The 103,777-nt window shown below is 46.7% G+C and overlaps 2 protein-coding genes across 4 annotated transcripts; both read right to left on the bottom strand.

The window, feature by feature from the left end:
* Positions 1-11,157: 11,157 nt before the first annotated feature.
* On the bottom strand, positions 11,158-49,938 carry CD151 (CD151 molecule (Raph blood group)). Of its 3 annotated transcripts, none has more exons than XM_082485877.1 (9): positions 49,242-49,938; positions 32,872-32,992; positions 26,965-27,068; positions 25,599-25,790; positions 20,138-20,212; positions 17,579-17,683; positions 16,528-16,617; positions 14,134-14,220; positions 11,158-13,336 (listed from the first exon to the last, which is right to left on the bottom strand). In XM_082485877.1, exons 3-9 carry the CDS (start codon positions 27,046-27,048, stop codon positions 13,277-13,279), a joined length of 693 nt encoding a protein of 230 aa, XP_082342003.1. In that variant the 5' UTR covers positions 27,049-27,068; positions 32,872-32,992; positions 49,242-49,938; the 3' UTR covers positions 11,158-13,276. The 3 variants fall into 3 exon arrangements, with proteins under 3 accessions (XP_082342003.1, XP_082342001.1, XP_082342002.1); XM_082485875.1 differs by having other exon boundaries at positions 16,528-16,683; XM_082485876.1 differs by lacking the exon at positions 49,242-49,938 and adding an exon at positions 40,733-40,800 and having other exon boundaries at positions 16,528-16,683.
* Positions 49,939-55,388: 5,450 nt separating this feature from the next.
* On the bottom strand, positions 55,389-97,620 carry CRACR2B (calcium release activated channel regulator 2B; the record flags this gene model as incomplete). Its single annotated transcript, XM_082485698.1, is given in 21 exon segments — positions 55,389-55,623; positions 56,654-56,730; positions 57,475-57,582; positions 59,261-59,375; positions 61,881-61,962; positions 62,197-62,338; positions 62,513-62,807; positions 67,604-67,683; positions 71,823-71,877; positions 72,297-72,368; positions 73,843-74,030; positions 76,927-77,019; positions 77,149-77,239; positions 77,552-77,698; positions 79,936-80,107; positions 82,985-83,096; positions 84,592-84,847; positions 97,470-97,489; positions 97,491-97,547; positions 97,551-97,586; positions 97,588-97,620. Coding segments are annotated over 21 exon segments (2,316 nt in total). The 3' UTR covers positions 55,389-55,538.
* Positions 97,621-103,777: the final 6,157 nt, after the last annotated feature.

Consider the following 103,777-nt stretch of genomic DNA (forward strand, 5'->3'; position numbering starts at 1 on the left):
TGCTGTCCTGAGCTTGTGCAGAGATTCAGAGATCAGCAGAGATCACTGTCCCCAGCAATCCAGAAGGTACAAGAACACAGCTAAAGCCCAATTATTTCTAGCTATTTACTCAAAGCTGCCTTAAAGTGCTTCTCTCTACCCCCCCCCCCTTTCTTTTTTCTTTTAACTAATTCTTCCCTATAGTAGGACATGCAAAAACGTGCTCCTTCCCAGAGAGTGCTAGGAGATGGAAGGGAGAAAATGCCCCCTTAATGGAAAAATGGGGTAAATGTAATCAGAGAAGTGTCAACTATTAATGGTTAAAGGCTGCACTGATGAAATAGGATGTGCTCCTACCAACATCGATCAGCCACTACCCACCAGCTGACAGGCTCTGCCCAGCTCTTCATCAATACAGTAACGGCGTGCGATACAGCCAAGCCCTCAAGCCTCCTGCTTCCAAAGAAAGTGGAAATGCAGAACTTTTATAATTGAGTTTACAAATTTATATGCAGCAATGGAATAGCTAACGCTTGGGCTAGAGGTATAACAAGAGGTTTTGCTAAAATTCCCCCCAAAAATTTAAAAACAGCTGCTCTCAGCTGTAGGGCCTTCCTCATGATGAGCTATGCAGCTGAAGCAATTACTAACTTTAGTTTTTTAAAGGAGCAATAGCAGTTTGACCAGGAGGTCTTCCTCCAGGAACAAGCTAGTAAATGAAAGCATTAAGTTAATAAGGGCTTGAGTGCTTCAGATCATTACAGAGACAGCCTACAGCTCCACACTTCACCAACTTGATTTTTTTTTATTATTATTATTGTCAAAACAGCTTGAAGAAAACCCCCTTTGGATCCACTCAGCATTAAATGCAGCCTAGACAAATGGCTGCTTTCCTCCATTAAGCAACATTTTAAAAAGGCAAAAGAGTAATAATTAAATTCCACTGATGAATAATTACTTCTAAGAAATAAAGAGAAACAAATGCCATTGGCCTCAGCAGCTTTCATGTCAGCTACCCGAGCTGCTACTAAACCAAATGAATATATTGTGCTGCAATAGCTGGGAGCAGCAACGTGGAGAAACTCCCATTTCAGCTACAGTGGGAGACATCTCAAGACACAGCTCTTGATGGGTGAGCAACAGCTGGAGCAGCCGGTGGCTCCTGACAGCCTGGCATCCCCCATCTACCCTGCAGCCCTGTGCTGAGCACAGCTAAACCCCTTTTATCCTGCCTTTGTCTCAAACCACAGATGGGCAAACCTGCTTTGGGCCAGGTCCAGGACACAGATCTGTGTTGTCCAGAGCAAAGCTGGCACCTCCACCCAGGATCAAGGTGGTCATGCACCATCTGAGTGAAGGTCCTTCATGGACGTTGTGGTCATACTGCCCCAGACCCACCAAGACAGTGGTGTTTATCCTCACTCCATGCCAGTGCAGCATGCCCAATAGACCAACAAACTCCAACTGTTTCCACATCTCAACCCAGGGCATATTTTCATAAAAGAAGGTGATTCCTCCAGGGGATATTTAGTCAGTAGAACGCTTTCTTCTATTGGAGGCTTCTTATATATTATACTCATCCTTTTTCCCTCCCAACCCACCTCCCGCAGGCATTTTCCCAACTCAAAACATCTGAAACTTATTCTAAACTCTGAATGTAATCAGCTAATGTAACCAGAGGGAGCTTCAGGCCTTTGCTCTTTTCTGCACATTTGCTTCCAGGGGTCTCTGCTGGCAGAAGCTGGGAAGTCATATTGCATGTGAGGTTACCGCAATATCACAAACTTAAGCTGGTTATTTCTTTCTTCTCTATTTTAAAAGCTACAATATTCAGGTAGCTCAAGGAAAAACAACCTTTGGATTTTGTCTGCTCATAAATCCATCACAACAGCTTGGGGGAAAACAGTAAATAAGATATTGGAAGAAGAGCACAAGAGGCCAAAAGAAGAGTATCTGCCTCTCTGGATGTGCTATTTGCAACTGAAGCCAGGTACTAGGCTGTGATATTAGTATGTAGTATTGATTTGTTCTTAATCCAGAGAAATGCCCCTGTAATGAACTCTGCTGTGCCCTTAATGATTTCATATCGAAGGATGTTAGGTGCCTTGCTCATAAGAGAGTAACAGCAATTCCAAAAATAGCAAGCCTCATAATAAAATGTTATTGAGGAGCCTGAATTTCAATATAAAAGGGACTCTGCTGTACTCAAGGGCTTACTAGATACAAATGCATACTTTTAAAAGTTGTATTAAAGTCGTGTCAGCGCCTGAGTTACAGAGGCAATGTGAGATAGTACTCCAGGGAGCAGCTGAACCCCAGCTCCCCAAGAAACTTTTAGGCAGATGTGATACAGGCTGGATTTAATCCCACCAGATGATTTAGAAAGCGCAGAGATACTTTTGAGAGCTGCCCGTGAGGGCAGGAGAGTGTAGCTGTGGTGTTCCTCAGCAACAAACAGGGACAGCACAGGAATACGGTGCTGGGCGAGATGCCACGTGCCTGATCCTGGCTCTGCTGCTCGCCCCCAAGCCTTCAGCAGGAGCATCCCAGAGGGCTCCCAGTGAGCTGCCAGTGCAACTGGTGTAAGCGGGCTTGCAAGAGAGGGCAGCCAGCACTGGCTTACTAGTGGGAAGGAGCCAGCATCCCCACCAAGCTCAGGGCGACCTCAAATAGCTCAGAGTTGGGAGCACCAGGTCTAAGGTTGACCTCACTTGCAGGCGATTCCTCAGCCTTAGCTTCATCAATGCAGCAAACTGCAGCCCAAAATGAAACCTGCCAGCTGGGCTCCTTGGCCTCTATCAGCACGGACCTCTGTCTGCAGGTTGGCCCAGTCAGTGGGACCCCAACAGCTAGGGACGATGGTGGTCGCCCATCTTCCACCACATGCTGAGGCAGAAGGGAGCAACAGCTGATGTACAACCTGGTGTCAAGATGTAGAGTTGGCAGTGGGTGTGAGTTAGGGGGTTTATGCATGTATAAAATCAACACATCAGCACCTGTGGTGAAGAAGAAGGCATCTTACCAGCTTCAGGAGGTCAGGTGACCTCTCCAAAGCAAGGGGTGGATGATCTGAGGGGACGTAGCTCAAATTGCAGAGATGTCTGCCTGCACCTAACTACACACTTGGCCTTGGGAAGGTCTTCTGGCTTAGAAGGGGTCAGAGACATTGAGGGTGCCACCCAACTTCATACCCAACTCTACCGAAGGGCACTACCAGGACCCATTTGCACCTTAAGCCTTACTCACGCTCCTGCTACCTGGATACCACCTACTCCTGCTGGCTTATTCCTGCCCATAATTTTGGGCCGCTGCAGCCCAGAATGCAGAGGAAGTGATCCCCAAGGTATTCCAGCATTGTCAGGAGGGAAAAGCAGGGAGGGGGCAGCAGTGCTCCCCTTCGGGAGGGGACCCCACTCTCACCCCAGTGTGGCCACCCCTTTTGCAACCCACTGTTTCCATTTGCCCTTTTCCAATCCACTTTCCCCAGACCTGTTTGAGGCGGTATCCCTCACTGTGTGAGAACAGATCAAGACAAGATCTTGTCTCTCCAGGAGACACGAGAGATTTTCTCTTTGTTGAATGTGGTGGGAAGAATGAATCTCGTAAGTAGGCAAATGCTCAACAGCAAGTTCAAGTGGACGTTTCAGCCCAGGTGCAGAAGAGGCCAGCTGCTAAAAGTCATCACAGACACTGCCACAGCTCTGTGAAATGGCTGAAGCAAAAAGCATCTCTGTATTTCCTCCCCCTTCATTTCTGTATCATTTGCCCAGGGGGAGTAATGTTTACTCTGGCCCTGGGACCATCTCTTGCTCCCTTCACTCTGGTGCCAGAGACATCCAAATTAGCACATACCTGGGGGCTGGGTTTGCTCTTGGAAATAAAAACTGGAGCAAGCCACAGCTGAGAGGAGGTGACATTTGTTTTGTTCACTGCAGGGTTTATTTAGCCCTTGCTCCCAGCACGCAGGATACAGCCCCCATCCCCAGCTTGTCCCACAGCTCCTGCATAGGAAAGAGCTCGTTGCAGAGCTAAAGCCAGTGGCATGGCCATCCTGCTGCTGCTTCTTATCCTCTGCATTGCAGAGGGTAAGAGTTCAGGCCACCTGCAGTGTTGCAGCCTCCAAAACCTAAATTCCCCCACAAATGGGCTGTGGCAGCTGTTGCTTTTCCCCAGGCAGGGACAGGGATGCTGGGATGTGCAAGGCAGGGCTGGACATACATCTCGCCAGGGCAGGGCACTGGGGAGGAGGCTGCTCCTGCCCTCGGCCATGTGAGCTGCCTGATGGTGGTGGCACGTTGGGGACATGTCGCTGGCTTACTCCTAGCACTTCTGCAGTGCGGGACGAGCTATAATGGAAACAAAACACGCAGCTTCATTTCTCCCATCCTGCAGCCTTGTGGTTGGCATGCAGCCCTGCACTTGGCCCTCAGTCCAGACTGCTCTCGGGTCAAAGCACATCTCCTCTGCCTGCAGCTCAACCACTGTGCCTCGGGCAGTGCTGCTGGTCTCAGTCCCAACACGGCTGTTTTGGCTGGTGCCACAGCCTCTCTCCTGGGCTAGAGGTACAGAAGGGAAGACCAGCCCCTGCAAAGAGCTGCCTATAAGGGACCCCTTCAGACCTTCAAATAACCCTCATGCACCAACTGGCTTCGTTAAGAGCAACTGGGGGCACCTCCTGCCACGTCTAGTAGGACTGGGGACAGGATTAATTAGCTAGAGGAAACAAGGGGTGAACATTTGCCTCCTACAAGCCCTAAGAGGGAGCTCAGAGCTTAGCTCATAGGTTATCCAGGAGAGGGGATGTAGACTGGAAAAAAAGCCATTAGCTCAATTATCCCTAATTAAAGGCATAATTGCCTTAATTATAACCCATCTTTTCTGACTGGTGCCCAGGAGGTGGTGTCAGCAGGGCTGTCCCTGCCTGCTGGGCTCGTGCACAGGGCAGATGAAAGCACCTGAGGGGACTGTGGCTCACTGCCTTCTCCCTCTGGGATCCTTTCCTGGGGAAAAGTGGCATTAAAAACTGGGCCAGAAAAGCGAACCTGTTCCCCTGAGCTGGCTCTAAGCAGGTGAAGCGGGAACTGCCTCCCTCTCCTCAAACCCCGAACTCCCTCTCTGCTCTAGCCTAGTTCCTGCTTCTAGTTAACCTGCAACCTGGCAGCACGTGGTATCCCCTGGGAGATGACAAGGATCCTTGGGCCCTGTCTCCAGGAAAGACTCTGAATCCTAAAGGTGAAACAAGAGCATCTCTCCAGTGATGTGTGGAGAACAGAAGTTATTTGCATTCACATTCCAGAAACCTCTGCCTGCAAGAGCAGAATTGAGTTTACTCGAAGCTCCTGGCTATGCAAAACCAGAAGAAATTGCTGATGCTAAACCAGAGAATGCAGTTTGACGCCAATTTGCATTTCCCATTGTTGGTTTCAGAAGAGGAGTGCCACCAGAGTTCAGCAGTTTTGTAGGGTCATAACTCCTTTGAACCAGTATTTTTATTGTTAGAGATTACAGGCAGCACTTAAGTGGTGCAGCTGCAATTGGGGCTCTGTGGGACTTGGCACAGCTTGTACTGACACTAAAAGGAAGTTTTCAATCTAAGGGGACAAGGAAAAGGAAATATGATTAGAAGAAATATGAAAAGAAACACTGATGGGAATTAATTTGTCTGCCATGCATAGCAGCTTCTGGCAGCAGGCTTGCAGGTGCAGAGGAGCTCAGCTCCCACTCAGGCAGGTGCAGGACAGACTTCTGCAGTGCTGTGTGCTCCTCCGGACCCATCCAGCACTAGCACCGATAACATCTGAATATCCAGTCACTTTGCTAAAGGGGTCATTGAGTCCCACCAAAAACCCCAATGCAAGAGGTGTTCTCAAACCTCCAGGCAAACTGGGGATGCAATACCAAGCTCCTGTATTCCCAGTCAGCACCTTAACCACATCCCTGGCGATCCACCGCTCTGCTTGTGAAACACTGCCTTTTCTCGCCAATGTTCATTTAAATTCAGATCACGTCCAGAAGGCAGCATTGGGTTTTTTTGTGAAAAAGGGCACCAAGAGCCCATGTTTGAGGACTGTTATTTTAATAGCTCCATCCGGTGCCATTAACTATGTTAAGTGAACTGGTAAATAAGTTTGAATAACTCTTGGGCTTGGGTTTTGTTTTGGGGTTTTTTTTAGTTTGGTTTAGGTTTGGGGTTTTTTTGTTGTTGAAAAACATATTTAATACATATGCAGCATTCTTTGCTGTCTTATGATTTAGGGCTCCACTCCCTGCTCCAGGGTTCAGCCTTGTTCAACTTGGAGGTGTGGACAAACCTCAGAAATGTTTCTTTTGAGTAATTCTACCACACCTGCCAGCTAGAGCCCAAAGTACTGAATCATTCATGAGCCCATCCACGAAGCATGAGACATTTAGCTAAGGAAAGAGCAGGTCAGCCTTCAACTGACTGCTATTAAAAACTTTCATTAAAGTCCTGGAAGAGAGCGGTGGGAGTGGGAGAAAAGAGGAAAAGAAAATAAATTATAACATTGATCACATTTGTGGATTGACAGAAGAGGAAGGATGGAAAACACAAGGAAGAACAAAATGGGAATCAGCCTGGGATATCTTAGAGAGTTGGGCATGTTTAAATGGAACAAGATTTAATCTAGATAAATACAAAATGGTACCTGAAAATGCTCAGCATAAAACAGAGGAATAACGTGCAAGACAGCAGCCGTAAGACCTGGGCATGGAGGGATGTGCCTTAAGATGTCATCTTGTAGTGATATTAGCTGTTATTTCTGTCCTGGGAGAACTGAGCTGACATCCTCCAGGAGTGGAGACAGCAGTTGAAGTCCCGTTCCCAAAACCCGTGCCTGCTGCCTCACTTCTCAGGCCATCATTGCTTAACACTGCATCCCAGAATAGGCAGCGAGAAATCAAAGCATGTAAAACAACCTGGGAAGACAACTAGTCAGTAAAGACTGCTTGGGAGGGTTAAAAGGTGATTAAACAGGCAGCTGTCCCAGGAAAGAGAAGGCTTTGTCAATACTTAAAATATGTACTACAAGTACAGCATGCTGAGTGGTGCAGGCAGCTCTCTGCACAGACACCCGCACACCATGACTCCCCCAGCATCCATTGCGTACTTGCCGTATGAGCGTGGATGAAACACTTGCCTCCGTTTCTCCTGTAAAACAAAGCAAGGAGCTTAGGCTTTTTGTTGATGCCCTGCATTACCCCGAGGATGATGGCCACGCACTGGTGCAGGCACCTGCCTCCTGCCATCAGTGAGGTGCTGTTAGGCAGAGGCATATTTATTTACAGCCAGTGGCAGGCAAGAGACACAAACATTAACAGGGCACCACGAGGTTAACGAGAAAGCTGTTTGCTGTGTGGTACAACAATTCACCTTGGTCCCTCACTAATCCCAGGCTGGGGAGCCCTTAAGAATGAGGGGAGGCTGAGGCTGTAACTGCTGGCACGTAGGGAGCATCCCTGGCTGCCGGCTGACCCACCAAGGGAGAGGAGGTCCCTCCACTGGGAAGAGGGGGACCATGACTCTGGAAGGACCGAGCATGTTTCTATGGTGGCAGGTTTCTGGGATAAAGGGGTTCCAGCATTTCTAAGTGAATAAGAAATATAAACCTCACCTGTAAAAGTTCCCGTGGGCAGTGGAAATCCTCCAGCACAGCAGGAGATATATAGAGAGAGCTATGCGTGTACACACACATACAGTCAAAGTTGTGAAGCATCACTCCACACACCCTGCACAGCGGCATCAGTGCCTGGTTTGGGTTGGCCTCTAACCACAGAAGGGTGCAAGGGGCTGGTGTGACCCCCACATTTCCCCCACAGATGCTGGAGATGCATGCTGCAGCCATTGAAAGCACCTCTGGGACTGCGAGGGGGAAAGGCTGGGGTTTGCTGTCCCAATGGGGCAGACACAGCAGCCATGTGCAGGATCAGCAAAGGGCTCTCTTTACCCTCTGCTCTTTCGTCGTCAGCAAAACAGTTCACTACTCAAAAAAATGAAGCCTGGAAATGCATAATGCTCAGCCGCTCATTTTCTGCGGGCAGGAGCAGTAATCAGAAGAGAGAAAGCTGCTGATCCTGATGGCCTTGGCGTGTGCAGCATCCTTTCTACTAATGCAGACAGCCGAGAAAGCAGGAGCAGCCTCTTTTGTAGGGAGTAAGAGGACTTCAAAACCCCAGTGTGCCTGACAATTTGCTGTGCCAGAATGAATCACTGAATGAATTTGGTGGGCACCAGCATCCCTGCTGTTCATGTGATTATAGATCATTTGAGAGCGCTATGCCCCTTCCACACAAGGAATTTGTAATTTTTGAAGGCACCACATGAATCTCCTCTCCATTGCCTCCTTGGCGAGCTGGGCGATGCAACCGGCATAACCACCACCTCTCCTCCGGATCGGACTTTGGCACAGGGAAGCGATAGGCAGATAGGCTCCTCCTGGAGAAGCAGTTCGACGGGGAGACAAGGCACAGTGCAGCCAGCAGTCTGAAGAGCTGCTCTTTAATAGGACAGGAGCCAGCCCAGGACCCCACAGCAAACCCAGCCACACCAGAAGAAGCTGTTGGTCTCTGCTCACGCACATCCATGCCCCAGCTGAGCAATGGTGCTGCTTGAGGCATCTCTTGTCACTGCTCAGTGCTGCGTGATAAGAAGCAGCACAGAGCACTCAGCATCTTCTCCCAGGGATACATGCACACAACTATATATGGAAACCTGGGGAGGTTTCACAGTAGAAGATCATTCCCCTTTACCATTTCCCAAGCAGGGTGTGTTTGTCTTATCTCACTAGGGAGGAGAGTATCATTACCTGCTCCTAGTCTTTCTCCACTGTCGCAGCCCTGCTCAGCCCCAGCCCAGCAAGAAAACAAGGCCATTACAACCACTGCCGAAAGGGAGGCTTTATAAATGGCCAAAGAAAGGGGCACCAAGGCCCCGAGGCAAAAATTCCTCCCAATTAAACGGCAGGGGCAGAAAGAGCATGTTTAAGTACTGGCTTGGGGTTAGAAGCAGCCCTGCACAGGAGTATGAAATACTTGTGTCTGTTAAAACTGCAGGAACAGGGTGACTGCCCCAAAGCTGGACCCTTGCAGAAACTATTTACTGCTACATCTGTTTTCCCTTTTATTCTTGAGGAAATTGTACTGACCACCTAGGCACCCTAAGAGAGCAGACCAGCAGCTGAGCTAACTGCTGTGACAGGCAATTAGCACAGCCCAAATCTCCAGGTCCAGAGGGAGAGAAATATGTACTCCCACCTCAAGAGAGGCAGCAGCACCCAGAGACCTGAGGCTGCGCAGCCCACGGGGTTGCTGTAAGATGGTAATTGCACCCTGATCACAGACACTGCAGAAGAAGCCAATTTAAACAAGAAGAGAAATTGCTTTTAAGCAGTTGCTTCATGATGAAAGACACTGTGCTACAGACTTCACAGATGCCACCCCATGACACTCTTGCAGAAGAGGGGCTAATTTCCCTTTAGGGGTGGGAAAGGGTGACCGGAGCCACACTGCACCCCTAATGATGCAGAGGGGAACAAGATGAGGCACGAGGAGGGGAGTTTTGGGTGTTTCTCATTCTGCTGTGGCAGAACAGCCAAGGTGGCCCAGCGTCTGTCTGGGAGACACTGTTAACACAAAGCCATCTATGCCACCTTCTGTGCCACACTGCAAGTATGCAGGCAGAAGCCCAGCATGTCCCGTTTCTCCAGTCCCACCTCAGCAAACAGCCCTCCAGGATGAGCCTTCCCTTATTCATTCATGCTCCACACCTTCAACTCACCTCTCCTAGAAACAGGTGGCCAGAGCCACACAAAAGTCCTGGGACGATCTCAAGTGGATGCAACCAAATCCCTGTCTTATCCAATGCATCTCAGGAGTGCATCTGTCTTCCCCATAGTGGTACTGTAGCAGTGGTGCTGGCTGATCTCACCACCACTGAGCCACCCAGGTCTGTCTCCTCCGCATATGCCAACACATTTGTGGGTTTTTTTAGCAGAAGTCCCTGCTCTGAGCTGAGCGCAAGCCAGGTCAAGCCCCCAGCCTTAGTCTTGCGTGACCAGTACCTTGCTACAGTATGAAAATCAGATACATTGCCGGGGCTGGAAGGAGCTACCCTCCCTTCCAGGCATCAGAACACTAGCGTGACCTGTACAGCACTTCCCTGGGGCTTGGTGACACCACGGCCCTGCTACCCACACAGCCAAGCAACTTGAATTAGACTCACTTAAATTACAGGAACCGAATTCACGCTGAGCCCTGAGAGCCACCGAGTGGCCATGCCCGTTAGCTGCAGGCAGATGTTTCCATCTGGCTGGATACAGGCATATTTGAAACTTGTGTCATTTTCAACACTGAATCCCAAAGGGTAATAAAAAGGGCACACAACTGCTCCCTCTTTTTGACATGTCTGTGATGCAAGGCAGCTACGAGCTGCTCCACAGCGTGCAGAGAAAATACTCGGCACACAGAGGCACACAGCACCCACACAGATCCTGTTATCCCACAGCAGTAGGAAGAGGCAGCCCTGCTGCAGTAGCCCACCTATGTCCTTACAGTCAAGATGGAAAGGGGAAAGATTTCCACTATCTTTGGGGAAAGTGGAAACAGGATGTAGGAGAACACAGGAGAGCCCTGGGCCAATTCGTACTCTCAACTGGTCGTCTTAAGCAGACCTGACTGGTAAATCAGGCAGCAGCTGAGCTGGCAAGGTGAATATAAGTTACCTGATGGAAAAAGCCCTGTTCTGTCTGCCCTGATGCTCTGCACAGGACCAGAAAGTGCAGCCTGTGTGACAAGGCTAAGAGAGGTCACTAAGCACCCCAGCAAGCACAGTTAGGTTTGCCACAGACCCTGGAGCAGGGCTGGGTGCGCACACCAGCATGCACAGACTGCAGCTGATGTGCAACACCTAGTACCCTGAGGTCCTGCGACTTCAGGTCTCAGGGGGTGACGTGGAAAAGCAGTCCACAGGACCCCACAGCAGCAGATCACAACCAGCCTGGCAAGATCAGTGAGGTGAAGCAGATTCTTCCCCAGCTTCCTTCTCAGCCTGGTCCCTCAGACCAGCTGCTTCTGCTGCTGAGGAGCCAGTTCCTCAAGGATCTGAGGAATCCATATATCCCACCTGGCTCACAGTACCCCTTCAGTTTTGGTACACAGAATCAGTACAGAATCTTAAGCTTTATTTTTATATTGGCCAGCAACTTAAACTGGGTTAAAAAAAAAAAAAAAAGCAATGAATATTACACAGAGAAAAAGTATAAAACAACTCAATGGACACAAGCCAACTCACTGTTCATATCTCATTCTTCCTAGCCTCTCCCAACCCTGTACAACATATTTGAAGGGAACGGGTGAAGGCAGCTATGAAGATATGCTTAAAAAACTAGAAATATTGCTTCAAGCAACATGCTCAATATTTTCCTCTTAGTTAGTAGTCAATACTTGTCAGGAACTTGATTATGAAACAAGAAATAATTTAGAGATTTCTCCTTTAGATCATTACATAATAATTTAGATTTCTTTTCCCTCTTTTCTACTCTTGTGGAACGAAGGATACACCTCAGTTCCTCCACCTCTCCTTCTGCATTAGTTAAGGATTATTTCACGGGGCTGATGTTGATGGGGGAGTTTCAGATTGACCTGCTCTGAATTTTAACTTGTCACCCTTTAGCGCCAGTACAAGATTTCTGCTCTGTGAACTAAAAAACCCACAATGCTGCAAGACCATTTAGGGGTCTGGGTGATTTTGCTTATGTTAACTGTCTGCTGCCAAGAGACAGGGCTCATCCGGCACCACTAAAAGGCCAGGAGAGGGAATACATTTATTTGCTTATAAAAGGGCAGCTTCACTGCTTAGAAACAAGAAAACCTCACAGCCGTTTCTGCTTCATGAGTGTAACAAGCGTACCAGGAAAGTGAGAACAAGAGAAGAGTCACACAAGATCAGGCCAAGACCCTGTTGGCATCATGATGGCACCAAGTCCAAGGCAGTGGTGATGTCTACGTGTTGTATGTATCCAGGATCCCAGCACAGACAGAATATTTAATTAAACCTATTCCTCTGCAGCAAACAGGCAGTTAACCCAGTGCTACCAGTTTACCACATACACTGGGGCAACTGGTTGAAGCTGACTCTCCTGACCTTCTGTCCTGGTTTGAGGCAGTAACCAGTAAAGTGGGCTTCTAGGTCTCATTACAGCCAGAAAACCCTCAGCTGTTTAATAAGCTCTTTGGAGGCTGATAAAATATTTGTATATATTCATTTCTTGTCCAAGAGAGACAAGCTTGGAGGCTTCAATTAGAAAAATCAAGCTGAGGGCATCTCTCAACATACAAGAGATGTGAGAAGGTATTTCCACTAACCAAACAGGCCAAAGGGTAGCAAGATATGCCAGCTCCAAAACCAGAACAATTCTTCACCAAACCTCAGCAGGGGATAGGCAGGAGGAAACAGAACTTTCTCACTCACACAGAAAGCCACTCAATAAAACAGACTAGACCCAAAACAATTGGAAAGTAGTCCATCGTCTTTGCTCCAGAATTGCTAGGAGGCAAAAGGCCTCTTGTGGCTTTTGATGGCACTGTACTGGGGGAAGCTTCAAGGAAGAGGAGGAAGGATTGCTGAGAAATCCTAAGGCACTCACATCTTTGCAACTTCAGTCATGACAAGATTTCAACTGCACCAAGTTGAGCTCCTGATCAGCAGGGAGAGTAGCTCCTGCCCCAAGCAACCAGGCAGGCATTCTCTCAGGCAGCGAACAGCTGTGTTAGGACATCGGTACACACTCGGGAGGAGGGAGAGAAATCTTCCATGTACGAGAGACTCAGCTCTGGCTCCAACTCAGTGCAGAAACATCATCTGTCCTCACAGTCAATGGCTGGTGCTGCTGAAGCACTTCTCCGAAAGCAAACCATGGTTCTTGTATAGCATCCCGATACCTTCATGTTGGCTCAGGAAAAGCCTCAAGAGAAATGGCCCTGGATAAATCTTGCTTTGTAGTTATATCAAAGGACTGTTTCGCTAAAGCTTCTAGCAGAAGATCCACAGCTCTTGTTTCTTGACAATGAACAGGACCTGCTGAACTTCTGGCTGGCTTGTATACAACAAGGAGGGTGACTTTCCCCCATGGGGGCAGGTGAGGCGGTGCATGGTTTGAGAGGAGATTAATTACAGAGCCAAGTCCTCAGGTTACAGACACTTCTGTGGTGGTGGTGGAGAGTGGTCAGGTTGGCAGGCGCTAAGGGAAGTGGCAGAGGGGGAGCAACAGAGTTCCTGCAGCTATTAATATGGTTCTGGCTTTAAACTCTTGTACAAGCAGCAGGTGAAAATCATCCCAAAGATCTACAGGGTGTAAAGGGAAGAGAGAAATGCATGAAAAAATAGGACGGATGCAGTGGAGGCAGCAGCTTGCAAACCATTAGCCTGGACCTAGACTGGAGTGGCAGATAGCTCCTGCCTGGGGATACTACACTCCACCTTGCAACAAGCAGCAGTAGAGAATATAATGTGTGCAAATCCTCATAATTAATCACCAGCAGCTTCTCTGGGGTGTAATTTGGCTACTTGCCAGGACAAAGGGGAAGATGAGGAACTCTCAGAGACAACTGCATCTGGAAGAATAGCCTGTGCCCTCCCCTCTAAAATGGGAGTGGGGAACATCCATATCTTACCCCTTAATTCATCACCCTCTCCCACAACACTTGCAGACCCACAGTGCCTTTCCTCAATATGACACAACCGAGGAAGAAATTCTGGATGACTTAAAATAATCCTAATGAACCAGGGTAGGAAACTCCTCCAGACAGGCTCTTCAGCTGTATGGGCAACCACAGTACATCCCCACAAGAGGTCTCTCTCAGGCTGCCAAACCATCTGCCATGGCCAACACTGCCTTTCCCACAGCAGAAGTCTCTCCCCCCTTGCCCAGCTGGTTGCACTCCTTCACCAGAAGCAAATTTTACAGACTGGCAAAATAGGCTTTTTCTTTGGAGCTAGTGAATCCTCGGGTCCCTGAAGGACCTGGCAACTTCTCCTTGTCAGGTAGGGAAGAGCTTAAAACATCCAATTTTTATCATCCCTCAGCTCTAGGGTTGCTTTAACTTCTGTCTAGCACCCCCAAAACCCCTCAGCCCTTTTACCTGCACGCAAGCAATGCTGATCCCCACTGCCCCAATAATTTTCAGGTGCTCTTGAATGAAGTTTTCCAGCTTCGTAATGCAACCACTCTGCAGGGTGAGAAGAGGGACACGGAGAATCAGCTTCATTTTAACCTCTTGTTCACTTTAATCCAATGTTTGCAACCCTTGAAAGCAATGCCATAAAAACCAGTGTCTGTGAGCAACCTCTTCCCCTGACATCACTGGAAAAGCTACACAGATGATGTAAACTGCATCATGTTTTGCATTGCTCTGGACCTACTGGCTCAGGAACTGTTGAACAAACCCAAGGCAGCTGCTAGCTGGGCAGGAGAAATGCAGAAGAACCAGCCACATCACAAACAGTGAACGTGTCATTTTTCTCTGAGATACAGGGAGAAAGGTTCTCTCACTCACTGCCTAGCACATGCCTGGAAAGGGTGTTCACTCCCATCAGGCCAAAAGGCCAGGGAAATCTTGCCGAGTGGATCCAGTGCCAAGACCTCTAACATGACAGGAGCCTTTTAAGAGTAAATTCCTCCCACTGCTATTTATGACAGCAGTGAGTTTCAGTGTGGACCTGGAAAGCCAAGCTCTGTCTCCGCCTTGCCACTGCATCCTTGGCTGGCAGCGTGACCTTTCCCTCCCTGTTTCAGGCACAAGTTTTTGTTGTCATAACACAAAAATAAAGTAGTAATAGCATTCTCTGGTTTGGGGTTGGGTTCTGGTTTGGGTTTGGTTTTTTTTTTTTTTTTGGAGGAGTTCCCTTTATATAATTAAACTGTTTACTATTGAGGCAGGTTTTCCATAGTAACATCAGGAGGATTTATTATATAGGCTATAGCACTGCCCCAGGGGTGTTGGGAGCCCTCCTGCCCCAGGAGTTTACAGTGGACACAGACACCTACACACACACAGGCAGAGGGAAGGAGCGAGCATGAAGCACTCCAGGGAGGGATGGCAAAGGCCTCACTTTTCCCATGCCAGTATTAGGTTTTAGAGTCAGCTCTAGCTGCCCTGATATGAACTCTTGTTCCCTGATCTGACCTTTTTCTAGGTTTTTCTTCCTCAAAGTCACTAAAATTCTTTCAGAACTCTTGACTCATATCATGATATGCAGCATCTGACTGTAGATCCAAACCTCCCCTTACAACTTTTTCTCCTCTAGAGCTAGCCTCTAGCTAGCTCTTACATTTGGCAGCTTACAGGGCCTCTCTTAATAATGCAGCTGGGCAGCCATCTCCAGCTTCCCACAGCACAGAGAGAGAATGGGAATTGCCAGCCCTGTCCCTCAAACAGTTGTGGGTTTCCACTCTCAGAAACACTTCTTCTGCCCTTGGACTCTCTTCTGCAGTTCCTCGTTGGATCTTGCCTGGAAGCAAAACTTACGGGAAATCATTATTCCTGAAGAGCAAAACCCAGCTAAGCAGCTGGACATAAGAGGGGTTTTGGTAGATCAAAAAGACTTGCTGTTCATTCCCCAAAGATAGATGGTTGGTTTCCTTTCAGCTGTTTGAATTGCTTGGCTAAATGGCAGATGTTATTCACACTCCTCTTCCAAGTCCTGCTCAAAGCACAGACTGTTAGAAGAAGAACCTGCTTTGAAGGGGCCACCTCTTCATCCACAACCCTCCTTAACTGTCAGGGGGACAGGAACAAGGAAAAAGCTCTAGTTGGTGCTCCCTAGGCTCAATACAGCCAGCAAAGATGCTGGTTCCACTGATGAGAAAAAGGATTAGGCAACCCCAAAGAGTGTGTCACAGTGAGCAAGTTAAAGCCAGGTGACAGGACTGGAGGGCGCCAAAATAAATGCAAGAACTTTTATCAGCTTTATGCAAACTGGGTGAATAAATGGTCTGAGAGCTACCTATTTACTTACTCAGCTAGCCTGGGATTCCACTTGCTTTTTCTAGAAAAGAGACAAGCCCCTCTATCTCCAGCCTTCTTTTCATCCTATACTGCAGCCCACTGGAACTGGCCTAATTTGTCTGCTACAGGGCCTTCCTTCTTCCCTGTTTCTTCATGTTGTAGGTCAAATCCCACTATCTCAGTCAAGGACCAGAAGTATCTCCATTTGAACCTCACTGAGTAATTCCAATGACAGGAAGCAGTGTCAAATGCAGAGCCCACATGCAAGTTTTTTTGCCAGAACCAATCACCTCTCCCACTTCCCCCATCGCTGGCATACTCTGTAGTAACAAACATAATTTACTATTTTTCTCTATATCTACATATAAAATCAGAGCCTAGGCAGCTGAATGCTCAACTAGAGAAACTAATTATACTTTCTAAGGAATCCTACTGACAGTTTGCAGCATCAACCCAACACCCGCACTCCTGGCCCACCTCCTTTACATACTTTATGACAAGCGGCTCCGAAGCCCTTTTGCTCTTTACCTCCTTGTAGATGTTGGAAGGATGGTCTCTTCGGCCACACAGGTCAGTTATTGTCTTACAGCAGCTGTCTGGGACTTTCCGTCCATTGGCCTCGGGAGATTTGATCCACAGGCTGTCAGCCCAGTCTGTGTAGTTGTTGCTCCCACAGCACTTGAACTGCATGCACACAGAGCAAAGGCTGAGCCTGTGAGCACCGCAACGTCCTTCTCCCTCCAGCCTCCCACGCCAAGCCATGGGCATCACCCTCCTTTGCAGAGAGACACCAGAGCTATGAGCTATCTCACAGTCTTTTTTGTTTGTTTGTTTTTAGGCTACCATAATTACTAGTGATTTTTGCATTAGGAGTCCCCAGAATGGCCATTAAGTATCAGCTTCACCCATCTTTCAGCAGCTGTGACTTTTGGTTACTGCTGGAATGAACTGTAACCAGAGCACGCCTGCAGCTGCACTGGACTGGTGAGTATTAACAGCAATAACAGGGTAAGTTTACTTACCAGTTACTATCGCAAATGCACCTGCTATTGCAGTATGCATATAGTAGGCCCCATGTTTTGAAAGTGCCTGTGCAAAGGATCCTTCCTGTGGGAAAGCCTGTCAAAACTGTGGCAGCCCTAACCTGAACCACCCCTGAGCCAGGAACAGCTAGCAACAGCAGCAGGAAGGCTCTTCTTTCATTATATCTTGCTCTCTAGGGTACTGAGCAGCTTAATGAAAAATGTCAGCAATTTCTCCAAAGCTTTGAAGTGGGAAGTAGAAACAGCTGTCAGGAGTGACTCAGCAGCTCCAGTTCACTCTGGGAGCAATTCAGATGTTGTTTCCCCAGTGCTACTGAGCATGCAATTCAGAGATCACACCATGCCATTCTGCCAGTTGCGCAGCTCAGGCCCTGTACCCCACACAACCTTGTCTTGAATCAGAAGCAGCAGAACATACACTCAACATACAGAAGAAACATCTCTATGTTGGATGTTAAGAGCCCATGATTCCATTTGTGTGTTTGATTTTAAGCCCAGCAACTGTATTAATTTTCCCTGCCTTCATAGATACCTACCTCCTGCTGCAGTTTGTCTACTGCACTGGTAACACTCTCTTCTCCCTCCTTCCGGTACTTCTGGGTCATGGTGTTCTTCAAATTTTGCTTCAGTTCCATGCTCAGCTGAATGGAAGAGACAAGTAGTATAAAATCACAAGGCAAACTCACCCCTCAGAGCAACCCAGAGCCCTGCATACGTTCCATTGCCTTTGCTTCACAGAAAAAGCAGAAAGCCTAGTGGAAGCCACAGCTTCCTTTAAGATCATCCCTCAAGGTTTGACTGGACAGACTTATTTCCAATTGATTACAGATCATGCCTCCATTTTAGTAACTGGAAAGAGGTTCTTCAGGACTAAATTTCAGCCTGCGCTACACATGGCCATATGGGTCCTCAATTTGAACATGAGAGATTGCCGAGACACACCTGCACTAAAAGAGAATACAAAACTGTGCCTGCTTAAGTATGAATATGCCTGTGAGACCATGTGCACTTTTCTCCCTCTGAAGCCTGTGACAAACTACTAAAAATCAAATCACTCCGTCCAGGAGAAGGAAAAAATCAGAGTCCTGGGCATGCTGGACTGAAGTCATGTAGCCTGAATAGCTATCGTACGGGCATCAAAAAGGATGCCACAGGAGGCATCCATTAAGTGTGCAATTGCGAAAGCAGTACAAGGCCTTTCTTGATAACAGTGACAGGGAGATAAAGTCTGATTTTGGAAGTACAGAATTTCTGAAAGCATCATCACAAACCACTGGCATGTTCACGTGATTGGATTCAAACATTTATTCCTGTGGAGGCTCTTTTAATCTGAATTCTTTTCACCTATCGAAGTCACAGCCAAAAAGTGCCAAGATCTGCATCTTTTTTTTGTCATCCTGGTTCATACAGCAACACTGCTTTAGTCCAACACCTGTGAAATTCGAAGTTTCCTGTACCAATAAACAACGTCAACATGCACTTTAGATGGGGTCAGTGAGTGGAACAGGTGGGTAGCCTCTCTATACGCCTTTTATTCTACACAATAAGTAGTAAATGAGAAGTCAAGCATCTGGTTATACTGAACTGTGCAAAACACAGTCTGCAGTTTATTCTCCCTTTGAAACACTGTTTTTTCCAACCCCCTGTGTCAAATGGGGACAACAACTCTCACAGAGATGATAAGAGGCTTCATTCATTAATATTTGCAAAATGTTTCGAGATCCTGGGCTGGGAAGCTCTACAGAAGTGCAAAGGACTTAGTGTAATAAAAAGAAAGGAAAAGGTTCAGCAGCTGGAAGGCATCAGAGGCAAATAAAGAGGAGAGTCCATTAGCAGAATTATTACTTGGGAGAAAAGCAGTTACCTGTGGGTTCATGGGGAAGTACTGCAGCATGGAATAGAGATAACAAAAGAAACTGTTTAGACACACACATGCAAGCCTTAGACACCAAAGCAAGGGCTGAAATAAAAACAGTGGCAAACAGAGCAAGCAGCCTGCAACCAGGAAAGAAGGCGGATTTGTTAGCCAGGGGGCAAGGAGAACTGCAGCTATTGATCAGAGACGCCCTCAACTGATCTAAAGCATTCAAGGGTACAGCTCCAAATATGTCATCCCTTATTTCAACCTAAGGATCAGCTCCTCTTCAACCACTGTCACATATGAACCTTGTGCCTTTGCATGGATAGATGGACAGACCTCAGCTTCTCACTGTGCCTGCCAGGATTGATCTTTCCCTGTTAAATACTCACTCTCATACCACTGACCCCTCCAGGTAGGAGCCAGCACATTTCTTTGGCTCCTCACAAACCACCAGTGCCCATCTTAGCAAGGCTAACCACAGAAGGCCCAAGAGAGAAAGGAATGGAAAGGAATCCTGGCGGTAAAGCCAACAAGATCCGATGTCCAGCTGCTTTTCAGACAGCCACTTGACAACAGTCCTAATTTGCCATTTCCAATCAATTTCCAGACATGAGAGGAACTTCCCAGGCTGTTTGTACCTTGGTGGCTTAACTCCCTTTGAAAACAAAATGAAGAGTTAAGCCTCTGCTCTCTGCAACTGCAAAAAGTGTCAAGCTAGAACTGCTGCTGTTCTCCAGCCCCTCAGCTGGACTGGTTAAGTAAAGCTCTCAAAAACTTCTTGACCTGAAAGGACGTCTCAGCTGGACCAGTTCAAAAGTATGGCAGCTAGCTTGCTGGATGCAGCAGGAACTGTTCCCATGTCCTGAATATACTAAGCGGCACTAATGTGCTTTCAGTTGCTTGCACTATGCCTTGAAGGGTGTTAGGAGAGCTCCTAGATCTACACAGCCTCAAAAATTGTCTTCTACAAGGCTCTGCAGAAAAACAGTGCATAGGGGTGAACCACAGGAAAGAGCTAAGCAGCAAGGCTGAGCAGCCTCCCTAGAGTAACCACCACCACTTTGTCAAGAACAGTAAATATTATGAGGAGAGGGAGTACGGACAAGTGGAAAGGTGAATCACAACCAGATCCCAGGTCCCAAGCCTCCAGGCCCAATTCTGGCTGGAGAAATGGGATGGTAACCAGCTTTTTTCTCTCCCTGGTTTGAGTCTCTAAGGACTAATGTCCACTCACCTGCTGGTAGTAGATATAGGCCAGGATTCCAGCAATGATCTCCAGGAGAAAGATGCACAGCAACAATATGAAGTACTGTAAAATAATGGGAAAAGCCGGACATTAGAATAGAATGTAAGGAGATGCCGGGAGCCAGCTTTTCATTAGCCAGTAAAACGCATGACTGTCTTCATCGATGCTTTTCTGCAGTAGCGTTCAAAGGCAGGGGCTGGGATTAAGACCTCAATAGGGCAGGAAAGGAACAATCCCACAGGTTTAAAAAAATACCCCAAACCACAGGATAACTGAAGACAAGCAGCAGCAAGCGTGAGTTTAATTCACAGAGCCAGAGGGATGTAGAGAATGGAAAAGTGCGGGCAACAGAGATAAGATCACTGGACAAAAGAAAGTGGTTGCTGGATAACCTGATGACTACACTCAGTATCATAGAAAACATCTGATTCTGACAACAATACAAAAAAAGTGAAACTTTTGCTTGTTTTGATATTGTTTAGGACATTTCACCAAGTTACTAAGGAGCAATGTATGTTATAATAGTGATTCAATAAAGCAACAATTGGCCCATTTCACCAAGGCAGACCACCTAAACATAAGCATAAACCATAGATTCATGTTCCCAGTGACTTCTGCGGGGCTCAACCAAAGGCTGAAGGGCACTACTGAAGCAGATGGACTTTATCACTGATTCACAGTCAGGACTGTGGCTCTATGTTCTGCTGAACTAGGATATAGAGGGAAAAGTTCAGTATCTCAAAAGCAGAGTGAGAAGAGCTCTTAGAAGACTACCAGGAGAACATGACTATTTCTTAAAAGGGCTTAATGGCAGTGCAAGGGAAACGGATGTGCCCTGCTTACCACAAGGAGAATCAAACGGACAGTACAGAAAACTGTTTGGGAGCACTATTCCTATACAAAAACAGCAAGGGAAGTCAAAACTACGAGGAGGAACGTGTACCAGATTAAAGGGACTGGGCAGGCCTGAAAACAGAGGGTGATGTGGCCTCTTCCTCCTTAGGGTCAAAGACAACTTTTCAGGGAGAACCCCTGTCCTGACAGACAGCCCCTGCCTTGCTCCTAGTCAGCAATGAACAGTTTCTTTACAGATCCGGGCTGTTGTATGACTACTACTAAATTAATCTTTCTGTAGATAAAGCTGGAGACACCAGTTCCAGCCATAACAAGGACCTTGTTCTAAGTCCCTGTAAAAGTTGGCCTCTCCAGGACAGAACAGACAAAATATCTCCCATTTTCTGTTTTACCCCTGAGCTTAAAAAACAGCTGTTCCCAAGGAACGAAGCAAACAGCTCCCTACAAATATAACTGGACTTCAAACCACCTCTCCCTGGCACAAAAAACATTGAAGACCTGTACACAACAAGCTGACTTACACAGCATAGATGCCTTTTGTTGCACGAGGGTTACAATCCCACTATGCACTCTCCTTTGCTAGGTATTTCCAAGCCCCTTTGCAGGAGTAAAATGACACAAACAGTCAGGCTTCCTCTTTTGCCCTGGTTGGGATTCAGCAGCTGCAAAGGAAGGACAGCTGGGTTTTATCTGCAGACTGGGCTTTAATCTGAGCACACAATCTCAGGCTTTCACTCCACAGCCCCACGCTCTCCCCCCAGTGGCGGAACACTGATCGTCCCTACAGACGCCTGTACAAGGTACCCATTCATACCAGGGGTATGAGTCACCCAGCAGAGTTCGGATAGCTAAAGGCTGGCCCCAACACTCGCAGGAGGTTGAAAGGGGGCAAGAAAGGACTGGCATGCCTTGATACAAAGACTGGCTTTCTTTTGATGGGACCTAGTTATGCTCTAACTGCTCTGACATCATCTTTCTGGTATGGAGAAGGGGGGAGAAGGGTGGGAGGATGCTGAGAACAACCAATTAACTGGAAAGTTTCTTTTATTTATTTTCCCTGCTCTGTGTCATCATGTCAGAGGCATTCAGGTAGAGCTGAGCTGCATCACTACAGCTTGGCTCGTTGTGACGGCTAACAGCGGACAGAAACAAACATGTATCCAGCAGACCTTAAAAAAATTTGAATCACAAGACCCTTGTAAAACCTCGTAAGAGAGGTTAGTGCATCTGCCAGCCATGAATCCAACCTGTCTCTGCTGATCCACAGCATCATTACCCTTATCTCAGTCTCATCATTCCCCCAGGGCTGCTTGTATCATGTTGAAATAGGGGAGCAGCAGCTTTCACTCTGGACGCACACAAAGCACAGGGCTGATCTCCTGATCATCAGGAATTGCAGGGCTTTCTTACACAGGTCTGCTCTGGGAGGAGTAGGCCAGCTCTGGCATGGAGCTGCAGGGACATGCCCTACTCACTTCCCAAGAGGCTGAGGAACAAGTCAGAAACGTGGGATCACTTTAAGGCCTGCAGTAGACACATGCCTGGACACGGGTGAGCTCTGTGCAAAATTTACTCTTACTCTGGCTCCAAGCCAGAGTCAGGGCTGCCTGGTGTCTCCTAAAAATCTACAGGGAACAGATTTCTTCCATCCAACTTCAAGTGTTTGAGTGAAGCACCAAGCTTTAGTGTTTTTTCTCTGAATAACCCAAAGAATGGTTCAACTTGCCTACAATCCAAATCACTCTCTGGAGAAACCTTTCCACTACATGAGAAAGATATATAGCAACTGTACTACTAAATCAGCAATCTCACTTCAGTGGGAAGGCTCCAGGCATTTCAGCAGCAGGAACAGAAATCATAACCAATGCATTCCCTTCTGCTTATCCAAGGTAGCTAACTAGAAGTGGCAGTGTGAGGGGCCAAGCCTCAAGAAAGCCACCTTCTTTCTTTACATGCAAGGTCTTCTATTTGATGGGTCCTTTCCTGAAACTCCTGCTTGTATACTTTTGTGTACAAAAGCATGCATCTCAACTGAAGTACATAGTGTATACTATATAGTAGTGATTTGTGTGCTTGTAAAGAGCTGGACTGCAGCACCACGGCCAGCCAGGCTGCAGATCTACTACCATGCCTGCTCATGGAGCCAGAGAAATTCCACATGTGCTGCCCAAACTTCAGCACATCACCCGGCTAAGGAGGGTCATGAGGAAGCAAAATAAGCAGTGACATAAAAAGGTAGCACAGCTGTGAGTGATGAGCAATGAAATACAATGAAAAGCCTCTAAGTGGGCCCATAAAATTCATAGTTTGGCAGAAAGGCGGCAAAAAAAAAAATAAAAAAAAAAAATCACAGCTTCCTGAGTCTTCTACAGAAAAACAAACTAAAAACCAGATACGCATTTTACAAAGAGCACCCAAACCTGTCAATGATTGATTCTTAAAAGCACCAAGAAGGCACTGGGGAGAGCAGAGACTGCCACTTACAGCACTCACTCCCATATTTGTGTGGGCCACTGGTACAGAGAAATTGGGACAGGCTGGCACAGACCCCAGGGCACTGACTGTGAAGCTGTCAGGATTACTGTCTGAGCTCAGAGCTGGCAAAGGCCCCCAGCCAGGCTCATCCAGTCCTGGCAAGCACAGCCCTGTCTCTTGTGCAGATTACTCACCGGCAACCAAAGCAGAGCACAAGAAAGAAGAGACAATAGGCCTGTCGCGACCAGCCACTCTGAAAGGACTGTGGTGTAAGGACACAGAGTGACCTTTTGTTCTTAAGAGACAATTATTAGTTTTCTGTGGCAGAATAACAAAGAAAACCCCACCAGATTTTTATCCCTAGCTTCTGGGTGAGGCAAAAAAGACAAAGGAAGATCTCTTTGGCATGGAAAGTAAGTGAAGCAAGGCAAAAATGACTGCTACAGACCAGGAACCCAATGAACAATCACCAGCAATGCACACACTGTGTCTTCCTCTGTGTTTTATTCTCCCTTCCTGGCCCTGCCCTGCCCCTCACAGGGACTACCAGGCCTTCAAAGCAGTGGTACAAGCATCAGGCTTGCTCACGACTCCTATTTCTGCTCCTCTATCCAAAGGAAAGAAGGGAAACGGGACAGTCAACTGAACAAGGATTTGCAAAGGAAGGAGCTGGTGAAGAGTTGCTCAAATATCCTTTTCTGTAACTGTGAAACCAAAGAGCCACTGATTGTTATTTCAGTCGCTGCACTCACCACTCTAGCCCAGGTACTAAAAGGGACTGCTGCCACACTCCAGACTGAAAGCAAGATTTGAGAGGTAGGAAGTGGAATAGAAACCTTAAGGCTGGTCAAAAACTTCAGTGTATGTGGGTGAGCAGGGAGCTCAGGAAGTAATACAAGGAAAGGAGTAAAAGAAGCAGCAGATTATCAAGACAGTGTGGCTTTTTTGTGGAAGTAAAACTAAAACAATTTTTTTGCATCTAAAGAAAACATTCATTGGAAATGTTCTGATTTTTGACAACCAAGGGAAAAAGCATGTTAATTTGGCTTGAACCTAGTGTCACTAAAAGCCTGTTTTGTTATAGGTCTCTCTTATCTTCCTCTCCCCACTTTCCAAAAGAGAATATGGGATAGGCAGCTGTCCTGGTTTGAGTGACGCAGGACTAATTTCTCTTCTAATACTTGGGAAAACTGCACTTTTAGAAGACTCTAGTGTCTTAATTTGTGAAAATATTTACTTTACAGCCAGCTGTGGTGTGTGGGTTTCAAGGTCTCAGTGTTTTCAGTCTAGCCAGGTGCAGGGATGAGAAGGAACGAGACCCGGGCACTTGACCCAAGCTGGCCAACAGGATTACTTCATAACATCAGCGTCACATTCACTATAAATTAGAAAGTTTGCTGCAAAGTTGTCTCTCTCCCTTGATGGCTGCCATCCTGAGAACTTCGTGCCCCAGTGCCGGAACCCTGAGGCCTTTCCTTCCTCCTGAAGCCCTAGCGCTCACAGTGTTCGCCGTTTGCTGTCCACTGCTGGGAGTGCACAGCTTCCTACTGCTATAATTGGCTGAATATAATCTTTGCATATTCTGCACTGGTGTCGGGATCAATATTGGTTCTTTAGTGCTGTTAATGTTAATTATCTAATCTTAGTCTATTAAATCTGTTTATACTTCAGCTCCCGGGTTTCCTTGTTTTTCCCGATTCCCCTTCCAGGGTGTGGAGGGATCATCGGGTGACAGAATGATTGTCTAAATGACAACAAATTGTTATGGGTCTCTCAAACCATAACAGCAGGGAAGAAAGAAGAGACTAAAGCCACAAGAGTTTGTTTTGAATAGTTTCAAACAGACATTCTTACACAAAGTATAGGTATTACAACTACACTTTGTACTTTTGAACCATGCAGTGGTAAGCACATTATTTGGGTGGATGAAAGTAGAAACTGCCCCCTAGAACAAGGACAGCACTGCTGTTAGGAGCTGGAGGCCTTAGTGGTATTTGCTCTAGGACAAACAAATACGGTTGTTGCAGAACACAACTAAGGTGTTTCCCTCCCTCCCAGTATGGTTCAAGATAAAATGCGAATAATCCTCCCACAAACAAAAAAAACAAGCAAAACTTACCACTCTTAGCAAATTCCGACGCTCTTTGAAGGTGGCACAGCAACCGAGGATGCCAGTAACCATGACAACCACCCCAGCCACCACCAAAATATAAGCAGTTGCCGAATACGTGCTGGAGGAGAGCAGGCTGATGTAGTCACTCTTCTCAGCTAGGGTCCAGGCGCCCACTGCCATCACGGCCCCGCCAGCCAGCTGGGTAAAGAGAGAAGCAAGCAAATGCGAGGCATCTGATGTGCGAACTTCCTCACGTCCCAGGGCAACTGGACTTGGATACCAGGACCTGCCTCAGCTCCGTAAGCTAAGCCAAAGATAATCTACACTAAAGGAAGGACTCCCAGAGGACCAGGAGTAGGCCTCTGTGCAGTGAGAGGGGCTGGGCTTCAAAGTGGCCAGTTTTGCACCCCAGGCGGCCTGAGATGCAAGCTATCTGGAGCATCTACCTGTGCACAGGAGTTCATGCTTGGACCAGAGCCTTTCCAAATGTAGCCACACTATTATCTGCACAAATATGAAAAAATGCCAAATCTATTGGGGTGCTACCTAGCAGGAGAGGGGAAGAAAACAGCTTTATATCAGCAAGGTTTCTGCTGTTTGTCAGGGAGCAAGACTACCAATAAATGACAACCATGCCAAATATCTCCTTCCTAGACTATACATCTGGGGAGAAAACAGTCAAGATGTTAAACAGCCTGGCTGGTTAAACTCCAACCCTTGCAGCAAATGAACATGGAGAAGGCCATCCAGACTCCTAGCAGTCCCTTCTCTCTTTGCAAGCCTTGTGTTTCTGGAGGGTTTTATGCAGCTTCTAGTAAGCTCAGACAGAGTTTTCCTTAAAGGTCTGACCTGGATGCTCCAATGCTCTGTCCCAGACAGCAAAGGAAAAAACAATCCTTTGGCATCAGTAACTTTCTAGTGGAAAGGACAACTCTAAGAAGCTCTACTGTGGATCCAGCTGCAAGGAGGTGTTTGTTATCCTTGCTCTAGCTATCACACTCCACTGCCAGGACTCCCTCTGCCATTTTGAGAAGGACGAATGGCAAGACAGTGGAGTCCTCAGGCTCCCTGAAAAAGCAATCCAGGTAAAAAAAACAAAGCAGAGACACAGCATGCTTTCAGGCTCCCTATTATTGTCCGCTCTTAGGGTTTCACACTGTAGTCTGTGGCCATTTCTAGGTCATGTTACTAACTTCTGCAGCCTGAGTAGGCAAGCCCAAGGGATGGGATTTCACCCCACCAGACAAAATCTGTGTCCTACTGATGTCAGCACTTTTTGCCGAAGACTTCATCAAGCCCAAGATTTCTGCACTTCTGACACCAAAACTGCAGTGCCATCTCAGCGCCTCTGAAATACACTGAAGCTTCTTACCCAGAAAAAAAAGTTGAAGATGAAGAGCAGGTACTTGAGACAGATGGTCCCACATGTTTCCTTCTTTTCCGTATATTCACGCATCTTTCTGGCTCAGCAATTTCCTGAAAAAACAATCAGAAAAGCTTGAGTCAGTCAGTCATCACGCTCCTTCTCCCAAAAGGCCAGCATTACTACTCTCCTCCTGCAAGAACTCACACTTCTGACCTTTTGCTGAAGCAAGCCAGTGAGCAAATCTTTCAAGTGTCTTCAGGGATGCAAGACAGTGCTTGCTTAGATAAAGAGCTCTTGTATTCATCTGGGTGACCTACACAGCACGGGACTTCGCACAGTGTGAAACAGAGGCAGATGGTACCAGCGTGTGGCCTTCCTGTACTGCTTTCATCCTCCTTCTCTCTCCCCATCCTCCTGTCACTTCTGGAGACTCACTTTCCTTTAGATCAATACTTGCAGTGGAGGGATCAGACCTACCATTGTGCAAGTGGTCAAGCCAAAACCATGAGTTGTGATCAATGTTACGGTGATGAAACTTCAGTATAGCTCCTGCTCACTTCTTCCTGTTTGAACTAAAATAAATGAAATCCCAGACCTGTTATCCAGAAAATCCCAGTATCCGGCTCCTGACTGCAGCCCATAACTGCTGCTTCTGAAGATGGCAACAGAAACCTCTGTCTTTGACATTTATAGAATAATCAGTCTCCAAATATTCTTTCCTCACTGGCACTAGTTATAACTGCCTTAAATAGATCTCTGTCTAAGTTTGGGATATTTTTAATCTTTGCAGCTGTAACGGGGAACATACTTGTTATGTACATTCTTCATATGAAAGTACTCGAATACCCTATCCTTTTTGAACCCCAGTATTACTGGGGTTGGAGTAATTAATTCTCTTCTTCACTTTGCTTATTTTTCATGGCCCTTCTCACTCGCCAGCTATCTCCTAGGGCAGCTGTCCCTGCTACTAAGAGGAAGAAACATAACCACTGGCTTCAGATGATCTGACAGCATAAAATGCCAGTGCAGATATATAACGAACGGGAGTTCATTGTGGGTCAGTCCCAGTGCAGTGTTACAAATCTGCTGCACTCTCAAGCAGGTTTCTGAAGGTCTGCAGCAAGTGCAGCTCCACATCACTTCACGGCCTTCTGTTGATGCCAGAAGGTCTGAACGTCTCAGAAAAAAAAAATATTCTCGCCACTGCCTGACTGGGCAGACAGGACAACGACACTGCCCAGAGCATCACTGCCAGCATCACCTGTGTGAGGTAGTTGGCAGAAGTGCACCCAAATCTACACCACCTCTCCTGCATTCAGTTAAAAAAGTTATCCCTTTCCTCCCCTACCAGCCAGTGGGGAATGACGCAAACATCTTGCACCCGTATCAGAGCAAAATGCTCTCCTAAATCAGCAATTTCCCTGGAAGGAGACAGGCAAACAGACTGTCCCCTTTTCCAGAGGCATGGAGCTCACGCTCACTTAGATTACAAAACCTCTTCCCACACGAGATGCAAATTTCCTCCAGGGACTCATCGCTGCTGCAACCCAGCCATGCAGTACAGTACACTCATCTACATTGGCAAGCCCACTGCAAAACACCTAACAGTAAAGAAAACGAGCAATGGGTACACACAGCCATGCTGCACATCAAGTGGCTATCAGGTTGGGCCAGTCAGTCAGTATTCTCTTTGCTGCTACATTGCTAACGTCTGGCTTTAGATCTGCTAACATCTGGCTGGGAACAGCAACTGCCCATTCTGCACCATAAGTGCATTTTATTTGCAGGGAACTCTTTCCTTTTGCTTCACGCCAGCCCACTCGAAAACCCCAGCCAGGCTTGTGCTTTAGAAATTAATAAATGAAGCTTACTGGGAAAGGCAAGATAAGAACATGCCAGCAGTCCCACCCATGCCTTTCCACCATCAGCATTTAATGACAAAATTTTTTCTCTAGAATAACATCTGGCAACAACAGTTGGCAGCAGAAAGCTGTTTCACTGGCAAAGGGAGCAGCTCTGAGATGGTGGTATATATCAAGGAGAATAACTCTTCACAGCTCTCTTATCTTCAGAAGAGATCAGAACCTCCAGCAATGCTGAGATTAATTACCATGTTGCAGCACAAAAAGGCCTGGGGCAGTGGGGAGGAATGGATGCTGGTGGCACTGTGTGTGCTGAGCAGACTTGTAAATTCTCAATGAGAAGACACCCCACAAATGCAACATTCATGGAAGGTGACAGATTTAGAGCTCCCACAGGCTTCATTTCGCCACAGAACAGGAACGGCAGCAGTGAGACAGGCTGCCACAGCCACACACACCTGCACAACCCAAAACAGCTACCTCAGACCAGACCCAAGAGATGCCCTCCAGTAACAGTCTAAGGGCTGCACTTGGCTTTTTGCCTGCCCCTGCTAACATCAGACCATATGAAGAGGAAAATGCACTACAGGTTTGCTGAGACTGACCCTGGTTCATATTACTGATAGTCAGGGGACAGTAACAATGCTGATTGTCCTTGGGCCGGCTCCTTGGCCCAGTTCCCCTCTTGCTCCAGTGGATTTCAGGAACCTTTTACCCCTTCCCCTCAAAGTACGTCCCCTGCAAAACAAATGCCACTATGGGTATTTCCATGTATCACCATATAGTAGGTGCTGGGCCCTAGCAAGGGATGCTAACTTGTCCCTCCTTCTGATCTGAGGGCTCATAAACCCCAGACTGAGCGGCATCTTGCCCTGGGTGAAGACCAGGCAGACACACAGCTGAGACTGTACTTGCACTCAGATGACAGACAGTCTGAAATTCCCTTCAAGACTGCAGGTCCTGCTCCACTGAGCACCACGTACAGGTCTTTCAGGCAGTTTGGCTTCGCTGCTGGGAGGAGAGGATTTGTCTGGTTCCAGAAAGCTGGCAGGAAACAGCTGCAGGTTGATAAAGCACAGTGATTCACACAGGGATGGCGGCATGCCATGAATCAGAAAGCAATCAGGGCTGTCTCCTGTTTGATCTATCCTTCCTAGCCAGGAGCAGAGCTGATGGCACTGGCTGCCTCTGCATGCTTAATGACTCACCTAGTGAGCTGTTCAGGGAAAGGCAGCTCTCTCCAGACCCTCTCTTTGGAAGTCATGTGTTTCTGATCCTTGTCTCGCACAGGGTGGCCTGTCACCTCCCATCGCCTGCAAAGACTGGGTCAGGCTTTAGGGAGCTACGCTGGTCTTCAGGGAAAGCTAGTGAGGGCAGGAGACGCTGGTGAAATGCCCTTCCCAAAATACCCAGGCAGTGGAGAGGTGAGCCATGATCTGCCTTGCAGGCTAAGGATGACTTTGGACTCTAAGCTTCATGGCTCCAAAAAGCAGAGGTGTTGGTCTGCGCTGCAGCACCGGGATGAACATGGGGGGCCTCATCCTGAATTTACTGATGTGACCAGGGTCTCGTGACTTCAGTCATCTTTATAACAGACCCTCAGAAGTGACACGAATCACTCTTGAAACCAAACAAGAACAAGCAAATTTCATTAACACACACAGTTATATTCTATTTTAAAACTCCGAGGAAAAGGTCTCTTTTGAATCACATTGATAATTATGAATGAGCTCTCCGGTAGACAGAAAATGGCAAACTATGCCACTTGGGTGTATTTACAAATGTATAAAAACATATTAATTAAATGTGAGCTTCATAATGGGAAGCGCTTTGCTAACTGAAAAAGTGGTTAGAATACCAGAAGAACTTCCACAGTGAAGTTCACTTGGTCCAGTCAAATAGACAGTACCTTCATCAGCAAGTTAAATTTAAGCAAGCAACCATGGCATACAGGCTGTGAAGTTTAGTCATACAATGAAGAGATGTATTTTTATGTAATTCGCCAGAAATCAACAACAGGTTCCTACTATGCCTACACACACTGCAATGTAAGTGACAAGGAGAAATAATGTGCTAACTAAAACAAAATACCTTAAGATGGGAGGGGAAAAAAGGATAAACTCAGTGCAATAGAACCTGCACATGAAAGGGAAGGGTAACAGCTTGAAGATTAATTCAAGAAACTGAGAGTTGAACAGCTTGAATCCAATTCTCCACTCTGACACAGACTTTCTGCATGGCTTTGGGCAAGTCCCTTAGTCTGTTCACTGCCTCTGCTCTTCCTCCCCAGCACAGGACCCGCATCTTTCTCTAAACCCAGTAATGTTGTAAGGATCTGCACTGACAGAGTGCTGCTGACAGAGGAGTGCCAGCTGCAAGGCATGACAGGCTCCAGGTGACTGGTGTATTGGCAAAAGCCCTACAGCAACACAATCTCACTGCCTCAAAAGTGCTTTTGCCAGTATAGGCTACTTTGGCCAGTGAACTGCAACAACCTCTTTTGGGGTTAGTAAAATCCATACTTATAATGAGGGGACTGTCTGGTAAAGCAATTTTGGCAACCTTTTATGAGGCATGCTGGCTCAAATACATGAAAGATTGCGAGATGCTAGTAATGAAGTGCAAGAGAATGGAGTAATAGTGAAGCACCTACATGAAGAGCAAGAAGGAAAGGATGACCTGCCTATACAAACACCTCAAAATAAGAAAAAAGAAAAAGAGAGTGAGCTCATTCTGCCCTGTCTGATTGCAAGCCACAACCTCCCAGCTGGGTAAGAACACACCGTGCATGACTGCCAGGCAAGGCAGGTGTCACTTCAAAAGTGAAACCATTCAATTGCCTGATTTCCTTGGGCTGTCATCCTACTGAGACTGAACCCTTAGGACAAAGCAGACAACAGGAACGCACCAGAAATTGAGCAGTTTGGCTCCAGTTTCAGGTGTTGAGCACCTGGGAACACAAACACTGCACAAACAGTTGTTTTGTTGCAGAGCCACCTAAAATCTCAGTGGCAGGACTTGCTCTGGTATCCCACATCAGACCACTGTATTTTTATTTGCAGGCCCAAAGGCACATACAGGCACACACCCACACCCCAGCTCAGAAAGCACGTGGCATGCACACATACACACTCCTGCTGGCCAGACATTCATTTAGTCATCACAGACGTTGCTTGGTACATTTGCCTCAACTTGCACAGTAACAGTACTTAATTAAACAGCAAAGAAAGCCAGGCCTGCAGGCTTCTTCTGCACAACCTGCCCTAAAGCAACATCTGACGGATAGGGAAGAAACAATGCCAAAGCAAATGAAATAGCTGCCAGGCCATTAAAAGCATCGTTATTGATTTTTGAATGGTAGTGAGAAAACTGGTAACCAACATATCAGTGACATCTATTTCATAGATCACTTGTATGCCAGAAGTTAGATAACTCCTAACATCTTTGCCAACCCGCACAGGAAAGACCTGCCACAGGAAATCCCACTGCACCTATGCTGCTATGGAAGTGCAGCTCCCAAAAGGCTGCAAGTCCAACATTGTCAGCCCCCTGTCAATGCAGCCACCTCACACACCCAGTGGGGCACACTGCTGGCATGGAGGGAAAGGTTCGGCTACCATGTAGTCTATTTGAGCTGGGCTAGATAAGGCTGGCACTGAGGCACTTCTTAGCAAATGCAGCTGTCCTCCCCTTAGTATGTGCAATGCAAGTGTGGGCCAATAACCTATTATCTTCAGCAAACTGACAGAAAACCTTATTCTCCAACCTTCGAAAGCATGACCTCTCTACATTCCCCTTCTGGAAGATGAAAATATTACCACCACCGCTTTACCTACCCCACTGAACATCCTCAGAAAAGGCCTCCAGCTGCTTATCAACTTGCTAGAACATCTCACACAGTCCAGAAAGCAGCCAGAAGTCATTAAGTAAAGCCTTCCCAGGAGAGGAACTCTAAAGCTTGCAGGTGAAGAGCTCTGATTTACACAACTACCAAGTGCCATTATTCATCCCAAACCAATAGCCAACGTGGGTCAACAGTCTTGACACTGACCTTTCACCACCAAAGCAGCTCACCGCACCAGTGCAAATATTAAGTCCTCTTCAAGTGCTTTCTTCCACACCGTCTCTTCTTGCCGGCTCTGGTACTCTGCTGGATTCAGGAAAGCAGAAAGCTGAAAAAGAAAAGATAGATGCAGAGACTCGTTAACTATGTCAAAGATTATTCTGGGAATCAATATTTGATAATATGCTTCGCGATCAAGTCCTCCTTTTAATAGAGAGCACATAATTTCAAAATACCCCTTATGAATGCATTTGATTAAACTGGAAAGCACTGGATAGCACTGGATAACAGCAGAGAGTGAAACTGCAGCACTGGGGAGTGTGAAGACCTTCTGATGGTAGGAAGCTGTCAGAACAGGTTTTCTATTCACTGCTGCACTCTGTAAACGCTATTTTTTTTTGTCAAGGCTGTGTACACACCACAACAACAGCTCATTCTGGTGCAAAAGGCTCAAAAGTAACTCCATGAGGAAGCTCATGAAGACCCTTCTGTGCAGTGCAAAGCCCCAGCTGGTGTTAGTGCCTCAAAGTGATCATTGCTTCTAGCCCACACATGGGAACTACCTGGGAAGAGGAAAGAGGTGGGCAGGCAGTAGCAGAACTCATTGTGTACATCCATCCTCTGCTCCCAGGGCTTATTAACCCTAGGTTACAGAACACGAACCAGAGCAAGGCCCTTGTGGAGAAAAAACATGCTAGGAAGCCACCATTTTCTTCATCATTTATCCCTGCTGAAACATAATCAAGACACAGGTCCTAAGCACTACGGCAGGCTCTGCTGGAAAACAGCTCCCCTGAATTCATCTGCCACTGCCAGCCCACCTAAAGCAAGGCTTTAACGTCCCAGTGTAAATGCATAGTATGTCCCTCAGATAAGCAAGAAGCCACAAGGAGGTGCTTTCAAAATTAAAGGAGTTATTTCTCTACAACCTTACTACATTTAACATAGAATGGTTTGGATTGGAAGGGACCTTTAAAGGTCATCTAATCCACACAACCCCTGCAATAAACCGGGACATCTTCAACTACAGCAGGCTGTTCAGAGCCCCATCCAACCCGACCTTCAACATTTCCAGGAATGGGCCATCTACCACCTCTCTGGGCAACCTCTTCCAGTGTTTCTCCACCCTTATTGTAAATATTTTATTCCTTATATCTAGTCAGAATCTACCCTCTTTTCACAGAATCATGGAGTTTTCAGAGTTGGAAGGGACCTCTAGAGATCATCTAGTCCAACTCCCCTGCTAAAGCAGGATTGCCGAGAGCACATTACTCAGGACTGCATCCAGGCGGGTCTTGAAAATCTCCAGAGAAGGGGACTCCACAACCTCCCTGGGCAGCCTGTGCCAGTGCTCTGTCACCCTCACCGTAAAGAAGTTTTTCCATGTATTTGAACGGAACTTCCTGTGTTCTAACTTGTGCCCATTACCCCTCGTCCTGTCACTGGGAACCACTGTAAAGAGCCTGGCTCCATCCACCTTCAACCCACCCTTTAGATACTTGTAAGTATTAATAAGGTCTCCCCTCAGCCTTCTCTTCTCCAGGCTAAAGAGTCCCAGCTCTCTCAGCCTTTCCTCATAAGGCAGATGCTCCAAGCCCTTAATCATCTTAGTTGCCCTTCGCTGGACTCGCTCCAGCAGTTCCCTGTCCCTCTTGAACTGGGGAGCCCAAAACTGGACACAGTATCCCAGTTGTGGCCTCACCAGTGCAGAGTAGAGGGGGAGAATGACCTCCCTCGACCTACTGGCCACACTCTTCCCTATGCAGCCCAGGATTCCATTGACCCTTTTGGCAACAAGGGCACATTGCTGGGTCATGGATAATTTACTGTCTACTAGGACCCCCAGATCCTTCTCCTCAGAGCTACTTCCCAGCAGGTCCGCCCCTAACCTATACTGGTGCTTTACATTCTTCCTCCCCAGGTGCAGGACCTTGCACTTGCTTTTGTTGAACCTCATTAGGTTCTTCTCTGCCCAGCTCTCCAGCCTGTCCTGGTCACGCTGGATGGCAGCACGGCCCTCTGGGGTGTCAGCCACCCCACCCAGTTTGGTATCATCAGCAAACTTGCTGAGGATACACTCTGTCCCCTCATCCAGGTCATTAATGAATATATTAAACAAAACTGGACCAAGTATTGACCCCTGGGGGACACCACTGGTTACAGGCCTCCAACTAGACTCTGTGCCGCTGATCACAACCCTCTGAGTTCTGTCCCACAGCCAAACTGCCAGAAACCTTGAGGTCCATCCACTTGAGATGTGCGGGAAGAGAAGTTGCCAGTGAAGACTGAGGCAAAAAAGTTGAGTACCTCAGCCTTCTCCTTGTCTGTTGTTACCAGTCGTGCTTATTAGGGGGGTACGCTTTCTTTGATCTTCCTTTTCTGGCTGACATACCTGTATGTCATACCTTTTTATTATTCTTTGCATCCGCTGCCAAGTTCAGGTCCAGCTGTACCATGGCCTTCCTGATTCCATCCCTACACAACTGGGCAGTGTTCCTACACTCTTCCCAGGATACCTGTACTTGCTTCCACTGCCTGTGCATTTCCTTCTTGTCCTTTAGTTTGACCAGTAGGTCTTGACTCAGCCATGTTGGTCTCTTCCCTTTCTTTCCTGAATTCTTACACCTGGGGATTGAAAGCTCTTGTGCCCTAAGGAAAGCATCCTTAAAGATCTGCTAGCTCTGTTGTACTCCCTTTGTCCCAGAAGGCAGTTTCCCAGGGGGTCCTATTGACTAAGTCTTTGAAGAGCTGGAAGTTTGCTTTCCTCACATTCAGGGTCCCGACTTTACTCTTCATCTATCCCATATCCCTTAAGACTGTGAACTCCACCAGTGCATGATCACTGCAGCCCAGGCTGCCTCCAATCTTCTTGTCACCGATTAGCTCACTTGCATTGGTGACCAACAGGTCCAGTATTACATCCCCTCTGGTAGGGCTGTCTATTATCTGGCTTAACAAGTTATCCTCAATGCACTCCAGGACTCTCCTGGAATGCCTACAGCTTGCCATGCTACTTCTCCAGCAGATGCCAGGGTGGTCTTAGCAGGATGAGAGGCTGCGAGTATGATGCCTGCTGTAGCTGGAATAAGAAGGCTTCATCAATAGGCTCCCCTTGATTGGGCAGCCTGTAGTAAACACCAGCCTCAGTCTCTAATTCTTACCCATAAGCTTTCAACCTACTCATGGCTATTCTTCAGACAGCTCTTCACAATCTATCCATGTCCTGACATAGATGGCAACCCTTCCACCTTCTTTGCCTGTCCCTTTCTGACCAACTTGTAGTCATCAATAGCAGTGTTCCAGTCATGTGATTCATCCCACCAAGTTTTAGTAATGGCAACTAGGTCGTAGCTTTTTAGCAGCACAGTGGCTTCCAACCCCTCCTGTTTGTTAATCGTGTGCACTGGTGCAAGGCACTCCAGCTGGGCTGTTCGCACTGTCACCTTTTTAGAGGAACACACATTAATTCCTTTGAGGTATTTCACTGGTGTTTCACTGTTGGCTCCTATTACCTCAGGAGTACCTGGCTCCTCTCTCTAAGACTTCAAGTGTGCTGCAGTGTACCCAGCATGTCGCAGACGAACAGGCTGCAGGCCCTCAATAGCACCCCATCCCTCTAACCTTGGCATATCGTCCCATGGCTTGTCATTTCTGTGGAGGCAGCTAGGCTGCATAAGAATGTTGTACTGGAAAATAGCCTTTAGCATCCCCTCTGTCCTCTGCTTTTTTAAGATAAAGTGTCCCAAACTTTTTGCAAACATTTGTACTGACACACCCCCACCCCACAGCAGGCAGGTTCGATTCTCCCTGCAATCTGTTTCCACTGGCATTGCAGGCAGCAAGATAAAGAGGGGAAGAGAATAGCAATTCTTCCTCCCTAACCCTAACCTGTCTGTTTGGATACTGAATTAACTAACGATCCTTTGATCTACACCTTGACACTAACTTACTTCACAGCCTAAGGCTTAAACTCTTATCTATTACCCGTACCAGGATATGGAAGCAGTAATACTTCCTGACTTGCCTAGGTGGGATAATGGGGTGTTTGCAAACCACCTGGGAAGAGTGAAAAGTTAGTTTTTATTACCGGATCAATTTAACACAATTCATAACCATTTTAATTTCCTATTATCTTCAAGGGGAGGTTCCTCCAGGTGTTTACCTAGCATAGTCTGGGTGACACACCTTCATTCATAATCAGCTTGGATTACCCCTGCTTTCATTCCCTATGAAAAGGAACGCTCTGGTAAGAGCTAGAAACTTGTTGATTCACATTACTATGTAGCCTCTAGACCACAAAAACTTTGAGAGAAACAGTGGAAATCCCAGCACTTGAGCCATTGAGCAGCAAGGCAAACAAAGTCCTGGGATCATAAATTAAAGATCAGACAAGGGAGCTTTCTGAGGAACTGGAGAGAGGAGGGAAGGTACAGGCCGTGCAGTCACCTGCAAAGCAAGCAATAGCTCTGAAGCATTCTCAGTCCCAAGGCTGGGCCCAAACTCTTCTCAAGCAGCCCTTGTGCCCTACCATCTGCTTCATGCTGCTCCCACATTCCTGCCCTTTCAGAAAAGAAAGCTGACCCAAGATGCAAAGCCGAGTGCTTTGTTTTCCATCTCAGCATGTTGGAACGTGCTAGAAAGTCAAAGTACTTGTGCCTCTAGGGCTGGAGAGAAGGCAAAACACGAGCCAGACATCCAATGAGGCAAAGAAACTCCTTCTCAGGAATTGTCATTTATATTTGGGGGGGGACGACAGGCACACAGAACAGATTTTGGTCCAAAACCCTCCTCCCTGACCCTTCACATGGAAGCTGAACTCATTTGGCACTGCTGAATGAGATTCCCCAGACCACAGCTTGGAAACTGCCTTTACTTACTTCTGCCTGCTGTCTAAACTGATTACGTGCTTCTGAGGACATGGAGTCATCTTCCTTGACTGTACAGCACCTAGCACAAAAGGATCCCACCCTCAGCCTTTTAGGGGCTACTGGGCAGTGAGGAATAAAAAGCAATGTTTTCCAGCCACACCACTTGCTCCTACCAGGAATGTGCACACCGGTTCTGGGAGAGGTGGAGACAACTTAGAAAGCCACTTACATTCAACAAGAAGTATGGTCTCTTAGCCATCTTTGGCAGACCCTGCTTGGCCCCACCTCTTGACTGGGAGAGCACCTTTCTGAAGAACTTGAGAGGATAAGCAAGATCCCATCTGGGAGTTTGGGAGGATCTCACCTTAACACCCTCTGGGTCCAGGCATCACCTCCACAGGCACATCAGAGTCCTGCTGACACCCCTTGGGGATGCTTGCCACATCCCTCCCTCCTTCGACCTTGACTCGAGTTGCTGCATTTTTAATAGATGCCTCAAGAGAGATGTAGACCCTTAAGTCCTGCTGATTTTAATGACAGTCAGGTATCTAGTAAGGAATTGTGTGCATAATACACCTGAGGAGCTGCCTGGTCTTCAAGGCAGGAGCTGTCTCTCAGGAGAGGAGCACTTAGCCCTTCTGCTCATTTTTTCAGACTGTTCACTCCCCAGGGGAGGGACTTACTGAAGCATAAAAACAACAAGCATAAATTTCAAACTCAGCAAGGATTTACATGTTCAGCACCACACACATACCTGCAAATTAAGTGTTTTATGAGGGGGTTAGTCAAACCTGGCTGAGGTGATGGCTAGCTTCGCAATCCTTGAGGATAAAAGGGGACCAATTTCCCAACAGTTAAGAAAAAGAAAGCATGAGAGAGAAAGTGATCAAGTGTGCTCAGGCCTGCATGTGTCTGTGCTCTAGCACTGTTCCACTACAAAGCAAACCAAAAAACCCTTCATAGGGCTTTCTGGTCCTAATAAAACATATGCAGCCAGCCACATCCTGAGAGCAGAAAGGCCCTGTCCGCTGCTCCCAGAAGTGGATAAACAGGGAAGCAAACAGCCCCTCCAAGCACCCAGTCTCCACTGGGAGCTGCAAGGCAGGCCACAGACCAGCACATACTGCACAACCAACAGGAACTCCTTCTGCGTCAAACAACGTCCTCTTGTATCTCATAAGGCCTCCTTTATCCTGAAGGATCCCAAAGCACTTTACGCTATTTATACACAGGAACCACTTCACTAGTCATTGAACTGAGGAGAGGAACAATAAGGGTCTCTTTTCTCTCACTCGAAGTGCCAGAAATCAGTGTCTGGCATGTGTTTGCAGAGAGCTCACAGCAATGACAGTTTGCCATGACAAGGAACGATAGGTCAGGGTTAGCCAACAGACAAGGCAAACTCTTCACTGCAGTCTGCAGTGAAGTATTTTAAATTCTGTTTTCCCAATTCTGTTCACAAGCATTGTGAGGTTTGTGGAGGTTTTTGTTTTGTTTGTCTTTTAAAGCAGGGCTTTGCCTGCACTGAAGAACTCACCAGTAGCATTAAACTACATTTCTAAACAAAACAGTTTGTGCAGAATCAGCTTTCTGCCTGATCCCTTCCTATTCATGACATTCATTTTCAGCTCAGCTGCCTGATCCCTTCCTATTCATGACATTCATTTTCATCTCAGCTCTCAGAAGCGAAGCTACTGGGGCCTCAGTGCTTTCAGGGAGTGCCCACAAAACCTCGCTGTCCTGTGGCCATGCCAGTACTCGGACTAAGCCAACAAGGACTAAAAATCCCTGGAGGATAAAAATCCTCCCAGCTCCCTCCTACAAAGCCTATTCAGGCAATTCTATACATGAATTCAAAGCGATCTCCAAATAACGCAGCGATGATAAACATTTGTTCACTCTCTACAAATAGCTAGTTTTTTACACAGTGATTTGAGCTCAGGGCAAAGACTAACCTAAGAACACGTGCTGTGTTGTAGCTAGTGCACAGTCACCCAAAATTTGGCTGCAGACTCATTGCAGAGGTACTTTCAGTTTCATTCCCTACAAATCTCTGCAGTGAAAAGGTGACTAGCTAAAAGCGGGTAGATTTTCTACCTACCCACAGTATCAGGTGCATATCCCATGGCAGGCAATCATCTTCACCTCACCTACCTCACAAATGAATCGAGGGACTTTAAATCCCACTGACAAAAATACATGCAGCGGTTTTTAGGAGAGAGGATAGGCAGCTTGTGTGTCACCACATGGTGCATTCCTAGCCTCTCAATGACACAATGTTCTATAATTTCATTGCCTGAAAGAACCTTTGCCTCTTCAAAGCAATCCAACAAAGGAAAAAAAGGTAGCATGATATAATAGGAACACAGAGAGATCAAGTGACTCTCCCAGCAGAAAGGGGTGGATTCACTTTCCTCTCATTTCAACATCCATCCTCCATTCGCCGAGCTGTTCTGTCCTCTGGAAAACCATTGCAGAACACAAAGTTGTAAACTGCAAAGTTTTCAAGCTACTTTTAGCACTGCTCTGCCTGCACCTGAGACACCTCACTGCAGAGAGCACAAAACAAGAAGTCCACAAAAAGCTGGCACCAGCTATAGCTATTGTACAAAACTTGTTTTGGTTTAAGTAGGCTGTTCCGGCTCACACTTTCTGCGGTGTAAACAAGTAAAGCAAAAGTCTCTGCAATCAGCCCACAGGTTTCTTCCAGGCAGCCCGCCTCAGTTTCAACTCCACAAAGATCATATTCTAAAAGCAGCTGACAGTGGAAACCAAGGTTAACGGTCTTATCACTTCAGCCATGTTGCTGATTAGCTCAGGACTGGTGCCAGCCATGCCAGAAAAAAAAACTCTCAGCATGTCAACAATGGAGCTGGTACCTGCAGTCGTAGGAATGGGGCAACGCACTCTGCAGCACCCTAGCACACCGATAGAAAAGAGAACATCATGCAGCCACAGAATAGGATGACAGCAGCTCTTACCTCAGCACAGTAGCTAGAGAGATATCGGTGACATCTTCAGGAGCTTTCCTTCCTACCCAGGACAGACAACTCACACGAGAACAGTCTCGCACCTGGAATTAGCCACTTCACTAACAGCAGTCCCAGGAATAGCCAAGAAGTCTCTTCTGACCATCAGTCCTTATATATCCCCGGCATCCATGTCTCCAGGGGTGTTTTGGAGTGATCATTAAATGCTTTGAGGAGTTATATTCCTCTCCAGAGCTAAAAACAATTTTACTAGAGTGAGATCAAGTATCAAGCACAGTCAAGGGCAAATTAAATGACATTTCATTTTCTGAAGCTGTAAGTCCAGTCCATAGGAGCTGCCTCTCCTGTTGCTATAGGAGCAGTGCTGGAAACAACGTTCAATCCACGCTGCTTGAGGCTGCCTTGAAAAGGACCATTCCTCCAGTAGAACTTAAACAACCCCCAGCCAAAAATAAAACATTCCTCCCCCTTCCGCCTTGCTCTTGTGTAGCAGGTTTTAATGACTCCACCAAAACCATTTATGCAGCTGTTTTTAGACCAGCCTGCAAACTTGACAGGGAGGTACCAGCATGTGAATAAATAACTGGGAGGCAAGGGCTGTCCTCAAGGCAATTACTTGCTGGCCCTTTGCCAAGGCTGGGGGCATGGGAAAAGAAAAAAAAAAAGACATCCTTGACCCTAGAGCACACGTCAACAAGCTCCAAAGAAATCCCCCGGCCCAAAGCCATCAACCATGTCCGTGAAATGCCTTGCTCCACCAGCCTACATACAAACCTGCCCGTAGAGGCAGTGGGAGCTGGGCTTGCTCCTGTCCTCTCTTCTGCTTCAAATCAACACACAGGCAAAGGGCAGCTCTCCATGAAGGGTTCAGAGTTATAATCAGTACAGAAACTTTGGCAAGCCTGTCTCAGTATATCATCCACTTCTTTTAGAGCTGGGAGGAATAAGTAACTGGAAAAGGGTTCCTCTGACAGATGCCAGCACAAACTGGCTGGACTTCAAATGAAGCAGAGAAATCCTGCAGAGGATTTCTCCACTAACCCACCCTCAGGTTACCCTAGCACTATAGGAACAAGCTTCGTTAAAGGAAAGCCTAAAAGGAGTTTGAAACAATCCTCCCCCCCAACCATCCCACCTTGGAGGCCGATTTTCAAGTCAAGAGGGACCGTATAATCTCATCTGATCACCTGCTATTTTAAAGGTTAAAATTTTAAAGGCTAAAAGTAGTCCATTCTACAACTCTGGGACACCCCGAATTAACCCTCAAATACCAGGAAGACTCAAGAAGACTTCAGGAGATGGGAGAAACCACATACTTTGCTCCCTTGGGAGCCTCTCCAAATGTTACTGGCACATACTCACAGTTCAGACTACTTCTTTGAGCTCAGCAGAAAGCAGCAGAGCATTTTCCACTGCATGGAAGACACAGGAACATGGCAAACATCCAGCATTAGGCAGACTCATTATCCATCTCTCAATGCATCCCATGCCATTAGTGAGCAGGACGGGTAAAGCAGTCCTCAGCATGGTTTACTTGTAGGTTAAGACGGTCAGTAAGTCCTTAACCATTAAAAGCAAAAAATAGCCAGAGAAAATCCAGGAGCAACACAGCCAGAAGTTTCTGAAGAAACTGAGTAACTAGCTTCACTGTGATCTGAGTTTCGGTCAGTACTAAATGCCTACTGCGAAAATGAGATCCCTCTGGGATATCAAGGGATCGAGGAACCCAGAAAACAAATGTCACTTCTTGCTTTTGAAGAATTTAGATAAAACTCTAGAATTGATGCTGGAAGTAACCAGGGCAATTCTGGCACAGAAAATAATCCTCCTAATACTGACGACAGATGAAGGGGTGTTTTAGCACTGACCACTCTGGCATCAGGGCCACCTTCCTGCCACTCAGAAAATCCTCATTGCAGTGGTGTATGCGCATACAGCAGCAGCAGCAGCATCTGACTTGATAACTGCTACTATATGCACAGGCACAGAAAAACAAAAAAGACTATCCAGTCAGGGTGATGCAGAGAGAGGACCTGGAGCTGGCCAGACATAGTTATCAATGTCAAAAATGGGGAGGTTATTGCTGATGTGCAACAGTTATTCCCTTCATAGACAGGGAAACCAGCTTCCCACTTACACACTTGTAAATATACTGTTGATAATTTTACACTGATATAAGTACAATAATTTAATTTGGATACTCTCACTGCTCTCACCTAAGTTGGCTTCCCCCTCCCTTCTTTTTTTCCTAAAAACTTGTTAAAAATGCTGATGAAGTAACAAACAATAAAACCCCATTTTTCTAAAAGGGTGTTTTCTTCCACATGGAGATGTATGCAGCCAAAGTAAAGCTCATGACACCAGTGAAAGCAGAGTTTTTCCTCTGCAACTGTGTCTGCTTTTCCTTCCCTCCAGGCTTCTTACAGCACACCTGAGTCAGGATCTATGCTTCCACCGTGTGTGTCCAACTCTGTGGGCAAATGGCTCAGGGAAGTCGGCAACCAGGATTTTTTCCTGGTATAAGCACAGTGGTTTAAATTCCCTTTTTTCCTGTCTCGGGACACATTGCACACACTGGAGGTAAGCCCTGGGGAGCAAACAATTGTCAGTGCAGGCTTTTGTTATGCTCTTCAGAGCCCATCTCCAAGGCTAAGCGCAGCCTCATTCCCCACACACAGCACAGGAGCTCAGCAGGACACTTGCATCTTTCCCTGCTCAGGAGGCGTTAAAAGCAGCAAACTGGGACTCAAAGGCGCAGAAAAAAGCCTGACAGCTCCTCCTCCCCAAATATAGAAAGAGGTCCTCCTGATAACAGGGATTTTGTCCCACCAAAAACCCTCAAGTGGACAAGGTAAATTGGAGACCACATCAAATCTCTCATCTCATCTCTGGCAGTCTCCCACACAGATAGAAGAGGGCTACTCCATATAGCAAGGGCAAATCTGCACCTAACCACAGCTTCCAGCTCACTGGCAGCTCAACTCCTCAACAAGTTGTAGTTCCACAAAGGCCTGGAGTCATCCCTTCTATGCTGCAACAGGTGAACCCACAAGCATGAAGCCCAACACTTTCCCATAGACACGTTCCTTACGCACAGCACTCAACACACACACTTGAGACCCCTTCTTGTTCCAGAGCTGGCTGCTTCAGGACACTGCCTGCCACACGTGTCCTTGTGCCCAGCTTCTATGCTTGCCGTACACTGCTGGGACTGCACACACAGCTCCCCACCACCTCCCTGAGAGCTCTGCGTGCAGCTTACAGTGACCATGGAGAAAAATAACAAATAACCTCTGTTTCCAGGGCACTGTGTGGGGGAGATATGGGACATCAATTCCTCCCTTCTGGATTCCACCAAAACTAGGAAGAAATACTGACATTCACAAGTCATGACTCACGCCTGCCTAGTCTGACACTCCAGAAGTCCCACTCACTAGCTGGCATGCCAGAAATGCCAGCATGGCTGGCATCTGCCAGCTGGCTCTGTTAGTGTATAGATTTGATCAAAACGATCCTTCCCTCTTATTTTCTTTATTGTTGCAGTGCAGCGGTCACTGAGGATCAGAGCACTCCCTGAAAACACAACCATGCAGGTATTGTGACTGCTGCTCTGGCAGATAACAGGTCAATGAGGCTCAAAACAAGATCCACTTCACACAAAACAGAAACTTCTCCCCCAGAAATTCCTACCTCAAACCACTCTCACTCCCAGTTTTAACTGAATTTCATCAGTGAAGGTGCCAAAGAATCTGTCGTTCAGACTCCAGCTACACTAGTAAGTCACACACTTGTATTGAAAGAGCTGACAAGGACCCTCCATTAACCTCCACAGAGCATAATTCCCGACTGCCTCTCCTCCCACTAGACCAGTATCCTACCCCCACTAGCAGCTACTCATGCTTAAATCATAGAATGGTTTGGGTTGGAAGGGACCTTTAAAGGTCATCTAGTCCACACACCCCCTGCAATGAGCAGGGGCATCTTCAACTATAGCAGGTTGCTCAGAGCCCCGTCCAACCTGACCTTGAATGTTTCCAGGGATGGGGCATCTACATCCTTCTACAAGAGCTGGCTACACTTTCAGTCCCATATCAAGCTGATTTCACTACTGCCTGAAATGTACCAAGCTGTACACCACTATTCCAGCTCGGACTGGAGAACCATAAGCATCCAACCAACAAGAACAACTAAGGTTAGAAACATGGACTAAGACAGCCATATCAGAATGTGGCCCAGACCCCAAAGCGCTCCTCTTATTCTGCCATGCAATATCAGGAGTGCAAAATAGTAATTATCTGCTTGGTTCTTCTCCTGTCTACTTCTCCCCCGTAGCCGCAAGAGTGTTCCAGGGCAAGATATCAGACATACTTTCACCTTACCCATTTATACAGCACAGCCAGATCTTTCTCCCATGGTACGTCCAGGTGGTGTTTGTTCCTCTCAACCTGTCCCTCTCCTACAATGGCAAAGACATCTGGCAAACACGCTGCAGATTTCAGCCCAACTCCACAGCTTCTTAGGAGCGTGTACCTTCCACTTTGTAGTTACTGGAAAAAACTCCACTGGCGCACAGGCACTTAGATAGAGCCCCACAACTCTTTCCACTGCCCCAGATCCCCACTGCTCTGTTTAAAACAAGCTCCCCGCTGCTCTGTTTTCTTTCCTATACAAGAAAAGAGAACCTCAGTTAGAAAAGTGAACTTTGCTCCTTCAAATCTGATACCAGCAATAGATAAGAAACAACGGTCAATGCCAAACATTTTTATGTCACCTACTTCTGGCTCATTTTTTCCTTACAAAGCCTCATTACCGCTATCAGGAACAACCTGTGGGTCTAAGCAACATCCTCTCTCGCACCTCCCACGTGTCTCATTTCCACCTCTCTTCAGTGGCCGTGCCACATCCCACATCCTCCATGCTCCCTCGCTTGGATGCACTCACCTCTTACACATGTGCTCAGCAAGTAGAAAAAGTGACTCCATGGCAGCCTACATGGATGCAGGCAATACACACTGTGCAACTCACTGCACAATTAAAACTGCATTTGGTTAGCTGTATCCTGCAGGCAGCGGCTGGGAGTCAACACCAAAATGAATTTAAATAGCTGTCAAGGGCCCCTCTGTTAACCTCACAGAACATAATCCCTGATGTCCTTACTTATCCCAGTAAACCAGTATCCTGCCTTCACTAACGTCCAGCACTGCTGACATCAAAACTATGCATGAAATACACACAAATGTATACATAACACACAAATATCAATATCAATAACTTCCTGAACACCCCAGCTGGCATGTGTCATGGCAGCTACTTATGCTTACACCCTTCTAAGGAGCCAGCTACACCTTTAGTCCCATATCACGCTGATTTCACTACTGCCTAAAATTCACCTACTGAGCTGTACACCACTTTTCCAGCTCGGACTGGAGAACCATAAGCATCCAACCAGCAAGAAGAACTAAGGTTGTAACTGAGACAGCCATACCAGAATGTGGCCCAGACCCCAAAACACACCTCTTATTCTGCCACACAATAGTGCAAAATAGTAATTATCCTCCTGCTCACACTGCTGAGAGTTTTATTACTGTGCAGCAGCCAGGACGCAGGACTAACAGGATTTATTCCCTGGGATGCCAGGCTGTTGAGATCACAAGCAGAGGAGTCTAGCAGGCAGGACAGAGCAGAGTACTGGCAAGAGAGATGCCCATCCACAGTGCTGCTATTACAGTGCTGATCCTTGCCCAGAGGGCCTGGCAGCAAATGGTTTTTGTGCCATGGGGAGGGATGGCATGAGGTGCTCTCCACAGAACTGACAAAACACCTCATCTCCACCCTGCAGTTCCTCATTTCTCTCTCCACACCCTGGCTTCAGGCACAGGGTGGCAGGGAAAAGCACGTCTCACAGATTGGGAAGATGGTCACCACCCTGTGGGAAAGCTCTGCCAAAGTGCACGTGCAAAAGAGAATGGGAAAAGAGGGCAATTTTACAAACAGTGACACTGTTCATTTCATTTTGGCTTTGCTGTGGCAAAAGGAAAATCATGTTCAGGGTCTGAAAGGAAGGATGAGCAAGTTAGACAGAAGGAGACCTGGTCTTCACCTTCAGGATCTTGAAGGTTTTTAAACAACCAGAGAGACTAAGGATTCTGTTCCTCACAGCCCAGGGAAGCTCAGACGAGCTGTAATTTCCAGGAGTCACCCTCCCTCAGGGTCTCCATGACCTCAGCTGTTGGTGCACATGCTCAGGGAGAGCTAGAGATAACCAAGTGTCAAGCCCAGGAGCAGAGAGTAGAGGTAGAAGAGCATCTTCTCAGGAGGCTTCAAAAGCATGAGAGAAAAATCTTCTTGGGGTGGTACTCCTTGCTAACTCAGAAGATGACTTTTGTATTAGATCCAAGAGAAGTCGAACCACAGCCCCAACTGGACTGCCGAAGTCCCTCTTACTCAATGCTCTGCTCTCTGCACTAAGAACAAACCCTCCACACATCTGCCTTGAGACAGGAGAAAGAAAACTTGACTGTTAAGCTCCCACAAAATGTACCACAGGATGGACTAACCACCTCAGACTCCAGAGTGAAATGAGATGTCATACATGGGACATAATCTCAAGCACATAGAAAAGGCATGGTCTTATTGTTTACAGGAGTCAACATACAGCAAGGACCGCCAGGACTTCTACCAGGCAACCGAGGGGGTCATTATCCTCCATTGCAGAAGGATTCCACCAAGAAGGTAAGCCATTATTTTAAAAAAGCCACAGGCCAGTCAATATATGTGACAGTTTGGAATAAAACATGCCTTTTGCAGAAATACAGCATATGGACAGAAAGACATCCAGGTCAGGAACTCAAAGACATCATCAGGAAACTACAGAGCAAGGATGTGATTTCAGGATAGTTACATGGAGAAACTTAAAAGCTGCTAACTCCTCCAACTCACAATCCAAGCTTTCAGCAAGGACATTTGACTCAAAGTACTGGCACCTAAAAGCAGCTGTAGCAAACCAGAGTCAGGACTCACATATGCAAGCCAGTGTTATGCCTTTGACAGGGACCCATCACCAGATGCCTCAAGTAAAGCATAAGTGATTTTTCTCCAAACACTGCCCAGCTTCCAACCATTTGCAAATCGGGGACTGCCCATCACAGGCACACAAACTCCTCCAGAGAATCTAAATACAATGAAACTTTTGCATCAACTTTTCTAGTTTCCATTGAGCTCAGCAACAGCACAGAAGAGACAGATGCTCTGCTCTCTCCATCACATCTTTGGTAGTGGCAAGAGTCACGCAGGAGGACTGGGATGTAGTTTTGCCTGACTGATGACATGCTAAGAGATGCTTCAGCCTCAACAATACCAGGTGGCAGAAAACCCATCACACCAAAAGCTTGCCTAAGAACCTAGGCAATGGCCTCAAAGACAGCAAAGGAAACACATTTTGGCAAAAGCGACTTGTTTCAAGACTGTTTCAACAAAATGGCCACCACTGGGCATTACCTCTGATGGGTGATGCCATTTTAATTAACTCTTGCTCTAGCAAACACCACGTGAACTCTCAGAGCAAGCCAGGAAGCGCTGTAGGGGGACAAAGGAAGCGAAGCAGCGTAATTTAAGGGATGCTATAGAGGAGCCTGAAATAAAGATATGTCACTACTAAAATTCAACAGGATACTGCAACAGGTTGATTACAAAAGCCCTCAGGAAGCCAAGATTTTTTTTAAATTTCCAGCAGTTTACATTCTTCATGAGAGAACACAGAGCAAAGGCTACTGGGAAAGATTCCTCACCACAAGCAACACCTCAGTGCAACAATAACCCATCAGCTTTCCACCTGATTCAGCTTCCAGAAAATTAAAGAAACGGAACATCGCCTGGGTCTTGTGGTAAGCAAAGGCCTGCTCTCCCCCTCCTCCAAGGGTCCTACAAGCCCAAATCTTACTTGTACAATGGGGAGACTTAACTGAACAAAAGGCAGAGGGAGAATAAAATACCGTTTCACAAGATTATGGCAACATTCAGAACACCTTGCCTAATGCACAGACTATGCAAAGCTTCTCAACACACCACCACCCCCATCTCCCACCCACAACAAGTTAAAACACTTAAAAAAAAGAATAACGCAAAAGCCAAGCCCCTGTGAAGTTGTACAGCGTCACTGTGCGCTGATGGGGCAGCAAAGCTGCGATAGAGCTGCCCTTCGATCACGGGGGCCAGGTACGGCCGGACCACCTCAGAGCCCGCCGGCCCCGCTGGGGAGGGAGCGGCGGGTGAGGGGAGCGCCAGACCCCGGCTGCAATAAACGGGGCCCACGGGCAGCGCTTTGCCCAACCCCCCGGGCCGGGCTGTCAGGGGCTGCTGCAGGCAGCACTCGCCGTCCTCCCGGCCCCCCCACGCCGCCCCCACCCCGCTTCCCCGCCGTGCCGCTTCCCAACGGCCGCGGGGCGACCCGCCCGCCTTCCACTCCCCGGGCGGCCGCCATTTCGGGGGCGCCCCGCCTCACCCCTCCGCAGCCAGCTGCGCCGCACCGGAGCGCTCCGCTCCGCGCCGCCTCACGCCCCGACCTGCCGCGCTGTGAGGGAGGGAAGGCGAGAGCGGGAGGGCGGTACGACCAGCCCAGCCCGGGACGCCCCGCGGGCGCCGCCGACCCGACCCCGCGGGGCGGTGCCTCGTCGGGGGGCGCCTCCCTCCGGCGCCCGGGCTCTCGCTCACTGCCCGGTCCGGCGGCGGGCACGGCCCCGACGAGGCCCCTGTGGTTCTATTCGTTTCCTGTAAAACAAAACGCCCCGAAATCCGGCCGTTTCGAGGTCTGGCGGCTCGGCCGTGCCTGCGGCGGGGCGGCGGAGCGCTCGGCCTTGCCGGTGCTGTGCAGGCCTGACAAACCGTGCCTTTGGTAGATGGTAGCCTCACGCTGGCGTTTCCATTGCCTCAGGCGACACATTACAGCAAACTCGAGCTAGAGCTTATTTCTCTTTGCTTTCTTCTTCTTTTTTTTTTTTTTAAAGGCATCAGACCTGCTTGTTGAAGAGTTTTCCGTGAAACATCCTGTAAATCAAGATCAAGCCCCGACTGGCAGATTGCCTCATCCTTCCATTACCTCATTTCAACTTCAGCCCAAATACCTCTGCGCTAAGCAACAGCCCTGTGCACAGGCTGGTCTCAAAAGAAAGACCCTCGCCCGCTCCCCTCCACAGCTGAGCGTCCCCGCATGGTTTTTTAGGGTTGGGTGGGAAGAGAGTAGATCATAGAATCGTAGAATGGTTTGGGTTGGAAGGAACCTTTAAAGGTCATCTAGTCCACACAACCCCTGCAATGAGCTGGGACATCTTCAACTAGAAGGGGTTGCCCAGAGCCCCATCCAGCCTGACCTTGAATGTTCCCAGGGGTGGAGCGTCTATCACCTCTCTGGGTGACCTTTTCCAGTGTTTCACCGCCCCCATTGTAAAAAGTTTCTTCCTTATAACTAGTCTCAATCTACCTTCTTTTAGTTTAAAACCATTACCTGTTGTCCCATCGCAACAGGCCCTGCTGAAAAGTCTGTCCTTCTTTCTTACGAGACCCCTTTAAGTACTGAAAGACAGCAGTAAGGTCTCCCTGGAGCCTTCTCTTCTCCAGATTAAACAACCCCAAATCTCTCAGCCTTTCCTCATAGGAGAGGTGTTCAGGCCCTATGATAATTTCTGTGGGCCTCCTCTGGACCTGCTCCAACAAGTCCATGTCTTTCCTGTGCTGAGTGGTCCAGAGCTGGATGCAGTACTCCAGGTGGGGTCTCACCAGAGCGGAGTAGAGGGGCTGCTGGCCACTCTTGATGCAGCAGAGATCTGAGCAAGGAGGGAGGGAAAAGGCCAGTTTAGGACCTCCTGGGTGTTTGCCTTGACTGTGGCACTTAACCTCTCCTGCCTGTGTGCCTAACTGAAAAATCACTTCATCCTTCCCAATAAGTAAGCCAACTCCTCTCTCCTCAGCCCATGAGGATCCAACCTAAGCTTAGCTTAGAGCCCCTGGAGAGCCAAGTGATTAAATAGAGCCTCTGGGGACCAGCTCACACTTACACATTGGGAAGTTTCTTGCAGGGAGTGTGCAGCAGAGCCAGGAGGCACCAAGAGACACTGGCCCCTACCCTGATGCACTTGGCCACTGCCTTCTTGCTGTGTCCAGAGATTTAATGTACAAACAGGAAAGAATGTAACCTCCCCCCTGGCAGATTTGGGTCAGTAAATGGGCATGATTAGGAACAACAGCTGCCTGCACAGCAGTCCTGTGCTTGGGAAAGCCTGTAGGTAATGGTGAGATATAACACAGGACCCCCCACCTCCCGATCCTCAGCTTATTACTGGAGTAATATATATTTACTGGAGATACATGTTTACCTTGAAAAAAAAACTAGTTTTACCTGGTCTATGTGGACTAACCATTTCAGAAAAAGCGCACACCTACATTTGTGTTTACAGGATCAGGGCCTTATTAAACCACATGGCTTGATATGCATATAAAGCATGCCTTGCAGGCCTGAAGAGGCTGGAGCTGGACTATTGTAGCTGCGCCAACTGAAATTTCCGTATGACTCATAAACAGCCAGCTAAGTAACAAGCAGAATGATGGTGGCTCAAAGAGCTAACAAAGCTCTGAACTGCAGAACTGTGGATCTATTGGCACCGAACAAGAGATTTCCAAATAGAGAAATTTCCAAAGAAATTTCCAAAGGTGTCTAGCATAAGCTATGAGATACATCTATACTTGGAACTTAAGTACTTGGTCAGTATATATATGGACTAAGCAATTAACAAGTAAAAAGAGCATGAAAAGGCACAAACAGAAGAAGGTGACAGGACAGAAAATGTGTGAGAGACTGGGTGATTCCCATAGCAGGAACTGATTAAACATGTAAACGGAAACTGTCCCTTGGAGTTCAGGCTGCTGGAATAAAGAAGGTAGAAGAAAACAACATTCCAAGCCTTTGCAATGCCTGTATTTGTCCTGTGGGAAAGCTTTAAACTTAACACTGTGGCTTAACACTCTCTCTTCAGCCCTGTTTTGGCTTTTCTAAGAGATGCTGTCAGGCTAATCCCATTATGCTTATCCTTGGCATATTAACATGAAAGATAAGTGAAACGCAAGGCAGAGTGGGGTCCCTTTGCCTGTGTGCTGAGCTTTGTGGGACCATTGCTGCTTATCAGAGCAGCTGGTTTTTCGCCTTTGCCCCAAGATCTGATTGTATACAGTGTTACACCGTTGCATGTGCCAGGATAAGGCTTCCCAGGCTGTAAGAAGAACAACTTTCTTGTGATGTGATTCTAAAATGCCTTACAGATTATGTGCAAAACGTCACCTGTCCACTAAGAGACTGCTGCCAATACAGCACAAGAATAAGCCCCCAGGCAGAGTCTATTTTGCATCCTCCCTCATGTCACGCCACCTCAGGATAGCCCCATTATTTACTTTTTATTTATGCTGCAGTTTTCAGCAGTCACTTGCAAAGGGTGGCTGTTCCCAGGGCTTCCATTTAGAGGCAGGAGAGATTCTGACAAAAAACAGGGGTATGAGGTAAAATTAGGAATTTTGTGGGAAGTCTGGTCTAGTTTGGGTCTGGTACCAGACAGGTTTAAAAACTAACAACATGCCCCTCTAGACTGTAAGGCTCTGGGTCTTTCAACAGGACATTTAGATATTGTGCAGAGAGACAACAAAAGACCATCCAGTAATAAAACACACCCTGGTGCTTACTGTTGTCCAAGCACAATCAGCTCAAACTCTGTGACACTTTGTCATGGTTGAAACAAATGTCCACCCTGTTCCTGCTAAAAAACATGTTAGAATGAGCTAGCTGTGGTATCAATTTATAGTAGGGGAAATGAGTAATAATTTCTTTGGTCAAAGTTGCAGAGAGATTAGTTCTGTAACGCACTAACATCCAGCTAGAACCATGCCAATGCACAAGGCTTAAAAGCAACCGAATTCCTAACTCTAGTGAAAAGAATGCATGGGACATTATTAAAATAAATGTTTAGTTCTACAAATATAAGTACAAGGTGAGAACATGCCCTCTCTGAAAGCACTACACTGCCCCCAGACATTGGGGAAGCATCTCCCCTTTTTCTCCTCCCTGCTCTGCCTTCCCTGATCAGCTGGACTCTGGCTGCTAAAGAGGTAAAAAAAAAAATCAGACTGGAGATGAATTGATCATGTGCTGCCTTCAAGACATGGGTTCCTGATCAACTCTCTCCCTACTTATAAACCTCCCATTTGTATCTCCATGGGGGACAGGCTTCTCAGCACTTCCTGAACAGCGAGAAGAGGAAGTCACACTACAATCAACGACTAAAAAAAGGAGGCTGAATCTCCTGCAGCATCTGAAAAAAAACCAAAAAATATCTCTCAACACAACCATTTGTAAGACAGCATTTCTTTATTGCCTGTACTCTGCTTGCGCACTAAGAAAACATGCTTAAGGTTGTACATTAAAAACACCCACATGGTAGTTCCTGCTGTTGCAATATGACAGCACTGATAAAGGTAATACATAGACTGCTCCATATTTGTGTGTCAGCTGTACTTCACGCCTTTGTCTTTCATGTGCTCTGTATACAGTGTGGGAGGTGTGCATTCAGACCACATTAACAGACTGGCTACTGCTCTCTTCCTTCTGCAGCAACTTCCCAAATCCTGCTGCTGCAGGTAAGTAAATGTTAGCATTACTGATGTGCCCTGACCAAAGATGCCAGCTCTTAGTCAGCACCACTCCTTATTAACCTGCAACTGGAGCATGATGCAGAGGAATCATTGACAGCAGCTTCTCCAACTCAGGTAGTGGGTTTGACCTATTCAACAGGAGGTAATATCTATGCTCCTTCATGCCCACATTGGCTAGAAAGCCAGAAAGCCGCATCTGTGTTCAGATTACAGGTGCTTTCTGAAAACAGAGAGGATCTCCTTTCCCAAACATCATTTCTTGCAAACACAAGCTGTTCCACTGGCAGCATGGCTGGTGTTACTCTAGACTCCACACCGGCAGCCCTGGTTCCTTCTGGACCTTTTCTAACTTTCTGCTTCCCAGACTCTGGAAGGCATTACTGTAATTAAACACAGTGTGAACCACAGCCAGCCGGCAGTAAGGACTGAGCAGGAGTTTATTACTTTTAACTATTCCTTTTAGTCAGGAATCCTGCTCTTCTGGAGAAAAACTTCCTCTTTCCTATGAGGAGTAAAGGGCACTGGGAGGAACCACAGAAATTCTTTGTAACACTGATGGGCTGTAGATGACTCAGAGCACTTTTCCTGCATGGGATATTCCCAGAGAAATTTGTGCAGTAAACAGACATTCAGAGTAATCGCCTTATCCCAAGAGAGGAAAGACAGTGGATAAATATAGGCATTCCCTATGCTGCAAGGCTGGGGGGAATGCGTCACAACTGTAGTATCACATCTTGCGCCTAAAATGTCAAAGTCACATACAGAAACGGGCTTAAAGAAGAAAGGGAACAGGGCATTACAAAAAAAGCTCACTTAGTCCCACAAGGCTTAAAGAGCAACTGAGCTACAAAACAGAAAGCATCACACCCCAGAGAACACCAGGGGCTTCATGCCCAGGCACAGCAGTAGCTATGCCGAGAGGCGCACGTTTGGGGCCAGTTCCTACCTCAGCCCATCCCTCCCCTCGCCCTGCGTTGCCCCACTCCTTAGTGACAAGAAGGCCCTTTCCCCACAGGACCAGGTTCGGTCCTGCTCTTTCTTAGGCCCTTCACCAGGAAAGCGAGGTTATTGCACAAGGTCACTGCAAGAGAAAGAGCTTCACAAAGTATGTTTCACACAGGCAGCTGCCTTATGCTTCCAGCTCAGATACATTTGAAAGCACTGTGGTCAAGCTAGCAGGGTGGGATCTTTCAGTACTACGGGTAAGTCTGTTCCTAGTTGCTGGAGGTTCTTCAGGAAAGGATAAGAGAATGGGAGGAAACGGGCAGCATTCAGCCTTAAAACAGGCTGTATACGGCGCCCCTAGTATGTACAGCACAGCTCCTGCAACGGGTTATGAATCAGCAGCACGTGCCAGCACCTGGGAGACCCAGGAGAACTGCTCTGTGTTCTGCAAACAGTAAGAGAGGGACAGTGACAAGGTCCATTAGGGTAAGAAAGTGAAGAAAGCCATTGGAATAACTCATTTTATCAATTCATACTGTAGCCACTTATGGAATCAGTTACCTACAATATTGGCAAGTCAAACCAAATTTCGCGGTAAATACAGGGCCTGATCCAGATCTTACAGGAACTGATGGAGGATTGTCTGCCAAGTGAAACAGGCTTTCAGCTGGGCTCTGCTGTTACAGAACTAAGAGCAGATGCTGCTCTTTGAGACGAATGAATACTACCTAGAGCTAGCCCAAATTTAAAATAATTTATCTCTTACACTAAAATTCTATTTAACACAGCACCCACTGTGTCCTCCACTGTCTGCTACTAGGCCACTTTGCCAAAAAGAAAAGGAACAAGATAAAAGCTTCCCTTTTACAGGGAAGCGACCTCTCCAGACAGAAGGCCCAGTTTGTGCTATTAGCCAAGACCAGCCAAATTCCCCCAAAGAAGCAGAGGCCTCCAGAGAACAGGGCTGCGTGCAGAGTTGGGAAAGGGAACAATGGAGATCATATGCGCATTTTGGCCTGATTTAGTGCCTTGAAATTCCCAGATGGGGAAAAGCTGCAGCTTCCCCAATGCAGAGCTGATACCATCAGATTTGGCTTGCTCAAAAGGAACCCCAGCTTCATGAAACAGTGTTGGCACATGTCTCTTGCTGACATATCGATGTGCCTTACGTGCAGCACCCTTTCCTCCTGGTGACATCTTCCAGCTGCAGGGCATTCTCCCTCTGCTTGTCTTCTTGTGCTGTCAGCAACCTGGAATAAGCAGCACAAATCAAGAACACAACCTGGTTACTGAGATCTTACTGCCAAGGCATTTGACTCTGCCCTTTGCTCCCCATCAGCCAGGGACATTTAGGATTTTAAACACTGACTGGCCCAAAGACTGGGCTTCGCTGTAAGCTGGGTCAGATAAGCCACACACAGAAAATAAGCATGAATTTCCAGGGAACAGGGAAAGAAACTGAACACATACAAGAGGGGACAGCATAGCTTAGTAGTCAGAGCACTAGACCCAGACGTGAGTGGTCTGTGTCTTATTCCCAAGCTCCCTCACTGATGGCAGAATCCCAGGATGTTTGTCTCACCTGTCTGGGCCGTGTCAGGCAGTGGCATAGTAATAAAGCATGCTGAAGGCACGTGCTATGGGAGACACGATTTACCTAGCTAGTAAGTAAATCATGCCAGTTAATGAACAGCTAAGTCCTGCTGTGAATTTAACAGAGATGATGCAGCAGGAGGTGAAAGAATAAAAGAAAACAAAAGGATATTTTTCATGCAAAATTTCAAAGACTTTTTTCAAAATGACTTCCTTTTTTAAAAACTAAAAATCTTAGAGCAAACTTCTTTTAGGCTTACAAAGTGTCTTATCTCCCTTTGCCACCAAAATATCACATTCTGTATAATGCTTAATAAGATAAGGAAGAAAAAAAATCCTTAGAGATGTGTGCAGACTTCAAACTGAAAATGCCAACTTAAAATCTGAGATAGTAAGCAAAGTTTTTGTGATGAAATACTCAAATTAAACTCCCAGTCTTTCAACAGCCAGCTCTACCAGATGAAGCTTTGCATGCAATAACATCCACTTTACACTTGGTGCTCTCCAGGCACAGAAGACAAGGACCTGAAGTTAGGGGGAAGAGCACATTGCTCCAGGTCTTTTTTTGTGACATGGCAGAAAGTCGGTCTCTAACAACCCCCTCTTCTTGCCTGTTCCCCAGGACAGCCCACACCAATCACCTACAGCTGGGGAAATATCCCAGGGCAACTGTTACTCTTTACTGACCTGGCCATGTGCAGCATGGGCTCCATGATGTTATAGCCAGTCATCGCACTGCACTCGTAGAAGACAGCCTTGTATTCCTGCCAGAGAGCACAGCAAGCACCCATGTTGGCTGCCAGCTCTCCCCCACCCACACCCCCAGGAGCTGGCCCACCCTGGCCGCTGGGAACTCTGCTGAGAGCAGTGGGGACCAGGAAGGTGGCTGTTACCACCCTGCTGGGGTGCACACCCTGCTCACCAACCCAGGAAAAGGAGATGCTTTTTCAGCATTGGGGGCCCAGCCAGAGCATCCAAAAGGGAATACTGGGGAAGTTATTTGGGAAGAGAAAACATTTGCCCAGGGTACTTGGATTCCCTTACTTTTGTGTTGCTGAGTCCAGAAGATGGGAAGCACCTCTGAAACCCTGCCTCCACCCACCCAGGGGCCAAGGTACCAGTGGGGATGCAGATGCAGGGACTGAGGAAGGAAGCAGGATGATTTTGCAGAGCATGCATTAGGGGAGTCCTCAAATGGGAAAAGAGCCATGCATGCTCCCCTCAGAAAGACTGAGCATCGCTGTAAGGAGGCATCAAGCCTCAAGAGAAATACATGAGCATGCCTCAAGGGCTATTGTCTGCCACATGCTGGCCACCACCTCATCCTCCCTGGTACCAGAAGGACTTCAGTACATGTTTGCATTGCAGAAACAGGGGGTGTGGAGGGGAGAGGGAAGGTAGCATACTGGGAAACAGCTCCAAGAAGGGCATCCTGCCAGTCAGGCTGCCCTGCTCACAGCTGGAGGGAGGCTGCAGAGCAGGTTGAGCAGCAGACCACAGAGTCACACCTTCGCCAACCTTTCCCCCTCCACCTTGGGCACATTCCGGGTCTCCCTCTGCGCAGCATCCATTTTATTTCCAAGCAGAAAGACCACAGCTCCATCGTCAATACCTTCCTGCAAAAGAAACAGAATAAAGCACCCTAGAGATTCAGCTGGGGGAGGGAGGTATCTTGGAGCACATCCTGTTCCAGCTCATGCAAACAAGACCTTCAGTGGCAGCAGGATCAGGCCCTTTAGCTCATTAAAGGGCCATTCCTCCAATAGCCCCAGGGATTTGTAGAAGGAAGCTTAAACTACAGGAATGTATTTCAGATGTTTGGTACGTACATCTGGGATGATGAGAAAGGGGAGACAAGACATGAATTCCATTCTGGGAATAACGAGCCTAAAAAAAAGTAGTTTGCTGCTGTTTGGAATTTAAGTTCATGCAGAGCTTATTAAGTTCAGTAATTTTTTTGTGTGTGGTACTATTCGTCATATATGCTGTCCTAAACTCAACCATCCCTTGCTGAAAATCCACTGGCCAAGCAAGCTAAGCAACTTTCAACTCTTGTATAGGGTCTCTGTAGGAACTCTTACTCCTAGGCGATTCCTGGAGTAAAACTCCTGGAGTTTTTCCTTTGGTAAAACTCCCTCTAGTTCCACTGGCTCACTAGAACATCATCAGAGTAAGGACTGCAGAGTGGGGCCCTGAGTTATTTCCAAACTTGGCTGCCCTGGATGACTTACAGTACCTGAGAAGCTTCAAAGCAAGATAAAGACTAAGATGGGGAAAGGAAAAGAAGAGAGATTATTAAAAGTTACAGAATTCAGGTGCTTTGATTTTCTGTGTGCTGTTTAACTTTCCTGAAAGGAGTCTGATTTTCAGAGACTGGTTAGTTTTGAAAATCTTAACCTTTGATCTTTTAGAGTCCAAAGAAATAGCTAAGCAGGTAGGGTTTTTTTTTCCCCCATCAGGACTATGGAAGTTAATGATATGAGAAACCTCCAACCTATGCTTATTCATTCCACTTAGATTTTGGTTTTTGAGACTTGGCACAATCAAAACAAAACCACCCTTGACAATTTCCCTTCAGCTCTGAGTCATCTACACACAACTTATTTAAATTACACAGACAAGTATTTTTGTCTCTGCTAGCAGACACAAGCCACAGATTAATGCTTTTATTGAGAGTTTGGAAATAAAAAGCTGGGGGGCAGCCTACAGTATTTCTACACACTCACCAAGTAAAAAATAAAATTAAAAAATCAACTGTTAAAGTTGAAGCAAATGGGGGGGGGGGGGAGCTATTACTAATATTTCAATCTCATCTAGAAATCTCAAAGCAGAGTCAGGATGTGATCATGTGAACCGCTGTGCATGCATGCTGCAGGTCTTAGCCTGCACCAGGGCCATCTCCCTTTCCTCTGCATAGGCTGGACACCAGGACAACTCCTTGCCTGAGCACAGGTGCGATGTGACTGTATTTAGGAGACGTTGCCCAATGCACATGGGCTGCTTACAAACACACACTACTGTTTTAGCAGGTCCCACCAACAAAAACATAGAAACAGCCCTCCCTCATTTAATGGACTACCACTGGCTTTGGTAACTTCAAGAAGAAGCCCCTGGCCCCAGACTGACTATCACAGGCAGTACCTACAGCATCTGCTTTGATAACTCATCTTCCTGTGGTCAGTAGGACCTCCTGGGGCACCGGAGAATGTCGCTCACAGACAGACTGTTGGAGCTGGTCTGGAGCAAGGCAGCAGCAGTACCACGAGCATTAGAGAGCTGAGGCCCTGCTCTCACCTGGACACTGCTCATCCAGTTCCGCACCGCCGTGAAAGAGCACTCAGCTGTAATGTCGTACATCACCAGAATCCCATCTGCTTTCCGGAAATATTGCTTGGTAATGCTCCGAAACCTGAGCCCAAATGAAACCAAAGGCACTCTCAGAACCATGGCTGTGTAATGACAAGAAACAGAATGGGGTTATCTGTCTTTTAGTGCAGGCTTTCTGCAAGGCCTGGCAGCCCCTGTGCATGAGATGTGTCCCCTGGGCCTGGTGCGTACAGACTGGTGACAGGCAGGTCAGATCCTTGCACCTTTGAGGCAGGCCAACAGCCATGAGTAAGCAGGAGTCTTTCCAAACTCATGGTGCTGAGAAAGCAGGAAGGAAAACCTTTGCAGGTCAGGAGGAAAGAAACAGAAGAATCTGTTTAGGTGGGACAGGAAAAGGTCTATAAAAATGGAAACAGCTTAAGAAAACATGACCTCTCTAGAGTCCAGAAGAATCTGCAGACTAAGCTGTACCACAGTATAAACTAGGCGTGCATAATGTCTGCCCCAGTGCTGCCAAAACAGCAATTAAGATCTCAGCATCAGTACAATCTGTTTCCAGTTTTGAATCTATAAAGCAATGCCATCATACATAAAAATCAGCAGTTAGACACAATTTCCGGGAGAAACTCCCACCAGATATCTACTTTGTCCTTTGGGTACCAGTTAGAATCACAGACCTGTATTTTGGGAATAAATTCCAACAAAAAAGAAACCCAAACCTTAAAATCTGTACGCAGTTTGTGACAGGGCCATGATATAACCACATTGATTGCAAACTGATGGAATTAAATGCAACAGAAGTACTGAGATCTCACTGGAGAGCTGTGTATTTCAGCCCTGCACAGGATAATAAGCTCTCCTATTCTATTAAGAGCCAAGAAAACCTACAGCAAGTAGTAACCCTCCTGAACTCTTCAGATGATTGCCTGAAGCCAGTTCTTTCTCACTACAATAAGGGCATGACATTCTAGCAACTACCCAACTGAGAAAGCACAGACTCTATCTTTGGCAGTCAAGTGCACATCTGGAACAACAGGACAGGCTAGATGCTCCAGAAGCAGCATCAAATGTAGTGTGTACCAGTCTCAGTAAGTCACCAAGGAGTTCTCCTTGCACACTCCAAGAGGTTCCTCTATCTCTTCCATAGGATATTCACAGTTGGATACCTACAGTTAGAAGTAATTAATATTTCTCTAGAAGCAAGAAAAGCTTTTGTTTCTTCCCAGGTCTCCTATTCAGTATCAGCACTGAGCCAAGCTTTCTCTTGCAAGTATACGTCTAAGACCTGCTAATGCTGCAGGGGCCTACCCTAGAAGTCCTTCTGCAGAGACAATATCTTGAATTTGGTCCCTGATGCAATCTAGCCTCAGTAAATATTACACTTCATGTCATAACAACTCCCCTTACTGCTCAGCTTCAGCACTGAAATAACCAGCAGAGTCTCCTCAAAAATCATTATTTCTTCAGCACGAAGCTTGATTTTGGAAGATATAGTTTGCTTCTCAATAGATACTCCTGCTTAGTACATTCCCACCAGGTTTGCATGGTCCAGCTTACTGAGGTAGCCAGCATCGTTACTCCGTTAGCACAGCTCAGGACTGTAATATTCCCATGACCTCAGCTGCCTCCTGAAGGCCTACCCCCATAACATATTTAGCCCAAAATACCCAGTACATATGTTTGCCAGGCTCTTGAGGTTAACAGCCTCCTTGAAATAGCTTTTCATCTTCAGCTTCAAAGTGCATCCTAAATAAAGTCTAATTTACATAAAGGTAGTGCTGGGCCTATATCTCTAGTAGCAGATGAGGATCAAATGTGTCCTCTACTACTCTGATCCTGATCACATCTAGTGATGGCCCATGCTTTTGAAATTAGAGCCTTCAAATGGAGAACCTGTATTCACTGTCGCAAAAAGCTACGTTGCCCCTCTATCAAGGATTATCACTTCCACAAGTCTATCAGCAGAAGGGACAGTGGAAGTGGCCAATAAGCTCACTGACAGAGTCTAGCCGGGTAGTTCAAATCACCTTCCCCGTAGGTGAAGCTAATTCAGCTGGCTCTGTCTGAATCAGATCTGGAAAGGTTCACACACTCCCTTCTACCCTCTGAATAGCATGTGGTGGTGAATCCCTGGGGACAGCAGTGGCACAGCTAAATCTGGGAAAAGGATGTCTATCCAAAGCTTTGTTTCCATCCCAATTGGCAGCCATGTCCTGCAGCTTTTCCTAGAGACAGGCTGATGCAGGAGAGCTTCGAGGGCTAGAGGCGCTTCAAACCCCACACCATACAGTGATTTATGGACAGACTACCTGAAGCCACAAGCATGCAGGTCAGACATATGAAAAACTTCTTTCCGTCAGTCCTCAGAGCAATCTCCCTGGGCCCTGCTTTGCAGCCACAGCTTCTGGAAATCTCCAAAACAAACCTTTGCTGCAGGTTCAGCACTGGAATAGCTGATGAAACCTCTCTGGTCCTTATGAAGCTAACACTTTTCCCAGAGACAGAAACCAGGTGCACGCACTCTTTGCCTTTCCTCAGTTTTCTACACTGAGCCTAGCAGTAGGGCATGCTTACAGAAATTGCTTACCTTTCTTGTCCAGCTGTATCCCATAGCTGTAAGGCAACCTGAGTGTTATCCACCATCAGACTCTTCACCTGGTAATCGATACCTGTCAGGAAGGTAAGAATGATCGTAAGGCGGGATAGAGAAAGAGCAACTTGCCATTGCAAGGCCAATCTCCAAGATCAACGCTATTTAGTTCAGAGAAATTGTAAGATTGATTTGAAATTGGGTGACAGACCATCTTTACCTTTAGTTGGGCTAAAATATGGGCAAAAAGCATGTGTCTAGGCTGACTTTCCCACCTTTCTTAGCCAGATGAGTCAGGAACCCTATTACTTACCGATGGTTGCATTGAGCTCAGGCAAAAACCTGTCGTAGCAGAAGCGGTGGATGAAGGAACTCTTCCCGACGCCGGAGTTCCCGACAAACACCACTTTAAAGATGCGGTCTGGGGAACAGCTGGCTGGTTCCAGTGCCTGGAGCTACAATGGAAGAAAGGGATACAGTTTTGAAAAGCCCAGCTGCAGACTGTGCTTTGATTTAGGCATTGGACCTCTGCGCTATATGGAGCTGGAGTTAGAGGGGAAGAGAGTCAGAAATGCTCAAACCCCTGGTAAGCAAGTATTTGAGGAAGAACCCCAAGTAATCGCACTCACCCTGGTTTCAGTGCCAACAGGCTGTCCTCTAGGAGGCAATGGAGCATCATCTAATCCATCTGCATTTTTTCTACAGTCAGCTGCACCCTTCAAAGCCATCTTCAACCACTCAGCATCTGCTGCCAATGACCATGTCCCCTTGTCTCTGCTCTTCTCTCTGAAGTTGATGCTGCCTCCTTCTTCTGTCTTCAGCCATGTCTCGTTGCCTGGGAAGTATTTACAGCTCTTTTTGTTGGGTTCTTCCACTGCCACATCCACGGGGAAGGTAAAAGGAAGGTCCGCAGAGGCCAGCTGTCTGCATTAAAGCCCACAGGCACCACAAATGATGGGGGGAAGGGAGGGAGAGGAGGAAGTTGCAAATTCCCAAAACAACCAGTGTGATCCAATTAATGCATATGCAACGCTTGCAGGAACTCTACTTCATACATACACTCCCCATGCTACCTGTGACTAAGGCATCAATGGCACCCCTAGGGAAAGAGAGACAGCTCACCTGAGCTATGCTGTACTCATATTTGCCAACATATATTTAATTAATTTTAATAAAAATTCCCACTTTCCAGATTTTTAAAGGATTCTTTGCTTGCCACTTCTCACAATATTGAAAAATGAGGCAAAGCATTCAAAGGTGGCAACAGGAAAAGGCAAAAAAGGCTTTTAAAAAAAAAAGGCAACAACCCCCCCTCTATTTTTATTACCAAATACAACAAAAAAGAAGTAACAAAGGTTTCAAAGTTAGTGAAAAGAGTTTTGACTGCAGCCAGTAGGGCAAGGGCTGGCTGATCGTCCTTGGGAGGCTGCATGTGGTGTGCACACATGTTACTGCCCTCTGCTGAAGGCACACAGCCGTGCTCCAGGAAACAAGTCCATCGCTTCAAAATGCTGCTGTAGCAGAGCCTTACTGAGTTCAGGCAGCAGAAACCTGCCACAGGTGTGCAAATTGCAGTGAGCATGCTCACACCAGGGTCACTTTGCCTGGTGTTGGCTCTGTGCTGGCCTTCATCCATGCCTGGCCTGAGGTAAGGACCCAAAAGACAGAGCACTGGAACAGGCTGCCCAGGTGAAGTCCCCTTCTCTGGAGATTTTCAAGACCCACCTGGATGCAGTCCTGAGTAATGTGCTCTAGGCGATCCTGCTTTAGCAGGGGAGTTGGACTAGATAATCTCTACAGGCCCCTTCCAACTCTGGAAATTCTGTGATTCCGTGAAAAGATGCTTGTTTTACAAAGCTCCCAACCAGCCACACTGCTCTCAATGGCAAGAAATCCCCAGGACCCCTGCCCAAGCTGTGGTAGTGGGGAATAGGTGTTGCACTGACTGTGCCTACACAAGAACAGGCTGATGCACTTTGTTCACTGGGGGTAGATCTGACATGGTAAGTGGAGGAACAGGCTTCAAAAGAGCAGCTAGAATAACCGATTTAAACTACTGGAATCACTGCCGAGGAACAAGGCAGCATCTTAGATCTGCCTAGGATTTCCATGGTTAAAGAATTAGACGAAGGCTAAGAACTCAAAGGGCTTTTTCCATCAGATATCTCCATTGACTTCACTGGCCACCAGATTGCATTTGGAAGCAAATTAGAGAGACCAGAGGCTTATTACAGTCAATCTCTTCAGAAGCAGCACATCCCACCTCTCTGCAACATTTTTCTCTTGCTACTGCTGCAGGAATCAAGGCAAAAACTCTTCTCTCTCACTCCTGCAGGTACACCTCATCAGAATCACAGAATAGATTGGGTTTGAAGGGACCTTCAAGGTCATCTAGTCCACACAACCCCTGCAATGAGCTGGGACATCTTCAACTACAGCAGGTTGCTCAGACCCCCATCCAGCCTGACCTTCAATGTTTCCAGGGATGGGGCACTACCACCCCTCTGGGCAACCTCTTCCAGTGTTTCACCACCCTCAGCATAAAAAATTTCTTCTATACATCTTGTCTGACTCTACCCTCTTTTCGTTTAAAACCATTACCCCTGGCCCTATCGCAATAGGTCCTGCTAAAATGTCTGTCCTCATCTTTCTTACAAGACCCCTTTAAGTACTGAAAAGCTGCAATAAGATCTCCCTGGAGCCTTCTCTTCTCCAGACTAAACAACCCCAAATCTCTCAGCCTTTCCTCATAGGAAAGGTGTTCCAGCCCTCTGATCATTTTTGTGGGCCTCCTCTGGACCTGCTCCAACAGGTCCATGTCTTTCCTGTGCTGAGGGCTCCAGGGCTGGATGCAGTACTCCAGGCGGGGTCTCACCAGAGGAGAATACAGGGGCAGAATCAACTCCCTCACCCTGCTGGCCACTCAGCTGGATGTCACCCACAAACTTGCTGAGGGTGCACTCCATCCCACTGTCTATGTCACTGATGGATATATTGAACAGTACTCATCCCAATACGGACCCCTGAGGGACACCACTTGTCACCGATCTCCATCTCGACACTGAGCCGTTGACCACTACTCTCTGGGTCCAATAATCCAACCAATTCCTCATCCACCAAATAGTCTGTCCATCAAATCCATACCTCTCCAATTTAGAGAGAAGGTGATGTGTGGGACCATATCAAAGGCCTTACAGAAGTCCAGATAGATGACATCCATAGCTCTTCCCTTGTCCACTGATAGACTCCATCATAGAAGGCCACTAGGTTGGTCAGGCAGGACTTGCCCTTGATGAAGCCATGCTGGCTGTCTCAAATCACCTCCCTGGCCTCCATATTACCTTAACACAGCTTCTAGGAGCATCTGTTCCATGATCTTCCCAGGCAGAGAGGTGAGGCTGACAGGTTGGTAGTTCCCAGGCTCCTCCTTTCTACCCTTTTTAAAAAGGGGTGCAACGTTTCCCTTTTCCCACTCACCGGGGACTTCACATGACTGCCAGGACTTCTCAAATATCATGAAGAATGGCTTCGCAACTCCATCAGCCAATTCCCTCAGGACTCTGCGATGCATTCTCATCAGGTCCCATAGACTTCTTGTATCTTCAGGTTCCTCAGGTGGTCACGAACCTGATCTTCTCTTACAGTGGGACGGGCTTTGCTCCCCCAGTCCCTGCCTTGAGGCCCATCCACTTGCGATGCACGGGAAGAGAAGTTGCCAGTGAAGACTGAGGCAAAAAAGCGGAGTACCTCAGCCTTCTCCTCGTCCGTTGTTACCAGTTTGCCAGTCTTGCTCATTAGGGGGGTAAGCTTTCTTTGACCTTCCTTTTCTGGCTGACATACCTGTATGTCATACCTTTTTATTATTCTTTGCATCTGCTGCCAAGTTCAGGTCCAGCTGTACCATGGCCTTCCTGATTCCATCCCTACACAACTGGGCAGTGTTCCTACACTCTTCCCAGGTTACCTGTACTTGCTTCCACTGCCTGTGCATTTCCTTCTTGTCCTTTAGTTTGACCAGTAGGTCTTGACTCAGCCATGTTGGTCTCTTCCCTTCCTTTCCTGATTTCTTACACCTGGGGATCAAGAGCTCTTGCACTCTATGGAAAGCATCAGGGCTGCAAAATTCACCTACTGCCATGCCTACACTTGTTCCGTGAAAGGGAGCTCACATTTCTCATTTTCATCCCTGCATCTGCCCCAATTGCCAGCCCAGAGCCTGGCCAGCTGGAACCCCTCCCCATGGAAAATAAACATATCCTCCCAGGACAGGCTCAGGGTAACAGCCCTCATCTCTCAGGGCTAGCAGAAGTAGCAGCAATGAGGGTCTGAGAGTCAAAAGCCTCTTTGGGAAAGGGGGGGGGGGGGGAACAAACACAAAACTTTTTGAACAGTGACTCCAGATCTAATGGATTTTATTCATGTTTCTCAAGCAATGTGGTGTGACACAACACTGGGACAGAGACAGGACTAACAAATACTTCTCCTCACATCACCCTCACTGCCAGTCTTCTTCATCTGTTAAGCCTTTCTGGTGGGTTTATGCCAGTAGCAACTAGCAGGACCTTTGCAAGAAATAGCTGAGGGTGAGGATAGGAGCAACCTCCAGATCAGCCTGGGCTCAAAAATCAGAAGTGGTCCACAGTTGACCTGGTTTTCCACCAGTCCATGAGCCCACGAGCCTGAAGCTCAATTTTTAAATGCCACTACCAGAATTGCAAGCATTAAGGGTGAGTTGAAGCTGGAAGAAACACTGAGCCTAGACCTACGTCTCTGGCTGGCACCAGGAGAAACTGGGAAGTGGTGGAACCTGCAAAGACCCGGTAGGAAACAGAGAAGCCTTTAAAACCTGTTTGGGGCCAGCAGTTGCAGGGGAGATCCAGCTCCATGCCAGGTCAGGGCTGGGCTGGCCTCCCCTTCCTCTCAGAAGCAGCAGACTTTTGGCTCATACCACTGTGCTGGTCACACTAGTTAGTTTGCAAGGGCTGATGTTTAATGCCAGCACAGTTCAGGCAAGCAGGCATATGTGGGTATTGAAGCCACTGTATAGTTTGTGTGTATTGTGAAGAAAAAAAAAAAAAAGAAAAAAAAAGGCCTTGGCCGTACAGACATGTTCACCTGACGTGGCTCAGAGGGAGGCCTGGTCTGCCAGGTGAGGATCTGCAGAGGTGTGGAGGGAGATGGGAAGGATGAACCCACCTGGAGCTGGGCCCTCTCCTTGGGGCTTTCAGCTGCCAAAGAGAACACAAGCCTTGTGCAACTCCTGTCCTATCCCATGCCCCAAGGATATGTGCTCTGGCATGAGGCACCAGTGGACAGGATTTCTGCCTGGGGAGGAAATGGCACACTTGGGAGATGATCCAGTCATTTTAATGGAGCTGCCCAACTCGGTCAGAGGCAGCCTTTTTGACTCCCATCCCATGAACACTCCCACAGCTTCTGATAGCGTTTAGGTTTGCTCCCCCCTTGTCGCATGTAGAAGCAGCCCAGAGGGGAGCCACCCCCCTGCAGAAATTAGCTAACAGCATCCTCAGCTTCATGCTGAGCCAACACCACCTGATGCCAAGAGGCAGCTAAAGCCACAGCCAAGCTGCACCCCACCATGCTCCCAAAACCAGCCTGCACCAAGGTGGGAGAATGAGACACAGGACACAGCTAGACTGACAGGGTACTCTGGCAGGCACAGACTGACACCATGAACACAACACAGATGCCCATCTAACCGTTTGACCGGCTTGTCATCCAGCAGGTAACTGCCTAGCATTGACCCTTTCTTCAACAGGGACTTTTTGTTCTGAGGCACCTGGAAGTTGAAAAGAGAAGGGATGAAGAATGTGATTAGGACCCAGGGACATGACCAGCCCCAGTTCAACCACTTGCCACCTCCGCAGACCTCTTTGGGGAGTCAAGGCTGGAGCCCTTGCAGCCCAGCATCATGTGGTGGTAGTGACCTGCTGGCAGGCTTGAACAGAGGTGAGCACAGGGCTTGCTTTTCTCAGTTCAGCTCATTTAGCTCATGCTAGAAGGCATCGCGGCTGCTGCTTTCCCCTTTGCAACAAAATCCATCAAAAATAGTGGTGTCCCAAACTGAACACTTCCTCTGGACAGCCAGAGCTTTTATTTCTGTGGCTTGTTCTCCACTTGGTCTCACAGCTGAATCTCTCTTTCCCCACCTGCTTTTTTATTATGCTGATGTTTTGTGGGACAGACTAATTGCTCCCTCCTCAGAAGGAACTAGTACCCCTCCTACACCAGTACTCACCCAGAGCTGCACATGCACATAGGAAAGGAAAGAGACTGCTCTGCAAAGGGCAATGGACATGCTCTGCCTTACATGAATGTCCTTATCCACGCTTTCCTCCTACTTACCTGACTACACACTTCCTACAGCCACAGTTTACCAGCTCCCTAGAGAAGAAAGCAGGACAACTCCTCTTGCAACCCTCTTCCCACCCATGCAGCAGCTTTGTCATCCTTAGCAAAGATGAGCAACTTGCCTGTGGAGATCATGCAGGAAAGCCTGTGGCAGGGAGAGGATTGACCTGGCAGCTCCCCCAAATGCCATGCCAAAGCCTAGCCCCCCCCCCCCCCCCTAAAACCAACTGGCTAACTGCTCCGGCTACGCACAGAAAACACAAAGCAAAAGACAGTGGGGCAAGGTGAGGTGCGCACTGCCTCTGCGCTGGGGGAAAAGGAGATGTACTCACTCTGTAAGTCTGGAGGTTTCTGGCACGTCCTCACAAGTTATTTCTTGGGGTAAAGGTGGGGAAAGAGTTTACAACCTGCCAGATCTGCTCTGGCAGCAGTTTTGAACTGACCAAACACCTGCAGGCAGCTCTGGACAGGCTTTCCTTCATGCTGCCCACAGCCCAGGGGAGGACTACAAAGATTGTTTCTTCAATAACCCTTGTCTTATTTTAAAAGGCAAAAAAATTAAGAAGCTGCTGTTTTGGCCAGAACTCCCAGGACCTTTACTACAATGCAGTCCAACAAAAAGAGACACTCTGAACTCCACAGAGGACCTCACCCAACTCGGAACTTTGAGCGGGAAAAAAACCTGCCACCCCAAAACTTTTTTTACATAAAAAACTGGCATTCAAGAGAAGCTCCAGCCATAGAAACATTCCAACCCTCACAACTGCAGAGCACATATCTTCCAAGGCAAAGGACCCTCAAGTGCACAGTGACCCTTCGGTCAACATTGATATCAGGCTGTGGTTCAGCCAACCAGTGGTTCTCCAGTGGGAATGGAGGAGGAATTTTCAGGGTTTGAGCAGGTTCACTCAAGGGCACTCTCTAGACACAAGGAGACAAGGAAGTCATGTTACAGCCAACTGGAGCTGAGTTACAACCTTCAAGTCACCTGCGAAGCAAAGAGACTCTCAGGCAATCTGCTATGGCACCACCCTACCCAGAGAGGAAACAACCTGAAGAATACATACCTGGGTAAGAAAGGAGAAACAACAGGGCATGTTTTGCCATTGGTTCTGCCATGCTTTATTGGCCTGCCAGGTTTGTGTAACATTTGGCTTTTCACCGGGACGATAAACGGACAGACAAGACATCACAGCTGTACAACACACAATGGCAAGGATTCCACAACAACAGCACATGTACAAGCATTTTGGATGGGAAAGATTCTATTTTATATGGGATAGGAAAAATGCTGGTTTATCAGGGAAATACAAATACGCATCCAATGTAGTCGAAGTCCCAAAACACTCTTCATGATAAGCAGACATGAAATTCACTCTGTCAACATACAGCATGCAAGCATAACTCCATAGCCAGATGGGTCATGGGTGTGAAAGTGTACCCGCACTCTTGTGTCTTAAAAGCACCCAGCAGTGGTTTGCACACAGGCAGAAATAGACACACATTGCTACCTGTGACCTAGCCACTGGGGCAAAACAGTGCCCTATGGTGCCATGGGGCCAGGGTCTGCCTGCCCTGACCAGGCCAGAAACTCTTATGAAGAGCAAGGTATTAAGCCAGGCACTGAGAAGTGCAAAGGAGCAGCGGCTGGGTAGCTATCAGCCGCGTACAGCCCAACTCCTCCTTCCAACCACTTCAAAATCTTTGCCATGAAAGAAGCACTGTTCATCACACCTTCATTTCACAGAAATAACACAAACCTTCCCAACACTAACAGAGGGTATTAAAGCCTTGGGCTTCTTTTTAGCCTATAAAAGCATTGATAGTCTTTGGCAGAGAATGTGTCACACACCAGAGATCCCATTCAGAAGGCTGGACTCTCTTTGCTGCTGCAGGGAAACATTACTATTTTCTCTCCTCCTTACAGTGGGACAGGCTGGACAGCAGATCTTCTGCAGGTGTATGACAATAGCAGCATCTCTGCAATCCCTTGGAGCCCTGCTTTCCTGCAGACTAAAACAAGAGTGGCCAACAACATGTCCTAGCTGACAAAGGTAAAAATTCTTATTCCAGTACATGCTTCATCTGCCCAGCATGACACAGCCTTGCAGATGAGCAATGGTAGTAGTAGGAGTTCACCCTGCTGCCCCATTCCTACTGCAAGCACAGGGAGAAGGGAGAAAGCGCCTCCTCTATATTATGACTCTCTGCTAGGGTCTCTTTTAGGTTCACCAGCAACTGTCATGAGCAGGTCCTAGTGGGGGAAGAGGAGAGGAGAACAGAGGAGAAGCCGGCAAGTTTTGTACACACAGAGGTACATACCTGAACCGTGGTCTCCATGGGCCATTTGCCCCACCCACAGGAACCCAGAAGCTGATGAAGCACTACACATGGAAAGAGAACAAACCATTTTCTTTGCCTGCTTGCACTGGGCTCTGCTACAGAGTGACTGTGTTTATTACTTCTCCAAAAGAGATCAGGAAGCTCTGGTGCACACACACATACTTAGCAGCTTTAAAAATGGAGGGGCGGGGGGTGTGTGGGGGGGAAATCTTCTTTCAGATTTCAGAAACACGTACGCAGAGGCACACACCTCACCTCCATCCAAAACAGATACTGAAGTTATTTTATACATCTGCTGCTCCACTTGGAGAAGAACTCCAGCCTCTCCCCCAGCAGGGCATATCAACCCTTATCTGGGCACCATCCCTGTGCTTCCCTTACACACCAACCAGAAAGTCTCTCATGGCCTACCACTACCTGTCCTCACGGCAAGGCAGGTAATTCCAGGTCTTCAAGTGGGGCATGGTGGCAGAGCAGGCAAAGACACATGGTGGCAGGGATGGGTCCAAGAGGAGCACAGAGCAGCCTTGCCAGTGACACTTGGGAACACAAATACGTTTTCATGAAAAAATAGTAAGAATTAAAAATAGGTCACATGTTCGTACTTATCTTGGAGACTGGGAAAGGCCAGAGATGGAGCAGACTGTTCCAGACATTAGAGGCCCCCTGCTTTCTCTTAGCCCTCTGACATAAGACTCACTACTGCACCTCCACCCCGGCAGAGTTCACAGGAATGGGGAGCTGTCCCAGAGGAACATCTGAAAACATCTGCTACAAACTCACAGGGTCAGAGAAACTCCAAAATCTTTCCATGCCCCTCCACCCCTAGTCAGCTGGCAGCACATCTGGGAATCCATCTTCTTCCTCACCACCAGGGATGCATCCAGTTTCACTCCCCTCCTTGCATGTGCCCATTGCCTGTCACAACACACAGACCTCATGTGTGCAGCAGGCAGCACCCGCTGCAGCCCTGCATGGGGCTGCGTGACAGTCACAAGCTAACACGCCTTGGGTTAAACCTGGGCAGTTGGCAACAGCAACCAGCAGAGCTCATCTCCAGCATGGGCAAAGAGGTGCTGTGAAGTCTGTATTAAGAACCACGCCAGGCCTCAAGAGCTCAGGTCATTGTCCCCCGTGGAAGTGACAGACCCCAGACTGGCGACAGCAACAGCAGCAGATGAAAGGAGGGTGGTTGGGAATTAGGATTTTCTTTCTTAGACTAACCAGCTTCTTGGCTTCAAAAGCGTCTCGCTCATCTCGAAGTTTCTTGTTCATCTCTCTGCTCCAAAGGAAGACACAGGAGAGACACAATGAAGCACTCATCAAAAACGGAGTAAAAGCCATTATTTGAAAGCTAGAACAAACAGGGAGCTTGGGACGCAGATGAAGATGTTATTTATTGCCAGACATGTTGGGATTTCCATGTATCCCAGCTCAGGTTATGGGCTCCACATGGTCCCCTTAGCCAGCAAGAAAGACTAAATTCCTTCAGTGGAGAGATTACTTGGTGATATAACACAGCCTGTACTCTGCCAGAGCTCGCCAGATTGCACAACTCTGTCTGGACATAGAAAAACAAGCAGTGCCTGAGCACTGCTTGAATGCACTCCCATTGCTTTCTGTGGGAGAAATGAGCACAGTGCTGAAACCTCAGCCCCTTACCCGCACAAGAGCATTTCCCCGCGGCTCTGTTCTTACCTGAGGAGTTCCAGCTGCCGAAGGAGGCTTTGTTTCTCTTTCTGCATGTTCTTGGAAACTCTAAACACATCCCTGGGCAAAGGGGATTTTAAAAGGGGAAATAAGTTAATGGGATACAAAGATCCCTTTCTCAAAGACGCTCATGGTATTCTCCAAGATAAGGGCCTGCCTTATGCTAGGAAGATTGCCCCCTCCCCTAGTAAAAATAGATATTGGCATTTTCCTGTGGTGTTGGAAAGATTTTTTCCCTCTGGGTTAGGTAATCCTATAGAGTAGGAGTAGTGTAGTCAGAGTGTCTGACTATGCTTCTATTCCATCCTTAAGGTCTTACAGTATACAAAACCTGGTACCTCATGGATTATGACTGCCTAAATTTGCACATTAACTGTAGATAGTAGTACATCTGCAAAACTAAAAGGTGGTTTCTCCTGCAGTAGAAATGTTCTGCCTTAAAACTTCTTCCTCATTTTCCTTTGCTTTTATTGTGAGAATATTCTTCAAAACAAATTAGGATAGGCAAATTAATGACAAAACTGGCATAATATACATCCCTTCAGTGTGTTTTTGAGAAGCTTCCACCCTCCTGGGGTTTAGTAACACTGTCATTTGCAATCTGTAATTTTCCTGTTTTCTGCAGTGATAGAGGATTAAAGGCCAATTTGGTTTCAATCTGAGCACTAATCCAAACTTTGGAAAACTTTCCATTTTTCATTTATATTTGAATGAAAGCATAGTTCATAGTTGAAGCAAACTTTACATTTCATGTTTTTTTACTGTGCCCCCACACAACAGATAAGATTGCCATACGTCTTGTTTTTAGAAAAAATGTTAAATAGCTTTTTATGACACATGGACCTACAACCTGGTCTAGTGGAAGGCGTCCCTGCCCATGGCAGGGGGGTTGGAACTAGGTAATCTTTAAGGTCCCTTCCAACTCTAACCATTCTATGATTAGGAGTTGTATTTTCTTTGGGATTCAGAGAAAGTAGCAGTGCCACAGGAGCGGAGATGGCTGGGTTGTACTCCAGCTCTCCTGCTCTCCTTCAACTTGAGGGCAGGCATCCCATTTTCTCCTTTCACAATCCAGTTTCCTCAGCTGCTAGAGACAGGAAGGATGCTCACTGCCATCTGGATCTGAAATATCCTGATGTTTTAGCCAAGTATCATTAGACTAAGCCCAGAAACAGGAACACAAGTGATTAGAAGAGGATATATAGGAACTTTATAGAGGCAATGGTGAACTGGAAAATACACAGAGGAGAAGCCTCCTTTAGGCTGAGGAACATCTGTACTTTTTACAGTGCTTTTCTAGCCAAATATCAATGAACACATTAATTTCCTACTAAAGGCAGGAGGGAGATAGCAGTATCACTCCCTGTTTAGGCCCATAAGACCACTAGGATATTATTTCTTTTCCTCAAGAAGAGACAGGCAATCCTCTGATGAGATCAAGGCTTTTAATTAGAGATCCTTATTATTTAACTATTTGCCCACCCTTCCTTCTTTGCCTGGGTCCCTGCCTTAACACCCCATTGCCCATTCCCACCTGTCCTTCTGCTCTTGCTCAAGCTGAGCCTCTTTCTGGAGCTTCTGTAATTGCCCCTTCACCGCCTCCAGCTCCCATTTGCTTTTCTCCAGCTCTTCCAGCAGTTTTTCATTCTGGTGCCGTAGCCTTTCGTTCTGCACACGGGTCTCCAGCTGCTCCGAGTTCAGGGACTGTAGCTGATGTTCCAACTGCAATGAGAGAGGAAGAAGGGTTAAACACAGAGAGGAAGGGTTTTGTACTACAATCATGCCTGTAAAAACAGGCTGAAAAAGCAGTTGTAAACAACAAGGTGGAAGGGCGATAAACACTACTTAGGTCTACAGGACCACCAGTGGCATAAAGAAGGTGAATTGGAAGCAATTATTTCTCATCATGCCAGCACTGGGGAGCAAGCAGTACAATTAGTCAGGCATAGCTGAGGAAGTGCTTCAGGCAGCATGGGGAGCTTGCTGCTGTCAGGCAGCAAATGAAGGTCAAAGGAAGACTGGAAAAATTTGGGAAAAAGCAGGGGTGTGTCTACTGAGACTTATTAAGCACCGTTGTTGAAATGCATCCTCTAGTTTGGGGGCTTCCTGAGCCCATGGCAGCAGAAAGGGGGATGTATCAAGGTGCTAAGCATATCTCACACTACACCTGGACAGTGAAGTGACTGTGTGGCCTTTACTGCTGTTGGAGACAGGACCTCGGACTAGAGATGTTGTTTAAATGCCACTGGGGCACAGCTGCACTCTAGGCAGCACAAGACCCCACATCAGCTTTATTAGTTGTCCTGGGAAGTTTAAAGCCTGCTGTCCTGTACTCAATCAGTGATGCAATTCCTCACAAATGGCTGGCATAGTCTGGGAAAGAGTCAAAGGCAGATGCAGCAGTCAAACACACCCATCTCAGATGACAAGTAGGGCATCACAAGGAGGATGATACTGACACTTCAGTATCTAGCCAGCTGTACCAGCTAACCAGGGCCCTCTGCTGAAGCTGTTGTTATGGAGAAATTGTGGTACCCATCTCAGAACTTACAGCCCCAAAATAAAATTATACAATCCACGTATACAAACCAGAGAGGAGCACCAGGAACCAGTTCTGACCAGCGTAGTAGGTGGCAGTCAGTCTCCACATTTATACCTTCAGATTGCCTTTTCTCTCAGCCTAGCTTCTCTCCCTCTCAAAGGGAAAGTAAAGCAGCACACTGTGGCACAAGATAAAGTGCATTTTTCTTGCTACCCTGCTCTCTGCCAGGACACACATACAATAGTCATGAGCAGGAGTGAACAGAGCTGATCTTTCCCAGGTTCCTTGAAACACAAGCCCCACATATCTTTCCAGTGAGGCTACAAGCACAAGTCACACCCAGCTTTGCCTGGAGACTTCCAGTCCTTTGGGCATCAGGGAAAATTTGAGCATGACCACAAATGCTGAGCAGTGGAGTTGAGACTAAAAAACAGCAACTTCAGCTTACAGCCTTTGGATCTTTCAATAAGCCACGGGACAGGCTTTAAGTAAAGCACCTGCCCCTCCCTAAGAAATCCCTATCACACTCAACTCTCCTTATGTTGTCGGTACTGGGAAGCGATACCATAGAATAGCACAATTACAATACTGGTCTTACACCACAAGGGGGACCTGATTATCCACATAACACTGAGGCTTGTACTAAGCAAAGAGCATCTGAAATGACCATTTGAGTAAGAATTAAGTGTCCATGTAGCCCAGTACTTGCCTTGACCCATAGCAAGAGGGCATGCTACCTAGGAAGAGCATGCCTAGACACCTAACTATGGTCCATTCCCCTCATACACCCCCCCGGTGTATGGTCATCTATAGTCCCTGGACTAGGGAAGTTAGAGGCCACATACCTGACCATTCCTCCTTTTAATAAACATTTACGAGCCTGTTGTCCATTTGTTTGTCCAATCTGTTTTTGAACTGCTGATACTGCCTGCCTCCTGTGCCAAAAAAAGTCCAAAAGTTCACTAATCTGTGTAAAGAAGTAGGTTCTTCAAAATCAAATTTATACTGGTCTCACTAAGCATCCCTTACCTCTGCTGTAAGAATAATAGTTCCATGTGGACCTTATCCACCACCTTCCTGAGTCCATAAAGCTCAGTTATATCTTCCTCCCCAAAATCAAGTCTAGACTTTCCTAGTTTCTCTTCCTAAGGCAGATGGCTCCATTTCCTTAATCACATTAGTTCTCTTTACCTTCATACTCAAGAAGAACACAGTGGAGTTAGAGGAGACTAGAACTGCACACACCAGTTGAGGCACATCACAGTTGTGGGCAGCAGGAAAATTATGTCCCCTATCTTATTCTCAATATCCTTCCTGATGGCACCTAAGTTTTGCTGACTTTTCCAGCTGCTGCACAATGAGCTGATGATTTCAGAGAAGTGCTATTTCATCCATATTGCAGCTAGGTATCCAACTTGCATACCCCTAGTCACCAGCACCTTACAGGTACCTCCCATATGACTTGTCTCTGTAGTGGTCATGTTTCAGTTCCTCATACAAAAAGGAAAAAGATATCCAGAATGGTCTGTCCCATATAAATGTCCATGCCAGGGCTGGCATGCTAAAGGAAAGTTTCTGCTTTGATCTTTTCTGTGACTGATTAATCAGTACGTCATTAGGTGCTGAAATGCGCATCTACAGTAAGTACAGCTCTAAGTTTCACAGAACCGTTCACTCTGGGTTATTTTGGAGCAACCAGAAAACACAAATCAGAGAAATTTGGCTCTTGTATGTCCATACACAGCTTGCTTTCACACCACAAAAGGCTCCAAACTCACAACTTCCAAATTTTTACCGTCTTCCTTGCCAAATAGTTATTGTACAACTAATAGTAAGATTGTGCCAAGAGAAAACAAAGCAGACAAGAAAATGCATGGACAGAACATTCACAGGAAGAAATTACAGTTGAAGACAAACCAATCACCTGACAAACCACTGCAACATTTTCAGAGACAGGAAAGAACTAGACTAGCTAGTACCAGACTAGCTCGTACCAACCCTCAGCATATGAAAGCCATTTTCAGTCAGAAAAGGTCTCAGCAGAGAGACAGTTGAAGGGGATTTGGGTCCTGTTACCTTCTTCTGGCGGTAGAGGATTTTCTCCAGCTCCTGCTCTTTGCTGCGCAGTTCCTTCTGGAGCAGGTTACTCTTGTCTTGTCTCAGCGCTTCCTGCGGAGGTAAAGATACACACCTGTACACACAACACCAGTACGGTAAGAGCTATTCCTTGGCCATATGAGCCACCACCTCTACTTCAGACCAGAGAAAGTTTGACTTCAGCCAAGAGAGATGAGGTACCTGGCAGATCAGTCTCTCCCTTTCTGCTTTGATCTGTTGCTCCATTTCTTCATAAAGGCATCTGACTTCTCGGTCATGGTCTGTCTCCTTCCTACAAAAGGCAGGGTGCACACAGGTCAGGAGAGAGAAAGACAATACTGAAAGAAAACAGGAGAGGAGGGTGGAAACAGATTCCCACTACCAGCTCTGTAGCATTGAGTGGGATTTTAACTAGACCAAATGTTATGCATGGGCACTGATGCAAAACAAACCCATGGGGATCAGATCAAGATAAAGAGTAATTCTATTACAGAAAAAAAAAAAAAAAAAAAATTGTCCTGTAACCCAGTCTCTCCTTGCCTTTGAGGCAGCATCCAAGCATCAGCTGGATCCTGACAGCAAATGACCACGATATTCTCCTTACCGCTTCAATGCTTGTTCCATAGACTCCTTCTCATGATTCACCTCCCTTATATATGATGACACACGCAACAGAAACTCTTCAAAATTGGATAAGAGCTCTGGACGCTCCTTCCGTAGCCGAGCCCAGAGTTCCTGAATCTCACGTGGACTGGAGCAAGCATACAAGAGAGCAGGAAAGCAAATGAGTTTGTGTCATCTTATGGACTGTTACTCCAACTCCAACATGCACTCGGGACAGACAAACTGCCCTTCTCCTGTGATGACCTCCATTACACCATCATAGCAAAGAGGGGAGTTAGACAGTGATGGAGCATGCGTGTGGAGTGAGATCTACTGCAAGGTTAAAATAAAGGAAGACATCTGAAAGAAGAGAAGAAAAGAAAAGTCTAGGAAGCAAACCTGGAATGATTATTTTTCAAGCATTCAGCAATAACATATTTGATATCTAAACCAAGCCTCAAAGAGATGAGCATTCAGCAAATTTGCTGTGAGCTATGGCCAAGCAGCAAACTGTTACAGCCCAAGGATTTTCACACCACACCACACCACACAGGTGGTGTTCTCACACCAGGACTGTACTAGCGTATGCTACTGTCCTTGTTATTTATTTATTTTACAGGTTTGGAAACTAAGCCACAAACAAAAGAAGCAAATTCGCCCAGGTGTCCCATCAGGATAACAACGGAGGAAGCCCTGGAAACCCAGTCGTCTTTTTCTGAACCTACAATAAAAATTACACTGTTTTGGCCTTTAATGCATTGTAACTTGAACATCGCACTTATAAACTTAATCTTTCCCAAAGAGTCTTATAAGCCTGCAGACACCACTCCATGCTTCTTTTGGGGGAAGAGCTTTTAATTACTGTTTTTATTTTTTTTTTTAATCCATGAAGTACTTTGGAGGAACTGCCTTGAAACATACAGAATAATTATACCTATAGACATTATCAAAATCGGTATTTTTCTTTGTCTATGCATTTGTCTCCCTTAATATTTTTTGTGAGAAAACAAACAAAAACACAACCAAAAATCTCTTGATTCCCCCTGTCACCATTGCATGATAGCCTCCTTTTTCTGTCCCAAGTTGGAAAAGTTACTAGCACTTCATCAAAACTTGGTGTTTTAAATAACAGAACATACTGAGTCCCATTAATAAACAAAACCATTTATTTCTAGCAAAAACAGTGAAGATATGCAGTTCAGATTCCTGTTCCGACCCCAATTAGCTTCTGGTTTATATTATTACTTTACAACAGCTGGCTTGGCACAAAGGCATGACATGAAGTAGCTACTGAACTCACTGCATAAAACTCCAAGTAAGTGGTCAAAATAAAATACAGGATAATTCCACTTTACGACTTGATGCTTCTCAACGCAGAATTACAAACAGCAGAGGTTATTTTTCTAGAACAGTAATATGGTCTTCCACAGTGTCATTACATTATTTGAGGCATAACAGCTTTCCAGAATTTTTCAGGACAGATGTTGTTTAGCATGAAAAGAAACATGGAGGTGCTTTGCATCACAATGCAAACTACAAAAAAAAAAAAAAAAAAATTGTTTCATGACAGATGCAGCTCTGAAAGCAACAAACTCCTCACTCTCAGCTTCGGTCTCCAATCCTGTCTGTCTCCTGCCCCTACCTGGGCTGCTCTCTGCAAACTGGCGACACTGTTGGGACTACGATGCCTGAAAAAAAAGGCTGCCACAGATACTGTTAGGCACCCCAGCCCCAGCAGGTGTGCATCAGTAAGAATCAGTTACGCATAATGCTTCACTTGGGAAAGTCCTAGAAAAATGGCTGGATAACACTGGGGACAGCAGACTCTACCGGGGCCACGTGCAAGAGCATTAATATCAAATTTCAAAGCTCAGGTGAGCATCCCTTGCCCAATTTAGCCTTTCACACTCTTCAAGATCAGCCCAGTCCTAACCAGCCCCTTGAGCACAGATCTGTCACAGAGACTCTTAGTACTAAGATGGCCTGAACATATGTGAACAGTCAACCATCACTTTGGAGCAGACAGCACACTCGTATCCTCCTTACCTTGTCTAACCCTCACATGCTTCTTTTCATTTGCTGCGGGTGGATGGGCTCCCACGCCACCAACTGCTACTTTTTACAGCTGTGGTCTGAACTCTAGTTTGAGAAACTCTTTGTGAAAAGCACTGCACTAAAAGTAATTGTAAACTGATGAGAAAACCCAGATGTCACTGCATTTGTTATCAAGCATATGAAAACCCAAGACAGCAGTATAGAAAGCCCAAGCAGCACTTCAGAGAGCAAGCGGTTCAGTTCACCTCTTTGGTCTTTGCTGGTACTTTGAAGTTTTGGTAATGCAAGATCAAAATAGGGTAGAAGTTGCCATGCAACTCCCCGACTTACTCATCAAACATGTGGGCTGCTCCGAGCTGCTCCATCATGGAACAGAATCGTTTCTCTTCATCATCATCTGCTGAGTCCAAGTCATCTGACCAGCCCGACTCAAAGGTCTCCTCGTGTCTGGAGTCATCCATTCTCCCAGCTCCTTGACACAATTCAATCCCTATTAACTTTCCTGGTGGAAGGAGCAGGGAAGAAGGAGAATAAAGTCAAATTGGATGTCGTTTAATAAGCTGCTATTTAAATGGCAGCCTGACAGAGCTCCATGAGAAGCTGCCTGCACACTGCTGGTGTAGAATACAGCTCCTGGTCAGGAAAGAGCCTCTGTTCTGACGTCCTGAGTGATGTCAGCATCCAGTCTGCAATGCTGGGACTGAAACTGGCTCCCAGCCCTGCCTGTTAGGGCTCTGCTCACATCTGTGTGAAGATGATCTACCACCCACAGCCTTGGATTCTCAGCATGTGAAACACGCGGTATTAGGTCACTTCAGTCCCATGGAGCAATGCTGTGAGTTCAGTTGCCAATGATCCCACAAGCTCCCTCTGGGACTGCAAGCCAGGCACTGAATAGCACGATGCCTCAGCTCCCCAGCTTAAAAAAAAGTGAGGAGTAGATCATTACCATTCCCTTCTCATATGCTACATCTGTTCCGATTCAAGTGCTATGGGACAAGGACCTCCTCTTGCTAGAATTGCGTAGAGTGTCTAAACAAAATGAACTTACCTTCTGAACAACCCCCCTTCCCAATCCCACATATAGATGGCTTCCAGCTATCTGGATCCTGTTTCATGCTGAGACACTAATGCCATGAGAACTTCATGCTATGCAAGGCATGTGACAAATCCTAGTGCTGGGAACAAATTCTTCTCGAAGAAACAAATCAAGCAATCCTATCCAAAACACAGGTCCCCGTCCTGTATACAGAGATCAGACCTCCATTAGCAGCTGCTTATCTTTCCAGAACATATCTGCTTGGTTCAAAAGGCAGAAATGACATCCCAGCTACAGGGCCAGGAGCCAAGGATGTTCAGAGCGCAGATGAGAACATGAAGCTGACTTAAGGGGAAAAATATCCACTATTTGTGTACCTCAAGTCACTTAACCACTTCCTAACTCCGTATGTCCAGAACCTAGCCGCTTCTCTGCAGCTCTTAAGATGTGCTGAAGAAAATCTTGCAGTAAAAAAACTAGCAGTGTGGAGATACAGGCCCTATTCAGCTTAAAACCTGAGGCTTGGACAGTTAATTAAGGATATGGACTTAGATTAGGCACTTTGAATGTCTGCTTTTACAGATGGGAAAATTGAGCTAGAGGTTGTTTTGGCATTTTAGAAGGATCTCAAATTGCTTTAAATTGAACATTTTAAATGTTCATTCTTTTGTCAGTTGTGCAGATGCACCCTGTAACCTCTCAGAGGCCATGCAAGGAGCCCTCTCAAGAAGCAGAGTTGATTGCAGCTTGAACTGCTTCCCTCTCTTTTCCCCCCTGCACACTCCAGAAGGAAGACAGCAATGTGTCAGGCCAAACCCTTGAGTTAGGGGCAAAGTCTGAAAAGGATTTCATTGAAGCCGTACACAAAGAATAACCATAAAAAAGAAATGCAGAAATTAGGTGTTTTGCCAAGACTTGAACAAGCCCCACAGAGCCAGGCTGCCAACACAGGGTGGTACCTGACAAGTGGTGGCTAATACAAAGAGAAATCTTGCCTGCCTCTGCCAGAAATGGCACTGATGCAGGTACTTTCATGATCTCCATCTATGGCTATGGCTGGGACAAATGTCTCAATGAGATTTGGGAATAACACAGAGGGCACTGTGGATGCAAGCTGCCCAAATAGCACCCATTCACCTTCTGCTCCGCATCCCCCCTCTATTCTGCTCTCGTGAGACCCCACCTGGAGTACTGCATCCAGCTCTGCAGCCCTCAGCATAAGAAGGACATGGGTGAGGCTTTGAGCAACCCGGTCTAGTGGAAGGTATCCCTGGCCACGGCAGGTGGGTTGGAACTAGATGATCTTTAAGGTAGGAAAGCTCACACTCCCGAGGTGACTTGTTTCTGGCAAAGGCAGCAGAACCAGCCAACAAGGCTTCACCCCCGCAGGCAGGGACACAAGGCAGAAACAGGCAGAGTCAGCAGGCACTCGATAGGTTAACACATTCCCAGAACACAGCTTTCCATGTTTATTCTGAGGAAATCTTTACAGCTTCTCCTTTCATGGCTGGCTGTTTCTGGCCATTCAAATTGAAGTACCAAAAAGATCCCTCCTCTCCAAGCTGGAAAAAGCCATGAGCAACCACAATCTGAGCAATCAGGACACTGCAACTCAAGAGCCTCCTCAATCACTTCTAAAAACCCTAGACCACCTGTGTTCACCTGCTTTGACCTGATCCCATTAACACATCTACATGTCCAAGGAAGGTTCTAACAGGGTGCTGATTTTCTGAGAGCTTACAACCAGCTAAGGCAACTAAGTGCCCACGGCAAAGGTTTTTAGTGCTATGGCGGTTCTCCTCCTTAACACTTCTTGCACTGTTTGTGCTGCTGGATGAAGACTGTGGTATAGAATTAGTATTCTCCTAGTGTTTGGAAAAGGCAACAGTAAGAGGAAAACAAAAACTAATTTGCCAGTGTGCTAGACTGCTAACAGGACTTCTATTAATATCCTTGAACAGCACTGAATAAACCAGCTGGAGACAGTTGCCAGGAGGCATATTTCGTCCCCTCACCCAACAAGGGTCCTTATCCAGATGAACAACTGTGGATCACATGGCCAGATACAGGCTGCAGTATGTACCACCTCCAGTAGGAGATGTTCAGAAGCTGGCTCTACCAGGTAGGCAGGTAACAGTTGTGGAAGAAGGCAACACAAAGCCTCAAGAAGGGGGAGAGCAGTATTGCACACACACCTACTCCAATGATATTCACATAAGCATGGGGCATTGCCCTATATAGCTGGTACACCTTCAGCAAAATCACTGCACTGTCTTACCAACATAAAACATCATGTCACAGGTGGGCTTTCTCCTTCCTCTGCCTCTGTGCAGTCCTTACCTAGTCCCATGCTGAACTCCACAGGTGTCAGGTACCCATTATTGTTCTGTTCCAAGCTATCAAAAACAGTCTCCAGCTGTTCAAGGGTTAGGGGGAGCTCACTCTGGAGCCGCTGCAGAGACAAAAGAATGAACAAAATTAAGACGTGACTCAAGTCTTCCCTGTGACTAGCTCCTCTCCCTGCTGTCCTCAGCTTTGGCTCACAGCACTGCCCTTTCAGCACTGCATCCTGGATGGGATGTGACAGTCTGTCAGTACAGCTGAGAGATGGCACAAATGTCTGTTTGGACGCACTGATACAGCAACGCTTTCCACTACTGGATGATTTGACCAGGACTGCAGAGAGGGAACTTTGGGTTATTTTGTTTGGAGACAGCTCAAGTCTCTTCCTCTCCCACTTCAGAACCACTGCCTCTAGTTTGCTGCCTGCCTCCCTCCACTCCTGCCCAAGCCCTGCCCAAAGGTGGCTGCCGCCTGGGGCACTGCCAGCTTCTTGTGACCACTGCTGCTCCCAAGAGAGCTCTCTGTGGGCACATCAGGTTCCAGCTCCATCTCTTTGGCCAGAGGGGGAGGACAGACTTGTGGGTGTCTGCATTCAGTTCCCAGCACGTGCAGGAAATCTTGCAGATCATTCAGTCCGTAACAGAGAGTTAGCTTTCTTCTGCCATATTCTGCCTGTTGGGACAGTATCACTATTCCCACAGCACAGACAAGGAGCAGGGAGATTTCCCTTCATAATACATGTGTAGACCACCTACCGTGAATGGGTGCCCAAAGAAGCTTCCAAATAACAAGAGGTGTAGACTAAAACCTCATTACTGTCTGTTAAACGTGCAGCTTTAGATAAAAGCTTAGTAAGTATTTATTAATGTAACTATACAAAATTAGGCATCAGACAACGCAAAACAAAGTGAGTCAATAATTAAACCATCATGGACCTGCCAAGTGTTAATTATAGATGGACGGAGACATGAGACAGAGGAAAAACAATGTGCATGTAACCTTCCTGATAAACCATTAAAAGAAAACTCAAAAAGAATTATAGAGATTCTGTTAACAAATACTGTTTTAAACAGAAAGCAGCAAAATACATTATTCCAGAGCAAAGTTATAGTTCAGGCCTAAAGTAAGATTTCAAGATCAGGCTTTAGTTATGATTGAGACAAAAAAGTTATACAGCTTTTTTTGCTGAGGTTGGTGGATTATTTTTTTTCATTGTTGACATTTTTTGGCAGGGTGTGTGTTTTGGTTTTTTTTAAATTAAACCAAAGATTCCCCCCCCCCCCCCCCCACCAGATTTCCCATCCATTGCATGCTTAATGTTTGTAGGAACTGTTGCAATTTTTTTTTAGTTTATGCATTTCTTAAAAATTTGCAGTTGCAGTCCCCCTTGTCCCAGGAATTCCCTTGAGGTCCAAGGCCCTTCTGGGTTTTCCAGTTCCTAGCAGCCGGCTGTGGCAGAATTTGGCTCCCAGAAATCTGAATGAGACAGAACCCACATGCACACCCACGCTTGCCAAAAGCAAAGACATGCCACATTCTCCCCTCTTCTGCCACCCATGACTTTACAGCTTCTCCCAGGAAGGGGGAAGGATTTTTTCCCTCACCTGCATGTCCACCTTGGTGATAAAACCCTTCTCATCCTTGTCACACAGCTGGAAGAGCTCCCTTGCCTTCTCGAACATCTCCACCTGCACATCATCCAATTCACTCATTTGGCTGGAAGGAGAAGCACCAGGAGTCACTCCATCCTCCTCATCCCCTTCCTCTTCTCCTTCCCAGCGGACACATCCCAAGAGCACTCCCCTCTGGTTCTCCATCTTCTCAAAGTATTTTACCCCAGGGCAGGGGCAAACAGAAGAACTGCAGGGCAGGAAACAGAGAAATCCCAGTCAAACATGACCCTCCACTTCCACCCCACACATCATCTATTTATGTGCCTTGTTGGTTTGAAAGAACAATATTCAGCATCTATATCTGTTACCGAGGGGAAGGGGGGAAGACAAAAAGCGTGCAGAGAATTTGTGTAAGAGGTACACGATATACATAGGTACACACTGTACACAACATGGGCGTAACTAAGCCCACCACACAGCCGTAACCCTTCACCCTGTGATGGGCTCCAGACCCTACACTGAGCAAGGATGCTCTTTTGCCATCTCTCCTCCTCTGGCTCAGACCTACAGGACAGTCAGCTATCTGCTGGTGAAAGTCAGGTGCCAAAGGAAGGTTTCAGGGAAGATGAGAGGATGGGAAGGAAATACTAAAGCATGCAGGTAAATCTGCATGGGAGCACGGTGATAGTCCCATCAGCTGAGACAGAGGGCTTGAACACCGTGAGCAGGGCCAGCTCCCAGCTCTTGTGCAGCTCCCTGGATGCCCTGACCAGGATGCTTCTCTCTGGTCATGGTTCCTCTAGTAATAACGTGCTTTTACTCCTGTTGCTTTTCTGCACCTTTGAACACCAAACCTGCATCACAACTGCAAGAACCCAGAGCTGGACAAAGGCACAGAGGAAGATGTGCAAGTGATGGAGGAAAGAGAAGAAGGAATGTCTCTCCCAGCCCCCTCCTGCCCAGATCCCCCAGGTTGGCCTTCTACCTCTGACATTTTCTTGTTAATGCTTCCCAAACAGTAACTCCATCTCCTTTCATGTTGTTACAGCACAAAGAATTTTTCCTACACCAGGAAAAATTTAATAAGCTGGGCACTCCTGCCCCTGTTGCCTCCCAGCCTCTGTTTTGAGAGCTTGTAAGCTGCCAAACAGAATTTTAATCTAAAATGTTCACCTTTATAGGAAGGAAACCACACGACCATGGAGTCTTTTCAGAGGCCAAAGAAAATAATTCTCATTACTTACAAGTAAAACAAAATTACTTACCTAAAACAAAAAAGCTAGGAATAAGCACGTCTTTAAGCACAGCACTGTGATTGTAAAGACGCATACAACACATCCCTGCCCCAGTCCAACTTCTGACTTACCGATGCCACGTAACACCTTCCAGACAGCTTTTCTTCAGCAACACCACCACATTTTTTAAGCCTTGTTGCACTGATTGCTTTAGACTTCTTCTGCAAATCTGTGTTCTGCATTGCAGAGCAGAAGTGAGCTGTGCAAGCAGGCTGAGAGCAGATTTAAACAGTACTAGACAAAGAGGGTTTGAGCATTGTGGTTTTTTCTTTTTAATCTCCAAGAAAATAAAAGCCACATACAGTTGCCCTGATAACAAACAAGTTAATTCTGTTTGTACTCTTAGTACAATGGGAGGATAAAGAGCATGATGGCTACGAAGAATGTCACATGTGAGAACTATATGAAACTGACACAAAAGAAGGCAGCAATTATACACCACGCTATTTGACTCCGTTTATTACTGTCGGTTCGTGAGCCAGAGGGTGGTTCTGCTTCAAAGAACAAGCAGAACACTTCACTCCCCCTTTCAAATCAGTGTTTTTTCAGGGCACCTCCATTTAGCTTGAGAAGATATTTATTTGAAACTCTGCAGAAAACTACCTATAAATAAGACTACCTATTATATATGTTTCTAGCCAAGTAGACATTCCTGGCAAGCAATGGGCACAGAGCTGGACACAAGCTTTGGGGAATACTGCAGAGGAAAGGAGGGAAGAAGGCATGAAAAGTGAGAAGGCAGGGGGTGTCTTTCTCTCCTGCTCTTTTTCCAAACAAACCCTCCTACCAAGCTTTTTTGTGTGTGTGTGTTATGGAGCCAACACAGCAAGATTTGGAGACTAAAATTTGATCCTCTCTGCTACCTGGACAGTCAGCTTGCTCCTGATGGCAAGTCTGTACATGTTCGTAGTAAAGAAGTTGTAAAAAAACCCATCTTACTTTTCACATTCAAGCAAAAGTTGCAAAGCTGGCCTTGAAAGAAGAAAACCAAAAAAAGACCCAAATATCTATGCTGCATGATGCTGCAGATGATTACAGTGAGGAGTCACATAGCCCAACTGATGATTGAGGGAGGTGATTCTGCCTCTCTACTCTGCTCTCATGAGACCCCACCTGAGGTACTACGTCCAGCTCTGGAACCCCCAACACAAGAAGGGCATGGACCTGTTGGAGCAAGTCCAGAGGAGGGCCATGAAGATGATCAGAGGGCTGGAGCACCTCTGCTGTAAAGACAGGCGGAGAGAGTTGGGGTTGTTCAGCCTGGAGAAGAGAAGACTCTGGGGAGACCTTATAGCAGCTTTCCAGTATCTGAAGTGCGCCTGCAAGAAAGCTGGAGAGGGACTTTTTACAAGGGCACGTAGTGATAAGACAATGGGTAATGACTTCAAAGTGGAAGACAGTAGATTTAGATTAGCTATTCACTCTGAGGGTGGTGAGGCACTGGAACAGGTTGCCCAGAGAAGTTATGGAGGGCAGGCTGGATAAGGCTTTGAGCAACCAGGTCTAGTGGGAAGTGTCCTTGCCCATTGCAGGGCGGTTGAAACTAGATGATCTTTAAGGTCCCTTACAACTGAAACAATTTTATGATTCTATGAATGATAATTATTGGTTGCTACAAAAAGCTGAAGCTTTTTGCCAGACCCTTTTTTTCTGTGAAGACACAGTCTCAGCACAAGCAGCACCCTGTACCAGACGGTAAGTGCAGGCAGCAGCAGGGGAGGAAATGAGAAGGGAGTCCAAAGCAAGAGCCATGATAGGATTGCAGAAAACAGCCAGAATAAGAAAAAGTACAAATAAGAAATATGTTTTCTAAGACATCACTCTAGCTGCGTAAGAGACACTGAAGTCCTCAGATCTTATTTTCTTGTTGGCAGCTTCATCGTTTCTATTTCAAAAGCCAGAGCAGCCCACGCAGACAATGTCTCCCCAGCTCTGCTGCAGCAAACAAAAGGTTGTACGAGGAGGATGTTCTGTTCTGTCTCAGAGACATATTTGCAAGCTGAAATCAGATTCATTACATCCCTACCTCTAGCATCTCCTCATTTTATCAAGAGCCCAGCTGTACTGTAGCTCTCAAACATTGGCTGAACTAAAAGCCTCTTAATTAGAAGAGCTGGGAGCCTGAAATGGACAAGAGTCTGAAAGGATTTCACCTACATGTAAAAGACCAAGCCCATTAATTCAATGTTTCAAGTGCAGAGTCTCTTGTTCAAGCTGCTTCAAGTGGCTTCAAGCCAGATGTGGCTCTGTCAATGGCAAGACAGCACTTGTAGAGGAACAAAGCAGCAAATAAGAGAGCAAAATACACTGCAGCTCTGATGGACTTCTCTCCCAGAGGCCTTTGACTGAGAAGCTCATCTTCACCCCCGTTTGTAAGGGCACTGCATGGCAGAAATGTGGATGAGGCACAAAGCAGATCTCAGTCTAACAAGTGCTGTCATACCTTCCTCAGTAGCCAAACCATCTCCAGTGACAAAGCCAAGGGTCATTACCAAATCTTCCTGAGAGGATTAATTTTTCCAGGTCTCTTCTGGCAGGACAAGGCAGTCATTGAGTCAGCACCAGTTAAGAATTAATTTCCACACTTAGCCTGGAGCCAGGACAATCTCTGTATCTTCTTGTATCTGTTGATTTCCATCATAAGAACATCACAGCAGAGTTCATCTAGCCCAGCATCTTGCCCTCAACAGTGGCCAGGAGTGGCTGGTGAGGGAAGAGCAACAGCAGGGCAAGCACAGGGAAGGCTTCCCTGAAGAAATCTGCCAGCCTCTAGCCACTGTCAGCCTGGGGTAATTCCTGAGCCACATGGTTCCTTCCTCATCTTCCAAGACACTTGTCCAGCCTCCCTTGGAATCCTTATGAAACATTCACTGTTCACATGAACATGCTGATAGAAACAGGGTGCCTGCTGCAATCAGTGGGTGCTGACAAAGCTTCATGGGACTATTCCAGTTTTCTGGGTACATGGTTTGACCAACAAGAGACACAGTCCCAGCTTCAGCTCAAACAAGTGCTTCCTGCCACCTTCACATCTGGAAACCATGGCAGAGACCAAAAACTCTTCCAGCGCCTGGAAGATCTACCAGGAAGATGGAAGTGCCAGGGACCAGGAGCATCCATAGCCTGGAATCACCCTGGCTACCCTCAGTGTGTAATGCTATTCTACATCCCCCTCTTCCCCAGCCCCGCGGGTTTGGCTGCCCTTGCTCAAGGTCAGCTCTGATACTGCACAGTGTAGATTTGGGCAGTGTCCAACATCTGAACAACCGGACACAGAGCTTAAGAGGCAGCCGGTCTTCAGGACCTGTGGATTACACCAGGTATCTCCTGCCATGATGTGTGCTGGGGCCCAGCAAGAAAAAATTCACGTGCTCCTGCAAGACAACTTTCCCAGAGCCTGGAAACAAACGTAGACCTTCTCAGACACAGCACAGAACAGGTAATTTAACTGCCAGTAAAGACAGCTAACACCAGGTCTTGCATTTCTACACAGAGGTAACTCAGGCCAGTCTTAAGTGCATATTTTAACCACCTGAGGCATAAACTGTAGTTTGTCCTGTGCAGAGCTGTGCCAGAAAGTCAGCTGGATCCCATGGGCATGGCATCCTTTGGAGAAATCACAAGACCTGAATTTTAATCCTGACTCCGCTTGCCATATGGCCTGGGGTAAGTCACATCACCTGCCTATGCTTATAGATTGTCAGCTCCTCCAATTTGATTCTGATGCTTGTGACAGCTGGCACTTTATTTTAAGACTCAGTTCCTGGAGACTGATAATTACATGTGAAACTCAAAATAGTTTCAAAGCCTCAAAGCTGAAGAATGAAAAACTTGAACACAACTTGAAGAAACTAGAAATTTCAACAAACAGAAGAACAGACCCAAGGTACTTTTCCTGGAAAGGGTAGATACTACTTTCAAGGTAGCATTACAGGGTCATGTTTTCCAATTTATTGTCTCAGAAATCATCTTGTTGTAGCAGTAAACAGTGTTAAAGAGGTAAAGAAAAGTCATGGCTAAAATGCAATCAACAGCCAAGCCCTTATCTATGTGACCGTGACCACTGTGTGCACATGACAGCTTTGGGGGTTTTGGGTTGTTTTTTTTGTTTGTTTGGGTTTTTTTTGTTTTGTTTTTTTTTTCCCCCCACAGCCTGATGACAAGGAGGAAAGGAAAGTGGGGAGCACAGCCAAATTTGCCGCAGCTGGTTCTCAGATGACCCCAGTCACTGCAAGGCATTGCACACACACTGAATACACAGCATTCCTGGCAGTCCTGCCCCAATGCAAGACAATGAATCAACAGTTAATGAAGGAGGAAAAACTAAGCACAACTGGCTTAAGTGGCTTACCCAGGATTACAGAGCAAGTCCAGTGTTTGGGTCCTCTAGAGCTATAAGGGAAAGCAGGTTTTTGCTTTCCTGTACCACTGAATTTTTGGTGACATGGCGGTAGAAAGGAATATTAAAAGAATCGTTATAGGTGCATATTAGGTGTTCAAGGTGTACTACAAACTAAAGTGCTTAGATACTTGCTGGGAAATTTCCCAAAAGACATCCTCCTGTATCTCTGCCTAAGACAATATTATTAGAAACAATAAAACCACCCCCATACTAAAGCTAAATATTTAAGCCATTTATTTAAAGAGATCAGAAGAACACACACCCTTTCCTTTCTACTCCTTGTGCAGAAAAAGAGTCTTACAACTTTAAAGGAAGGAATTCACTAGGTGTTTAGGTGTGCATTGATCATGCTCTTGACGCGTACACGGGATGAGACAGGTTTGATCCCATGCAGGAGAGGACATTAAACAACAAGGAGATGAAGGGCTGGGGTAAGGAATCCCTGCAGCAGAAGCCTGTTGCTACAGCAAATTACAAACATACAGCAGAAGCACGCCAAGGTGTGGTAGTACAAAGTACTTGTTGCTTGCCCATTGAATGGGAGCATCACTCAGGAGCAGATGAGTAACAGGTACGTTTTAAAAGAAAAGGGTAATGAAAGCTTCACAGGTCCTTACCATTTTATATCAAACATATGCCACTTGCTCCATTTGTTCTACCTTCCTTTCTTTCCCAATGTTTTGAAAGCCAATAATTACTATAAAAAGTGCTCCTCGTAGGACACAGTCACATCTACATATCCCAGATCTTATAGTACTGTGAGATTCAGTGATCAAATACACATATTTACAATTATTATTCTAGTTGCATGCAAAAAGCACATATTCTAGATGCATTGACAAAATTACAGCTGTACAAATCTGACCAGGTGAAGGTAGAGCAGAGGTCTTGCCAGGGGACAATACTGACCTCTGTGTCAAACTGGCTTCCACACAGGCTGAATTTCCAAAAGCTGCTCAAAGGAACTGGACATCCACTAGGTGGAAATTGTTTTAAAAGGCTCTGCCACAGTGTCTGAAAAGGCTGGGAAAAGAGCAGAAAGAGAGTTATTTATCAGTGTACTTTGTTCAAAATTAATTTTGTTCTTTCCCTTCTCTAGGAAATTTGTTTCCATTGTTTGGAATTTGTTTGGGTGGTTGTTGGGTTCTCCCTTCCCAAAGGGAATGGCAGGAAAAGAAATACACTAAAAAATTAGAAAAATATCAATTGTTTTGCAAGGGCTTTTTCTTTAAAAAAAAAACTAAGGAAACCCATACACACCCTGGGCAGAGAGCCTGAAATTAGGTGTAATATCTAGAGCTACACTTCACTCACTCACTCTCTCTTTTAATTGCCTGCACTTGATTGTATCCCTTTAAGGAAACAGGAACAAATCCAGGAACCTTTGTGTTGTTTACTCAGCAGGAGATTAGCCCAGCTTGATAGCCCTGAGCTAACCAGTGCTGCAACATTGATGAATGACTTCTTCATCGGAGATGCCGGTATGTTACAGAGGTATATCCCAGAAACATGGACAACTGCAAGGGGCTCCATCATTCTGAATAGCATCTTAAAAAAGGTGCTCTGCTGCAATTCACCATTTCCCTCACCAAAGTTCAAAGAGGAACGCTTCTTTATGACTTAGCATACCAACTTCTTGAAATTTGCCATGGAGAAACAGATCAGTATCCACAACATACCAAAACAATATCCTTTACCCCAGAAATTGCCACAAGTCCTGCATCACACCCACACGCTGCTCCCCAGCTATACCCATCGCAAGCCAGTGACACTTTGCAGCTCTTGCACACTGCCACAGTGTCACAGCGTTGGCACTGCAAACACTGAGGGCGCTTGTTTGCACTGGAACCGCTCCCACTAATCGGGGTTTTGGCTTTATTGGGCTGTTTGGCTTGGGGAGTGGAAAGAGAAAGCATCAGTTTTTCCTCTAACAATATTTGGGCCAAGAGTTAATTCTCAGCAATTAAAAACAAAATCCTAACCACATTTTTTCCATAAACAGCTAATGGTCTTGGACCTGACAATATAACTAGCGCACAGTTGATTTTCCAGAAAATCAAGAGCATGCCTGCAGTAAGACATGACAAATAGCAACAGCAAGCTTAAAAAAACCCTAATTTTTACAAATTCCTTCACTTTTTATAAAGGTTTACAGGTTTCCTGAAACTTTTTTTTTTTAAAAAGAGACAGAAGGAACAGAACATTGCAACACCCTGTACAATGCAACATAAGGATTATATACCACAGTGGCAGAGGAATGGGAAAAACAGCAATATTGTACCCTTTGGCTTCAAGAAGAAGAATTAATTGTATTTTCATAGGCTGAAGATCATGCTGCACATCCACAAAGGATACGGTTAGCCAGCAGTAAGCAAACATCATTCACTTAGTCAAGTAGAAAAGGCTCTGAGCAGTACCAAGTTTCCCACTGATGCCACTGTTGTTAATATTCTACCACAAATATGGGGTTGTTAGAGGACAGAGACAATCAGCTCAAGAACATAACTAAGAAAGACAGGATATTTTAGCTGTGAAGAGATAATATAGCCTTTATTCACTTTAGCTGAACACTGCTAACAGCGTTGTGAAGTTGGAGGTAGATGCTGCTTTGGGTTCAGCCATCAGTGGGTAGATTACATCTGTGTAACACCAAGCATGTTGACTGTAGAGCAGGTGCTCTGCTCTGCTGGTGGTACCTACTGGCAAGGTAGGTAGGCAGGAGGCAAACAAATTTTCTTTGCCAGCCCAAATGTGCGAAAAGGAGGCAAGAAAACAGAGGACTTGGCACTTGACATCAGACACGATGGATCATTTTTGATTCAAAGTGAAAACTAGGCACTGGGACTTCAAGCAAAGGAGATCCCTCCTCTCTTCTACTCCTCTTTTCCATGGGCTGGTGTGGCAGGCAGGAACAACCCATAAGGAAGACAAGCTCCAGACCTAAGCTGGCATTCAAAGCTCTTCAAATAGTCTTTACAGGAAATTACATAAATCCAAGGCAGATCCTCAGCTTGTTTAAGTGAACATTGCTGGCAATTTCCTCCTGCCTTACCTGGCCCTTTATCAAAGGCAGCACTTGCGTGCAGAGCAGCTTGTACCAGAGACAACAACCATAAGTCAGCACGTTTCTGCTGGGCTTGTGCCACTAGTTACTGAACAGCTGTCATCCAGGAACACTTGACACATGACGAGCACCACCTTGGCTGCTGCAGCTCAGCAAGGACACGTCAGCAGAAATGATGCTGTGGAGGCTCCTTTCACACCCTCAGAGCAGCGGAGGTACCAGTACACGAGGCTCTCCCCTTGCACTCAGGAATGCAACCACACCAGGTGACCTGCAGAGAAAATTCGGGCTGAAAGGAGGCGCACCACAGTCCTGTGCTGGTGGAGAGCTAGACACACTCCGTCAGGGTCCTTGAAGTACTTCAAGGGCAAAAGATAGTTGGGGTTGTTCAGGCTAGGGAAGAGAAGACTCCAGGGAGATCTTATAGCAGCTTTCCAGTATCTGAAGGACACCTACAGGGTGACTATTTACAAGGGCATGTAGTGGTAGGACAAGGGGTAATGGCTTCAAACTGGAAGAAGGGAGATGTAGAATAGATATTAGGAAGAAATTTTTCACTCTGAGGGTGGTGAGAAACTGCAACAGGTTGCCCAGAGAAGTTGTGGAGGTCCCATCCCTGGAGGTGTTCAAGGCCAGGTCAGACAGGGCTTTGAGCAACCTGGTCTAGTAGGAGGTGTCCCTGCCCATGGCAGGGGAGTTGGAACTAGGTGATCTTTAAGGTCTCTTCCAACCTAAGCCATTCTACGATTCTATTACGCAGAAACAGCCTTTTGATGAATAAGTGGTTTAAAGTTCTAATGGATACTCAAAGCTTCAAATGCAAAAATTTGCTTTTTGTGGAGTTGCCTGCGTAACCAATTCCCGAATAGCAGAGATGGTGAAGAACTGTCCCCAGTCACTGTCTTCTTTAAAAAAAGAATCCAGGAGCCTCAGATAAACCCAAGTGGTGGCAGATGCACATCAGACAGGAGGAAGCACTTATTTGCAAACCACCAAAGCGTGGGACTCACTGACATGGGAAGCTGAGGATGTCACAGGCATTCATGGACTGCAGAAGCAGCTGTTTTTTCCTTCCCTGAGTTTGTCCATAAAGGACTATTACACAAAATACCTGTTTTGGTGAAAATTTTATGAGCCACAAACAGCCAAAAGAGTATGGTAAGGAAGTATCATTACACATGTGCGCTGGGAAGACAAGGGTACCTGTCATTAGCTGCTGTTGGAGATACAGTGCTGGTTCAGCTTGGGCATTCCTCAGCATGAATATAGGCTGCTTTCTCATCAGCAGGAACCACCTTCAAAGTACATGGAGTCTTCCACAAAAGGACAACAGCATTTCCTACATTTTCATTAAGGACAGTCCTATGAACTGGGCTTGGTACTCCAACAGCCAAAGGTCAGGCTTCTCCCCACAACTATCACTACCATCAGACCCATAATTTGGATGCCAAACTCAACTCAGACCTCCCTTTGAGTCCTCGGATTCTAGTTGTCAATGTGATACCAGAACAAAGATTTTCCTTTCCAACAAGAAGCTGAATCTCTCTATGACAGCCACGCACCTTGTCTGACCTCAGCAGGAACCCTCCCAGGCTGCTGTTACCGATGCACTCTCATCCAGCAGAGTCACTGTTTAAGTCAGTCACCTGCTCTAGGCATCGTTTCACTAGTTCTCACCTCTGTTGTAGGAGAGGGAAACAACTGGTGTTAGCTTCACGGAGAATGGTCTTTCTGCCACCCAACCTTGGGATACTGAACAGGAAAGGTGTTGACTGCTGCCTCTAGTTGGCTCCCAATCTTGTTCTTTCACTTCTTCATTAAATTTCCCAACAGCCACCCACTGTCCCGAGCTTAAGTCCCCCCAGCCAGCTGCAAGTTTCCCTCAGCCGCTTCAGTGCCCTTTTTGCGCAAAGGCTAAAAATCCTGTGACAATCCCATCTCACCTGGAGTACCACAGGTGTAAGCTCAAAGAAGTGGGCAAGAGCATTATCTTTGTTGACCAAGATGCTTGGTCTTGAGATCAGCCTCATACAAACAAAAATGCATAGCCTTACATTGACCTCAAATAGCTCCCTCACCACGCACAGATAAAAACATCAAACCAGAACATCAGACCACCCAATCCCCTTTCAAAGAGGAAACTTACTTTTGATAAAGCACCCAGTCCCACTGCTTACTAAATACACGTGATAGACAGTGATTTCTTCTCCAGCTTAGCCAGCGAGCTCTCTGCAGCACTTGAAACCTCCTTATCCAGAGAGCTACAACTGCAGGGAGGATGCATGAAGTTCAACCATCTTTTCCTCATCCCAAGAAATTCACCTCCAGTCTCTTGAGAACTGGACACAGTAATCTCACCCCCATAATCTTTTCTGGGCTGCATGTCAGCAACAGGACCATGCGGGGAGAAGCTTTACCTTGCTACTTTTAGTCTGCAAGATGCACTTAAAAGACAAAAACACTTTGCAAAGATTAACGCATAGGAATGAGTATGGAGAGGATTTCTAGTCACCACAGCCCCCTGGAGAAGCCTCTCTGTGGCTGGTGCTGTATTGGTTTTGCCCAGGAGCAATGTACAGGACACATGAACAGTTTGACCTTTCTGCAAATGCTATTAAAACAACAAACAGAGCTGAGGCAGCTGGGTGAAGCCAATTTCCAAAAAGACAGTGAAACCCATTCTCTGCCTCACAGAGATGAAAATGGCCACAAGCACAGGTGTGTGACGCTTGGTTACCTGTCAGCTAGGGACCCATCCTGATAATAGTGGTTTTAAAGATTCACCCCTCCCTGCAAGCTAAGGACGTCCTGGCTGTGCTATGCAAAACACCTTTCCTGAAATGCCAGTGTAATCTGTGCACTGGAAAAGGATGAAATCCATGCCCTGAGTAGAGACACCTCTTGGTGGTCAGACCATTGAGGGTGCCAAAGGTGAAAACTGGGATCCAGGGAGTCAACACTCCCACTCCCTCTCCCTAAAGAGGAGAAGATCAGTCTAAATGTCCAAGAATTCCAGGATCTCGTACAAGATATCAGAAATATCCTCTACCTTTCTCATTCAGGGGGGACAATCACAACAAAATACTAAAAGCCTCCGATTTCTACAAGACAAAACTAAAGAACGATTTGAGCAGCCACAAGCCCTGAACTGCTCGTCCATAAAGCGGGATAACACGTGCAGCTGAAGGGCACACATTCCCTGTGTACCAGCCACAGCTTTGTGCAGGGAGCAATCAAAGCAAGGAACAGTGTTTAAAGCAAACTCAGAAGCAGATGCTGCCTAAGAGGTTCTTTTGTTCAACTTGTACAACTGTTCTGGGAAAGGTGAAATTACTGGAGGGGGGAAATATTCCCCTCTGACAAAAGCTGTCACTGAGTCAGAAGCCCAGAGCAGCAACACTGACGTAGGACTACAGAAAATGGGGAGGCAGGAATAGGTATGCTTATGAGATATAGTGGAAAATTTCCTGAGAAATGTTTTTAAGGAAAAATTTCTAAGTCTTCACAAAGTACATAGCAGAAAATCCTTAGTTTTTAATCTAACCAGCTCAAGAGACCCATTTCATAAGAAAACATCACAATCCCATGTATTCTAAGCATGTACTTTTTCCCCTTTACTTTTGAAAATGTAACCATTGCAGCTATTACTCTAAATCGGCAGTTTCCCAAACCAATGAGTCAACAGAATTAGTTAAGCAACATGCAGAACCACATCAGAACTGAGAGCAAGTTCCTTCAGTTCAACATTTGTGAAGACCTTGGGTGATCCAAATTGCAGCATTAACCATCTGTTAGTTAAGCACCTCCAGCTCTTGAAAACCAATCAATAAATTTTCTTTCCTCCATCACGGGAATAACAACTGTTTTCTGCGGCGGTAAACAATGCCACTGCACTCAGCAAGTTCTACTCTGCTGCTTTAAAGCAAAAGCAGGAAGTCAGAACAGAAAGTTCCCAGGGAGAAACTCTGATGAGACACAGCAGCTCGCAAACTTGTTCAGACTTCCTTCTACTCAAATAATTCCTTGCCCAAATGAGAGAGACTGTCTTCCCTCCCCTCCACCCCATTGCACTACTTCATTTTCTCTGTCTGCAGGTGTCCCCAAATACCTTGAACGGCAGGACAGTATCACTCCCCTTCCCTGGAACCAGCAGTATATTCCACAGCAAAAAGCTAGCAAAGAATGATCACTGCCACTGTAAATAGAGTATCAGAGCAGGTCCAACCTAGGAGGTGTGGTTTGCAACGCTCCCTACGCATCTCATCCCCTTTCCAACACAGGCTAGTAGCCATCGGTTCAGAAAGCAGCGCAAGAAAAACAGCCATTAAGCTCCCAAGTTAAATTCCTTGTAATCCTGCCTTGTGCACAGCTGTGAAGAAGAAGGGCTTGTTTCTGAGCTGCCGTAGGCAAGAGGGAAAGAAGTGGCAAGAACACAGATGATCCCTTGTCTCATACTGAACTTACCTTCCCTGAGAAACTCTAGCTGTGCTTGTAGGTCGCACCTCACAGCCTGTCCTGTCTCTAATCTCCTCCTGGTGTCCTTTATAAAGCTTCTTTTAGTACTGACCAGAACAAAAAAGCTTATCAAACAAAAAATAAATAGCATTTTGGAGCCACATTAATGAATCCTTAGTGTTACGTGGATAAAAGTCAGGAAATACAAAAAGTTACAGTCCCCATAGTAATGCTAATCCAACCATACTGCATATCCTGTGTATTTAGCAGTACACGTTTAAAAGAAAAAGGCTTCATCCACCGATGCCAAAAAGGGATTTGATTTAGTAAAAACACTTGAATACCACCCCCCACATGCAACATTTATTGTTCAGAGAAGTGGATTTTCAGATCGAATTGGATTAATCTAAGCATCATTACAGCTCTATATCTAGGGCAATAGCAAGAGCTCTCAAGCATGATTACAGACTGAACGTTATTTGCCCAACCTGAATACAGGAAAGGGATCCAGGCGTCAGAATGGGTTGAGTCACCAAATCGCTGTCGGTACTTCTGCACTTGGATGCAGTAGGGAGGTGGCAAGGAGAGAGGGGATTGAATAACTGACCACCCCACACACTCATAACTAGTAAATGTTAATGCATTTATATAAATGCTTATTTCTTTGATACTGACAGCTTGAAATATCCCCCTGCCTAGTATCCCACCTCATGCGCCTGGAAACAGGTTGTAAATGAACTACAGCTGTGCTGACCTCTCTCCAGCACAAATCTGCGTATTGCTCTGCTCTCCGGTCTTATCTTTGTGGTTTACATAAAGCCCACACCACTCTTCCCAGAGGGAACAGCTACAAGTGGTCCATTTGCATTTAGCAGCTTCAACTGAGCAACCAGATTTGCATGGGAAGCAAAAGACTCTTTTTGTACCATAGCAAACGCACTAAATCAAAGGGATTTGTGCACCTGTGCTAGGAGCAGAGGATTACTCCTCTAGCTATGTGTTTGGGAGGAAGGAAAGGTAGAGCAGAGATGTTGCAAACTCCTTTTAGAGGCAAAGAGGGTGAGGAAGAGGGAAGGCAGCTCTCAGGCACAGGAGCAAAACGTGCAATGGAAGCGACGTGTACATTTGTGGGGGCACCTGCATGCGTCCTTTTTCCATCCGATAAATCTGAATGCTATTCCTAGTTCCCATGATCTCAGATAGAAGGGCACAGTTCAGGACAATAGACATATTTGAACTTCAAAAACCTGGTAGGTGAAGAGAGAGGCTCTGGCAGCACTGCTACTGAAGAGGTCCTCAGCCCTGCTAGTCACCAGGGAACCCGGACAGCCCTGCTCAGAGGACACCGAGCTGATGGAGCTGCTCATAGAGCAACATCAGCCCCAGAGACCACAGCAGGACACAGGCACAGGAACACATAGCAGAAGTCCTTCTACCCACAGTGTTACTGAGCGGCTGTTCCTTCACTCGCACCCCTCAGGCCCTTGCTGTCGCTGTCCCTCAGTGTGCACTTCCCCTCCCTTTGGGGCTCCAGCATCAAGTCTCCACGTTTTAAAGAGGCTTCACAACCCTCCCCACAGCTGCAATGCCTGGCTATTCCTCAGAGCTGCACAAATCCCAGCTGGCATCTAGCCACACCTGCCAACAGTAACAAGGATTTCACCACACTTTATCTTATCTAAGCAGTGATGACGCTCATCTTCCTTCTTGGGCAAAGCTCAGCAGCTCTGCACCTGCCGAGGAGGGGAGCTGGGCAGAGGCCAGGAGCTTCAGCCAGCAGCGATTCACGCCAGAGCAGGATGGCTCTGCTGGCCCGCTTGTCCCACCCCACAAACAACCAGACATTTAGTCCACAAGCAAGAGTTATGGAGAAAGTAAGGCTCAGCAATATTTACACATCTCACCTTCACCTCAGCTGCTACCACAGCCATACAGTTCACCTTCCCTATACCCAGGACAGCCATGGTAGTCCTCTCCAATAGATAAGCCAGTAGATTTTATTTTACAGGGAGTCAGATCATTTGTCCAGATAGAAGACTTCAACATCCATCACGCTCTCAATCTACAGGTCACCTACAGCTTAAATTCCCAGCTGCAAATGAGCTTGGTTTCCTCCTCTGCATTTTACAGAGGGGAAACTGAGGCAGATAAAAGCACTATTCTTACTCAGAGATGCTTTGCTGAATGAGATGGAGAGGTATTCAGCTACTATAACAGTGAGGGCCACCAAGTTCTCCTGTATTATGCATTAGATGTGCCTCCCCACACCTGCACCTCTCCTTAGCTCCTGCTACACCCAGCCAAGGGCTTACAGCTAAGCCTGCAAGTCTGCAGTCTGCTTCTAACCCTCCTTTTCCAGAGGCTGGACTCACCTAGCTATGCCCAGACATAGCTGGATTTTTCCCCAAAAGGTTTGCTTTCCATAGCCTAAATAACATATTTAGACATTCCACATTTTTTTTTTAACATCACACAGCTACCAGTCCTACTCCTCCATAAGTCTGCAGATATCCTGCTTGTTACTCTTTTGAAGACCTTGAGATAGGAAGCAATAAACAGCTATATACTGTTACCTTGATTGCACAGCTACAACAACTGGACTCGACATTTTTCAAGCCATGACCGCATTGCTTTAGCCTTCACACAGCACACATTCTAAAGGCTAATTCTTTCGAAAAGCTGTAGAAGTGGTCTTAAGAGTTCTCCCCTTAGTCATACTCTCATCTCCTCTTCAGAAACACCTCAGCCCATGATACATCATCTGCTGTGAACAGCGACATCTTTGCATTCTGCTAGGATCTTACCAGCATCACAAACTTGGGCCAGCCCCAAGTCCTGGCAGCACTGGACCACCACAACAGATTTCAGGAGGTTCAGGGCTCCCAGTCACATTTTTAGAGGTCTCCTGCCACCCTCAGAACACCACAAACCTTCCCTGTGGGGCTTTCAGGTGCACATAATTCTCAAACATTCTTCTGAACCAGGTAGTGCCTTCCACATAGATGGGGCCGTTAATTGGTGCAGAAAAGCAATACAAAGTCTTGAGATTAAAACTACAGAAGCAGGGACAACAATTCCTCCTTCAGAGGTGGACACCTCTGGTAAATTAACTGCAATCACACGCTTCACTAGATAGAAAGCAGGAACAAGATATTACAAATCTCTTTATTCTCAATCTTATTACTTGACAGATTTTCCTCACGTTATGCCAACCAGATGAGAGCACTGTACCCTTCCAGAGTGTTGTACCATACCCCATTTCCTCCAAATAAACCTACAGTCACAGTCTCTAAGAGCACAAGGCGGTGTTTGTTCCTGGTTTAGTGCTCTGTGACACATGGTTAAAAACACCTGGTTAAAAAGTCCACAGGGCTTCCCAGTCATGTTACCCCAATCTGAACAAAGCATGGGAAAGCCTATCATAGCTCCAGACTTCATTTTAAAGATCACAGTACCACAACCTACACCCAACAGCTGTTAACCTGAGGGTTGGCATCGTTTCCTCCCAAAGTTCACAATATTTGTTATTCCACTTGAGGCCCCGAGGTCCTGCAGTCAAGTGAAATGCTGAGATTCAAGCATTCCTTATACAGCTTATACAGGCATGCAGAAATCTCCAAGACAATTAGAAATCAGCATAAAAATTCAATTTAAGAACATAATTTTCAAAAAAAACCAACCGACTTATGTCATCCCATGGCACTTTTTTTTTTTTTTTTTTTTTTTAACGTCTGGCTGATGGTTTATAAAATCTTAGGACTGGCAAACCTTTTGAACATATGGCCTGAGAAGAGGACGTCATGCTCATTGCCACAGCAGAAACATGCAGGGAGTACTGAGTGAATTCACCCCTGTGCTCCTTGCACAGCTGCAGAGGTCAGTTTTGCTTAGCAAAATGCACAATTAGGTCCATGCATAGGGAAATCCTTCTCAGCATCAGCCAAGAAATTAAAGCTTTGGGATGCAGGATAGGGAAACAACAGCATCTACCTTTCAAGCTGCTGGGCTATCCATACCTCAAAGGATACACAGTGACCAAGTACAGAAAGACTTGCTAATTGCTGCAATTCTGCTATTTTAATGCAACAACAAAACAGATCATTCAAGATTCAGACATTCAAAGTAAACCAAGTATTTCCACCTCAGACTTCATATGGACAGCAAGCAAAGGTGTCTGGCAGGAACAGGAAAGATGCGCTCTGCTTGGTGGAATGCATTTGCTACAGCTGAAGTTTCTTGCCACTGTCTGTAAATCTGAGATGAGCTCCTGCAAGCAGGTGAGGAGAGGTGGGAAGATTCGGTCCCCAGAGCAGCCTTATCAAATCAAAAAGATTTAGACAGCGAGTAACACGTGGGTTATATAATGGAAACCAAACCTAGTTTATTGTACACAAGGATCAATATCTGCAAAGCTCTCTGACCATGAAGAACATTGTGCATGGAGCTCTGCCCGTATGATTTATGTTACTGCCAATCATCCTCATCCCATTAGTTTATTCTCTGAGGCTGCCTGGCAAAGTCATGAGTAACAGCAGATCCCCAGTGCAGTCTGTGTGCTGCTAAAAACAGCCCCACATGGAGTTCTCCTTTGTAATACAATCTTCGGGTCAGTAGATCGTAGGGTCCTTATTAATTAGACACATCAAATTGAGGTGGGGGGCGAAATTTTCCTATTTGATGGTGATGAAAGAGCCAAGCAGACTTTCCAATCAGACAGTTTATACTACCTAACTTAGCTTGCCACAGCAGAGAGAACAAGAGAAAAGTGATGCTCTGGAGAATAAGAACAATATTGTTTGTCCAGCAAAGTAGTTTAGGAGAGATTTTATACCATCTTATGAAGGATCCTAATATTTTATACCTCAGGCCTCACATCAGTCTCTGTGCAGCAGTATGCCCAGGCAAAGACAGGATTCTTCCTCTCCAGCCCACTGCAGTTTCTCAGAACATCCTCTGGACCACCTGAATTGGCCAGTGAAAGGACAGACTAGACTGATTATCTGATAATTTCCATAGCCCTCAGGAGATGTGTGTGTGTGTATATATATTTGCCTGTATATATCTGCTCATATGATCCTCAGAATTAAATACAGGTCTAAAACACAAAAAATAAGATGCAATTGCCCCTGAACCTGGGTAAGGCAAGGCTACAAGTTACAGGTTTTTGGAGAGCCCCTTGATGCACAACAGCCATCACTTCCATCAGAATAAGCAAGGACTCAACAGGTCACATCTAAAGCAGCAAGCTGTGTTTGGATTATTCTGCCTCCTCAGGATACTCCTGTAGCACAGCCATCTCTCTGTGTCCAAGACTGGTGATCGCTGGCCTCTTTTCCCCTTGGCTGTTTTCAGGAAGTCCTACAGGAAGGACCTGAGGTTCAACACACAAGTTCACCAAAGTGCATCCCATGTGCATGGGATGTTAAAGAGAAAGGCGCTGCAGTCTTAGGAGAGGAAAAGCTCTGGTATTTTTTCCTTTCAAAGAGAAGGAGAAGCAGCACTAACGCAGCTGCCATAGGGACCCATGGCATCTTTACTGTGCAGTATCACCTGCACCTGGATTGTAGCAACAAAGAATGTTCCCTGAACAGAAGATGCTGAAAAAAAAAGAGAAAATAAAAGGTGTCCATTCATGTCAAGCACACAAGACCAAAGTCCCTAGAACTCACCTCAAAAGAGACTGCAGACTTCAGAGCAACCGAAGAGGGGGGAAGATGGAAGGGACAGGAGCTCCCCAGCCCAGACCCCACCAGGGCAGCACTCCCCACCCCACGGCCACAGCTACGCCTCAGCAGCGGTGTGTGGCAGAGAAAGCGGCTTTGCACAGGAACGTGGATCCTCCATACCCGTCCTTCGCTGGCAAGGGACCACCGACAGCTGGGGACGAGGCAGGTATGTGGCTCTGGACGGGCGAGGACCCCCACCGCATACAGAACCCCCCCAGCCCTCCGCTCCCCTCTC

The sequence above is a fragment of the Vanellus vanellus genome (genome assembly GCF_965231255.1).
Source record: "Vanellus vanellus genome assembly, chromosome: 6".
Lineage (NCBI taxonomy): Eukaryota > Metazoa > Chordata > Aves > Charadriiformes > Charadriidae > Vanellus > Vanellus vanellus.

Coding starts and splice junctions, on each gene's coding strand:
- CD151 (XM_082485875.1), bottom strand. CDS start 27,048: ATGCGTGAATATACGGAAAAGAAGGAAACATGTGGGACCATCTGTCTC. Junction 20,213..25,598: donor GTCGGAATTTGCTAAGAGTG/GTAAGTTTTGCT, acceptor ATTATTTTACAG/TACTTCATATTGTTGCTGTG. Junction 16,684..17,578: donor TAGACAAACTGCAGCAGGAG/GTAGGTATCTAT, acceptor GTGTGCATGCAG/TTCAAGTGCTGTGGGAGCAA.